This window comes from Vulpes vulpes, chromosome 1 (genome assembly GCF_048418805.1).
Source record: "Vulpes vulpes isolate BD-2025 chromosome 1, VulVul3, whole genome shotgun sequence".
NCBI classification, from domain to species: domain Eukaryota; kingdom Metazoa; phylum Chordata; class Mammalia; order Carnivora; family Canidae; genus Vulpes; species Vulpes vulpes.
This window is the reverse complement of record NC_132780.1, coordinates 114,468,745-114,612,923: the sequence shown is the minus strand read 5'-3', so window position 1 is coordinate 114,612,923 and position 144,179 is coordinate 114,468,745. Positions and strand designations below refer to the sequence as shown.

The following is a 144,179-nucleotide window of genomic DNA, read 5'->3' as shown; positions in this document are numbered from 1 at the left end:
ACAAAGGCCCAAACTCAATGCACCCTTCAGGAATCTGACTGAGATTTTCTCAGACTGATAATCAGATATCTCCCGGTGGCTAGTGGGCATCAGTTTATATGGTTCTGTTAGGGAGGAGATAAAAAAAAAAAAAAAGCCTGGATAGCTCTCCCCTCTCCTCGAGCTTTGTATGGCTGTCCCACTTTGGCTTACAAAACAGGTTGCAACATGAAGGCAGCATTGGCAGAGGGGCCATTTATAACTCAGGATCTCAGGTCTCCAAGGGTGGGAAGAACAGAAGGAGGATGATCTCAGCCCCCCCAACGATCTGGATTGCCCTGTCACCCCCTCTCTGTGAGGGTACGTGGGAGAGTAAGGGGGTGGAGAGGGAGGAAGAGAAAGCAGATGGGGCCTCTCTCCAGCAGTGTGTGCAGAGTGAGGTGTGGGAGCAGAATAAACTCTGTGAAAGGAAGTGAAATCCCCAATGAGACAGTCATGCTACGCCTCTTCTTTGCTGTGTCGCCCCCTCACTCCAGTGATGACTAAGCTGATTCATTCAGGGCACATCCATTTTCAAATGAAGAGGAACAGTTAGGGCCTGGGAGAGGAGGAGAGAGACACAGGCTCAATGTCCTCTCCTGTAAGAGCAGAGATGTGTGTGCAGGACAGAGGATCTGTGGATGTGCTCAGCAATCACAGTGTCACAGAAGAGATTCGAATAAAAAATCACACAGGCCTGACCTAGTTGTCAATGTGTGAAGAGGGAGCTGGGGATTATTTTCCATAAAAAAATCAGAACTCTTGAATATCAGCTCATCTGGCAACCTCACTGGATCACTTTAACAGTTTCCTAGCAGGTCTCCCTGTTTACAGTCTGTTTTAAACCCAGCAGCCAGAGGGATCCTTTTACAGCATAAATCACATCATGTCACTCCATTGATCCAATCTGCCCTTGATGTCCCGTCTGGCTCAGAGCAAAAACCCAAGCCCCAGAAATGCTCTGCAGGGCCCTGCACTGGGGGATGGGAGAGGGGGGTGGAGGACACCTGATTCCCTTAGCTCCCTCCTCTTCCTCTTTTCTCCTTCTCCTCCTGTCCCCACAGATTACACAGATTCAAGTCCTGACATTATTCTCTGCGTGTCTTTGGGTAAATAACTGGTATGTGTCTCGCTTCCTCCTCTGTAAAATGAAGCTAGTAATCGTATCTTGCTCACTGAGTTGTTATGAGAACAAAGAAACTAATATTTTAAAAGCCCTCAAAACAGTCTGATACATGGTAAGAACAATCCTGTTGCCTCTCTGCTCCAGCCATGCTGGCTTCCTTGATTTTTTTTTTTTTTTTTTAAATAAGCTTTGTTTGCCTTTGCAAATGCTGCTTTCTCTGCATGGCCCTGGCTTCCAGAGATACCCATGAGCTTTGCCCCCTCTGCCCCACCATCCCCACATTCAAGCTTGCTTACTAGTATTTGGGATGAATCAAAATTTTAACAATTCAAAGCAAAGATGGACCAAAAGAAGAAGAAGAACAACAACAACAAAAAGCCAGTTCAGAAGAATTGAAATGGGTATTGATTGAATTTAGGAAAGAAATGGGAGGAAAAAGACAATTATCTCAAAATGAAAATTCAGTTACAATGTGGCTAAAGGAGAAGAGATTCGAATAAAAAATTAACAAAGAGCATTGAGAAAAGCCTGAAAAATAACAAAGATAATTAAGATATATGATACATTTTTCTAGAAAATCATGAGAGCACCTAAAGTTTTAAGCTAGATATGGATCAGTGCATTGTTCTAGATGTTCTGGAACATCCAAGACCATCTTGCCACCATCCTGGCTACTGAAAACTTTTTGCCATGACCTCTTGGCATGAACTGTCCAGGCTGAACTGTCTTGTCTGGCCCTGGGGCCTCCGGGAGGCAGAGGGCCCATGCTCCTTGTGCCTGTGTCTAGCCCTGCCTGGGTAAGATGCACCATCACGAGGCTCCCTGGAGGTTCCAAGTGGCAAATTATGCCACGTGCCCAGCTCCTCCACCCCCTATCCATCCTCCCCCTTCTCCTCCAACCTCTAGCGTCAGGGTCAGGGTCAAGGGTAAGGTCAGACCCTGTTGATCCCTCACTTCTCTGGAGAATCACAGTTTCCATTTCTATTTGGCATGCCAGCAATGATTACTTTCCTTCATTCATCAACAATATTTATTTTAAGCAATAGGTATCTAGTATTGCCCTTATTTCCAGAAATATCGAAACAATTGTATGTTTTTTCTTATTTCCAAAGAACTCTAAACAAGTATAAATGGAGGCTTCAGTGTGAGTGCCTTAAATCAGCATCACCGATTCAGAGGCAACAGAGGATGGAAGAGGGGCAGTCTCCACGTTCCTGCGTTGGTCCTAGGCCGGGGAGGGGAGGCTACAGGAAATGGTCTTGGAAGATTGCCTGTAGCTCCTGACTCATCCTGCCCTTGGTCAAGGTCTTCTGGGCTCCTTGGCAGCATGGGGGCGATGTAGAGAAGCCTGGGCCAAACTATAAGAGAAAGAGAGACGTTTTCTCCTTTTGGCATGAGCCCCTCTGCACATTATCTGGAAGAAGCGAGGCTGAAGTCTGAGAGTCAGGCACACCAAAGTGCATTCAGACCTATGGAAGCTGGCAGATGGGTGCCAGTGAATGTCACATGATTGAACATTTTTCAAAATACTAAACAGCTCAGGGTGGGGAAGGGAAACAAAAATAGAGGGGAAAGAAATCTCAGAACATGTAAAGATTTTGCTTGATGCCTTTTGAATGAGAGCTAGAGTTAGAGTGGAGACAGTAGTCACTGGCCTTCCCTGCCCCCCCCCTCCTGGAAACTTCTCTTAGGGGTGGGAGGGAGACTTAGGGATTGCAGATGTTGAGTAATTTTTTTTTTTTTTCTTCTCAGGAAGCTTGTCTGCTAGAGTCCTCATCTAACTCTTCTCTGCCCCTTCAAGTGAGAGCATTGCTTTGCTAACAAGCTTTGGGGAGGAAAAAACTCTCGTGGATTTGTTGCAGAATATTGTCACTTTAACGGAGGTTCACTCAGATTCGTGTTTTCCCTCAACCTGAAACAAAACCAACTTCCCATTCCCTCTTTTCTCCTCTCCTTTTTACTAGAAACAAGTTCTGTGACCACAATGGGGAGGAAGTGAGCTGCTCCAGCGTTCCCACCTCAGCAGAACCTAATGAGCATGAAATGACTCTGTTTAGGACGCTAAACACCCGCTGTTCCTGACCTGGGGCAGAGGGAAGAAGGGGCAAGAAACATGGTGCCAGGGAGAGGGATAAACTAAGAGGCCAAACAACGTAAAGAACGCTCATCAATGGTTTGTAACTAAAATCTGGGTTTATGCAAATTTTAGGAAAATTCTAGATTTGTACATTTTTCCAACTGAAGACCACGTTAATATTCATTTCTGTAATCACATAATATGCTACTTCGCCTAGTTTTCCATTCAACCCCAATACTACTGCAGGCTGAGATTATTTGAGATTTTAACCATTTCAGTTTTGACTTTTGAAATTAGATATGTCTGCAAATATAAAATAAACTGCCTTTTAAAATCCAGAAGTGAGGGATGCCTGGGTGACTCAGTCAGTTGAGTGGCTGACTCTTGATTTCAGCTCACGTCATGATCTCAGGGTTATGAGGTACAGCCCCCCCAGGCTCTGCCCTCAGTGGAGAGTCTGCTTGGGATTCTCTCTCCCCCTCCCCCTTCCCCTCCCTCTCCCTCTTTCCCTCCTTCTCCTTCCCCCTCTCCTTCTCCTTCTCCCTCTCTTTCCTTCTCCCTCTTCCTTTCCCTCTCCTCTTCCTCTTCCTCTCCCTCTCCCTTTCCTTCCCCCTCTCCCTTTCCCTCCCCTCTTCCTCTTCCTCTCCCTCTCCTTCTCCTTCCCCCTCTCCTTCTCCCTCTCCCTCTCCCTTTCCCTCTTCCTCTACCCCTCTCCTCTCTCCCTCTCTGAAAAATAAATCAAATCAAATCAAATACAGAAGTGAATGGCTTTAGGTCTGATCCCACATTGAGCATGCCAGGGTTTCTGGGGCACTTCTGTATATGCCCTCGCTCTCATGAGATTTCAGTGCCTGACACATGGATATACTTGCCCACCTCTGTTCTCACTTGCTACCCCGAGATGAAGCCTGACTGCTGTTTACACATGCTAGGGTGCGTAAGTGGTTACGACCGCATTCTGAGGCCTGACTGCCTGAGATCAGGCAGTTGTGGTTTTGCCACTTCTTGGATGTGTGGCTTTAGGCAAGTCACCTATTTTCTCTGTGCATATTGCTTCATCTTTAACATAGGGGATAGTTAGTCCGTATGTCATAAGAATACTGTAAGGAATAAAATCAGTTACATGTATAAAGTGCCTAGAACAACGCCTGGCAATGTTATGTGAATATTAGCTATGGTTATTCTTCAGTCCTAGAGTCCACGTGATCATATCCTCTCTGTGATAATCCTAACCCTTCCTGTTCCTTTTAATCTCAGATAAACTTCCTCTTTCCTAGGAAACCATCATATGTATCATGTACTTAATCCATAGCATGTCTTATTTTATTGTATAATTAATTTTTCTTTGTGTACCTTTTATCTGCCTCAATTATACCAAAGTCTTTAAGGACAGTAATGCTGTTATATGACTTTTTGTATCCCCTATGTCCTGTACAGTATTTTGCTCACATAGGTCCTCAAATAATTTTTGTTACCGGGACTGTGGAAATAGTAACAAAGATGAATTTGGAAAAAATGTGGCAAAAAAATAGAGAAACTCTGTTTTGGGTGTGTTGGTTCCCATTCTGATACTGATAAAGGCAGAATTTTCATCCTTTGTGAGTTGGAGATCTGAGATGATGACAGTTCTCTTTGTTGATACCATGTGGGTTTTTTTTTTTTTTTTGAAATGTCACCTCTTCAAACCACATAGGAATTTTTATCTTCAAATTTGTCCAATAAGGAAAAGATGCCGATGTGCATTAGCCAATGCAATTGCCATTTGGTTTTTCTCTCACAATAGTGTACGGGTCCCTCTGCAGAAAGTTCTGCAGGACTTTGGCATGAGTGTTGCCCAGCACCTTGTCACCACATATGGTTATCTAAAAGGAAGACACTCTACCTGGGCCAGTGTTCCTGTGTCTGGTATTCCTGCTGAGATTCTGGTAGAGAGATGGATGCACCAAGGTAAGTGCAGAGGGAAGGTGGTGAGAGAGATGCATGAAGGCAGTCTCATATTCTCTCAGGCTCAGGTGAAAGAGCCTGTCTAGTCTGATTTAGCTTAAAGGATGTGGTTTTGTCCTGGGGTGAACTTGATGGGAAAAGTTTGCTCTAGTTCTGAACTCAGTTCTTGGAAACTCCTGCCAAATTAATGTCTGCTGAATGAAGAAATGAGTCAGTGAGTGAGAGAGTGGCCTTAAGAAAATGACGTTTGGTATAAGCTCTCAAATTGAAAATGGGAAAAAGACTACACTGGTCTGTGTGGCTATCCTAGAGGCTCAGGCCATACCTTCGACGTTTCCTGAGTTTTAGAATAAAATGGCATCAAAAATTATACAATCTTTCCACCTGGGGCTCTAAGCCTCATACCAACCTCTAATCGATTTCTACAGTTATCTAAGATGCAAACATGATCACTGTGATATTCACTCCTTCAATGGCTTTTTGTCACACGCAGAAAACGTCCAAAGCCCTTGGCATATCATGCAAAGTGCTCCATGTTTTTCCCTCTGTCTTTTTCTGTCATCTTGTCTATTGCTCCTCAATTCAGTATTTAAAGTTCCATTTCTTGTCCTTTGATGATGGAAAGCTGTTTGCTGTCCTCCAATATGCAAGATGCTCTCAAGCCTTCTCACCTTTGTATAAATGGTTTCTCTGCTAGGCATGCCCACCAGCCTTTTCTCTCTGCTACCATCTACTACTCATTTCCCAAGGATTAACTTCTGGGAACTTAACTCAAGAATTAACTCCCAAGAGTTTCCTCCTGAATGAATCTTTCTCTGATCCCTTCTAAGTAGTTTAGGGCTCTCTTCTCTATGTTCTTCCAGCAACTTTTGCCAATTTCTATTGTAACACACTTTCTGTCTCTCCAAACACACTGTGACCTACTCAAGGAAAAATATTTCATCGTACACATGAGCATAATTCTGGTAGACAGCTATAGTTGTCCTTGAGTATAATTATGGAATTGTAATACAGTATAATGTTGATATTATGGATATAGAAGTTAGTATTGCCTGAGTTTCCATTATAGATTCCCCATTTTCTGAATTGTGCTGGTTTTGTAACCTCTTTAAGCCTCAATTTCTCCATCTATGAAACAGAGATAATCATCAGCCTCGTGTGAGTATTAAAAGGAAATGTTGACTGTCAATGTCTTAGCACACAGTTCCTTGAACATAGTATGTATTCCATATTGTAGTGCAGACACAGATGAAGATGAAATTTGTTTTGTTTTCTCTGCTTCAGCAAAGAAGGAGTTAGAAAAGCACTATTACCTCTCCAAGGCCAACCTTATTTAGAATGAAGTTGGGATGAAGGATGTATTTTAGAATCACTGTGGATGGCTACCACTAGAAGGGGTAAAAAGATGGAATAAAGGGATGTAATAAGACTCTGTTGAAGCTCAGACCCTGGGGTTCTGGATACTGCAGACTGCTCAGCCAAACCTAACTCTGTGCTTCAGGTCTGACATGAGTGGGGTTGTCTGTACAAAGGAGAAAAACTGATGTAAAAATCCTGGAATTGAGAATTAGCCCTACAACAGAGTGCTGGGCTTAGGTCTCACAGCCAGCTTTTCCTTAGCTCTCCATGCCTCACCACACAGAGGTAGTACAGCAAAGTGGGATGGTGTTAGTCTGGAATATACCTCCCAGTCCAAGATGCTCTCTTATTTTTTTGGAAGAGAAAGAACACCAGCCAGGGGGAGGGGCATAGGGAGAGGGAGAGAGAGAATCATCTTAAGTAGGCTCATGCCCAATATAGAGCCCAACATGGACTTGATCTCAAGACCCTGAGATCATGACCTGAGCCAAAATCAAGAGTCGGACACTTAACTACAGACTCACCTAGGTGCCCCCCAGCCCAACGGACTCTTTGTACTGGAACAAAATAGAGTCCAGAGACTTGGATTGGCAACCATAACTGGTAAGTAGAAGGATGGGCTTCTTCATCAGATCGGATTGAAACTGGATCATATGTGTTGTATAAGGACACTTAGGAAAGGGTTGGGGCACCCATATTATGATGTTGCCATTAGTTGTTAAATGGATGGAATCTATAAGGTGGGGTTGATTTTGAGTTCCCTAATAGTATCCAAAATGGATGGATATGCCACAGGCTGTGCAAGACAGTCCACTGAAGTGTGGAAAGAAAATATTAGAACTATTTGTAGGGGATCCCTTGGTGGGCAGCGGTTTGGCGCCTGCCTTTGGCCCAGGGTGCGATCCTGGAGACCGGGGATTGAGACCCACGTCGGGCGCATGGAACCTGCTTCTCCCTATGTCTCTGCCTCTCTCTCTCTCTCTCTCTCTCTCTCTCTCTCTCTCTCTGTGTGTGACTATCATAAATAAATAAAAAAATTTAAAAAAATATTTAATCAGAACTTCTGTTTGTAATTCTTAATATATGTATAAAAATACATAGTTTTTGGTTTTACCTAGACAAGCCTCACAAAACGGATAAAGTGGCATAAAAAGGATTTCTGCAAAAAACCAAAACCCCCAAATTTCCACAATATTCCACATTTCATGATAATACTAAGAGTACAAAAACAAGAAAATAATAAAACGTGTCAAAACTGACACTTTTCTTATTTTTAGTTGTTAAAAGATAAACTGGGGATATTTAAATTTTAAATTGTTTTACTTTATTTTGAGCAAAACTTGATTTATCGAGCAGCATCCAATCTACAGATAAAAGAAGCTCTGAGGAGAAGCACCAAATGAAAGACTTTTATAGGGAGAAGAGAATGGGAACTAGGAAGTTGTACTGGGCAAAAAGCTGGCTGGTGATTGCAGTTACTTTCCCTTAGGGGATGGCAGGGGCCTATCGGCCAGATGACCCAACTACTGCTAATCAAGTGATTGCTGATCCAATGGTTTAGATTTTATTCTGGGAGAGCTGAAACTGCAGTTAAGTCCAGTGTGGTGCTGTGAAGATAAGCATAAGCAATTCCTTTTGGAAACTGTTGTCTTGTTTTTAACTCAGTAGAAACTTGTCAACCATGTAATTATATTAAAATGATGATTTAAGCAGTTCTTTTTTTTAATTTTTTTAATAATAAATTTATTTAATTTAAGCAGTTCTGACAGTATGTTATATTATAGATATTTTGTAAAAGTAAACTCAACATCTACTTCCAAGGTAAAGAAAGTATTTTAACAATGAGCGGGATAAGAATTGCTTGTCAAAAGAAACTCGAACTCTGAAAAATGCTTTATGAAAATGATGCTTCCATTGATAAGCAATTTTGTTGCTGAAAATGATTCCATGTTATCAGGTATTCTTTCTCTGTACACCTACAAAATTAGAAAATACTGCTTTCTGGACTATTTTTAAAGCCTTCCAAAAAGATTAGTTTTGTTTCAACTCATGTGCTTAAAATATATAAAAGTGCAACACCCTGCAGTTCACTTCCAAGAATAACTGATATCAGGACAAATGTTAATTTGCCAGTTAATTTCATTAAAATTTTTGACCTGATTTTTAGTGATTTGACTATTTACTCAAATTCTAGAAGCAAAGAAGAGTGAACAGAAGTGTTCTTTCACCCTACTATCCTTCCATTATTAAATACCTTTCAATGAAGCAAAACGAACTCCATCTCTCAATTGGAATATAATTTTGTGTCTACATGAAATAATTTTTCCCCAACAAATATTAAGCCACATGAGAATTATGATCATATTGGTCATACTGTTTCTTTCCAAAACAGGAAGTTTGAGCCACAGCCTTGTGAGTACTTTTCTTTCTGAGACTCTAAGTTTCTGGGGGAATTTGCCTTTAGAAATAAAGAACTCGCCAGCATTCAGTGAAAACTGAACACAGACCCAAGGACCTAGATTTTGGGATTTCCTGTGGGTAAATCACTTAAATGAAAAATATTAAAACTGACAGTTTATTTAATCTTCATGAAAATAGAATAGAATAGAAAATAGAATTGTAACATACTAAAAATTACACACACACACACTTGGAATTAAGAAAAGAAAGGAAAAATTATACTGATACATTTGACTATATCTTTTAATAGGTAAGAGGAGCTAACCCAGCAGGTAATCCAGGAACTGCTTCAGTTTCTAGGTAAGCTGCTTCTTGTCCCCTTCTCTATGGAAAATTATGCCTACAGATTGTGACTCAAATGAATGCCAAACCTTCTGACTATGGGCTGTCCTGATGACTGCCCCACTCTGCCCCGCTTACCTCCAGCTGTCCCCCAAATCCAGCACACATTCCAGCAGAGTACTAGGAATGGGAGAATAAAACATATCAGTTAGGATTAGGTTCATCTGAGAATAAAATGGACCACTTTTCTCCCTTCCTCCCCCCCCCCCCCAAAATGCCTTTAGAAAGATAGAAGTGTCATTTTCTCAAGTGAAATAATTTCAGAGATTGTAAGTCCAGGAATGATAACAACCTCATGGTCATCAGGAACCAGTCTTTCCCCAAGGTTCTGCTTCAACATGCTTAAGACGTGGTCTTAGTTCTTATGGTTCAACTGCCTGCTGGAGCTCCAACCATCAAGTCAGGAGGTTGGAAGAAAGGCAAAGGAGGGCTTTTTAATTAAGGAGAACTCCTGAAGTGTCACACAATGCTTCCTCTTATGTCATATGGCCCCAAATTAATCATGTGGTAAGTCCTAGCTTAAAGGGAGATCGAGCATGCATATTTTTACTATATTCTAAACTAAAATATATGTTTCTTATTACTAAAAAAAGGAGGGGGGATGAATATCAAAAGACAAGTATCAGTGTTTGCCAAAGGAATAGATTCTTTATTTCACGTTTTATAAAAATGACAAATTCCATCTCAACTATGTAAATGGAACCCTTTTATACTATAGTGTATATAATTTCTTTTATTCCACTTCCCAAAGAATTTTAAGTTATTGGCCCAGATGCCAAACTCCAGAAGTCTAGGTTTCCATATGGCAGTGGTCTCTCTCTCTTTTTAAGATTTTATTTATTTATTTATTTATTTATTTATTTATTTATTTATTTATTATTTAAGACACAGAGACAGAGAGAGAGGCAGAGACACAGGCTGAGGGAGAAGCATGCTCCATGCAGGGAGCCTGACGCGGGACTCAATCCCTGGACTCCAGGATCATGTCCCTGGCCAAGGGCAGGCACTAAACCACTGAGCACCCAGGGATCCTGGCAGTGGTCTCTCAATGTGACTCCCATCTTTTTTCTCCAATCTGAAGGTCAATGATTCTCCCAACCATTTTGTTTATTGATCCCACTGTCCACCTTTTTATTAATAGCTACAAAAACTGGATCATCTCAAATATATTCATATTCACAACATGTACTCAGAATTCTGGGAATTCTAAGTGGTGCTATTCAAAGTGGTATTATTTTTTTTTAAAAAAAGGAATGGAATTTTAGGGCCTACATGACAAGTGTAACTCAATATTTCCAAATATCTAGATAGTAAGGTATTCCAAGATCCCAGCTATTTGATAATCAACCAGTATCTTTTTATATGGATGTTTTGGTCTCATTTAAAAATATTTTTTTTGTCCAATTCCAAATTTTTGAAAAATCATCTTCTTGGTATTTCAAGTTTTTCTGTAAGGATTTTGTGAAGTATTTAGGATATCTGCCATTTTTCATTTGATACTTATTAAATCCACTTCTTTATAATTGCTAACTTCCTAACTTATCTTCTTAGTATTTTTAGTTTTTTCTTACAATCCTGGACCTAATCCAAAACTTCTAGAAGAATTCCTAATAATGGAGGCCACATATGCATGAATGTTTCAAGTCCCACAAAAAGATTTTTTTGTGTGCCAGTGATAGATGGAAAGAGCACAGAGATTCAGGAAATTCCAGACCTAGACTGTACTCAAGTGTTTCCCTTACTTGTTTGTACACAATTTTGATGTAGCCGAATGATCAAAGAAACATACAGTGATCTGTGCATGGTCTTTGCAAGATGTTTTCTAAAACCCACATTTTAGCTATTGAAATAATTAGCAGAGTTAAATTAATTTACATGTTTATGGGGGATCCCTGGGTGGCTCAGCAGTTTGGCGCCTGCCTCTGGCCCAGGGCGTGATCCTAGAGTCCCGGGATCGAGTCCCACGTCAGGCTCCCAGCATGGAGCCTGCTTCTCTCTCCTCCTGTGCCTGTGCCTCTCTCTTTCTCTCTCTACATCTATCATGAATAAATAAATAAATCTTTAAAAAAATTGAAAATATATTTAAAAAATTTACATGTTTATGTAAAATTTGTTTATACCTCTCAACTGGTCCTTGTAGATTTCTGGCCTATTTATTCTCAGTTGAAGGTATCGGTATGTGCCTGTGGTATTGTTCTTGTGGTTTAGTTTTATCTATTCTCTTTAACTTATTCTGAGTCATATTCCCATGTCAGAAGAATAAGAGCACAGCAAAGGAGAGAGCTGGAGGCGCATAGAGAATGAGAGAAAATGGTGGAGGTCATATGGAGTATAAGCCACCATATCACATTGGTTAGGCAACTAATTCCTTCAAAACTATCATCTCTATTTATTATACATTACATATGTGTTACACACTGGGTATGTCTTGCCGAGAGCTGAAGGGTAAACTTCCCTTGTGTCAACCAGCAGGGTTATACCTGCTTGGAGCAGGAGGAGGCATTAAATAGCTCTTATGGTGGGAAATTCTAGTGAGAGAAAGGGACTAGAAGAATTTACAGATGGGCAGTAAGGACTGAAAGTAGGCTGGTGCTCTACCAATGCCAGAACCAGACAACTGAAATGAACTGATGTTAAACCTGATGACAAAGAAACGACAGTTAATACCAAGTGTGTGGTAGTTGTAAATCCCGAGGGGTCAGGATTAAGGACTCTGGTAAAGAAAGGGAACTGTGCTCATTACAGGTCGGAGGGGAAATGGAAAGAGATTTCAAGGCATTTGCAAGAATCCCTTCTCTTACCTTGTTGGTCTTGATGACTTCTCATCTCTTTGGATCTGGGAACTCTACAGAACTGACCTGAAGCCCTAGAGTATATATGTGGATACAGGGGCCTATCAAAGAAAAAAAACTACTTACTTTGCTATCTTCAGAAGAGGAACTTCCATTTTTATTTAAATTTCATATATATATATATATACATATACATATACATATACATATAATGGAATATTATTCAGCTATCAAAAATGAAGTCTTGCCATTTGTAAAAACGTGGATAGGGCTAGAGAGTATTATGCTAAATGAAGTACGTCATTCAGAGAAAGACAGATGCTATGAGTGCATAGCCCTCAAGACCCATGATGAGATCATGACCTGAGCCAAAACCAAAACTCAGAGGTTTAATCAACTCTGCCAGCCAGGCGCCCCTATCACCAGAGACTCTTAATGACAGAAAACAGAGGGTTGATGGGGGGAGGTGGGTGGGGAATGAGCTAGGTGGGTGGTGGGTATTAAAGAGGGCACTTGCTGTGATGAACACTGGGTATTGTATACAAGTGACGAATCACTGAATTCTATTCCAGAAACCAATATTACACTGTATGTTAACTAAGTGAAATTTAAATTAATTAATTAATTAATGCAATTATTTAGAAAATTCTATTTAGAAGGAGTGCCTTTATTTTTTATTTTTTAAGTAGTTTTCATTTCAATGTTCCTAACTCCCTTAGCAGATGTCTCTTTCAAGGGGCCCCTGGCTATAAAAGTACCTGGCAACAAATTTGAAGTGAGTCCATGAAGATTGTAGTGAGAAGACATAAGATATCTTTCTAACAGTTGTTTTCTTTTGAAAAGCTTGGGTTCACATAAATATTTTGCACCACAAGAGTAGCCATGAGGACAGAAATTTTTACAAACGATTCTGTGTGATGTCAGTTTTGGATCACTTTGAGAGTAATAGGATTTTTAGATGTTGCTAATCTGCTATGTTTTTAAAAGGTTTCTGTAAATTCATATCACAATGATAGGAACATGCTGTGGGTAACAAGCAGGGCTCATGGGAATGGTATTAGAGCACAAAACTTTGGCCTTAAGGTCTTTTGTTTTGATTCAATACACTTTGTGAATGACTAACTGCATACCAGTAGTTTGGTAATTGAAGTCTGCACAGAAACAAAGAAAAACACATTGTCACTAAAGGCACAGTAAATGTTAAAGATGCAAATTGGATGATGAGTAGTAAAGAAAGATTATAAAATATAAAGATTATAAAAACAGAGATTTATAAAATATTAACAAACTGGACTCTGTCTTAGAAATCATGTTGAAAAAAAAAGAAATCATGTTGAAACATGCTACCTTTCATTTTTTTTATTTTTTTATTTTTCTAATGCTACCTTTCAAATGAAGTAGTTTCAGACTTGGCTTCCCAAATGTATGTTGAGAAATAGAAGTCAAAGAAATATATTGATCTTGTTATAAAAAGAAAAACATTTAAAATAATATTATTATTAATAATTGAGTACAATGCAACTCTCATTTTTGCAAACATTATTTAACTCTCATTTAACCAAACATAGCATTTCAAGCCCAATTACTTGACCACCAAACGTGTGAAAACACTAGGAAAGAGGACTCAGAAAATTACAAAGTAATTTTTTACAAAGTCATACCTTTTGACTTAAGGTATGAAGAATGTTGTTAAATGGGGAGAAAACCTTTCCCCAAATTTCACATAAATAAAAAGGAGAAGATTTGGACAATTTAGTCATATATTTTTCTTTTGAAATTCAATAGATAAAAAATAAACCATTCTTAAAAATAAAAGCAATTAACTTCCTTTGTAAAATAGTGGTAATAATAATGTCCACCTCATCAGGTTATTCACCTCAATAAGTCCCAGCTAAGGAGATCACTCAATATATGTGTTAGTATTCTTTCTTCAAAGAACAATCAAAATGCAACTATGAATATTCATCTGGGTCATTTAGGACAAAGTAAATGGTGATTGGAACTTATTTTTTCTCTTAAATCAAAACAATTCTTTCATTTCAAAGAAAGCAGAGAACTACAATAGAGGTAGAAAAATCTTTAGAAAATCATTTCCTCCCTTCTAATAGTCTACCCATCTATCCCATCTACCCTCACACAATGATACTATCAGACTCCGTAACTGTGACTAATAGCTTATCTACTATTTTGTGACTATGATGTCTATTATTAAGAGAAATAAATATTTAAGACTTAAGGTAACTCTTGAAGATGTCTTTCTTCTTATAGAATTACAATGCAATTAAAAGTAAAAAAAAAAACAAAAACAAAAGAAAGACAACTTAAAGGCACTTCATAGAAAGCTGATGATATGAAGGAAAAGACATGCTATGTATAATCCCAAGAACTGGGTTTCCATTTCAGCTATGCACACAAGCACTTTGTGCCCCAGAGACTATATTTCCTTGCCTGTGAAATGGAGATGATACCTGCTGTGAGAATCCAATAGTGTATGTAGAACATTCAGCCCACTGCTTATCTCATGGTGTTCACTCCTTCTTTCATTCGGCAATGTTTAGTGGATGTTTACACTATGTCTGGCCATGTGCAAGGCACTGGAAATTTACCAGTGAATAAACAGACATGGTTCCTGCTCTCATGGAGCTTACAATATGGTGGAAGAGGCAGACATTAAGAATGATGCAAATCATAGTTTGATAAATAAGTAAAAGTTAATTCTGACTAAAAATTAGTTCCATCTCCCTTCTCATTTGTAATAAAGAGAACACCGATTCTTTGTAGATTCACTTATGAGAATTAACTGAATTGATGCATGTGAATCCACTTTGGAAATTCTAAAGCTCTCTATAGATGTCCATTGCTATATTTGTAACAAAAAATGGATCACACACCCACTGTCTGCAAGGCCCTAGGGCAAGTAAAAGAGGAGCTGGACACGGTTCTGCTTGCCCCTGCTGGGGGAAGGTAGGACAACTGGGCACTGCCAGCTACAATTCCTGGCAGAAAGTACTAAAAAGTGTTTTGAGAGAGGAAGGGGGGAAATAGATATTTGGAGGCAGCAGAGACAGGCTTGATTGAGAAGCTCAAGAAGACTTTATGGAGCAGGTGTATTGAACTGGCCTTGACAGGGAGCATTTGGACTTGAAATCAGAAAATCGAATAAGCAAAAGCACAGGAGTGAGAGACAAGGGGAAACAAACAGTTGTGGTGCATTTTGGCAGTGATTGAAGGAAGTGTTAATGGTAGTAGTTGGCAACTAAGAGTTTTGACAAGTAGTTTGAGATCAGGTCATAAAGGACCCTGAATGCCAAGCTATGGAGTATGACCTGTGTTTTTGACAGCTACAAGCCATGGAAGGAATTTGAGTAAGACAGTAAGATGACTGGAGCTGTGAGTCAAGAAGAGTAATCATCCTGTAACAGTGTGTCAAAAGGAGTGTTATGACTTTCAATATAATTTTGCTGAAGCCCCTGGAGAGGGACATTTTGAAGTCTTATATTTTGTCTTCTTGAAATCCAGGGTCTTGAAGACATCAGAATCAGAGTGGTCTAGGGAACTTGAAGTATTCTTGTACCTGTCTCTACTGAGACGCATAGAAAATAAACTACTTTCTCCAAATAATATGGAACTCATAATGTAGGTGTGAGCTCCATATTATTTGCGGTTGCAAATAATTTGTGGTTGCAAAAAAATTTGTACTTTGCAACCACATCTCTCATTTGCCTTAGCATGGGTCATGTTACCTCATCTCATAGAAATAGACAAGAGAGACACCAGGAGGTAAAAACAATCGCTCTAAAAACTAAGCTGCTATGACTCACCATTCTAAAAGGTACACACCAGACCCTGTTTCACACACACTCAGGGCTGTGACTTTAGCACTCAGTAATGGCTGATCAGAGCAGCTTAATGAAATATCCTTGCTTCTGGAATTCCCATGGGCTGCAGCACAGAACAAGCTGACCCTGACCCCCTCCCTCCACACCCAAGAGCCTCTCAGAGCCAAAACAGCTGTGGGAGATGAGTGGCAGCTAGTCAGCCAATCAAGAAACAGCTGATGGATGACATGTTCCATATGTGACTCTACAGAGGAGGGAGCCAAGTTGCCCTACCCAGCTGGGTTCAGAACCTCTCGACTGAAAGAGAATAACAGATGTTCATTTAAAAAGTCCAACTACAAACCCTAAACATGATTTTACTGCACAAATACATGCCAGTGAATATTTGGAGAATAAGAACATTTTTTTTTTTTTTGCCAGCCCTCACAGGGCGTTTGGAAGACAGACACGGAGAAAGGTCTACATATTTCTAATCTTTATCACATTTCCATGATGAACTCCAGAGAGTGTGAGACACTGTCTTGGTATGTCCTACAGAGCTCTCAAGGCTTGCACTGGGTTTGTTTAGAGCTGGGGCAAACATGGGACTGGCCTTCTTATTCCCAAGGCAAGGAGAATAATTAAGTAGGAGCAAGATAGGTAGCTGAAGGCTTTGTATCATTACTTCATATATAAGTTTTCACATTAAATTAGCACATTTGGCATGAGTTTACCAACATAGAGGAAAACGACACTAAGCCATTGACATAAGCTTTTAAAGAATTCAAAGTCTAAGATTTAAAATTCCCTTAATCCAAATAAGCAACTGGCAACTAGGGTCGGGCTTCGTGATGTACAGATTATGTAATGAAGAGAGGCAGCCAGAGGTTAAGCCCTTTTTCCCAATGATGAGCAAGGAAGTGGAAATTTCCTACCATTGAGAAGATCACCTGAAGGCCTGTTCTTCAAAAGCTTCACCTTGCTGCCTTGGCCCGAAGACCAAAGTGTTTATGGCCAGTGTGTGAAGTTGAGCTCTGTAAAGGACAAAGAAGATGCCAGAAATGTCTTGAAAGGTTGTTTGGGCTGGTCTTTGGACTCTAGTCTATTTGTGGCTCTGTCTTGTCGAAACTGCCTCCGTCTTTCTAGCTCAATTACAAGAAGGTCTGAGCTTCCACCTCCATATCAGGATTTCCTGACCTCTCAGATCTTTCTTTGATCTCAGATCTTTCTTTCATTACTCTATAAGGAGGAAAGGAGAAAATTGGTTTAAATGAACTAGAGGTCTGGGTATCCAGGCCAACCTTTCCTGTTACTTCACTTGGGGATAGAGTTAAATTTACTTTAAGAAACCAGGTGATACCTGTGAGGATTGTGAGAGTAGAAATGGACTCCAATAGGCACTCAGATTGTTGTGCTGGATCCCAAAACACTAGAGGTAGGTCAAGAGACCAAGGTAGGATTCATGGAGCAGAGGTCACAGGCAGAGCTGGGATAGACCTAGCATGGGAGTAAACCCCTAGTCTCAGAATGCTGAATCACCTAAAAATATACCCATAGTCACCTACAATTGCACTCAGTGACTGAGATCCCAGGGCATGCTTCCTGTCTTGTGTAAACTGTTTTTGGTACAATTGATTAGTGGAATTATTTTAGATTTCTAAAGGAGCTTCTGACACAATGGGCATAGACTTTTTCCTTTTAAGTTGACAACATATGTCTGCTATTTCTACTGTGGACTTGTATAGGGTGGGAAAGTTCAAATAATTTCTTAAAAATTATTAATACAATGCCTCTCATTATATAGGTGTATTTCCAAATTGCTTTAAGGAGCTTCCTCGGAAAATACAAGAAGTCCTTACTGTTTAACAAAAATGTAACCCTGAGGGAAGACCACTGAAATCAATCCATCTCAACAAGTACTAAATGAAATAGCCAATAGTTCAAAGCTTGTTTGCAACTTTATCTTGAAGTTTGAGAGAAAAATATACAGTTTATTTTAGGTGTAGCATATTGAGTTGTAATTGCAAATGTGTGCCCTATTCTTAGGATGATGAAGGAATGACTCAGCCCTTGCTTTGGGGCAGAGTAAAATTTTCCCAACCAAACTGCATAACGTGACTTGGTATCCATCACTTCACAGTGGACTTTTATAGCATAGTCCCAATGAGGATCACATTTTAAGCTTATTCAATGGCTTTTCAATGGCTCTTCACTGGTCTTTCTGAAAGACCCATTTCCAAATAATTTTCATGTGAAGTACCAATCATTTTTTTATCCTTGTTGATTTTGTTTTCTGCCAGTTTTCTGAGTGTAACTTTAGCAGTTCTTCACTATTTCTTGTTAGATAAAGATGCCAATTGATGGGGACCGTTGTGACATGGAGAACAACACTTGGGAACTAACTTTGTAAGTAGATAGTCCACTACTTTTGTATTATTATGACACTAGCTTCTTCTCTACCTTGTGTCTTTAGATAACAATTATGATAACAGGTATTTCATTAATTTTTTTTTTCCTCTGGGACGCTTTGGTGGCTCAGTGGTTGAGCGTCTGCCTTCGGCCCAGGGTGTGATCCTGGAGTCCCGGGATTGAGTCCCATATCGGGCTCCCTGCATGGAGCCTGCTTCTCCCTCAGCCTGTGTCTCTGCCTCCTTCTCTCTCTGTGTCTCTCATGAATAAATAAATAAAAATCTTTAAAAAAATAGTTTTTTTTTCTCAAAAGCAAGCCAAGGAAATGACTTCAATTCATACACAGTAATCATAGTAACCATAGACTCCCAGAATCTTCAAGGCAAAATATTCACCTGGGGTAGCCACTCTCCAAATGTATAAATTCTCTGCAAAGGAACCCCTATTTTAACACTTTGTTCAACAAGGAGCTTACTACCTCCCCAGGCATCTCTTTCCATGTTTGAACAGCTCTGGTATTGATACCATTTTCCTTATAGTAAGCTGAAATCTTATCTAGTATTTGGGCGTATGTAAGTACAGCTGTCAGGATGCTGGAAAAACACAGTGGGGAAAAGTGAGGGAAAAAATTAACTGAGTTATTTTTGCCATGGAGACAAATTAAGTTTGAATAGTTGGGTGAACATTTAACTGGCTCTCCTGCAGTTGAAAACACAGAAAAGCAATTGTTCTTTTAAGCATCTGTCAGACTGTCATGCTCTGAATATCCACAGAATAAATAGTTTGGAATTTCTAAGTACTTCAATAAACTGGGTGTATATTAAACATTTAAACAATAAAATATTTATTTAAAAAAAACTCTTAAAAATAACCTTTGGATTTAAAATTTTTTTTTTTTTTTTTTTTGCTATATGTCCATCTATATTCACTTACTGAATCAGAAATCTTGATAATTTAGACATACTAGCTCACCATGAACAGGTGTACATGTGTCATGTCTAATGCCCATCTATTTTGAGACACTTACATTTAAAATAATTTAAAGTTATAATATTTTTAAAATCAAATAAATTATTTTATTTCCAAAAATAAAATTAAAGGCATAATTTTCCTTTTTTTAAAAAAAATATTTTATTTCTTTATTCATGAGAGACACACAGAGAGAGGCAGAGACATGGGCAGAAGGAGGAGCAGGCTCTCTGTGAGGATTCTGATGCAGGAATCAATCCCAGGACCCCAGGACCATGACTCGAGCCAAAGGCAGATGCTCAACCAGGTGCCCTAAAGGCATTATTTTCTTTCCTGCCTTTTTTCTTTTCTTAAATTATAGACAGGTTAATTTAGGTGCAACATGGTAAAAAAAAAAATTATTTCCATCTTATTCCAAGTTTACAGTCAGGAAATTTTTTTAAAAGATTTTATTTATTTATTCATAAGAGACACACAGAGAGAGAAAGGCAGAGACATAGGCAGAGAGAGAAGCAGGCTCCACGCAGGGAGCCCAATGTGGGACTCGATCCTGGAACCCCAGGATCACACCCTGAGCCGAAAGCAGATGCTTAACCGGTGAGTCACCCAGGTGTCCCGGGAAAACTTTTTTATGATTAAGTTATTAAAACCCCTAGTTAATGGAATCACTGCTCGATTTCCAATGCAATTGCACTGCTTTTTAATTGAAGACAGAGTCTCTAGGGCTCTGCTTTCCCTTCATACATGAGGATGTTTACAATTCAGTGTATCTTTTAAGATATGACTGGGGAGTTTCACAGGTCCCTGAATTTTGTGCAGCTCACATTCAAACCATCCAGTGATATTCTTCTGAAGACCGTGGCCCTGAAGGTCATGCATTCCTCTTGCTTCTCTAGGGCACCTTCACACTCATCTGTTGGTTAAAGTTCAAAATCTTTGCAGGAGGAAATCCCAGGGTCCCAAGCTCCACTCAGGCATTATACTGCCAGTCTGTAATCACGACTGCTTTCAGCTTGATCTGACTTTACACCATCAGGTTTCCGTGGTTACTGCTAGATTCAGTGCCTATTTTTCAGCTCTCTTCTAGACCGGAGGATCCTCGAGTTTTCTCTCTAAAGTTCTCTCTTACTGTTGAGGAATTTGCAGCAGGAATGAAACATTGATATTTGAGGAAAATTACAGTAACAACCATTGAGGGGATAGATTGGAAGGACGAGTCTGGTGGCCAGAAGACCAATTGGAAGACTTTTGCAGCTGTAGAGAGGTGAAAGCCAACAGGTGACACAGGGTGTCAGCACTACACTGTCTTTTGATTTTATGACAGATTGGCACAAAATACTTAATAGGTGATTCCTCTTCTAGTGGTTAATCATTTCTCTTTGTGTTTGGTGGTTAGCACTCTGATCCTTTAGCTCCTTCCCACATTGCTCCAGTAGCCTTTTGTCTTAGGCTGGACGCTTGAGTTTATGGGCTGTTCTTGTGCAGGCACTGTTCCCCTCTCCCCCAAGTAGCTGAGTGTTAGTGTTGTGGTAGGTACATTGCATACATTAAAAATAGCCATTCATAGTCCAATCCACAAAGACGGAAGGTAAAATAGTGGCTTCCGGGGGCAAAGGAAAGGCAGGCAACAGATAGCAATCTTTAATAGGTAGAACTGTTTATTCCCCAAATGAATGAGACCATATAATGTTTGTCCTTCTCCAATTGACTTATTTCACTCAGCATAATACCCTCCAGTTCCATCCACATCGAAGCAAATGGTGGGTATTTGTTGTTTCTAATGGCTGAGGAATATTCCATTGTATACATAGACCACAGTTTGGGAAGATGAAAATGTTCTGGAGATGGACAGTGGCGATGGTTGCACAACCATGTGAATGCATTTAATGGTGCTCAACTGAACACTTAAAAATCATTAAATTGAAAAAAATCATTAAAATGGTAAATGATATGTTATCTATATTTTACCACAATGATCAAACAAAAAGATTGAGAACTTCTGGGGCAAATCAACCCAGAAATTTGCCTTTCTTCAAGATACTTCATTTGTGTGAACCAACAAATTTCCTGTTGTTTACAGCAGTTAGCTATGGATTTCTGGTTATTTGAACCATGAAGCACTCTGATAAATCATTGTTAGAGAAAGATTAACCCTATTATTTATATTAAAAATAACCATTCACATTTTAATAGATGAACTGAGAGGTTCAGGGAGGTTGACAGCTTGCCCAAGTCACACAATTAGTGAGCAGGGAACCTTGGATTCCAATCTAAGGCATGTTTGGCTGTAAATTTTGTATGGCCTTCTCTTAGGCAAAACAAATCTATGAATATATGAAATCCCCAACCGTGGGAACTGGGAACTATTCCCCAACCAGGAACAGGAATTTCTTTTTTTTTCAATCTAAGTTGTTTCTCTTGTTTTTGATGCAGTTACTTACCAACATTTATTTGCACTGACTGAATTTCCTGATAGTTAATGCCAACACTTCTGTCAAAATCCACCACTGAAAATTATTTGTAAAGGGGCCACATATTTTTTTCCCATATTTAACTTTTAAATAAAAGTAACATTTAAAGCTTTAGAATGTTACCTGTTAACATATTCAGAATGAATTTTGCTTTGAACTTTTTAAACTCACTTTGAAGACCGCATTGTATTTGATCTTTATTCTGGAATTTTTACAACAGACTTTGGTTAAAAATATTTGTTATAACAATATAGTTTTTTAAAGATTTTATTTATTTATTCATGAGAGACACGAGAGAGAGAGAGAGAGAGAGAGAGAGAGAGAGAGAGAGAGGAGAGAGGCAGAGACACAGGCAGAGGGAGAAGCAGGCTCCATGCAGGGAGCCTGATGTGGGTCTCCATCCCGGGTCTCCAGGATCAGGCTCTGGGCTGAAGGCAGTGCTAAACTGCTGAGCCACCTGGCCTGCCCTAACAATATAGGTTTTAAACAGAAATTCCTGAGATGTGATTAGTTACAAACTAATATGACTTTTTAGAAAACAGTGGAATCCAAATTCATATCACTGACTTCAGAGCAAACATCTTGGGAAACTGTACATGGTAATATTTCAATTGTTCATTCACAGAAACACATAAGAAGTACTTAAGCTATGTCAGACACTCAGAGAGTTTTTGAAATTCCTTTTTTTGTATTTCTTCTAAAGCCAGTTAATGACCCATGCAAATTCCTTTTTTTGTATTTCTTCTAAAGCCAGTTAATGACCAAGCCAGCTTGTTTATTTATTTATTTATTTATTTATTTATTTGATGTTATTTATTTACATGAGAGAGTGAATGCACAGAAGGAGATGGAGAGGGAAAAGCAGATTCCCTGCTGAGGAGAGAATCTGACATGCGGCTTGATTCCAGGACCACGAGATCATGACCTGAGCTGAAGGCAGATGCTTAACTGACTGAGCCACCCAGGTGCCCAGAATACTTACTGCTTCATAATCATCTATCATGTTGACCCCAACCAGAAATATACAATGTGATCATCTATTTTGTCCAATAGACATGGCTTCTAGAGACTTCAGAGTATGACTAAAACTCAACGCCAACTTCAGAGGTTGAAGAATTAACAAAGTGGAAAATATGATAAAGATTCCTTTACATGTAGTGGACAACTGCTCTGGTAAGGCTTGCACTTGGTAATATCTAATCACCCAATCTTAAACAGTACTTTTCTTCCTTCATTTGCTATTACTTTTCCCTACAGTGTTTTTCTCTTCAGTGCTTATCTCTCCCTAATAGAATGTGAGTTGCCTGAGAGTAGAGACTTGTCTGTTGCTGTATTCCTAATCCTGGAATAATGCCCAACACATAAAAGGTGCCGCATCAATAGTTTTTGAATGAATGAATGAATGAATGAATGAATGAATGAAAAAAAATGAAGATGTATATTACTTCACATAAATGTTTTGCTTTAATTTCACAATTCCATAATCCAATGCAAGAATAAGGTCTCATTTTGATGATGTACAGTGCCACGTGTTGTGTCACTACTATTATTATTCAATAAATAGGGACAGAGGGATTCTTTGGTTCATTAGCAGTGTAGATTCTCTTCTTCTGTTCTTTCTTACTTTAAGGTGATAAGTCATAGTTGGGTTGCCTTCTGGAATAGTGCTGTCTCTCTTTTTAACTGTATTAGAGAGGACAGACTTCCCATTTTTGTACCATAACTATATGCAGGGTGCTAAGAAGAGTGCAAAATAAGTGTAGGGTTACTCTATGTTTTCAGAAGCTTAAAGCTGTGCTTCGAAGAACAAGAGCCCATATTTGAAGCACAAAACAATTAGAAGAGTGATGTTGTCCTACAGGATACCTTCGCAGAGAAAGGAGAATGATTTGTGTTAGGGCTTCTCAGAAAATTGTGTGGAGAAGAGAATACTGGGCCTGGACATTGAGAAATGAGCTGAATGTGGACACGTGCGTTTAGGACCTGTTGAGAAAGGTCAGAAGCAACACGTGATTCAAGCTGTGGGGCACCGGAAAACAGCACGTGCTCTCACCCTCCTCTCACCGCATCAGCTGGTTCTCTTCCATGTCCTCAGCTCCTCATCTTTTAAATATTGTGCTTCAGGCCACAGGACTCTTCCTCTCCACGTGTACTCACTCCTTGAATGACTTCTTCCAGCCTCATGCTTTAAGCAGGCTCCCAAATTTACAATTCCAGCCCCAGTCCTCCTTGACGTCCAGACTCACATACCAATTGCCAGCTGGACCTCTGTACCAGAGTGTCTAATAGGATTTTCAAACGTAACATTTGATTGTTTCTTCCCCAAACTACTCCCATAAGTCTGTCTTAAAAATACATACGGAAGAGGATGACTTTTCTGTACCCATACTCCTGCAGCAGCCTAATTTAAGTGACCACACTTGCTCTAGTGTGCTTAAGCGTCACTTGCTCTAGTACAATGTCTCCCTAACTGGTCTCCCTACTGCCATTCTCTATTCACCGTGTAGCACCCATAGTAATCGCTTCAAATTATGTATCAGTTCTGGCCACATCCTTGCTTAAAATCCTTGAAACACTGCTCTTCTGCAACACACTTGGGTAACAGAGTTTGCCTCAGTGACTGTGTACCTGCTATTCCCTCTGCTTAGAATGTTCTTCTGCTCCCCCAATACTTGGATGTCTAGCTCCAGTAGCTTCACTTACAACCATTATCCTTGACCCCTATATAAAATGGCCTACCCTCCCTTCAGCAGTTTTTAATCCCTTCTCTTTAAAAAAACCCTTCCAACCACTTATCTGAGTATAGCTATATGTATATATTTTTATATTCTTATTTCCTATTTCCTACCACTGGAATAGAGTTTCCATGAGGTCAGGGAGTGTTTGTTCATTGCTATATCCCTTGTGACCAGAGCAATGCCTGGCACTGAATAAATATCTGTTGAATGAATAAATTGCCGTCCTGTTGGTTATCCCCTCCTTATGTAAGGTGGTATCCTGAGTGGTGTGATCAAAATCCAGAGTGAAGGCTCAATACAGAGAAACAGCAAGTGAAAGATGGGGCAACCCTAGAAGAGCAAGTGCAACAGACAGAACCAAGACGGGGACCAGGAAAATGAAGATGGAAGGACTGTCAGGTAATCCAGTGCCACCCAGTTTATCTCTGGACTCTTGCAGACTCTAGTGGACTCTAGAGTCTATGAAACATACCAAGCAAGATTTTTCAGCGCCACATAGTAACCCCTCTTTCTGGGGAAAGCCTGCTCCAGGAATCTAAGGAGCAAACTCTCCAACAGGAATGGACTCTATGCATATTGGCTGCAGCCATAGTCAGCACTGAACTTTTTTTACAAGAAAGTTGTCAGTACTGCTGTGGAAATATAATTGATAATTGTTTATCTTCTCCAATGGGCTGTGAACTTCTAAGGGGAAGAGACTTCCTAGTTCTGTACCGTTCCTGATACAAAGTTTGCACTATTGGCAAACATTCCAGAGAATGGCTGAAAGAAGGGGGAACAAATGGTTCAGTGATCTCTTCTTGGCTATACCCACAGGTGTGAAGAACAGCATACTTAGAGTTTACCTCTTTAAACTAGACTGATAGAAATCTTTTTTTTTAAGATTTTATTTATTTATTCATGAGAGAGAGAGGCAGAGTGAGAAGCAGGCTCCAGGCAGGGAGCCCGATGTGGGACTCGATCCTGGGACTCCAGGATCACGCCCTGGGCCAAAGGCAGGCACTAAACCACTGAGCCACCCAGGGATCCCTGATAGAAATCTTTTGCATGCATTGAATAGCCAATAGTTAAGACTTTGAACATGGTACTATCTATCCCTTCCCAACACAGAACTAATGCTCCGAGCAGCAAACTGATATGCCCACAAATTTACATCTATTGCACAGACAGAATGGCAACCAATGTAGATCTAAACTTCAAATTATTGACCTTAAAGATTTACAATAAGCTATTAGGTTATTCACATAATTTCTTAATCTCTGCTAGGGCAAGATCTTTCAATTTGTTCTAAGTTAGGAGTTCAAAATTCTCTTCATTAAATAACTTTCCTCTTGGAATAAAAGGGGGCCCTTTATGGCTCCCTCAACAAGCTCTAAAGTAAAATAAATGAATAAAAAAGAATATTAATGGCTATTTCCCAATAGCTTTGGCCATTATCCTGTCAAGTATTCCTTACTTTTATTTATTTTTTAAAATAGACCTATTTATCAACTGTGGATTGAACACATGACCCTGTTGACTTTCCAGAAACAACCTCAGATTGTTTTTTCTTGGGGATTAGCCTTTCTCAGAGCCTCTCTGGGTTGGCAGTTCCCTGAATTAACACATTGCTGGCTTTCTCCTGGACCCTGTTGTTTATTTCTTTCATTATCTTACCCTGTGAATACTGAGAAAGAGGAGAATTCTTTTTCATTCTGAGGGACATACATGTGGTCTTCATTCTTAAGAAGGAACGTTTGATTAAGGTCTGCAAATGAAAAGGAAAAGCACAAAGCAGTATCTTCAATGTGCAATTCGATGTCTCTGCCACAAAGGTGTGATGAAATGGCTCTGTTATTTTCCAGAGTCTTCATCCCAGGGTGCTGAGCCTTAGGCCAGTGTGTGACTGACCAGTTAGCACACCTCCTTCTGGATGCGTCTTTACATTTATTCCAACCATCAAATAATTACTCCTACCTTCATGTCGCTAAAGCCATTCTGTTTCACACACTCATTTCCTTTCCTTCCTCCAAATTACTGTGTAACCGGTGTCAGGCAGTTTCAACACAGTGAAATTCCCAAACTAGCATTTCTCAAATCTACTTTCAAATTTGATTCCTTTTACCTTTGTCTGACTCAACAGCCATCTCTTTGAAATCTCTTTTCTCAGCTAATGGGTTAATATTTCTTTTTTAGGTTGAAGAAAAAAATGGAAAGATCTAAGTGGGAGGTTTTTGTTTTTTTTTTTAATACAGAGTTCTTAAAAGTCTTGGACTAGAGCTTGAGAATCTTTAGAAACCACATATCATGATAGGATTCTCCAGAAAGGAGTGGATGCTAACCTGCTTCCTAATTACTTTTATTAAGTATGTGCTCCCTGGACTTCTGAGGTCTCAGGGAAGACTTTAGGTATTGAGGTGGAAAAATCCTGAACAGGCAGAGAAACCCCACATTGCCAGTCTGCCTGTGAGGGGAATGGGGACCTCTGGGGAGACATGGAAGTGGTCTAGTCAGTCCCCTCCCACCTGTGTGTTTAGCGCGCCATCTAGTGAAGCTCGCAGAAGGGGAGAAAGCCTGAGGGCCGCAGGAAGACACACTCAGCTCAAGGTTGGGCTGTCTTCCCCTCTGGGTCAAATCCTTTGGCAGAACTGGCTGTGTTTCAACTCTGCCGGTGCACAGGTGATGAATGTTGTACGCATCGTTAGAAAGTTGGTGAAAGTCATGGGATACTTAAGAAGAAGGATAAAAGATATTAAGGACTTATTAAGAAAGGCAAAAAGTACTGCTATACAGTCATCCCAGAAAGTAGCACTCGAAAATTATAAGTACTCTGGCTAAGCAAACAAATAATACTTCTGTATGAATATGAGAAACACAAAAAAGGAATTGAAGGAAGAGAAAAAAAGAGAAGGCATGGGGAGAAAATGAGAGAGGCATAATGCTTTCTAGGGTTCAAATTTCAGAGCTACCATTTGCCATTTGTGTGATGGTAGGCAATTTACTTAAACTTACTAAGCTTCACTACATTCATCTGTAAGGTGGGCATCATCCCACCTATCTTGTAGGGATGCTGTGAGGGATAGATAAAGGAAGGTATGAAAGCACCAAGCCCAGAGACGCAGGTGAAAATGCTCCACAAATGGTAGTGCTACTAATGGGGAAAAGACAGAAGGAAAAGAGAAGAAAAGAGGTCTCAGCAAAGGATAGTGTGGAACACAGTATGATCTGAGAAAGGAAATAACATCTGGGACTGTCCAACTTTGCAGAAGGCATTGATTTGGTCAGCTTAACAGGTGAGTCCCATGAAAGGGGATGTCTTCTCTGACTCCAGGGGACAGAAGGCCTCCGTCTGAGGTCCACATTTGTTACTGCTCACAAGGGTCAGAAAGGGCTCCACAGGAGAGCCCTTCTTGTCACATCTCGTCTCGGTCTTCCAGCTGTGAGCCGAGAAGACTACGCTCAACCCCCCACAGGTCTTTAGCTCAGTGCTGGGAGCTTATGTGAAGGAAAGGTGAATGTGACCAGTCAGAGATGGGGCCGATCAAGGGGTAGCAATTAGGAATCAGTATTTAGCCGGTAAGGGTAGCCACTTACATGGCCTAGCTTGAAGGAGCCTTCTGAGAATCCTGGGTCGCCACTGTCTGTGGCAGTTAATACCAACTGAATGATGCTCTTTCAGAGACTGGAAGAGGTATCTGTGTGCCCTGAGAATACTGAGATCATCACCAGATGAGAGATCAGATCTCTCATCACCAAAAGCTGAATGCCCTTGGCAGAGCCAGGAGGTGGATACACAGAGCTGCCTCAGTCTCTCCTTTGGAACCTGATATGGTGACTTCAAAGGATGGCTTAAAATCCTCCAGACTCCTGAAACCTCTGGAGAGCACAATCAATCCTGTGCTACAGTCCCACAGCAGCCCCCCTCCCCAGTCCCGTCCTCCGAGGAAGCTCCTAGCCTAGCATCTCTAGCCAGAGCCCAGAACTGGAGATCATAATGCCCTTCCCTTGATGTAATGCCAACCACAAGCTCAGGGGAACAGCAGCCATTGCCTGCCATTTCTAACCTTTTCCCAGCTTCCTTCCATGCCAAGGAGAAAACGAGGAACAAGAACTCAGTAATATGATCCCCAATTAACATAAAATAAAAACAACCCAGTCATGTTTTCCATGGGCTTTTCCAACCTCAAACTAAACACATAAAAGGAGGAGAAAGAGATAAAAATATACACATGGAACTATAAATATATACGCTGTCCGCGGATGTACAGCCAAGCACCCTGACCCAAATGAGTATCTGTCTCTAGGAAAACCGAGCAGCCGGATGCAGAAATCTGAGAATTTTCCCTTTCCAAAGTGCAGTGTGATTCCAGACAGGAAGGGAAAGTATCCCGATTCCTTGGCACGGAAGGGGTTAAGTCCTCAGCCATCCTATCCTAAAGTGATTTATGATGATGTGTAGCGTTTCAAAACTTTCCCCCACCCCAAAGCACAGCCCTCTCCTTCCCCACCGAGTCCACTCTCAACGTGCTGAAGTGGGAAGGAGGTGGTGTTTTGCTGATCTGTTAAATTCTTAGCGAAGTTTCCTTGATTTCCAGCGGCTGCTGTTGTTGGGAGTTTGGTTTGGATCAAAACTGAGGTTGTCCTGGCATTTCTGGGACCGAGTCCAGGCAAGAGGAAGAAGAAAAAGAAGGAGAAGGAAAAGAAGAGGAAAGAAAGAAAGAAAGAAAAAAAAAAGGTGGAGAGACGTAAAGGAGGGGACAAGCGCAGGAAAAGAAAAAAAAGTCCTTTTTCAACATCACATTCCTGTGTTTTCCCTCAGCCTGGAAAACATATTAATCCCAGTGCTTTCACGCTCGGAAACAAAGGGACTCAGCCAGACTGTGGGGGAAAGGGTGATAAGAAGGATCCTGGAACTCTAAAGAGAGAAAGAGCAAGATTGAGGAGTAGCTGGGACTCCACTCTCAGGGGCGCCCTGTGTCGCCGGCACAGGGGACTGGCACACACAGCCACTCGGGACGAGCAGAAACTACAGACAAATGGAGATGCAAAGCCTCACAAGGACAGCTCCTTTCCCCTCATCCTACTTGTCCAGAAGGTGAAAAGGCAGCCAGGGGAGAGAGGAAAGCAGCTCGGCCGGGGTCAGGACAGGCTGTGGGCCGGTGGCGCCTTTGGGAGCCGGAGCTGCCCGCACCCCCCTTTGTGCTGCTGAGCCGGCTGCGGAGAAGGAGGCTGGGGAGGAAGAGGACCTCATGTAGGAGACTGTCCTGGGACCACGCCTGGGATTGCCTTTTAAACCCTCCGCATTCCATCTCCATGAGCCACAACGTAAGTGTGTAATCCTTTCTGTCCTTGGTGTGCTTGCTTGTTTCTCTGTCGCTCATCTGAAGGCGCGAACTAGGAGTGTTGTCATAGTTCGTGTGCCCAGTGTGCCTCTGCCCTGGAGCATCCGAGCGCCGCGGAGCAGGGCAGCGCTGCCCCGACCCCGGCCCTGCCCGCGGGCCTTCCTGCTTCCTGCAGCTGTCCCTGCTGAGCGCTGACAGATTACCTGGGTTTGAAAGCAACAGGATGTCACCCTTCTTGCCAGCGCCTGACCTCCCTGCCTCTCCTCTCACCGCCCCTTCCCCCCACCCCCCACCCCTTGGCCAAGACAGAGAAAGAGAAAATGCCCAGTTCTGTTTGCAATTAAATGATTTTTTCTTTTTCTTCTCTCTCTCTCTCTCTCTCTTCTCTCCATTCTCCCTCTTCCTCTCCGCCCTCCGACCCTGCTGCCTTTCAAAGCGGACTGCACAATGACATGGACAACGGCACTCAGCTTTGCCATGCTGGTGGCGGTGTGGCTGGTGTGCGGCTCCGAACCCCACCTCCCTGCCGCGAAGAGGGGGAGCCACGGGGGGCGGAGAGCACCCCTGGTGTCCCCAGCCCCCAGAAGGCCGGCGCGGCTTCTGAGGCACGCGGGGAGGTCCCGGGGCATCGGGAGAGGCGCCCTGGAGGAGCCGAGCCTCCCGCCTCCCCTAAGGAGGAGGGGTGTGCCGGTGCCCAGGGCGGCGCCCCCCGCGCCCCCCGCGAGGCCTAAGCAGACACCAGGGGCCCCCAGGTCCCCCCGGGACATGATCCGAGACGAGGGGACCTCGGCTCGCTCGAGGCCCTCGCGATGGCCCGCGGGGTCCGGCTCGCCCAACGTCCTGGCCAGCTTCGCGGGCAAGAGCCGGGTGTGGGTCATCTCGGCCCCTCACGCCTCCGAGGGCTACTACCGGCTCATGATGAGCCTGCTGAAGGACGACGTGTACTGCGAGCTGGCGGAGAGGCACATCCAGCAGATCGTGCTGTTCCACGGCGCGGGCGACGAGGGGGGCAAGGTGCGCAGGATCGGCAGCGACGGCCGCGTGCGGGAGCAGCGCCTGGAGCCGGGCCTCGTGCCCAAGCTGATGAGCTTCCTGCAGCTGGAGCACGGCAAGTTCGGCATGGTGCTGCTGCGCAAGACGCTGCAGGTGGAGGAGCGCTACCCGTACCCCGTCCGGCTGGAGGCCCTGTACGAGCTCATCGACCAGGGCCCCGTCCGCAGGCTGGAGAAGATCCGGCAGAAGGGCTTCGTGCAGAAATGCAAGGCCTCCGGGGTCGAGGGCCAGGTGCTGCAGGAGGACGGGAGCCACGGCGGCGGCGGCGGCGGCGGCGAGCAGGGCCGCGCCCCGGGGCCGCCCTCCAGGGCCGGCAGGCCCAGCGCGCCCAGAAGGGCGGCCACCGCGCCCCCCGCCCCCGCCCCGACCCCGACCCCGACCCCGACCCCCGCCCCCGCCCCCAGGGCCGCCACCCCCGCCCCCCGCCGCAGCCCCCGGCCGCCCGGCGAGCCCCACGGCCCCGCCCGCCACGCAGAGGCCCGCGACCCCCAGGGCGCCCCCCGCCTCCGCCGCCCCCCACGGCCTCTCCCCGCAGCCGCGGAGGGAGAGGCCGCAGGGCGCCCGCAGGCCCGGCAAGGCGGGCGGCTTGGAGAGCCCGGCCGCGCCCCCCCCCACGGCGCCCGGGCAGGGGCAGGGGCAGGGCCAGGGGCAGGGGCAGGCCGCGCGCGCCCGGGACAACCGCACCGACCGGCGGGAGCACGGCCCCCGGGGCCCCGAGGGCGGGCCCGCGCACCCCAAGCCCGCCAAGGGCAAGGCCGCCCCGAAGAAAGGCCAGGACAGAACCGGGAGCAACGAGTTCGAGAGTAAGTATGACCCCGGCAGGCCCGGCGCCTCTCCGCGGGACCCCGAGCTGCGGGGGGGCGACGGCCCCGCTCCCAAGGCCAAGGCGAGGGAGGCCAAAAAGCACGAGAAGCTCGAGAAGCTCGAGAAGCCCGAGAAGGAGAAGAGGAAGAAGCTGAAAAGCGAGAAGGCAGACAAGCTGCTCAAGGCCAAGAAGGATAAGGCCGAGAAAAAGAGCCGGCAGGAGAAGGAGAAGAGCAAGAAGAAAAAGGCAGGTAAAACGGAGCAGGAGGGCTACCTGACGCCCACGGCGCAGCACGTGGCTCAGAGTCCCGGGAAGTCGGTGACCCGCCTGCTGGGGTCCTTTGAAGGCAAACGGAGGCTGCTCGTAAGTAATCTTCTCCCCAGCTTTGTTCTGTGGGCTGACGCAGGGCAGGGTCGTAGGGGTGCTTTATTTATTTATTTATTTATTTATTTATTTATTTATTTAAAAATTTTTTTTCTGAAGTCATGTTGCTGGATGGCAGACTGTGGCTGAACCTGTGCCATGTCAGGGACATCAGGAGGCTTGTCTTGAAAGGGCTGCCAGGCCAGAAGCTCCTCTTGGTTTGGTGCTCTGTGGCCCCAAGGTTGCAGACTCAGTGGCCACGGGCCCTTAGACCTAAGCGTAAGGAAGCACCTCTGCTGGGGTTCTTCCAAACCCGTCCTTACCCGTCTCCCATCCTGAGCTCTCTCTTCTGACGGAGAGTTCTTTTTTTCCTTTATTTTATTATATTTATTTATTTATGCATGAGAGATAGAGAGAGAGAGGGAGAGAGGCAGAGACACAGGCAGAGGGAGAAGCAGGCTCCGTGCAGGGAGCCCCACGTGGGACTCGATCCCGGGTCTCCAGGATCAGGCCCTGGGCTGAAGGCGGTGCTAAACCGCTGAGCCACCCGGGCTGCCCCCAAACGGGGAGTTCTGAGTATAGCTCCCTTTTACCAAATTCAAAGAATAAAAGAAGAACAAGGGAGTTCCTAAAAGGGCAAGCGTTGACTATGGTCACAACTTGGGAAAAGGATTTATCTCTTCATGAGCTTAGGAACTAGAAGCATGCGCATGGGGAACTGGTCAAGTTTTTTTCCTTTTTCTCCTGGTTAGGTCTATATGAGAGTGGAAGCCTCAAAGAGGAAAGTAGGGCAGCTTGGGTGGAGAGTGGGCATGTATGACTGGGAGCCGGGAAGGGCCCTTGTCGGTGTGACCCTCCCAGATACTTTAAAACCAGCCGGTTGAAGTCTTCTCCCCTCCAAGACTGCCTCTCCCATCACTGTCCAAGTAAGAGGCCAAAAAGACAGAATGGGGAACTGGGTTAATTGTCCCAATCTCCAGTACGCTAGAGACAGAGGTCAGTTTGTCCTGTGTCTCTGTCCAATGAGTGTGTGCGTGTGTGTGTGCGTGCGTGTGCACGTGCGTGCTTGCATGCAGGTGAAAGGAGATAAGCAAGTCTTGCTTTCACTTTGCCTTTCAGTGTTCCTGAAGCCACTGATACTGAGCAAGCCATAGGTCCATCTCAAGAGCTCTCTCTCTTTGGGTCATTACTTGCCTCCATCCAAAGAATGATAAAAGAATCTAGTCAAGCCCTGGGAAGCCTTTGGAAAGAAATCAATCCCATCCTAAATGTAAGGGCAGTTCTCATCAGCCACGTGAGAGTGGCTCCTTCTCCTCTCCATGTCTCCTTGTCCCCTCTTTTAGTGCCCTTCCGAGATCTTTACCCCTTCTTAATGCTGTCATTTTACTTACTCCACGCTGTCAAGGGGGAGAAGGTGCAGTACAATCATTGCAGAGAAAAGGATCAGTAAATTAATGTCACGTAGTGTGGGTCAGGAACAATTTTTTTCCGATCCGTGGGTGGGAAGGAGACATCTCATGCCACTGAGGGACAGCATTTGTCCTACTAAAGGCACAAGGTGACCGCAGCCTGCATTATCCCCATCCAAAGAAATAGGCACTCTTCTCTCAAGGCATCTCTCAAAGGGGCTTTTACTTTTTCCAGTCTGGTCTAAATTTGGATTAATGATCTGAGCAGAAAGGCGCTGGTGTCCATTGATCGTTAGTGGTCTCAAAAAATTTAAATTTGCATTTGAAATGTTACTCAGAGCAGAATCCCTGGTGGTGTTTATCATGGGTGGGGTACGTCCCAAAATTCTCTTAACAGGTCCACGATGATGTACCTATGTATTAGAACAAAACTCAAGTTTTCATTGATTCCACAGGTTTGTGTGTGTGTCTGCTGTTACGTATTTTTTTTTGTATATTTTACCCATTTTTAAACAGAGCTTTAAAGCATATAACGTAACTAGCAGAGGATAGGCTGTATGCTAGAGCAGTTTAACAGCTACTTGGTTATTTTCAGAGTACATAAATTTAAATGAGAATATTTTAGTCAGAGCCAAAGGAATCATTCATTTCAGAGGAACATTCTATCCGGTACTTAAATGTTTGTTACAGAACCCCAGGGAGCCAACTGCTCTCTTTGTGGTATGGGCAGACCTTACCGAGCGTGCTCCTCCTGAGGACCTAGGACTTTGTCCAGGAGGCTAAAGCACATCACCCAAGCCTGGCCATTCAGGCAACGGGGCAGGTGAAGTGTTCCTCTGGGCAGCTTTTAAGCAGGGGGAAAATAATCATGGGTAAAATATCAGGATTGTAATTGTGCACCCATCTGGCAAATACTTCCATTGCCCCGGGTTTGTGAGTCAAAAGAAAGAGGTTTTCATACTCTATCCCCGATATTAGTCATGCCTTTCTTTTCTCCCCTTTTGCTCTACTCCCTTAGTCAGGGATTTGAAAGCCCAGCTGGGTATTTTCTGCTTTAAGCAGTAACCCTGATCATAAATTTCTAGCAAATGAAATTCAAGCGACAGCCTCTGCTGATGTCATGTGAGGCAAAACAGAACCCAGCTGGGATTGCTCATTGCCATGAGCAAAGAGTGTTGCTCTTTGGGGCTGGCAAGAGAACCGGGTTTGTTATTAGGAAGAAAGTACCAATAGGAGGCAGTTCAGTCTTACCATCCCACATGTGCCCAGCTGATGATCATATCAGAAATGTGTTTTCTGGAAAGCTTATATCTAAAATGCGAATGGATTAGAAAAGACAAGATGAAATTAAAAAAAAAATGACACGATCTCAAAAGATGGAGAGAAAAGAAATCTATTTCACCAGGCAGAGAAGAGACTTGGGTTTCTGGGTGAAAATGCTGGTTGGTGCCATGTATCTGTTTTCCACTCATTTTCCCCGTGAAACATGCTGATGTTATTCAGGAAGTTTGGTGATTCAATTAATATTCACTAAGGCTTAGCACTCTCCGAGCCGTAAAAATACCCTGACAACATGTACCTACAACTGGCCTCGGCCTACTCCGTGTGCTCAAACCGAAATGAGGTTAGATGCCAAGAAATCATGCAGGACTTTTAGCTCATATTCCCAGTTTTTCAGTAACCTGATGCCCAAACTACAATATATCATACACCCCTAGGGCTTTACATTTATTTATATCATTCTTTGGATGTGAAAATATCGTGTAGCTGCTCCTTACCCCCTTTTTAGAGAAACAATGGCCACAGTGGTGAACAGCATCTGAGGGGCCTTTCAAGGAGCTGCAGGTGGAACCAGGTGTTCTATTCTGAGGCCAGAGGTCAGTCCTTCAAATCCTCTGCCTCTCAGTCTATAAATCAGAAAAGGGCACATCCCGCGAGGTGCTTTGCTGAAGCTGTGAGGTTTAACTGTCACAACAACCCTATGAGGAAGGACTTATGAACTCCACTGTACAATCAAGAAAAAAAGCTTAGAGAGTTTGAGAAGTTTCCCAAGGTGTGTAGCTAATACCTGGCAAAGTCAGAATTAGAACTCAGGGCTGTTTAATTTTAGTTCATACTCCAGCCACTCTCCTCATTCTGCCTTCCTATGGGTGTGAGCCTCCATGGTCATATGCCATAAAGTGGAGGGGAAACTGAGATACTATCCTGTTAGTTAATCAATGCAAATGTTTTAGAATTCACTTTTAACCTTACATTACTCAGATAAATGGTAAGGTCTATCAATTGTCAACATTTTGTGCTAAGCAACAGTGTAGAGACTCTGTCCTTAATACCCAGCTGGTTCTCTTCACCTGAGCTCTCTGGCTTGCCTGGGGGTCAGTCGAGAACGACAGAATGAATCCCAGTTAACCTGACCCCTCAGACTGGTTGGTGCCAGTTAGGGGTTGACAACGGTACGGATATAGAAGAGGCATTTATCACTAAAACATTGGACTATGTGGAGTAGAGCTGAAAAGCCATCAGCTTGTGCCCTGAGATGTACCTACTTGTCATGAGCAAGAGGCCTCATAATGCGGAATTACATAGACTCAATTTCAACTTTAAGCACACTGGAGACTGAATCTCCTGTAATTCAGTTGGGTTCATACATTTAAACTTACCTCAGAAATTTGGGTACTGGGAGAATAATCGACTTATTTGGTTTAATTTTAGAAAGGGTATTAAGCTCTGCTTTACTAAGGCGTATACTAGCTTGAATGATACTTTCAGAGTCCTGTAAAGATCTGGTGCTTTGAGCCTAACACAGTGCTTAGAATAAGCTGAGACCTAAAATACCTTCCCTCTCGCATCTTGCCATTCTGGTTTGCTCCTTTCACTTATGCAGACTGGCTTCATTATATTCTGAGGCTCCTTGTGCCAACGCACCAGTTGGAACAGAAACATAAAAAAGAACCACAACACAGTTCTGAATTCATGATACATGCCCTGATTTATCACCACCAAACTGGAAAGAGGCCAAGTGTCAGACAATAATGTTTAGTGAGAAGTGAGAGGATGCTCTTTTTACGAAGAGGGGACTGGACACGGTTACCATGTCAAACACCATTTGAAAGACTGCCAGACTCAACAATGAATGGGACGGAGGTGTCAGTACACAAGGAAAGAGTGGCTGAAATATGTTCCCTTGGTCAGCCTCTTCTGCTGTCCCTGAGGCAAGCTAGAGAGTAGACTAAATGCAAAAGAGGGGTGGGTCCTTTAGCAGCTGGTTTGCAGGCGGCATCTAGCATCTAGACATTTCTAAGCAGGGGACCACCCCTCCTCTCCTCTGTCTGGAGTGATCTATGGAACCTGAGGAACAGAGGCCAGCATTTGAACAGCAATTGAAAGGAGCAAGTGGCCATTGTGGGCTAGGAAAGATGTGAAGGAGGATGCTGCATTTGAAGACTGCCTGTGTGCCATTAAGGTGGAGGGGAGGGGAGAGCATCCTGGGTGGAAGAGGTAGGCGCCAAGGCAGAGGAAGGAATGAGAGTCAGCTCCTCAGAGGCAACACACACCTAGGGTGCTTGTGTGCACACAGCCTATGTATATTTCTCTTTCTTTCTTTCTTTCTTTCTTCTTTCTTTCTTTCTTTCTTTCTTTCTTTCTTTCTTTCTTTCTTTCTTTCTTTCTTTCTTCTTTCTTTCTTCTCTTTCTTCTCTTCTCTTTCTTCTCTTTCTTCTTGATTCTCACTACTATTATCAGGGAAGTTGTTTCACCCTAAAGATGCAAAGGCCAAGCTTCATAAGGCTAAGTGGCCTGGTGGAGGCTAAAGGTAGCCAGCGTTGAACAAGGAACAAGTGCAGACGCTCCCACCCTACAGTCACCCTTTCTTTGTGCCACTCTGCCCAGATTCCTTTCATTTCATAACTGAGACCAATCTGGCCATGGAGTGAAGAGGTCACGTAAGGGAGGAAACAGGAGGAAAGGTTAGCAAGAGGGAGCCTGGGGCCAGGTTGTGGAGGGAGGAAATGAATCATGCAAAATAAATGTCACCTCATGGGTAGGTTAAAGCATCCCTCAGCACAGGTCCTGAGGTGAAAATAAACATCAGGGCTAGTTATTTATTTATTTATTTATTTATTTATTTATTTATTTATTTATTCCCACTGGGTACCCAGTGGCCTCAGGCTACTGTGTTCAGAGGTTCTAAGAGAAGCTGCCAGGCCGGGTCAGGGGAAGGTCCTGTATTATTCTATGCTGTCTGAAATTCCCAGATGTGCACAAGAGGGAGAAGCAGACCAGAGGGAGCTTTGAGGACTCTTGTAATCCCGTCCTATCATGATCTGGCCACGGGCTGTAAAGGTCCATGGCAAAGTATGACAAGAATGAAATGGAATCTATGTATGGCTTTGAAGTTACAAAGGCAGGTGATTATCAGTCATCTAGCACGTGGGCAGCTGTGCCCTACAGACTCCTCTAAATATATTCTAAATACAGGTATATCCTTCGCTTAGAGAATCGAGTCCAAAATCATTACTAGTAAATCTTACCTTTGTTTCTATTTTGTGTTTTCACTTAAACATTCATTTATTTCAAAATAGCGTGTTTGTGAGCAAAGAAAGGCCAGAAGGAAAAACCTAAAACCAACGGAAAAGAAAGTTCTAAGATATGGGCCACCATCAAAACCTGGAAAAATATGTTCAAATGTCATAAAACCAATTAAACTGACAAAGAAAGCAAAAATACCATCACCGTATCTTTTTATAGCCACTTCAAATCTCTCTTAAGGCTAAGTATGAATCAATGAATAAATTTAGTGAAATATTATTTTTCCTCTTGGGAAATTACATTTCTAAAATAAGCATGTTCTACCCACCTTCGTCCTCTGAACTGGCATGTAAACACAAACTCAAAAATAAATAAAATCATGGCTACTTAAATAAATAACAACCTGAGGGGAAAAAATAACTTCATCCCAGAAGAATCTTTGTTAACGTTCCATTCAAAAGTTTATTGAACACATGATTTCCACGAGAGGTAGTATTTTGTCAAGCACACGGAATTTTTAAAAGAGAAAGCCTGCAGGCAACAATAAACACATCTCTGACAGAGAAGGATAAATAGCAGTATCAAGCTGGGGGCAGATTTACTAACCATTTTGATAAAGTCTTTGGAAGAGGTTAACAACATGGCACCTCCCCCCTCCCCCCCGAAAAATGCCAAGCTAATAGCCACAAACTTCAGAAATATTTTGTAAGGTTTGATGGGTAAGTAGAAAAGTGGCTGATAAATTTGAATGTGGTCAGGTTTGAGAAAGTGTATAGAGGCTGGTCTCGAAGCCCAGTGATGAGTTAGCAGACAGTGAATCGACAGTGTTCATGCAGACAACAGCCTAGTGAACTCTTTGGAGTCAGAGAGCTCAACAAAGACCTGGTCATCATCAGAATGAAATTTCACGTCCTTCCATCTCCAGGGTGAAGAGCACCATGCCCGCTCACTCGTGGCGTGTGGTACATAGTTATGGTTTCTGCCCATGAAAAATCTGGTAAAATTGGAGAAGGCTCATTAAAAGTCTACAAAAATAATCAAGGAAGTAGAAAAGCTTTTATATCCACTTAGATGGAAACATTGAGACATTCTTAGGGCATTCAACAGGAGCCCTAAAAATGGAGGGTATCCTCCTTTTATCCAAAATTACAAAATATGCTTTCCCAGATGGCTCTGGTGACTGCAGCATCTCTTTCTTTTGCTCTGTCTTTCCTCTTTCTTCCCCCAGAAGTCAGGGGTTCAAAGTGAGCATGAAAGACACACAGGGGCTAGTTGATAAATGCCAGGTCTGAATTATATATAGAAGGCTGAACTGAAAGAGTAAAATCCATCCTGTTGGGGGTCTCCAGCATCACAGAGGTCTGCCACAAGCTCTGTACAGGCCCAGTGTGACAAAACATAGGCCATAAAGCCATCCCAAAAGTTTTCTGCAAGGTTGCCTAGAAAACACTCATAAGTCGTTGAATGTTCCATAGTGCCCTAGGCCTGGCTAGGAAGCTCTGTCAACCCTGTGGGACATGAAACAAAAGAGTAGTAACCATTGAATTCACAAATGTCTGAGCATCCAGTTAGGGTAATAAAGACCAAAGGAAGGTAGGGGGTTAGCACTTATGGAACAATGATTACATGTCAAGTACTCTGTAATGTTCACAACAGCTTTGCAAAATAAGTATTCCTGTGCCAAGTTCACAAATGAAAAACTAGGATGGCTGAAGACTAGCAATAAAGATAACTAGTGGGAATAGAGAACTCTAAGGTATCTGGAGCCATTTAAAAAAAAAAAGAAGAAGGGGACCTTTCCACATGGCCTGTCTTGGCCCTCATTATGCTAACTGCCCAGTAGAGCACCTTGGTTTAGTTGACTTTAGTGTCAGTCACTACCCAGCCCTCTATTCCAAATCATCCCTTTGGATTTTGCCTCTGCGGGCAACTATCATTGTGAACTAATGTTTGCTTGCCTCCACCCACCTCTAGCTGATCACGGCCCCGAAGGCAGAGAACAACATGTATGTGCAGCAGAGAGATGAGTATCTGGAAAGTTTCTGCAAGATGGCCACCAGGAAAATCTCCGTGATCACCATCTTCGGCCCTTTCAACAACAGCACCATGAAAATCGACCACTTCCAGCTAGGTTCTCTTAAATATTTTAATTGCATTATTGTTTTTCTCCTATTTAAGGTAGGGCAAGCTTTATGGGAGAGGTCAGCGGGGAATTAAGAGGAAAATTCAGATATTCAGAGGGTTCTTTCCTTGTGGTAACAAAGGTCAGTTTACCTCCTATTTATGTAACTATTCTGGATGGTTTTGGTGTAAGATTTGTGGCACTTTAAAATGAAAAAACACGCAAGCCTTCTATGATCTGAAAGTCAATAAGGTGGAGAAAAACCAGAGAAGCAATACAGTTGGTGGGAGAGCCGGTAGGGTATGTAGACAGTTTCTTCTGGATGTGGAATCTTCTGGCCTGTGAATAATACCATCTGATCTTCCTGCTGCCTTCATGCTGCAGGTGACTCACTCACAGATGGGGACCTGCCAGACCCTTGGAAGCACTTGACTCTGGCAAGCCTGGGGAGGGCTGAGAAAGGCTATTTAGCTAAATGAAAAGTCACTGAAAATATGGACTATCCTGCACCCAAGTCTTTTGGAGAGCCAAAGAATTTGGCTCAATGTAGAGTTTTCACAATTTTTCATATTAATGGTGCGTGTGAGGCTCATGAGGCGTACAGCTCAGCACTGGGCAGCTAACTCCTTGCAGTTCTCATGGGAATGTTGCAAGACTTACTGTGAGTAGTTTGATCGCAGAGTCAGAAGCCCCAGATCTGACCCACCCAATTTCTTTTACAATCATTACATCTCTGGGGCTTTATGTTTAAAAACAAACAAACAAACAAAAAAAAACCCCAAAAAACACAACTTTTTCCCTTCATGCATTCTCTACTTTTTAAACTTTTTATTTTAACTACAACGAAAGTCCTTCATACTTTACCAGTTGCATATCCTGCATATTTTTCATAAAGTACATCTCCTCTGAAAGAATATAAAACATATTTTCCCTATTAGTTAACATTTAACTTCAATATATATGACACATTATCTCACAGATTTTTCTGTCATGTGATCTTGATGTAATAGAATGCGTAGCAGTCATAATTATGCCATGACAATGCCAGTTTGATTTGAATATTGTCTGGCTTCTAAATCATATTTAAAAATTTTTTTTTAATATATTTTAAAAATTGTACCTAAGGGGCGTCTGGGTGGCTCAGATGGCTAAGCATCTGACTCTTGGTCTCAGCTCTGGTCTTATTCTCAGGGACATGAGTTCAGGCCTCATGTTGGGCTCCACACTGGGCATGGAGCCTACTTAAAAAAACTGTGGGGGCAGCCCCGGTGGCGCAGCGGTTTAGTGCCGCCTGCAGCCCAGGGCATGATCCTGGAGTCCCGGGATCGAGTCCCACATCAGGCTCCCGGCATGGGCCTGCTTCTCCCTCCTCCTGTGCCTCTGCCTCTCTCTCTCTCTCTCTCTCTCTCTCTTTCTCTGCATCTCTATGAATAAATAAATAAATAAAATCTTAAAAAAAATAAAAAAAATTGTGGTTAAAACACATGATCCAACCTTTTCTTTCTTCCTTCCTTCCTTCCTTCCTTTCTTTCTTCTTTCTTTCTTTCTTTCTTTCTTTTTCTTTCTTTTCTTCTTTCTTTCTTTTTTTTTTTTAAGAGGGAGAGAGACAGGGAGAGATAGGGAGGGGCAGAGGGAGAGGGAGAGAGAGAGAGAGAGAGAGAGAGAGAGAGAGAGAAGCCTAAGTATGCTCCATGCCCAGTACAGAGCCTGACACGGGGCTGGATCTCACAGCCTGGAGATCATGACCTGAGCTGAAATCAAGAGCTGGATGCCCAACCAACTGAGCCACCGAGGTGCCCTGAGCCTGACCTTCTTAACTGATTTTTAAGTGTACGATACAGTATTGGTAATGATAGGCACAATATTGAACAGCAGGTCTCTAGGTACATTACTACTCCGGGTCAGATTCAGATATGAAGTTTCAGTTATGCATTCTCTATTTTTATTAGCTCCCTTTCCCCTGAGTTAGCTCCAAAGGAAAATAAATACCATTCTTTCCAATGCCCCATCATAAAACACTGCAAATCAGTGATTGGTTTGTGGACATTAATCCCTGTGCTGCATGTATGTTTGGGAGGCAAAGCAACAACAACAATGAAGCCCTTAACCATGACAACAATAATCATGCAAACAGAAGACACAAAAGAAGTTCTAAAGTCAAACAGACTTTAGAAACAAACAGTTCAAATCCACAGTCTCCACTTACTTGTTGTGTGACTTTGGGCAAGTTGCTTCCTAAGCCTCAGCCTAGAAGATAATTACATATATTTCATGGGCTACGGTAAGGATTTCATAAGATAACACCTATGAATATCTGTTATATAAAAAATACTATTGTGTGGTCATCATCATCATCACCATTTTTTCTGGCAGGCTTCCGGGGATCAATGAGCTATCACAGGGACTAGAACACCTATAGTTAAAAAGTACTTGCAGTTGCTTTCTGCTAATTACAGAATGTTAACGGGGAACCCCCACAACTGCCCTTCCAGGTGACAAGGTACATTACTACTCCGGGTCATAAAACCAAAGCCCAAAAAAGACTAATACTACAAAGACACATATTTAGTGTTTAACTGAGACTCAACCATTTGCTTCTGGATTTTCAAATAACAGCAAGAGCCAGTGAGCTTAATTGCAATCCAGAGGACTAGAGAGGAAGTAGGTTTCCAATCCAGTGCAGAAACTGGTGCTGGCTGGCGATGAAAGGCCTCCTCCGCCAGGCGTTCCCGGTGTCAAATGTGTTGCCCACCAACCCTTACGCAAAGAATCCTCATTCCTTATTTCAGAGAAGTTTGGAAAAATCATTATATGTTCTACTTCAGCCTCTATGTGGTCCCAACTGTTATAAGCATCTGGTGCTGCCTTGGCAAATTTTTAGCATTAAACCTGCTGTTTTTTAGACATCTGGATTGAATATGAGCTGTAGAGGCACTGAGGGGATTTTTCCTGCCCTATTGGAAGTCAGGTATTGTGCGTTGGGTGTTTGCCTCTCCCTGGATGGCAGCTCGGACATGATCTGAGGGGACTTCTATTTTGTTCCTCATTTAATTCCTGGAAGGCCTTTCTTTCCTTGTGTTATGTCCCAGCTTACCCTCCTTATGGGAAAGGCCGTAGTACTTTCAGCCAAGACTGGGAGCCAGCCATGGGAAAACAGGAATTGGCGTGCAGTGCGGACTCAGTGAACCAAACTCTAGCCTTGACCGATTTTCAGCTGGAAATCTATCAGATGGCCTTACTTTCCTTAAAAATAAATCAAGCACTCTCTACTCTTCCAGACTTTTACTGGGCCTTAAAAACAGAAACCCACATCCAACTACACTGTGGGCTGTACTCACCAGCTGGTCCGTCCTGCTCAATGTATTTGAACTATAGTTGATGGGCTTACGAATACCAGGAAATTTACCTTAAGATTTCGGTCATTAGCTTAATGAAAGTCACTCATGCCTGAGCAAATTGCAACCCAGAATAAGCCCATCTGGTTTTGCCATCCAAGATACGATTATATGTGCGAATTTAGAAAGACACAGCACATAACAGCATTCCCGATTGTTAGTGGTATTTAAAATATCAATTGGATAGAAAAAAAATGGTGTGTAGGTAAAGAAAATGGATTATAGACAAAGTGTGCCAGGTAGGACAAAGTAGTTGGCTAAGGGCACTTTACTGCAAAATCAAAAGAGAAATGAGGGGAAAGCATTGTGAGCATGTTTCTCTCTTAGCAAAACAGAGGGATAAAAAATATTGGACACAGATAGTCAATCATCAGCTTTTAAGGGCTAGAATATACAGGACACTTTTATGGGGCAAACGGAAGTCCTTTGATAGCTTCCTTTAAAGGAAGAAGAGTTTGAGAGTAATTGATGAAAAAAGGAGGTGGAAAGTTGATGGGGATGTGGCTAGACTGTAACAACAGGAGAGAAAGTGATTCCATAGTCATATGAATAAGGAATTCATGAGTAAATTTCTAAAATACCTTTTATAGGTGAGAACGATAGACTCCATTTCACCCTAATATTCTCTTTCTGTCTTTGATCTTTTTTTTTTTTTAATTTTTATTTATTTATGATAGTCACAGAGAGAGAGAGAGAGGCAGAGACACAGGCAGAGGGAGAAGCAGGCTCCATGCACCAGGAGCCTGATGTGGGATTCAATCCCGGGTCTCCAGGATCGCGCCCTGGGCCAAAGGCAGGCGCCAAACCACTGCGCCACCCAGGGATCCCTCTGTCTTTGATCTTGTTGAAGAGAATTGTTCTTTATGGACAAGCCTCACTGGCTCCATAACAATGCAGAAATGTCACTTTCCCTCAGGAGCACTGGAAAATTTGACCCTTTGCCCCAGCTCCTCCTTTTATCAGTGGTGACAATGTCTGGCAGCTGCCTTCTCTGGACTCTGCGCCCTTGTGCTGGGAGGGGAGGCTGGGTGAGTGATCAGATTTCCAGACACTTGCTGGGTGTCCCTCTGTTTATTCAGTCTCTGATTATCAATCACTGTGGCCCTGGAGGCTGGGGAGCCTGCCCCCAACTTGTTCAGTCATCCCATTTCACTGCCCTCCTGCCTATCAAGAGTATCAGTGTCAAGATCAACCTCTGATGATCGAGGAATGTGGAAAGCACCTAATAAGTCAACCATACAAAACAAGTGCTTGAAGAATGTGGTGGAGGGAGATAGGCTCTTCCAGTTGAGTGCAGTCATTAGAGAAGATATAAGTGTCAGAAAATTTTGAAAAGTGGGTTGATTTATTGGAGGGGCCTTGAAAATGGAGAATTTTTTTGATAGTGATGACTCTATCAAAGTACTTTTTGTTTTTATTTTATTTCTTAAAGAGATGATGCATTTTTTTGTATCCCAAAGTCAAAACTGCATAGAGAGGTACAAATAGACAAGCATTACGCCCATTCCTGACCCCTATGCCCTATTAATCTCTGCCCCATAGGTAGTTTATGATTCCTTATTGATAAACTTAGTGCTTCTTTATGCAAATATAAATACATATAAGCAGCTATATCCCCCCTTTTAGTACAAAATATAGTATTTATAATACTATGAACTTTGCTTTTTTTTTTTTACCTAAAAAACATTTCCTGAAGACCTTTCCTTATGAACGTATAGGAATTGTCAGATTCTACAACAGTTTATTTAAGCAGTCCTCTTGTTAATGGACACTCAGATTGTTTTCTATATTTTATAATAAGCAATTTCACAGTTATTTACTGGGCCAAATGAAAAATGTATTTAGTTTTGTTAGATATCACCAGATTTCTCTCCACACAAGTTGTATCATACTGCCATCCCACCAGCAGTGTCTAAGAGTGTTTCCCCAAACCTCTCCAGCAGAGTGTATAACCAAACTTGTGAATGTTTTTAGCCAATGCGATATTTGAAAAATGATACCTTAGTGCAGTATGTTGTTGGGCTGTATTTTTCTTTTTATGAGTATGATTGAACATCTTTTTACATGTTTAGGAGAAATTTATATTTTATTTTTAGTGTCCTTTGCCTATTTTTCTACTGGCTTGCTCTTTAAAAAAAAAAAAAAAGATTATTTACTTGAAAGAGCATGAGTAGGAGGGGCGGAGGGAGAGAAAGAATCTCAAGCCGACTCCATGTCTAGTGAGGAACTCGATGCAGATCTCGATCTCACAACCTGAGATCATGACCTGAGCCAAATCAAGAGTTGGATGCTTAACCAACTGTGCCACCCAGGCACCCCAGGATTGTTCTTTTTAATCCCAATTTATAGGTACTCTTTATAAATTAGAATGAAAGTTCAGATTCTGGCCCTCTTCCCCATTCCAAGTTACTGAGCCACTTTGGGGATAAGGTCCAGGAATTTATATTTTTAAAACGTTGCTCAAGTGGTTCTGATTTGCAGCTAGGTTAAGTGTAGAACAGAGGGAAAAAGAGGTTGGCACCAGATTTTAGAGGATTTCAAATACCAGGCCAGAGAATTCAAACTTTATTTGGTAAATCATGTAAAGTCACTAAAGATTTCTAAATATATTTTTCAAATACATTTTTAAAAAATTTTAAGTTTTGGTAGAGTGAGTCTGTGGGACAGACAAGAACCTGGCAGGAGACTTTGTTCATAGATGAGTCAAGTTGCTCTTTCTAAGATCAAGTGAAAGCAGCTACTTTGTGATCAGGAATGGCCAGGCTAGTCCCATCTAGAGATTTAATCCAGACACTCATCTCACAAAGGGCTGGTAGGCAGGCAACCAACCCACTCAAATAGTAAAAGAGGAGCAGGGGAATCAACTACGAAGTCATTTAAATTGATCTGTTTCCAATCAAAAGAAAGTAAATCCCATCATTGGAGGTCAGGGTTATCCTAATTGAGATTAGTCTACTACAGACGCCTCAGCAATCCCAGAAATATTCTTCAGATCAAAGCAATTCAGCTTCTCCTGGAGTCTTTGCTTTCAGATTTATCCACAGCTTTGACCTGTGCTGAATTCTTGAATAGGATAGTTCTATTTTAAATACCATATAAACACATTTTATCTGTGTTGTATGTGACCCCCGGACAGGGTTTATTAAGTTATGGTGGTAAATGGGCATCACAGTGAATGACACCCAAAATACCATAATGCCACAGGAAAATAGAATATATTGCTCATGGGCCCCAGACAGGAAATGGCAGCATGCCTCCCGGGGCCACAAGAGGCCAAGGTTGGGTCAGAAAGCAGAAGGAAGAGCAGAGGGGAGAGCCTAGGTCGCTGCCTTTACTGGGGTTTCCAAGAAAAAGACAAGAGGGGACAGGATAAACAGTTTCTGATTGGCTAGTTTGAGTGATTTCAGCAGGCTTTGGGTTATAGGGGTGGACTCTAGTTGCTTGGTACCTGACCTGAGGATAATTAAAGCAGAGGAATACTGTTTCCTGGGGTGCATGCGCCAGATTGAGGAGGTAGGGTATTCAGTTGAATGGCTTACATCTCAGAGAACTACTATCGGCTGGACCTTTTGCTGTCTCTAAGAATTGAGTAGTCTTGGGAAGAGCAGTCTCTCTCCAGTCAGAAAGGGTTTTTAAGATCTCAAAAGATCATAATATATAGAAAATAAAAAAACATGATTGATACAATTATAAGACTTCATAAGTGAAAACCCAAATTGAGAAAATAAATCTATATGATGAGTTTTTTCAAATTACACTTAGACTGGCTGTGTTGTTGTAGGCTCATCAGATAAAGAAAGTGTAAGGGTTTGATGATGGTTCTTTATAGAAACCCAGAATTTCTCATCTTATTTACTCTATCCTTCACTACTATCTTTTTATTTTTATTTTTATTTATTTATTTTTTTTGTACATGACATCTTTCTTAGGGGAGAGATTTATGATTACCAAATCTGTACCTAGTGTTTATGTGTGCCAGGCTACGGGATTTAGAAGATGATCAGACACCTGTCCCTATTGATGAATTGCTCATATCTGGTGGGAAGATAGATGTGTAAACAACTGGTGGAAATGTAGGCGATAAGCATTATTGCAGAAGTGTGTGTGTAAAAGTGTTGTGAGTGCCCAGATGAGATAAAGACAGGTTGACAGGTAGTTAGTTCCCATATGGACAAGGGTAGGGGTAGCATTCCAGAAAGAGAAAGCATATTTCTAGAAACTGAAAATAGAGGCTGGAGCACAATATCTGGAAGAGTTAAGGGATCAGCTAACTAAGATGGACTGAGTCCAGGACAGAAATGGCCTTGGTTGCTCTGCCCAGGATTTGGATTTTATGCTGTCCTTGTTCTCTGTTCTTAGACAGCATAACAGTCACCTAGAAAACCTGCTAAAATGCAGATTCCTGGGATGCCTGGATGACACAGTTTGTTAAGCTTCCGACTCTCATTTTCAACTGGAGTTGTGTGCTCAGCGTCATGATCTCAGGTTTGTGAGACTGAGCCCTGAGTCAGGATCTTTGCTCAGTGTGGAATCTGCTTGACATTTTCCTTCTCCTGCTGCACCTCCTGCTCATTCTCTCTCTCTCTTTCCTTAAAATAAGTAAATAAATCTTTAAAAGAAATGTAGATTCCTGGGCCTCACCACTAGCAACTCTTACCTGGTCTGGATCCAAGGATTGTGATTTTAGCAAGTGTCCTAGGTGATTTTCATGAAGGTAGACAGTGGATTGTGCTTTGAAAAATCGCTAGAGGAGGTAAGAAACTCCTGAAGCAGTGGGAGACATGGTTCAGGGACACTGATGGAATGCCTAAAAGTCAGGTAGGACAGGGTGGGAGGGGTAAATATACCATGGATATCACAGAGAAGAAGCCATCACTGATGGAAGCTTCCAACATAATGCCTGGCACATAGTTGATGATTACTAAGTTGTGGCTGAAGCTGAATTTTTCTGCAGTGTCATTGCCGTCTGTAGTCAGACATGGAAGAACAGATACACGCACGAACCTACTATTACCTGAAATTGGCCACTGGCTTTTGGAATCGAGGTCCTTCAAGGTTGGAACCCCTGGCTAATGCCCCCACTTGCAGAACAGGTCCTTGCCAGTATGTAACAGAGTTCACACCCCCTTCTGTCCCTCCTCAGTCATTTTAGGTCAGGGACAAGCTGTGTGGAATAGCCAAATCCCACCAGATGGGTCTGGATCTGTGAATCTGTTTGCTGTATCAAGACCATGTGGACTGTTTATAGGATGTGTCCAAAAGAATGTTTGCTCCTAAGCCTTACGAATGAGGAGTAGAGCTTTGGCAAAACTTGGATAAATGTAACAAGAACCTGCCAGATTTATGCTGCATTTCCAGACTGAGGAGCACCTTGTGTTCACCCGGTCCTATCTCAGCCCTGACTGAGACAGAATGCAGAGCATAACAGAAACCTGGAACAGGGGTAGGCAGCCGGAGGTGGGAGTTGATCTAGCACATACCTCACTCGGAATTGGACCAGAGGGGAACTGCTGTCTTGCAGTAGAGTTGTGCCCATCCTAGAGCCACCGTTGATCAGTGCTTCCATTGTTTTTGTAGGGCAGATTCTCTTCCTCGACACAAACGTTCATTTGGGATGTAAATATCCTATAATCTGGGGGTGTAAAATGTTTTATTTTTAATGCCAGGGCAAAATGTTTCAGAAAATATTTCAGTTGAAAGGTGAAACCAGACCATGAAATTGGTTTCTTGACATACCCCGTTAGAACAAAGTTTGGCTTAAATCTTGGTCCTAAGTCCTCTCTGTCCTTGAATGGGTCATATTTTGGTAAACTAGAGAGAACACTGGAGAAGAGCGAGGTCATATTAAATCTGAGGCTTAACCCTCACTCTGTTACCAGCTAGTAATGTGAACTTGAGCAAGTTGCTTCCTTCGTGGGCTCTATGATAGGTTTATCCTTTGGGAAAAAGACTCTAGACCCTGAGATTTGCATGCGTGACGTTAATTGGGAAGTATTCTCAGGAACAATGCTTGTGAGAGGTGAGGATACCAGAGAACAGAGAGGGAATTTTAATTGTAATGCAAGCGACCCTTCAGCGTGGCTCACTAGGAGACAAGGGGCGGGGGCATCTTTTAGATCTACGGCCTCCCTACCTCATCAACCATTGAATGTGGGCTGTCCCCTAGTAAAAGTGTGACTTGGGGGAAAGGCAGCTCTTTTCTAGGGAGAGTGATTTTCAGAGAGGGAGTCAGCTGCTAACCCGCACAGTGACCTTGCTTCTGAAGGTAGAATCTGGACGGCGAGCCACAGTGTCTGCTTCAGTTCCTGTTTCATATGTTTCCTTTATTATTGTTTCTCAATAGCATGACTGGGTTGTGCCAGATAATGTCTGTATCACTTCTCTTGCCCTAATAAGGCTTTGTAATGAAGACTTGCACACTTCAGTGGCATATAATTATTAAACGGTCTGTCACGGGTCTGTAGGGTTCGGCTCATCTGGACTAGGCTTGGTGAGTCTTGGTAAGGCTGGTCCATGTATTTGCTGTCAGCTACTGGTTGGCTGGATGGTCCTGCTGATCTTAGTTGGGCTTGAACACTTTAGGGGTCAACTGGTGTTGGCTGATATGGGGTAGCCCTGTCCAGGCTGAGGCCAGGGTTACTTGGTGTAAGTTTTCCTTCAGAAGGCTGGTATGGATGTTTTTCTCATGGCCAAAATAGAGGCAAGAGCAATCCCAAATGCACAGGCCCAATTCTAGCCTCTGTCTGTGTCACTCATGCCAACATCAGCTAGCATTGGCCAAAGCAAGTTGTGGAGATGGGCTCAGAATCAAGAGGCAGGGCAGTTTACCTCATTCACCTTGACAAGGAGCTGCAGTTACTGAGCAAAGGGTATAGGTATAGAGAGGGGTGATGAATTGGGGCCATCTTTGAAATCTACTACAATCTCCAGCTTCCTTCCATCTCAGCCATTCAGTGGTTTTTGTAACTTTCTCTGTTAGGTAGATATAATGGTCTCATTTTGATTCTAATTAGAAACTTCAACTCTATCCAAGTTACTGATCTTTGAATCCAGGGCCCAGCATAGACTAAGCACTGGCAACAAAATATTTGTTGAATGAACAAAAGTAAAAATGACTGTATGTTAGGGGTTAAAAATAGTAATCCCTAGGGTCAAGATAAAATCTGGTTTGTAAAGTGTTAGGATATTTAGCTGCTATAAATATTTTAAATTAATTTTTAATGATTTACATTATTATTATTATTATTATTATTAATTGTAAAGTATGTTCCTTGTGAAATTTTAAATATGTGTGGAATAAACAGTGAAAATTTCCACCTCACTTTTTCCTTTCCCTAGAGGCAGCCGTTGTTACCAGTTCTATGTCCTTCTGGATATTTTCCAATGTCTATTCCTAGGCAGATGTGTTTTCTTTTGTTTGATATCGTTTTAACCAAGAATAACGCCTACTATCCATTTTCTTCAGCAACTTGCTCTTTTTGCTCAATGAGACATATTAAACAAAAACCAACATGAATCTGGAAATTCTTTTAAATTACTTTGTAATTAATTAATGGCAGCAAAAATATAAAAAATGGCAATAAAAATAGTTCATATTTTATATGAACTTCATATGGATGAAGCATATCATTTTTCATTTTGCAGACAGTGCTTGGTCCTCACATAACTATCTATCAGCTCCCATGCCTTTGAATCGCCTCCACAAAGAGCTGTCACAGTTTGGGGGAGGAATACAGATTCTTCCTCCTCGAGTTCTGATCTCCTTTGGGGGAAATCAAGTTCCTTGTTTGTATACTTTCAGTGATCCTAGTCAAATAAACCAACGGAATAGTTAAATTGTAATCATCCTCTTTTTATGAATAAAAGGAAAATGGTCTATGATGCTCAAGCTCTGTAACCTCCGTATCTACAAAACTGTGAAACTGTGGTTGTTTCTACTGTGGTATTACTCACTGAATAGCAATGTTGATAGTAAGTGATAGACTCTTTTCACTAATAAATCTACTATCAATTATTTGCTGATATTAATTTTTTCACATTTGTTATACAGGGGATTATTTCGCAGAGGAAAATTTTAGTAAGGTTGAGGGAAACACTGTGGCCTGTCAGGAAAGAAAGTAGCATTTTCATCTCAGAAATGTTAAAAGTATTTCCAGGGACATAGAGTTGCCATGTTCATACTTCCCATCAACCTGGGGACATCTTCAAGAACATTTCAAATTGTAATAATTTATTCTTAGGGCATGGTTTTAAAAAATACATAATAGTTAAAAACTTCTGTCCGTTTAGTAACATTTGGCTTGAAATTGTATTCACTTACAAAATTTGTATTATGAAGAGCCCTACATTTTTGGAGCTAAAGCGAACCTGTGGCCAGGTTTGAACATAGGTTTATTTTTCTCTATAGCAATGACATAGTTCACTCAGTCCCAAAGTGATTCTAAAATAAAAGTGAAGAAGAGATACAGATTTTAGACTCAACTAAATAAATAACTAGAACTAAGATAAATTTAAAAACTCCTTATTGAGGTGGGGTGATGACTCATCCCCAGGGTAAAATTGGCAGTCTTCTTCCAGGGATGACTCAGCTGCCTTCACTCTCACTTTGCTCCTTCTGATTCACTACCACCAGGGTAGGCAGAGATGGGGCTTGATCATCTGTAAAAGACGGACTTTCAAAATTAACTTATTCATTTATTTCTATATTTACTTATTCACTTGTAAAACTTTTGTTTAAACAGAATGTTGGTTAATGTGTGCAATTAATGAAAGCTCTTCTAATTCACTCAGGATGGAGACCCAGAGCCTTCACTCATTAAACATTCACTTCCCACTTATTTCTGTCTTGTCACACTCATATTTATTCACATTTCATTTGCCTTAAGATAATGAAAAACCCATGCGAGTGGTGGATGATGAGGATTTGGTAGACCAGCATCTCATTGGTGAGCTGAGGAAAGAGTATGGAATGACCTACAATGACTTCTTCATGGTGCTCACAGATGTGGACCTGAGAGTCAAGGTACAAGTTTTCTGTTTGAGATGATACATTTCTACTCCTTAGAATAGCAACTCTGGGGGTTTTTTGTCAATGAACTGATTAAATATATGAATAAACACAAATTACTTTATACGTGGGAAGGCTTTGGAATGGGTCCGATATTCCATGTTGCCCCACAGAATGTGTACCTAGAAATGAAGTCTATGGAAAGAGCTGGGTTGGATGATCTCCTGTGGCCCAACTGTTTGACTCAGACTAAATTCAGTGCCATGCAGTCATCAGACACCGGTTGAATAGCTATGATGTACCAGGCCCAAGGGATAAAAGGTGAAGAGTATTTGGCTTCTTCCTTCAGGAAAGCCAGATTTAACATAGACCTACTCTTTTGGAAGGCCCTGGAAGTTTTATCTCCTGATCCAACATGGACAAGACAGTAGGGTTTTCTACCTACTTTCCTCCCATGCTTAGGGAAAGAAGTTCTGAACCATAAAAAACTGTGCCGTGTAGTAACACTAATAATAATTATCATAATAATAACAAAATATCTAACTTTATTAAGTGCTTTCCTCATGCTAGGCACTCACCTCAACCCTTTACAATCCATGACTCAAACCTTTGAGATAAATAACAAGTATTATCTATATTTCACAGAAGAACAAAGAGAGTCCCAAGTTCACCCAGTTAGCATTGCACTTCATACCCATACAGGTGGGCTCCAGATTGGATGTCTTAACTCTTCTGGTACACCACTAGCATATCATGCTTACCCAGAAATCGTCAGGGAAAAGGTCACCCGGGCTAACAACAGCTGATCCAACCTGCAGTATTCTTCTGGATCTGAAGAGAGGTCCTTTTATTAACTCCTTCCTCACTTGTGTTGCCTCACCTCTAATGTGAGGGGCTGGATTAGATGGGCCTGAAGGTCTCTACCAGCTTTCACATTCTGGTTTACTGAACTCCCACTGGGTGCATAGCTCCAAGCCACGTCCAGACTTCTCTCTAGTTTACGCTGCCTGTGCTCAGCCGGCTGTCAAACCCATCTTAGGTTGCTGTTGTAAGTCCAGACGGCTATGACCCAGGAAACTGAATTGGATTATCTTTAAGTTAGATTCCAACTTTTTTCTGAGACTACATATAGAAACATGACCTAATTTTAAGTGACGCTTGCTCAATAAAACAGAATTACATGAGTTTACGTAGATTCCTGATGACCGCAGGACAGTTCCCCTTCTGGTGGAAAAAAAAAATTTTTTTAAGATTTTATTTATTCATGAGAGACACAAAGAGAGAGGCAGAGAGACATAGGCAAAGGGAGAAACAGGCTTCCTTTAGGGAGCGCAATGCGGGACTCGATCCCAGGACCCTGGGATCGTGACCTGAGCCAAACACAGATGCTTAACCACTGAGCCACCCAGGCACCCCTTCTGGTGGAAAATTACCCTTATTGTTGAGGTCAGATACTTTCACAGCTTATTCCATTTCTGTGTTGGTTATAGCATTTCTTACCTTCTCCCCAGTTGTGTAGTGAAAAGAAACAGTTTAGTCCCAGAGAGAGGGAAGCGAACCTAAGATAGTGTGATGAGGAAGGCACAGACCCTTTCCAATAAAAAAAAATATGCAGTTAAGAAATGCTCATAAAAGGTAAGGGACAGTTGTTTCATGGATTCTAAACCTCAAAACCTCAGCAGAGATACTTTTGCAGATGAGAATTTATAAATCAATGAACCCTCCAGGTTCTTATTTCCTCCCTGTTCTCCTGAATTCTCCTGGGTCCTCTTAGCCTCTGAACAGAGGGAAGAAATACCCTAATGCATTATATACATACTTTCTATTCTTTCTTAAACAGCAATACTATGAGGTACCTATCTCGATGAAGTCTGTGTTTGATTTGATCGATACATTCCAGTCCCGAATCAAAGACATGGAAAAGCAGAAGAAGGAAGGCATTGTTTGCAAGGAAGACAAGAAGCAGTCATTGGAGAACTTCTTATCCAGGTACCCCACCCTTGGAGTCCCCGAGGAGGCAGGTGGGAATGTGTTGTGGGTAAGCTAAAGAAGAGGCCAAGGAAACACAAAGTAGATCTGTGTGCAGACCTTCCCTGATGTAAGGTCTGTCTGCTTCATAGCCCTCTGGCCACTGGGCTTAGTCTTTTCCTGTTGAAAGGATTTGGTCACAAGTTTGGGGTCATCTCCAAGCTTGAATGTTGATTTGGTGGCTTTGGATAGATATTTACTCTCTTTTCTGCTCCTTTTGGGCCCAGAATAAAGAATTCTGACCTGTGAGGGTTCATTTATTCCGTCAGTGAATTTAGAGGTCTTTGTATACAGCATTTTTTAAAAAAATTTTTATTTATTTATGATAGTCACACAGGGAGAGAGAGAGAGGCAGAGACACAGGCAGAGGGAGAAGCAGGCTCCATGCACCGGAAGCCCGATGAGGGATTCGATCCCAGGTCTCCAGGATCGCGCCCTGGGCCAAAGGCAGGTGCCAAACCGCTGCGCTACCCAGGGATCCCTATATAAAACATTTTTATTTTACATATTTATTTATTAGGCCCCTCTGGTTCCAAGCAGGATTTGGAACACTCTGCGTGATTTTCTGCTTCCTTCTAATTCTGCAGAAGACAACAAAAAGCCCTCTGGGACTTCAAAAGGATAAATCCTCTTGACCCAGTTCCCTGATTCCCTGGGGAATAGGGTTTATCGAAAACTGTTGTAGGAAAACTTCAGTAAATACACAGAGAAGATTGTTTTTTAAAAAAATTGCTCCGTGTTCTCCCTTCTCTGTCCCTTCCCCGATGTTGGATGAAAATTGTACAGGGCCTTTGGGGCCCTGAGAGGTGCAAAGCTGCAGAAATTCCACCCACAACAAATAAATATGGAGAGATCTCAGCATAACATCTCCCCTTCTCACCCCTGACACTAGCAGTACTGTGTGGCCAAGAGGCTTCAGAAACAGAGCAAGCATTTACTTGGGGCTCATTAACTTGGAGGCTGTAAACTTCCTTACTTGTGTCTATAAAGCATCGTCTCCATATGTGAGCTGGAGAATCAAGAAATTCTATGCGTAGTAAGTAGATAGATCATTTGAATTCCTCTAGATTCAGGATGCTTGGGTCTCTTAAAAGAGAACCTCATGATGTGTATGTAACAGGTATAGGACTTGTTCATCCAAGTTTTGGGTCTGCAATTTACTAGCTATGTTGATTTCTCTGTTTCTCAATTAACCTGCCCTAAAAATCTCACCCATAAGTGAGAATATTAGCAAGTAGCGCTGACCCCATCCCAGGGTTGCTGAGATCACTTTTTTTTTTTTTTTGAGAGAGAGAGAGTGCACACGAGGGCAGGGCAGGGGGCTTGGAGGTAGGAGTGGGCAGAAGGAAAGGGAGAGAGAGAATCTTAAGCAGCTCCATGCCCAGCATGGAGCCAAATAGGGGGCTCCATCTCATGACCCTCAGATCACGATCTGAGCCAAAATCAAGAGTCAGACACCTAGCTGAGCCATCCTGGTACCCCAAGGGATCATTTTTTGCATGCTCACCTTTAAGCCAAGCACCTCATTTTCCTTCCAGAGTTTAATCTTTACAACAACCTAGGATCTGAAAACTGTAACTACTGTTGTGTTGTAAATGGGACAGGCGAGGCTAATGGAGATCAAGTAACTAACTTTCTGTTATCACTGAACTAGTGTCAACTGTAAGACTCAGTGGCCCCAGGAAAATCTGGGTCCCAAAGTCTACATTCTTATCTAATACTCCTTTTGAAAATATAATGTGAATTATTTTTAGTCTTGGACCCAGAAGGCCACAATTTGAAGCAAAGGGAGATATCCCTAAAACCACAGGATTTCAGAGCTGAAAGGAACCTGAGGTTCTTCCTTCATTCAGATTTTCAGTGCAGCAGAAGCATCTGGAATGGAGATGGAAGGGACATGCCTTTATAAAGACTTGAGTCTCATCTCAGCCTTCAGGCCACTCTCTTGGCTGAGAAAGGGCTCTAACACACCACTGGGCCAGTGGCTCTTTGTCTAATCTTGGGGGCACTGAAAAATCAACTTCTGATCTAAGCTCAATGACTTAGAAGATTGATGATAAAACTTGTTGCCCTTGAGGTGTTTTTCATCCTTTTCCTTTCTTCTCCGGCTCTCCCTCGCCCTCCTCCTTCCCTTTCTTCTCTCCCTTCCTCCCTCCCTTCCTTTCCTTCCTTGTTTCTTTTTTACTTACTTACCTTCCCCTCCTTCCTCCCTCTCTCCCTTCCTTTTGGCAGATAAGATTCTTTAGAAGTTCACTTTTTTAAAAAAAAAATATTTATTTGAGAGAAAGAGTGTGAAATAGAAAGAGAGAGCGAGCATCAAGTAGGGGGGAGGAGGGGATCCCTGGCTGGCTCACCAGTTTAGCACCTGCCTTCGGCCCAGGGTGTGATCCTGGAGTCCCTGGATCCAGTCCCACATCAGGCTCCCTGCATAGAGCCTGCTTCTCCTTCTGCCTGTATCTCTGCCTCTCTCTCTCTCTCTCTCTCATGAATAAATAAATAAAATCTTAAAAAAAAAAATAGGGGGGAGGAGAGCAGTGGGAGAGGGAGAAGCAGACTCCCTGCTGAGCAGGGAGCACCAGGTCGCGACCTGAGCCAAAGGTAGACACTTAAGGGACTGAGCCGCTCCTAGCAGTTCACTTTTGATTTTCACAATTAGTGTTAAATATATATCCAAGTTATAGATTTAAGACAATAGCTCTCTCTTAAATTTTTAAGGTTGGCTTTTAAATTTTATTATTCTATTTATAACCTAACACATTTAAGCTATCACTTTTAAGGGGCTTTGAATACGGTTTGATCTTGCTTACAAACTCAATAATTGAACAATCTTATTATTTCAAACATCTATTTTACGTTTAATATATATTTTTGAATTGTTCAAAAAAATGAACAAAACCTTGCTGAGTTATTAAATGATCCATTGATCTCATAAATACAGTGAATCTGAAGTTTTCTCAGATGTCGCAATAACTGCACTCGACTTAAAACCACACATGTAAGCCAATTACTCAATTATACATTCTAATTTAAAGTTCCAAAAAAAAACAAAAAACAAAAATAATAAAGTTCCAAGGTTGCCTTTTTATTAAGCTAAATTTTCTTAAGTTTCACAAGAACATAAATGATACATCTATCTATATCTATATCTATATCTATATCTATATCTATATCTATATCTATATCTATATCTATATCATGAAGACCAGGATCCTTCTTAGAAATACATATTATCATTATGATTCTTTGAAAACTTTTTCTTCTTAGTTCTAAATCTTCCAGGACTAAAGCATATCTGCAGAACCAATCTCGTAAACTCAGGCTGCCCATCCTTGACAGCAGACAGTTAACCACCCAGTTCATTGTTATTTATAGCCAAGGATTTCAGCCCTGAGACCTGCAGCTACAGACATTCTAAGAGATTTTTCTTACCATCCCCAGGCAGGCTTCTTACAATTACCATGTCATGGGTTTCAAAACTTGACAGAGAAGGCTTGACATTATCTCAATGTTAATCACACACAAAGCTCGCAGCGCTCATTCTGGTTGATTATTGATCCTAATGGCATATCTTTGATTTTTAAGACTTGTATGCACATTTTTCATTTAAAGTCTTTTGTACTGGATAGGGCACTATGATACGTAAGTGTGTTTTCCTTCTGACATCAGAGCCTTATGGGCTTTAATATTCAGTACTATTTCAGGAACAGGTATTTGTTGTGGATGCTCAGAATGGACATGATTATAATTTGGATGTCTTATAGCTCTGTATGATTTATCGTCACAACTCTTGGAATTACTTTGCTAGTAATTATCATTGACCTTAAAAGTTAAAGTGGAATCCCGTATTACCTAAAGGCATGAGTAAGACAACCCTGAGTTTGATTCCTGATTTCTCCACTTATTAGCTGTGTGACCTTGGGCTGATTATTTAACTTCTCCGGGTTTTAGTTTTCTCATTTGCAAAATGCAGATAATAAGTATATCTATTCCTAAGATTGGTGAAAGGTGAATTCAATACTAAAGGTAATGATGGTGCACAGCCTGGTACAAAGTAAGTAAGCAATGAATGCTGGCTATTAGTAGTACTGGGACCAGTCATTCAGCTCCTAGTTCGAGAACTTTGTCATGAAAGGAAAAGTAGGAGGAGATTTAGTAAACACATCAGGATTGAAACCCAGGCAAAGAGAACTGAAAAAAAATTTTTTTTTAAAATAGCAGTTCTGTAAATAAATAAGTATCCAAATGGAAATTTTCCTTCAAATTTGCTGAGTTGTTGGTGAGCCTATACAGCCTGGTTTCAGCTGACCAGACTCTGAAGCCAGTCTGGTCTGTAGTGACACTCATCTGGTTCAGGCTATAATTACGTTCCTCTGAGACAGAAGCCCCAAAGAGTGGGCAAATGCACACTAATCTGGGAATGCCAGTTGAGAGAAGCAAACACACACACAGCTCATAGAATTTTTATTTACTGATAAGTTAAAGTAACAGGAGAACACGGTCTGAAATAAGGATCTGGGCCGCATTGACATGTCTTGTTACATCCTATGGAAGTGATTTCCTTCAGTGTCATGAGCTGGAGCCTTATACTTTAATGTGAAGGTCCATGGGAGAAAGAATCATTACTTAGGGGAAACGACTTTCGCCGGGTTGTGTCTGCGACGGGGAGTCTCAGATCCTGTCCCTGTCCAATCAGGACAGCGTTCAGTGGTGCACACAGGTAAACAAGTCAAAATATACCTCACCCGAAATAGCTCCTTCGAGGATACCCTACGGCTCTGTGTGAGGCCAGGAAGGCTGGCCTGGTTTGGATGCTGGCTGGGGGGCCAGTGCTGGGCTGGCATGCCTCCTAAGGAAGCAGGGAGGGCACAGGAGACCGTGTTTGTGATCCAACAGCAGTCACTGTTCCCTTTCCCAGGAGATCTCAGACGGTCTCAGACACTGCTCTCCCCTCCTCCATGCCAAATACATTCATCTCCCTATCCTCAGTGGAGATTTTAGTTTTTCTTTCCCTTTGAAGAGAGACAAGCAGAGGAAGCAAATGTAATGTCACAGCAAGCAGTGCTTGGTGAGCCTTGCTACAGGCATCCATTCAGGGGTTATATTTCATCAGACTATCATTTACTCTCATTCACCCAAACCACTATTCCCTCAAGAGGCCATTTTCTTTGGGCTTGAAAACTCTCGTGTTCACTGTGAGGCTAGAATGGGCACAGGGAGAGAAGTCACGAATAAAATCAACTGGCTTCCAGCTTAGTGAGTGTAGTAACACTCCACAGTTGTCTGCAGAACGCAGAAAGCAAAACCCCACCTCTATCGAACGTGGAATTGGAGAAAACTCTATACCGTTAGCCCTTGGATGCATACCCTCTCTCCTTCATATGTCCCGAGGGACCCTGACTGTGTCAGCCACGCCACAGGATCTCTGAGGGTGATAGACCAGGGAAACCATTGACCTGGGAGTCAGGGAAACCTGTTGTTTTGGTACCACCTCTTAGATTTACTAGTTAGGCCAATTACCTCTCTTCTCTAAGCACCCCTTTGCCATCTGTAAAATGAAGACAAAAGGCTGCACCTTCATTGACCTCTAATGTTGTCAGTGTAGACAAACTCAGCTATGAAATGATACATAAATGTAAGGATTGAGTCACTTACCATATGGCATTATGATAGACAAATGTCCAAGGTCTATTAATAGACAAAGTTCTAGATCTAGAAGCCCACCGAACAAGCCACCATCTATATCCATGCTATCCCATGGACGACTTACACTGATGGGTGTATTTTAATTCTTAGTGTTATTATCTCTTTAAAGTAGATGCTCTTTTTGGTTCTAGAGATAAGGAAAAATTGCGAGTTGGATGAATTTAGTGACATGCTCAAGGAGCCCAAGAAGTTAGCAGTGACAAAACACGAACTCAGGTTACAAGACAAAAGCTCTTTCTACTCCCCTACAGTGCTGTAGCAGAAACAATTTTACCATATATGCTAAATTCCTGGGCTAGTCCCATCCCACTTCACAAGAAGACTCTATAATGTTGGTTTTTCCTAATGACAGTAGGCTACATTTTAGAACTTCCATTTGCCTCTGGAAGAACCACTGGCTCTGGAGAAAAATACCCAGGGCTTTGTTTTTCCAAGAATCCTCCTTGACCCTTTGAACCACTTCCCCATTTTCCTTCTTCATATCACTGTCACTCTGTCACTGTCACCCACTTAAAATTTCACCTGTTTTCTTTTTCTACTCTGTTTCCTGTCCATACATTCAATTCTCAATCCTCTCCATGCCCTAGCAAAGTCTACTAGCACTTGAGTTTTCTTCAGTTACCTTCCTCTTTCCTATTTCTATGGCTACAATAGACCTTGCCATTTTGGCCAGTCTTCGTTGCATCTGAGAGCTTCGTGTCTCCCCAAGTGACTTCATCAGGCGTGGTGGCCAGACTCATGCCTGATGTTTCATGCAAATGCCACAGTAGGCAGACCGTGAAGTTATAACAGAAAAGCTCAAGAAATGTGGAAATGCAATTTAATGGTTTTGAGGAGTTATGAGGTATTTCTAAGGGCCAGTGTTTTTTAGTCTGGGCACAGGAACACCCGACAGCCAAAGTTACTGTGCCTTCTTACACTAAGCCTCTATTGTTTGAAGCAGTAATCACGGCCTCCTGCTTGTTCCAGGTTCCGATGGAGGAGGCGGTTGCTGGTGATCTCTGCCCCTAATGATGAAGACTGGGCCTATTCACAGCAGCTCTCAGCCCTCAGTGGCCAGGCCTGCAATTTTGGTGAGTGGGAAGCCTCGTCATCACTGTTTTCCCATACCGCTCTCTTCCTGGTCAACTCTAAAATGGAACATAGAAGCTTAGATCATCCAAATATTCCTCAGTCCAGACTGGAGATTCCCAGACACTTACTCAGTTGTATTGAGTATAAAGTTGCTTTTAGACTGGAGCCTTAGTGAACTGGAGGGTTTTTTTGTTTTTCTTTTTTTTGTGTTTTTTTCTCAATATTCCCCCCTCTTGGGTTCTTCACCGAAATGTTTGAAAATATCTACTGCTTTACTTTCAGTGATCTGTATTATATGCCTTATTGTTTGTTTGCTTTTTTAAAAATTTGTCTCAACACCATAAAACTCGGGTATCATCATTTACTTAGGTAATACTTAGGTCCAAACACTAGGTATTTCTCAGTAGATTAAATGTCATTGGTAAAACAGGAATGGCTTTGAGAATTAATATATTAATGGAAGCACGCTATACTATATTGCCACTCCCTTAAAAAGGATTTTGATCATTGGGCTCCAAATACAGCAAGACCTGTTAAACAGAATCTTATTTTTAGGACAAATAGGTCAAAGAGAAACATAGTTTATTATTTATTTTCTTGTAGTGAACGGCTCAGTGTTTTGAAGACTAATATTTTCTTTACCTAAATTATTAGTGGCCTTAAGTATCACTTTGAAGATTATTTATTTATTTGGGAGAGAGAGCATATGAGAGAGAAAGAGAGAGAGAGAGAGCACGAGTGCATGAGCAGAGTGAGAAGCAGACTCACCCCTGAGCAGGAAGCTGATCCCGGATTATGACCCCAGCTGAAGACAGACACTCAACCAACTGAGCTACCCAGGTTCTCAAATAAGTATGGACACGCAAAAAGGAAAACGCATAGTACATAGGACTTACTACTAAATTCAATGGTGAACCAAGGAGGTAAGGGCAATTTCAAAAGTGGAATTCCATTCCCAACTGGAATACAGAGGAGTCAGCATTATTTTGATACTTCTGTTAGGAAGAAGAATCATTTATGAGATAAAACTGTGCTTGATTGATAAAAAGACGAGGTTATAAGTTTTTTAAAGTATTAACAGAGCCTGGGTCCTTACTATGACCCAATATCTGTAAATTTTAAATACATTTCAGTTTGAAGATGTGAAATAGAAACTCCAAAGCAGGCAGAAAACAAGCTCATAAAAGTAAGAACAACTAGAAAATTCATGAATTTTTTATTAAAGTTAATAAAAGTTAATCATTTAAGACTGTATATCAACATATAAGATTTTTTGTATCTTTAAGTATATTTTAAATTATTTATAGCCATCAGTGTTGCTAGGAAAGGCAGAAATTCTTAGAGCAGTTAATGGGCCTTCACAATAAGAATGTAAATAAAATCATGGCTTGTTAATTTTCCACAGACACCTTTGGAACAGTTATTAAGTGGTGTTTCATTTCATCTCTGCACACAGAGCACAAATCACATTAGTGCAAGCAAATCCTTTTGTAATATACAGGAAATGTAAACAAGTCATATTTTCCAGGAATGATTAAATTCATGATCTTTCCTCTTGAAAACATGACTCAACAACATGTAGAACAGAATGCTTCACTTCTCTGGGAAAAAAGCAAAGACCACAAACTTTTTCTTTTCTTTTCTTTTTTTTTTTTTTGAATAGCCTTTTGCTTGGATTTTAGCTCCTCCTTAAGACAGCCCCTGCCATGGCAACTTTCAGTTCTCCTCCGAACAATAAGCACCATCAATATTCGTATTATTGGTCCCAAGTTATGACCCTGACTAGGTTGGCATTTTGTCTAATGCCATGAGGTCTTGATATGATGAACTGACAGCTCCTTCATCCTCCCAATTTTTTTCTCCGGAATCCCTTCATGTGCAATTCATCCTCAAAAGAATTCCAACAAGCTACCAAGGCATGACCTTCTCTCCTTTCCTGAAACTTTAGCTGAGGGTGGGAAGCACACAGTGCTTGCTTAAGTGCTTCTCCTTTGAATCCTCTGAATAAGTGGTAAGAACCTGCTCTTTAAGCTGACAAACTTTTGTGCAAGAAAGCCAGAACTATAGCCATCACAGTAGATGGGTTCTGCTGTCTTTTCTCTGAGAGACAGTTGAATTATCTGTGTAAGCTGTTATAACCTCAGGCATGACTCTTTTTCAGCACACTAATCAGCTCAGATCATTCCAGATATTTTAATGTTCCTATGGCTTCAATTTTGTTTTGTTTTCTTTAATAGAACCACAGTTTAAGAGCAAATTCTTCTATTTCCATCTTCAAACAAAAGAAAATTCACATCTGACCCTGTTGTTAATTCTAAATCTGCAAATGGTCTTTTTCAAGGTTTTAAAAGTATTTAATTACTCTTTTTTATGGAAAGAAATGGATTATTTTACCTAACCAGGTTATGTTCTATAATCTTTTTAATGTAGTGATTTCTAACTGTCAGATGTCGGCCTCTGGAGGTAAAAGAGGACTTACTGATTCTATGGCTTCCTTTTTTCTTTCAGGTCTGCGCCACATAACCATTCTGAAGCTTTTAGGGGTTGGAGAGGAAGTTGGGGGAGTGTTAGAACTGTTCCCAATTAATGGTAAAGTGCTATTATTTTAAAATAGTATGAACTACTGGTTAAGTTCAATTAAATTATATTAAACTGCATGCAAGCAGTGGGTGTTACCTGTAAGATGAACACAGTTCACTCAGTCCACCCCCCCTTGTGTGTGTGCGTGTGTGTGTGTAAACAAGCAGGAAATAAAGTACAATCACTAATATTGTTTTTAATATAAAATCATTCATAAGTGACAGTAAAAATACCTATTTCCTTAAGTAGAATAATGCTTTTTGTCTGCATAGGACTTTATAATTTACATAGATAATTTTTATCTATACCATTTCATTTAATTCCCAGAATAATTTTATGAAGCACATGGGTCATATCTTACTGATTCCCTTTCAATACATGAGGATAAATGCTGAAAGGCTCAGAGAAGCTGAAAGAAAATGAGTAGTGACTCAAGTTTTCAGAAAGCAAACAGTCCTTCCTTCCAAGATCGAGATGTTCACAAGAGATAATGTGCATAAACTCGCTGGCACAGAAAGTGTCAGCACCTTCCCCCTTCCTCTTCTTCTTTTTGCTGACCACAGTAGTTTAAATACATTTATCCCCATCTTCATGATTGGTATTTCACCCCTTGACAGTGAAATAAGCTTTTTGTTATAATAAAAAGTATCAAAAGGAAAGCCGTATTTGCAAAGAAGTAGCTAAGCTAATTGGAACTAAACTTAGAAATATAAACAATATAATCTTTGTTTGTGACAAACTTGAAACAAGTTGATCTTGCCAGAACTGAATTAAAGGACTGGTTTTATATTTCATAACATTCCCTATAGAAGAGACATCCTGTCACCTAACGTTTGACGCTAATAATGTTGCAGAACATGTGGGACATTTAATTTGTAGTGGAAAAACTCAGCAACCTTCTTTAATTGGATTTTGAACCAAAGGGAACAGACTCATGGGTCCTCCTCTCTCTATTCTCAGAGTGACTTGTTCTCATTTTGATGTTTGCTTGAGGGCTGACTCTTCAATCCACTAACAACAACTTTACTAACCCTTTCTAGGGAGTTCTGTTGTGGAGCGAGAAGACATACCAGCCCATTTGGTGAAAGACATCCGGAACTATTTTCAAGTGAGCCCAGAGTACTTCTCCATGCTTCTAGTTGGAAAAGATGGAAATGTCAAATCCTGGTATCCTTCCCCAATGTGGTCCATGGTGATTGTGTATGACTTAATTGATTCGATGCAACTCCGGAGACAGGAAATGGCCATTCAGCAATCACTGGGGATGCGCTGCCCAGAAGACGAGTACGCAGGCTACGGTTACCATAGCTACCACCAAGGATACCAGGATGGTTACCAGGATGACTACCGTCATCATGAGAGTTACCACCATGGATACCCTTACTGAACAGAAATACGTAACCTTAGCCCCAGCCAATTTCTCCTGCAGCTGTTAAAGCCACAAGTGGCCGGCTACGTAAAGAAGTTTTTCCACACTGTCTACATTCCTTGCCTTTTTCTTTCCGTGTTCTTCCAAAATTAAATAAATAGCAAACTTTTGCCTACTCGTGAGTTGTTATTGAAGCCTAAGTCATAAAGGTATTTAAAAGAATTGTTCATTTCTCTTATTGGAGGGGATCTGGTGCAGAATGGATATTTTCTTCTTACATGATAGACATTATTTGGAATACAAAATCCTATGTAAAAATATTAATACCTCTCATTTAGTTTTTAAAAGTATTCATTGGTAAGTAAAACCATGATTGTTAAAGAAAATTAAAGATCACAGCACAGATGTTTTCAGGAAATGTCTGAACACATGTAACAGAGGAAACAGCTTCTTAACACTTTTGGAAATGTCAATCTAAAAATGAGTGAGATGCCTCTGCTTTATATTGTGAGTTTCTTTCATAAAGCTTGATACCATGGGAGTCTAATGATATTGGCCACCAAAGCCAGGAAAAGCACCAAACCCAGCTTTGCTATCATAGCCATTTCCTGCCCTGTTTCTCTTATCTTATTGTCTTTTCAGAGATAGATCAGGAGGCCAGGAAGAGGAAGACCTAAGTCTGGCACTGCAGCCAGAGGTGATACTTCCAAGAGTTTTAGCAGGTGCCATGGAATTCCTGCCATGGAAAACCTTAACCCCCTCACACTTGACCCCTCTATACTTACTTGTTCATGGACCTATTACCATACTGGCATCTTATATAAGAAAATTACAAAGAAGGAGATTACATCCAAGGGTTCTTTTTGTTTTCCGAGGTAAGTGTTACTAAGTTATAAGGGATAGAAGTGTAGCTAGAGGGCAAAATACAATCTTTATCTTTGTAAAAGAGCATTTATTTTTTAGATATGGCAATTCAAACTAAATATGCTCCCTCCTTCCCTTTCTCTTTCCCTTCCTTCTTTCCTACTTTTCTTTTTTTCAACAAATAAATACCAAGTAATGTTACCAACTAATATCTGTGAACTTGTCCTGAGGTAGTTAGTCTGATTCCCAGGCATGTAGCATCCTAACGGTGCCAGCCTCTATCTATAATGAGGATGTTTATTTTTTTGTCCTTCTTATTGATAACTAATTCTCCAAATCATCTTGGTATTGGTTATTAACTCTAAGGAGCACAGATATTAATAACTGCGTTTAAGCCACCTTTGAATATTAGCTATTAATTTATCTGTGCCTATTTGCACAATCCATCTTATATTATCTGGACTTTGTTATACATAATTATATGGTAAAAGTGGAATTTGTAGCTCAATAAACTTGAGAAATCACTTGTTTTTCCCTTTATTCTCCATGAAGACCATTCATTCTTCCTGATTAGGGAGCTGAAGTCCATATAGTTCAAGTGACTTTATTTTTTTTTTAAAGATTTATTTATTTATTTATTTATTTATTTATTTATTTATTTATTTATTTATTTATGATAGAAATAGAGAGAGGCAGAGACACAGGCAGAGGAACAAGCAGGCTCCATGCCGGAAGCCTGACACGGGACTTGATCCTGGGACTCCAGGATCGCACCCTAGGCCAAAGGCAGGCGCTAAACCGCTGAGCCACCCAGGGATCCCCAGTTTAAGTGACTTTAAAACTTAGTTCTCCTATGTAAATTATGCTTCCACGCCCTTCCCCTCCCATGGTGAATGAAGAGCTTTCTTCCTCTTTCTTTTTAGAACAGTCTACACCAGCTGCTCAAACTGTGCAGGTAGGAGGACCAGGATGATGTACTTGCTCTTAAATATTTGCCAAGGTGATGCATAGCTTAAAATTGCCAATAAAAAATGGATTTATTTACCATTGCTTCTGAAATTATATAGGGGCAATTTTTAAGTACGAGGTCTAAATAGTCTCAATTTCAGGAAATACAATAATGAAGGAGTTTCATCTCCCAAGGAAACCAATTGGATAATCATAGACAATTTACTTACAGAATAATATTAGCAAAGTTCTAGTTTCGGCAACCAAAGACAGACAATACTTTTTCATAATCTGAGATTACTTTTCACTGGCACTGAAATAGCAATGTGTCTGAACTCTCTTTCCTTTCATGGCCAAGAAGCCATGAATCATCATTTGGGTGCTGTAGAATAAGCCACAGCTCAGCAAAGGGACTGAGACACATGCAGAGGAAAACACTGTTGGGAAATGTCCTCGATTTCTATAATCTGGAAAAGCACAAAGTACATTTCAGTAAATGGGAGGATAAGAGAGTTAGATCACCTGAATCTCTGTCTTCTGGGAGTACAGATCAGATCATTTGAAATCTGTTTTTTTTTTTTTTTTTTTTTTTTTTAATGAAAGTGTTTCCTTCCAAACAGCAGCAACAAAGAAGATAAAGTTTTTGAGAATTATTATGGAATTAAAATATTTAGATTAAAAAGTACCCAGTAGAGTGAGAGAAATCTGGAAGACTCTCCAGGAGGAGGACAAAGTTGCTGATTGTCACAATTCACTTTCGTGAATTTCCAGGAATTGTTTTTCGCTGGAGAAATCGCAGGGCTCTGAGGTGAATATTCGGCAGAGAGATCCTTCCCCAGATACAGAGGCAGGCAGTCCACACAAGTGGAATCGGTAGAATCCAGCTGGTCTCATTTTCTGGAGTATAGTTAACATTGAAGTTCACATACCTTCTCAACTTGTAGAACCTTGGTGATAAAAAAACAACTCAAGACCAGGGTGAATGATGGCTTTATGGCCCCTAATTGATGATCTCAGTATTCAATAACATAAGGAAATTCCAGAAAAAGAAAAACCTCTTGAAAAGAATCTCTGTTTTTCTGCCACTACTAACTGCCCATTCCCTGTAGGATTGTTTTCCTTTCCTCCATTCTCCTTGGCTGCTCTGTACTCAATGGTTTGGGGTGTGCAGATAGTGGGGTGTGGTTGATGAGTACTCTTAACTTCATGACAAAATGAAGCACAGTTAAATGCTAACTATTTCTTTTCAGTTCTCTCATAGTTGGTGCAAATCTCCCAATGCCAAACTTTTCTTAGTTTTGGACATGTTATTAAGAAACAAGTTTAGGGCAGTGAGAGGCAAAGGGCCAGCTGTCACAGAAGTCAAGAATGTCATAAAATGGCCACCAGACTTGGGAAAATGGTTGGTCCTCACTCTGCCACAGACTGATCTGTGTGACCTGAAGCAAGTCACTTTACTTTTGGGACTCAGTTCCTGATCTACAAAATGAGAGAGTAGTAATAGATATCTAAGTTATCATCTAACTCCATGGTATTTATGAATCTTTCTTGGCCTTTAGGAGCAGGATCCTAAACTCAGAGGTTTCCTATGGCAGAGCTAATGTTAAATTCTTAGAGAACCCAAACTTCATAGTTCAGATTCCACTTTTAGATGTTTATGGGAATAGGGCAATATATTGAGTAACCTCTTTCCAGCATGGTGCACTGGGGCAGCTGGACCCAACAGGTTCATCACCTCTAAACACAGGAAACCTCATCATCTCCATACAGCCAGAATGGAACTTCCAAGGACATTCAAGCTGTCAAGGACTGAGCATCCTGAACATTGATGGAGTCCCTCCAACAAGGCATATGCTTGTTCTCTGACACAATTTCCTAATGTGGCGACCACATGCATTACCTCTCTGATATCTCGAAGTTGAACAAACTGGGCTATCCTTGAACAGACTGCAGAGACCTTAAATATTAGCACTTTCCTTCTAGAAAGCAAAAGAGTGACCTTCACTCCTCCAGTCTATCGGTTGATACATGTGGCAAAGATGTTGGGTGAAGGAATGGGATGATTTTAAGTAGCTAAAACTGACCCTGGGCAAAATTTTCTTTGGCTTTCTACCTCCTCCATAAGAATCTTTTTCCTCTCACTTGGCCCTTTTCCAGGCCACTTTCCCATGATCCATTCCAGCTCAGGCTACAACCGGTAGGCTATAGGTACCACCCTTTCTAAGAAATCTAAAAGTGCAAAAGGAAATCCTTGAAGCAGAGAGGTAGGGAACAAACCACTTCTGGAAGACTGCCAATCTTTGGAAGCAAGGCTTGCTTCCCTTCCCAAAATGTTAGAGAAAGAATTAATTCCTCCTGTAGACTTCACCATCATTCGTTTCCTTCAGTCCTCTTTTCTATCTTTAGCTTATTTCCTTGTGATAAACACTCCTTAGAGAGTCAAAGTAGGGCAGGGTAGGCAGAGGCCCCCAAATTTGGCAAGTCCTGATCCACAATAGCTGTATGCAAAGAACCATCTGGTCATTCTGGTTCTTAATCCAAGACACTAGCTTGTAGATTAGACTCAAGTTATATGATCATTCAAACATTAATTGTATTTATACTATTTCCTGGGTAGTCTGCTAGAAAATACGAGTATAAAACAGAAAAAAAAAAAAAATCCCTGCACAGAAGCTCGCAGACCAGTAGAGAACAGTCATACACTCAGTTATTTATAAAATGCTGTGTATGGATAATCAATATTGGGTCCTCATGGGGGGTGGGAAGGTTAAGGGCACAGAGGGGAACAAGGAAAGATGAGTGGTGATAATCCTTCAGTCTTTTGGAATCTAGAATTATAAACTGTTCTTCCTGTCAAGCTCCACATGATGTGAGCAAGTGCCTCATATTGTCTCCATTGTCACCATGATCATGTCTTTGGATACTCACAATGCAAGCACCATTTCTTCTGGGAACTTCCCTCTCCCAGATTTAAGAAGTTGTCTACGTATCCACGGGAATATGGTGGCATTAATTCATTTGTAAACACCCTTTCCCTGAAATAAACCAAAATGGACAAAAATTAGTGAGCATATAGAAGAAAACTTCATCAAGATTGAAACTAGGGGTGATCCCTGGGTGGCTCAGCGGTTTGGCACCTGCCTTCGGCCCAGGGTGTGATCCTGGAGTCCCGGGATTGAGTCCCACATCAGGTTTCCTGAATGGAGCCTGCTTCTTGCTCTGCCTATGTCTCTGCCTCTCTCTCTGTTTCTCATGAATAAATAAAAGTCTTAAAAAAAAATTGAAACTAGGGAATGGCTTTAATCCTACAGCATAAACTTTGAGTAAACTATCTCCAACTTGGGGACACTTGGCAGGAGGAAAGATAAGTAATACATTTGTAGTCCATTGCCCATATAAGGGTCAGCTTAGAGGTCAAAGATAGTGACATGGCTGTGTCCTTATGTTCCCCCTTCTGACTCACCTAGCTTTCTAATTGGAGGAAGGAGGTTTGGAGGTGGGGGTGTCTATATGGAGGATAGAGTTGGTTTACAGCTAGGCTTGGAAATGCTTTATCTTTATCTCTGGGGAGATAAAGATGTCTTATTTTTGACTCTTGGCCAAGATTACAGCAGTGGGATTTATGAAGTGCTGTTTAAAGTCTGGAATTACTCTGGTGATCCCTAGGGTCAGTTTCTTCAATGATGGTTTCCAAATGGCCTAAAGATTAAATAAACCCAGCTGATTACATGGCCAGCAAGGCATAAAAATCCTGGAAAATTCTGCTTTGAGCTCCCCCAGAGTCAAGATTCCCCACACAGATCTTTCAGGCAAGAGACAATGGAGATGGTGTGGTCTGTATGAACAGAGGAGAACCCTGTAGAGCTTAGTCATGAGCTCTCTCTCTCTCGGACCTCCAATGTCTATGTTCCCCTTTTCTTACTGCACTGTATCCATTGCCTCTAAATAAAAGTGAGTATACTCTGTGGAGTCTGATGAGTTCTTTCAAATATAAGAACTTGGGATATCTTTGCAGGGTGGTGTGTGTATGTATATATATATGTATGTGTGTGTTCACATATGTATTTATGTATTTGTATACATATGTGTATATATATAATTTGCAAAGTATAAAATACATTTTATATAGCATATTAGATGTATATAATGTATTAAATATAATATATAAAATATTATGATATAGAAATATTCAATATAAAAAATCTAGCAGTAAATTTTACATCAGTAGAGAAAGTTCACGTGCTACTTTCAAAGCACTTCCTTTAACCTGACTTCTTACCAAAGCAGGGCGCTCCATCTAAAACAGAGGAATAAACTAAAACTCAAGTGACACCCCCTCCTCACAGATGGGAGACAGTTTTCCCCCATCTTTATGGGGCTGGCCCTCAAAGCAGAAGTTTCAATCAATATAGAAAAAAGCATCATTTGCAAAGTTTCCTCATTGCAACTTCTATGGTCCCTGCTTCCCAGTATCCAGGTAAAGAGCCACTAGGTTAAGGAGATTCTACTTATACCATTTTGTGGCACATATTTGGCCCCCTTGGAGTATTAAACTTTGTTTAAAGATGAGTACACAGAAACCTTAAAGAAATGACCCATATAATAGCCATTCAATCACTGTTCTAGGCTTAAAAGACAGCTCCCCCCCCACACACAAAACAGCTCATATATAAAAGGAAAAAAGATACACATACACACATCAATACACAACAAAATAGCAGGGAAACATTTAACGTCTTGTAAAACTAAATGGTAAAAAAAGAGATTTCTGATAGTAAAAAAGGGTGACCAAGAAATATTTTCCAGACAAGCCGTTATTTATGTTCAGTGACTACAGACAGTAATAAAAAGAAATGTAAAATCTGCTTGAGCAATGCGACTAGAAAAAGTGCTGTTAGTAAATAATTGCTAGATGCTTAAAAAAAAAAAAGAAAAAACAAACCCAAATCTCAGGGAGTGTATCAGCCAAAAGCCCTTTCAGAAGAGAAAATATCTATTTCACGGCAGCTTCCAGTTGAGAGACAAATTAGCATTAAGAAGTTATGAATGAGGAAATTATGTTATGAACAAATTAAGTTTAATTAGCTGTGATAATTAGAATTAGTATTAATTCTTGAAAGAAAAGGTATATAACAAGGAACAAAAACTGAATGAACTTCCAAATTTCACCATGTCTATGGCAGCATTAATTCCAAAAGGTATCAATCACTATTTTATGTCCTCACTGAGAGGACACTCTCAATTAAACACATTATTTTTTGTGACTTAAAATTTTTACTTTATATTTCTTTAAAGAACTCTTAAAGACATACCTACCATTTCTGGTTACACAAAAAGGGAAACTGGAAGTTAAATAAATTAATTAAGCTATTTCTAAAACACCTTTCCATTTTGAGCCAAAAATCTTTTGAATAACATTCTGGCGTAGAGCTGCAGATGTCTGAGGTTTCCAGAATTCTCTGTGCCCTTGAGAGAACTGATCATGATGTAGCATTTCTTAAGTTTCTCTGTCTCCAGGGTTTTTAAAAACTTTCAAGCTATTGACACCCAATTTGTAAAATGTAATGCTGGCATGTTCCTGATCTTACTGGGAGGTCTCATTGCAAGATTTTCAGGCAACAACAGGACTCTTATGCTCTCCTCAAATGGTTTGGGTTTTTTGAGGGGGGCAGGGAGGAGGGTGCAGAGGAAGAGAGAGAATCTTAAATGGGCTCCGCACCCAGCACAGACCCTACATGGGGCTCGCTCTCACAACCCTGAGAGTATGACCTGAGCTGAAATCAAGAGTTGAGGCTTAACCAACTGAGCCACCCAGGCACCCCTCTCCTCAAATGGTTTTTAAGTGGTTCGTTGACTGAAACGTTGTCTAGTCACACCAAATGCCTATATGTGCAAGCAAAGACAACTTCATTATTATACCACAAAGCAGCAGTCATTTTAACCTGCCATTGCTTAAGGTATTCCAGTTTCAGAAATGGTAATGTGAAAACATAGGAGTCTTAGAGAAGACAAGATGCAGTATAGCAAACCTGGATAAAATCCTCAAGCTTATTAGAAGAAAACTGAGAGTTGGGAGGAAATAGCCTAAGTTCCTCATCTCAGTGAAAGGAGTTGAGGACTATATTTTAATTTTTCAAATTGCTAAGTTTATAAATAAGGTTCTAAATTTGCTTTTTTAAATGTAAAAGTAATTACTAGTGATGAAATGGATTAGAAAGAGAAGTAGAATAAATGTCAAATACTACAAGAAACTCTCAGACTGGCTCAAAATAACAAACCAATACCAACTTTCTCAAAAAAAGTTATTGTGTACTAAAGGACCAGCCAAACTACACTTAGTAATTCAATAAAAATATGCAAACAACCACAGAAAGAATACAGATCTCATTTCTAACTAAATGTACGAAACCAGAAATTAATGAAAGTATGAATAGAAACCTCAACCCCACAATTCTTGACTCAAAACAGACTAGTTTGAAAATAATAATACCATATTTTAAGGTCTGTGGGGGTTGGCCTAATATGTATTTATGACAGGAAATGTTTCTACTAGTTATAAAAATGCTCATTAACAAACAAGAAAGGAAATAAATGCATTTCAAGTACATAAGATGGAAAAAGAACATAAAACAAATCTTAGAAAAATGGAACACAAACTTCAATAAAATAAAAATTAGAAACTGCTTGTTAACTTATTTTAAGAAAATACAGAAGCCATTCACACACAAAATTAAGAATATAGAACTATAGTTACAGAAAATTAAAAGAATTACAAGACTGATTCAAAAATTCCTATGCAAATAAATTTGAAAATCTGGATGATCTTTTAGCAAAATATAAGTGACAAAGTAGACCCAGAAGAGGACAAAGAATAAATAGAAAATGTTGGGGGGGGGGGGTGAGTACTCAAAAAATGCCAAGCTGAGGCAATTCTATTGGTGACTTCTTTTCAAAACTTTAGGGAACACATAAAGCTGACGTTTTAAAAATCTTTCCAGGGCACCGAGGCCAATGGGAGTTGGCAGCTTGACCCACACCACATCCGTATGGGATTGTCAGGGACATGGGTTGATAAATCCCGGCAGGATTAAATGCATTACTGGCAATGTCAGCAGGTTTTTATCTTGGCAGAGACAGGATGGTGCTTGAAGCAAGTAAAATAGCAAAAGAGGGCAAATGTTCTGCAGGTTAAAGGGATTTATTGTGATTTTATTCGAGCAAAACAACCCCTTCTCACTAAACTCATATTTGAATTGGAAGTTGACTATATTTTAGCTTTTATAGCTACGTTCCTATTTCAATTTGCAAATTTGTTTTGGTTTTCATATGAGCAAAAAAGTTTATACTTCATATTATGTTTGTATGAATTTATATAACAGCAAAGAAGAAAAAGGTCAAAGTTGAGATCTGTGAGAAAAAAAAAATTCTCTTAAAAGAGGAATATATATTACTCAATTTCAGAAAGTCAGCTCTAAGTGTCAGAGAAGGAGAACCACTGTCTTTCTTTTGAGTTTGGCTTTCTCTGCCTCTTCACACTGGAGTGGCAAGAGTTGGTGAGGAAAATCAAGATTTACATATAAGAGAGAAGAGCCAAGGAGGAACCTGGGCTGTCTTGGGTCAAGCCTGTTAGGTCTGTTCAGAAAATTGAAGGGATTCCCTGCAGCTCCAGTCTAGTCCAACTCATATGCAATGGGATTTCCACGTGGGGATTGAGGCAAGCCTTAAGAGTTGTAAACAAAATAATCTGGCCCCGAGTCTCCTCTGCATGTGGACTCTATGCAGCAGGACACAGCTGGCCAAGGATCTGGGATCCTGTGTCTAGGCCATCTTTCCCTCTACAAGCAGCATCCACATCCTGCTTCCGCTCAGGATTAGGCACATTGCTGGACCTAAGTTTGGTCCTGGGGCCAGTGAAAGAGCTGGAAGCAGGTCACTGCAGGCCATACCTGTGGCCCAATCAAAGGCTATTTGGAAGCTGTGAAGCAAACAGATTTAGCACATCAGTTATAGAAGTTTTAGATGCTTAACAGAGCATCTAAAAATAAGAAGGGCCTTCAGAAATCACTTAGGCCAACTTCTATACCAATGAAGGAATCTCTTCTAAACCATTCTGATGGTACAGTCTCTCCCTGAAAACTTTAGTAATTGAGAATTCATTACTACTCTCTACCACTCTGCAGGAGGACCTTTTCTACTGTTGAAAAGAATCATTTGTCAGGAGGGTCTCACTTACAAGGAAAGAGTAACCATCACCCTAAAATTTTCACTACACTTTGGTTCTTTGGATAGAAAAAACTACTTTTTCCACATGACAATTGTTCTTCTCCCCAGGTTATACACTGTCTCCAAGAGCACCTGAGGTGATAAGCTATGGTTTCAGGACCTCTGACCTTCCAGTTAGCTATTCTCCTTTTAAAGCACTAGTGCCCGCAAAGTACTGCAGCACACCCACATCAGAACTTTACACTTTACTTCTTTTTCTTTATCCTATTAAGTGGTCAATTAACACAAGTAAACCTATAATTACAGATTAAGTCATTGTAAATAAGAAAATCAAGCTCCACGAAGTAGTAAAATCCACTTTATGTAATGTATTTAATGTAGGCAATACCTTTGCCAATAATATTGTAATTTTTTCTGTTCCATAAGATAGATTATTTTACATTTTTCCTAAAAGTGAGGTCTTTCTATACCTGATTTCCTTACCTTTAACGTGAATTGCCATATTAATGTAATCTCCCTCTTTCATAACATGGAGGGCTATACCTATGATAAGGTGAACAGTTTCTCTACTCTCAGAAGTCAAGATCTACTGAAAAATACAATTTCAAAAGTTGCTTGGATTTCTTGCTTCGCTCCATTTTTTTAAATGAAAATGAAAAAGAACTCTGTATCCCACCTCACATGACAGTGATAACTCAAGATAAAGGTTTAATAATTATTTTATTTATAAATTTCCACCAACTTTTGCCTGTCATATTATTCCAGGTATCACAGATGGATTATTTACAGTATTATCACATGTTCATCTGCATGAAAATCAGGGAAAAGAAGAGATATACAGAGTACATGAAGATGACATCTTATAGTTCACATTTACAGTGTAGTGCTTTGTAAACATACAGGCTTATAAACTAGGCCTGTCCTATCATAATCCAGCTGCATGACCTTGGGTAAGTCACTTCTGTTTTCTCACTTTTAAATTATCTATCACCTGACTTCTCTACTTCATACTTAATTGGCAGCATGCAAAAATACCTCAAAAAATATCATGCATTGAAGCGTCAATATAATTACTGTACTTTATGTTTCCTCATTTTAGAGTAAGAGTACCCATATTTCTATGAAAGGCATTTGTTTGCAAAGTGATCCTTTTAAGAGAACTCTTAGGCATTAATTTTACTGACAGTCTTAAGCCAATGCCTCAATTCTTAGTAACAGGGTATGATAGTGAGATACACAACAATCTTAAGTTCTAGTTAGTAACTAATACAATGAAATGACTCAATAGATCCCTAAAATACTCCAAAAGTAATGAGGTAAAACCCAGGAGAAAAAAAGTCCATCGTGGCTTACTTAAATGATTTAAAATCCAAGTGAGAATCGTGGTAATTGGGAACCAACTTTTACCTAAATTGAAGCTTATTTGTGCAGAGAAACATCAAAAGATAATCAGTGAAAATCATATTCTCTATGAATTTCTGAAAATTAAAATTCTAACACTTTTGTTTCTGAAAAATTGCTTCTTTGTCAAAACATCTGGCACAGACTACACTGCCCTCAAATCAATGTTGTAGCCAGATGGTAAAGTCCTTCTGTCAAATTTTTTAGAAAGAGTCACATTGCTTTTTAACTGTCAAGTGAGTATCTCTAGGGTTTCAAAATTCAAGGTACAACCTGGAGGATATTTATGATACGTAAGGGAAGACTTTAGCATGCAGAATGGAACTACATAATTATGAATATCTGGCAAACCGATCGCTATTTGTGTATTTATAGGGTAGAGTCAACATGATTATTATGAGTTTTTGGAACCCTGGAGGAGAAGGGAAATAATGTGGGAAGTGTCTTGTCGACTTACCAAGTACCATTAATGCAGTCTCCAGACTATTACTCCCATCAGTTCCTTAGAACATTTTAGCCTTTGGGGACTCTAAGCCTTGGATGGAACTATTCAGGGAGTGGTTAGATATATGCAAACAGTTATTATGCTTGAGAAATGTTCTTGTTTATCAAAGTGAAAAGATAAACATCACACATGCTGAAAATGTGAAAATAAGGGTTTCTGAGAGTTGTCAATCATTTCGGTACCAATTAAAAAGTATCTTCATCTGATTCAACGTCACTTTTCGGTTTGGTAAGTCTCTCCAATTCTTCTCCATCCTAAAAGAAAGATGAAATCAGTAATTACAACAAACCTAGAAATGTATAATTTTTAATGATTACTAAGGAGAAACACTGACAAATTTATTTCACTAAACTACAACTATAATCTAGTCAAATGAAATTAAATAACTACTGATGTTCTTAGAAAGTGAATTTTAGACACATAATGAGATCACAAAAAAATCGATATACATCTCAGTACTTGAATTCCAAAGTTAACAGGAATGCAGTAAGGAGCACCCTCTGCTGGTCTTGAAGGGAAATAACTAGTGGTTTGAGAAAGTATAAACTAGGTCATTACCTAAATCTGTATATATATTTTTTTACCTGAAAAGTAGGGCAAGCAGTGTTATCAGACCACTGGAAAAGAATACAGGACTTTTGAAACTATACTCTGGCCAAGATCAGGGTATTTGGGACTCACCCTTTTAATAATTTTTTCATCTTAAGAATCTGCTGTATCACCACTTCAGAGATATCACTGATGGAAAGCTCTACTACGAATAGGCAAGAGATTTTCCCAAAGAGAAATGTTCATTTTGCTAAGTACTTAATATTCTGTGTGTTCATGAAAATTGTAAATTTAAAGCTAGTTAGAGGGACACCTGGGTGGCTCAGCAGTTGAGTGCCTGCCTTCGGCCCAGGTCGTGATCCTGGAGTCCCAGGATCTAGTCCTGTAATCGGGCTCCCTGCATGGAGCCTGCTTCTCCCTCTGCCTGTGTCTCTGCCTTTCTCTGTGTCTCTCATGAATAAATAAATAAAATCTTTAAGAAAAAGAAAAGAATTATAAGGAACTTGCAAAATAATACTTATCCAGGGTCACTGCATAAGTATTTTTCTAGGAAGTATTTTTCTCTTACTCATGAAGACCCTTTTCAAAAATCACCTTCTTAATGAGGTAAGACCTAGCCTTCTGGCACACTGGGGTTTCAACTCAGGGAAAATCAAGGAGCCAGGCCTTCCATTTATATTTAACAAGACTTACTAATATCAAAGATCAACTTTTCTTATGAATGAGGTATATTTCCCTGACGATGGTGGAGTGGAAAGAGCAAGGCACTAGGGATCAGACCTCATAGATTTAGTATCTTTTACATCCTTTCTATAACCCATGTAGTCTGAGTCTGTTTATTTATTTACCAAACCAGAAAGACTGGCCAGGGTAACCTGTGGGATATCTCCCAGCTCTGTAGCTCTATAATATTCTAAGATACAACTAACACAGAAGGTCCTTGAAACTGTGATTTATATTTTTTCTCCACCCCTAACAGCATTATCACAAGCCCTTGAACATGTAAAGCCCAGTGAATGTTAGTTGAATAATTTTTAAAAGTCACAGAAATCCAATGCATCCTTTGATAAAATAAGCACTGACCGATTTCTCTTCTTGTGTAACCATGTGTCAAATTTAGGAAGAATAGGCAAAAGGCAGCAGCCTCCCAAACTTACCCCAGAGGAGCGCTCCCAAAGACTGCCGCCTAGATCTCGGACTCTTTCTTGCCTAGGTGCATATTCCAGACCTTGAGGCTTGCTGGCTTTGTAAATAAATATGGAGAGAAGAACTGAGGGAGCTTCTAAGAAAAATTCTAGGGAGGGCCTGAAGTCAAAGACCAGCACAGACACTGTTGTGATGATGACAGTGGTGACCTGGGCCATCAAGACATGGAACATGTTATCCAGGAACTTCAGGATAAAAGCCACGGAGAGGCCCTGGAATGCAGTCACAAAAATAAGAGCAACTGAAAACACATTGTGGCCATAGAAAACCCCGCAGTTCTTAATCTGATTACGGTTACTGCCCTGAAGGCCCAGCGTCAGTCCATTAAAAAGGATGCCAAAGAAATAGAGTTTGCTGTTCTGTATGAAGATGCTTTCGGTGAGCTGGTTCCCTTCCTTCAGTATCTTTTCATTATAGATGTTGGCCATTGAAGAAATAAAACACTGGACGATGATCAGCACATGGCCCAAGCCGAGACGGATGTGGCTAAAAACCATGGCTGTGGCGTTCCACTTAGCTTCAGGAAAAGTCCATGCCTTTTCCGTGCAGTTGTCTTTTCTGGGACACTCACTTCTGAAAAGAAGGCAGGAATTGGATGGGCTGAAGAAGGCATCGTGATGAAATCCATGCCCTGCCAGGTTATGCTGGGACGTTTCGGTCCCAGCAGTGAGAGCCACAATGGACAGGAACAGAATCAGGAGGGAAGCCCATTGTATCCAACTTAGATGCCTCCTGTTCAAAGAGGAAGAACAAGATTTTACTACTGTTTCCCTCCCTCCCTTCGCCCTGTCGACTGTTTCTACTGAAAACTCAGACACTTGAAGTACTTGGTTGAATAAACTAGACTGTTTTTGCTCCCCTTCCTGATCCAAGTTCAAAGGAAACCTGTTGGTGTCTCTGCTTCTTAAGCTTGGTATTTTTTATTTACCCCTGTAATAATTGCCCTTTAATGCCATTCAGTCATTTCACCTCATTGTAAGTTTCCTTTTAACTTTAGATTTAACTAAGTCTCCTTTTTGCCTCCAGAGCTGATCTTAGATCTTCGTTACAATAACTTTTTGTCTTGCTATGAGGTAAGTTATGGTAGAGATTCTCAATCCGATTTCCACGAACATGAATTCGGAGCTTTAGAAATCCGTGAATCCTTGCAGTGAGTGCCAATTCTTCTATACAGGTGATTTCCCAGCCCCACCCCCATCAATCCCATAGACTCTTCAAAGCTCTGTCAAATTTCAAAGGTGTTTGTGACCCAAAAACTATTTAAGGAGGGAGCCTGCTCTTAGATCCATGGCCTAATCATAAAGCATTTTATAGCAAACTACTGGTTGGGACAGCATGGAAAAAAATATTTTTAGTGTTTCAGTTTACAAAGTCTTAACAATGCTTTATCTCTTTACTTATTTTGCCTCAACACAAACCACAAACTTGTGTGATATAGAAGACAAACATATTATCAATCTGTTCTGTGGATTCATTCAGTTCAAAAGACATTTAAATAAGCAACTACTATGTGCCAGGTTACTATGTGCCTGGGGAGATAAGACTTGATCTCCATCCTCAAGGAATTTACACTTTAATAGGGGAAAAGCCATGAAACTAAATAATGCAAACATAATATGTGACAAGTGATACACAGAACCATTGGGTCACAATAAGGAAGGAACCCTTGAGTCCATAAATGGAGTCGGGCATTGTTTCAAAGAAAAAAAAATGACCCTTGAAGTGAAACATAAAAAATAAACTGGAATCTGCCATGTGAAAAGGTAGTTGGTGATATATCCAGCCAGAGGGAAGTCTATACAAAGACAACAAATGTACAATGTTGACTAAGGATAGCGGAGTAGCTGACACAGGTTGGGGTAGATAGGAGGAACAAAATCTTCAAGTGTAAAGATGAATTAGTCAGATGAAGAGGGAACACACACACAGAAAACATAAGTAAAGGAAGAAGTGTAAAGCATCAGGTAAGAAATGGAAGTTTTAAGACTTTTGGAGCATTTACTGGATACCTTCTATGGGTCGGGCAATTTCTGTTCTAAGGAAGAAAACAGAGCTCTGAGAGGTTAACAGACTTCCCTTTCTTAAGGTCATGTATTTATGAAAAAGCAAGGAGGGGATCTGAACCATGGTGTGCATGTCTTCTTTTTGGACCAATGCACCTCTAAAGCATAATGTTTAAGGAGAATGAGTCCCCAAGGAGCATATATACAGGAAGAGGTATCTGATATCACTAATGCTTTCACAGAGCGTCATGGATTGAAATTGATAAATGCACACAAACCTAGACAGCAGCACGCACATGCACCCTATCATGCCTTCTCACGTATGCACTTTCTAACAACCAGACCTAGCATTTAGTTATGAGGCTACTATGCCAGGAGGTCAGAAACTATGTACTAATTACATAAATTTCTACAGGTGTAGCTGGTATGCAGTAAGTGGTAGAAAACAAATTGACTGGAAATAGAAAAGAGACATGAAAAGTATATGCTGGGCAGCCCGGGTGGCTCAGCGGTTTAGCGCCACCTTCAGGCCAGGACCAGATCCTGGAGTCCCGGGATCGAGTCTCGTGTTGGGCTCCCTGCATGGAGCCTGCCTCTCCCTCTGCCTGTGTCTCTGCCACTCTCTCTCTCTCTGTCTCATAAATAAACAAACAAACAAATAATTTTTAAAAAAGAAAAGTATATGCCCAATTTACAAAAACCATTATATAACCAATTATTGGATATTAAGACAAATAAAGTAATAATATAACTATAATTCCTTTAGAAGTTTTCCATTCTGAGAGCTATAGATTTTCCACTAATGCTGACATTGAGAAAAAAGAATCGAATTAAAGTCTTAAACAAGTTAATCAGTACTACTGTAAACATTGTTCATTTAAGATAATGATCCAGAAGAAGGTAAAAATTATTAAGAGTTAGGCTGAAAATGGTAGATTTTCAGCAAAGAAAATAAAGCTTAATAAATTATCCCATAAAGTCAGCTGATAGGTGCTTTTATAAATGACAATTCATGAAAGAATTTGCTTCTCACAGTTTAGTGGATACAACTGGTAGAAACTCACCTGATTTCTCCACTGCCCCAGTAAATAATCTGTAAACCATTTGGATTTTTTTTAGTATAAATGTTCAATTTAATTTCAGTATAATAAAGACAAAAAAAAAAAAAAAAAAAGCAACTAACTTGTCACCCTGCAAAGTAACTTTAACATAAAAGGTTTAAACTTATTTTGTCAACATTTTCTTCACTGTATATAGCTTTAAAAAAATATCAGAAATTTGTGAGATATAGATTTACAAACAAGGCAAGAACATATACTCTCACATTCCTGGTGAGTTAATTCTGCCTTAAAGGGGCTCAAGTTATTAGTAATAAGATAGAAATTACAAGAAATCCTTTGACAGAGGTAAGAAACGATTTTAGCTGGAAATCATGATGGTCTCATTTCTTCTCCTAGATAGGCAAATCATATGTCTAAATACTTACTAGAGCCAAATCTATCTCAAAAGTTTGGGATATTAATTTTTCTTTGTTAATATTAAATGAGAAATTAACACTTAGAATAAAACTTTTTCGGGACACCTGAGTGGCTCAGTGGTTGAACGTCTGCCTCTGGCTCAGGACGTGATCCCAGGATGTGGGATCCAGTCCCACATCGGGCTCCTTGCAGGGAACCTGCTTCTCCCTCTGCCTGTGTCTCTGCCTCTTTGTGTGTCTCTCATGAATAAATACATAAAATCTTAAAAAAAAAAAAAAAACTTTTTCGATGAATAAAGGATAGTAATATCCACCTTCGAAACTGAGTGCTTACAGCTAGAAGGCTATTCTATCTGAGGGCTTCTGCTCCCAAATGAACTGCTTGCTCACAAAGAGTCTCTGTTCCTAACTGTGTTTTTGCCAGGTGACCTCATTATTGTAATTAGATATTTTAATGATTACATAAATGATAAATTATGAGCAAAAGAAAAGGACTGCTGTTTTTATGAAAAGTTGCTTTGGGAAGACTATTTAAAGGCAAATTACTCCCAAGATAACCTGCCATCAAACTGGGTACAGATGAGCTAATTTTAAGATGAGAAAATAAATAATAAAAATCTACAATAATCTACTTTAAAAATATTTTTTTAAGAACTTGTTCTACTTTAAAGAAACTAAAACCAGAAAGCATGGATGATGTATAATGAATGCAGCTTCAAGAAAGATGCCAAAAAACTCCAATTAGCAAATCTCACACATTCTCAAAGGCCTGAGCCCTTCAAAAGAATGAACGGACATTTACATTTTAAGCTGTTTAAAGTATGTTGTTGTTGTTTTAGTGATTGATCACTTTGAGTTTTCCTAGTAACTGACAATTAATTTCAAATTCTGTCAGATAAGAGCATCTCTACCATATTTGGTGATAGTAAAACAGGACAGAACATGAAAATAATGAAGTGGAAAGACTCACAGGACTTTAAAAAAAAAAAAACAAAACTGTACATATTTCTTAAGTGCACAGAGTGACCAGAATTATCAAGTGAATGATTTTGGAGCAATGCTCGTCCCAGTGAGTGGCACTTTTATTTTTCTGCTGATTTGGAGAGTTACTAAACGTTATCATAACTTCTAAGACACCCATCATGTATCAAAATGTTTTTCATTTTTTCCCAAACAGCTTCCTTTTGAAGATACCAGAGAAATTTATACATATTTTTTTAGATGAAGGTGTTTGTTGTCTTTTGCCCCCAGATCTCAATGTTCAGGTTGATACTACTATTTCCTAAAGTCTAATTAAACAAGATAATACAACTTTGCCATGCCTTAAGAGCAAACCAGTAAGACTCCGAGGCAAAATGCCTGTCACTGTGGACCAGTGGCTACACTTAAAAAACAAAATCTACACATTCATATGGGGTTTCTCTAGAACATCCATTAAGACATTTGATTGATGTATTTCTTTGTACCACACTTCCAAATTTTTCCAAATTATTCTTGCATTAGTCACTGGACTTTTTTCCTAGACTGTGTATCTATAGGAGAAAGGTATTTGATGGCTCTGCTAAAGTCAAGTGTAAGACAAAAGCTTTAATATTCTAAATGTAGGTGGGAGGAGTGGGTAACAGGGTGATGGGCATTAAGGAGGGCACGTACTGTAATGAGTACTGGGTGTTATATACAATTAAGGAATCACTGAATCTACCTCTGAAACTAATAATATACCATATGTTAACTGAATTAAATTTAAAAAATGTAAAATGAGTTATTTATGGCAAAAAACATTAAGAATATGCGGTAAGACTCAAGCTGCTACTCCTGAGTCAAAATTTTATTGCTAAGGGTAAAAGTGGTTCACAAAGGGCAGACTGAATAAGGAAAGCCAAACAAACAACATTTAAAATGTCTTAATAGATAATACAGTACTTGGAAGACATTCTCATAAAAAGACAGTATTGGATTTATTATATTCTGTTAGCACTATTAAAAGTAGCTTCCGTGCTGATTTGTGAATCAGTCAAATTAAAATTCCCTGTAGGAGCTAAGTTAGTGCCTGTAAAAATAATAAAAATGGAGTGATTTTATTGTCTGTTTAATTAACTTCAAAGGATTCAAAACAGACATTTACAACAAAGCAAACACAGGTCTAGAATTTACTGCTCTGAATATTAAAAGTAAAAATATGTAAAAAAGCTTTTTGGAACTTTAGTTCCTAACAAGGTTATTATTAAAACCAGCAACAATACAATTAATTTTATTACAATTAATAGTATTAAAAGCAAACATTTACAGTTTACAGTAAAACCAGATTTGGATTTGGTTACACTACAAATTAACTTTCTTAATACAAACAGTTAAATGCTTAATGCATCCATCCATCTCTGCCATGTGCTAGTTCTCTGCCCTGAAAGGGGCAGTTGACTTTGAACTTGTCCCTCTGCCTCAAACCCTGCCACCCCACATGCTCCCTCCCCTGTCGTCAAAGCCACCTAAATGCTGCAAAATGCCTGGTGGCTCTGTGCACAGACTCAGATTGGGATGAATCTACTGATGAACAGGGACAAGAACTCCTGCCTCCTACGGTTATTGTGGGGTTAAGTCTAGATAGGAGAAAGGCCCTTGGTTCAGCCCTTGGCCCTGAGGAGTCCTTACTGTGTTATCTATCTTCTCACTGTTCAGCTAAAAGCCTGCCTCCCTGGTGCCTACAAACGAATGGGCCAGCCCTGGATAAAGCCTTTCTGGGAGGCCCCTTACCTGACCTCTGAGCCTCAGCTCATGCTCTGCAGTATATTAAAGAAATAAATAAAAATATTATATACAATTAAGGCCACAGCTAGAACTACAGGCCAATTCCAAACCTGGAAATACATACTTTGCATATTTTTGCTTTGGTAAATTCAATTTTAAATAGCTGTACCTTTGACATAATAATAATGTATTATATAAATATAATACCATGTGTACCCATAAACTGTCATTTCACGAAAAAAATTTTTACTTAGAAAAGCCCAACATGTGTTTGAGACCCCTTTATGAGACTCTCTTATTAAATAATGAACTTTTTATTATGTGGCAGAGCCAATTTTTTTCTCCATGGACATGTGTCTCTAATTTTATGAGAGGAATCAATATAAAAATATTACTGTTTAATTTCTCAGAAGTATTTTTTATCCTATAAGATGACTTTTATGTTGATTTTAAAGACTTCCAAAAATTTTTGAAATAGCATTTTGGAATAGTTGAATTATTGTCACAATTCATAAATAAAATGAAGAACCTGATGCAAAGCAAACTTCAGTGCACTCTAACATTTAACCTGGATGAAATATAACTTTCATTTTTTCCCCCATCTCTCATGTCAACAGTTAAATTGAAGACTTCCTCAGGGTAAAAAAGTCTTTCAAGAACTCCATATAATTAAGGTACTGAATTCATCATGGATTCAACAAATATTTACTGAGTATCTATGTACTAAGCCAGTCACCCTTTTGTACACATAAATTATGAAAGCACATATTATGACATGGCATATTGAGAAATAAGAAATTAAAAGGGAAAGTGAACACAAAATTAAAAAAAAACAATCACAACAAATACAACAAGAAGTTAATTTTATTTTTATCATCAGCATCAAGTAACAAAATAAACTGGAGTCAAGTACCCAGATCCCATTCTACCTTAGAACATTTTGGCCTTTGTGTGGCAGCAGAGTCTATTTACCTAAAAGTGTTTATTTTACTCAAAGGTCTTCTTGGAGAAAGGAAACACTGGTGACAATATTTTTAAAAGTTAAAAAAAAAATCTATCATTCTTATTAATTGTAATTTTGACTAGATTCCTCATGAAAATCCTCTGCCAATCAGAGCTCAAATTATGCACTTTGAACATAATTATTAATTATTTGAGATGAGTATAGTTAATAGCTAATAGTTAATAGAGAATAGTTAATAGAGAATATGCCACTCTTTATCATCTCCAAACTACAAATGACAAATGTATTAACAATATTTAGGACCTTCTTGGTTCCCTACCAAAGTATAGAGATTCTGGGAGGAAACAAAGCTCACGAATTCTTTGTGGAAAATTTGGCACTAAAAATTAAAATAAGCCAATTACCTTTTGTCTTGTTTTGTTTTCTTTTAAATGGTAAGAAAAAAACTTCATACATCTAGTTGCAAAGATTTAGATGGGCCAGCACTGGAGTTGCTTTCTAGACGGGTTAAACAATTTTGTCCAAAACACAAAGCCAGTTAGGAATAAAATCCAGGCCCTGGGACTTGGGAGGGTTCAGTGCTCTGGGTATATCATCTGAAATAAGCCTGCGCTGTTTTAAAGTATGATATATGCTTTCAGAGCAAGTTACTTACTTCAGCACTATCCTGAATAGAAGAGCTGTTGTTATAATGCTAAAATTTGAGAAGATAACAGCCATGGCCTAGAAAGAAGAAGAAGATAGAGTTACAATCCAAACAAAGTAGTGACCTCAGAAATCTCCCAGTTTGCTGGTTTACTTGACAAAAAAAGCTTTCTGGTCAAGAACCTGAGAAGTTACCAGGGCAGCTATTTCACTAGAAGATTAAATTCCATTTTTATTGGGTGTTAAATTTATGCAGATATGACCAAATTATTGTACAGGCTTTAAAAACATTTTTAAATTGTTTAATAATCTGTGCAGATCTGGAAATGCTTAGAAATTTGAAATGTCCAGGTCTAGAAATAATAGCTACCTTGTTTATGAAGCATCTTTTTCAAGCTCCTTAAGTGCTACTTTTCACACTGTTTCCAAAGGTACAGGGAAAGCAAGTACTATTAGACCTATTTATACATTAAGAAAATTGAGGTACAGATTTTTAAACATCTTTACTATTGCAGGAATTTAATCAGTTCTCCTGGGTGAACTGCAGTGACTTTGTACCAGTGATTCAATACCAGACTCCTATTGGATAGTCCTTTTATTCATATTGTTCTAAATACTTAGAAATGTGTTAGGCAGATTTTATAAAGGACTCTTTTTGTGCATTCAGTCATATTTCACATATGAGAATATTAGCCTGAACATGTATATATTTTGGCTGGTAAAGTATGAAATTTCATCATTGCTCCCCATGATTGGATCTGACAACCTTAACAATTTTTAAAAACAAATCCTACTTATTGACTTCACTTTGCTTTTTTCCTTGCTGTCAGTTTAAATTGACTAAACTCCAAAGAGTATTTTTCAATAGTATTATATAAGCAGCAAACATGGCTAATGTGCCGGTGAATTAAAGAAATAAGAATAAACCCAATAAAAGCCAGCAAAAATTCCAAGAACACAACATTGTTTTCCCACTGAATTTTTTATGGGAAGCACTATTTTAAAGATTTCTCAATGTCCTCCGGAGATGAACGTTTATAAACCCCTGGGTAAGGGGAAGATGAAGAGCTGATTGGGAAAGTAAGTGGCTGGAAGAGGGAGGAGGCAGTGGCTCTGATCAGTCACAATAATGGTGCACACATACCTAACACCAAGCAGCCTGGCTGACCCATGAATTCTAAAACTGCTTTCCAAGCAACAGCACAGAATAAACAAAGCACCAGAGCTCTTTGCCCCAAAACTTCCATGCGTTATCTATTTAATTCTTTCCAACTAGACTTGCGTTATCTATTTAATTCTTTCCAACTAGACTTGGGCGTGGCAATACACAGAATATACCATGTGATTGATTTTGTAATATCTGTGGTTGTGCATAATGGGGAAGGAAGAGCAAGGAAATAAGATGGAAGAAGAGGGAAGCTGCAATTTGCTTTCATATTGGTGATGTGGGAAAGGGATATAAATATAGAGGTAATCTAAATAAAATACAACAGACATGTACTCATTGATGTGAATAATCATGTTGTTGGGTACAGGAATTCTCAGATCTGAAAAATAAAGTGGAAGTAAGAACTTACGAGAGAACACATTCTTATGTTCAAAGCACTTACTAATAATAACATGGATCACAGAGCTGAAAGGAACTTCAGGTGATCACAGGGCCCAGGTTCCTGCCTTGTGTTGGTATGGTAACGTTATCCTATTTTACAGACAGACTATTGACACTTACAGTAGCTGGGGGTTGCCTGGTTACACACCTTCCTAATTGTGCAAAAGAATCAAATTCCTGTTTTCTACTTAGTGCTCTACTGGTTCCTCTTTCTTGTCCCACTCCCAAGCGGATCTGGCTATATCTAAGAGGCTTCACATAGAGAACTAGTGCCAATGAAAATCCTATTTATCATCAAAACGCCTAAATCTATTCTTTAAAGAAATTTAAAACACATTTTGGCAACAATGGCAACAGGAATTTTCATTTTATAAAACCTTAGGGGGAAAACACACGGTAGTACTGAAAAAAGGAAGACCAAATTTTAATTCTGATTACTAATGATTTCTCAATTGGCATGGAGGATGCCAAGAGAGATAAGAAACATCCCTAGTATTATCAGTTATAGACAGCATTTAAAGCTGGGAGAATGTATTTTCTACCCCTAAAGACCTTGCTGCTTAAATGACAGGACAAACAGGAAAAAAGTCATGCAAACAGAATGCATATATCGCATGAAAGTAGATATAGGAAATAGTAGTACACGGAGTATACGATTTTCTGAGTTCGTCGTGGACACCTGTTTGGAAGTCCTGAATGCTGAAGTTAACAGAGGTTGGTGACCACAGGACGGCTAGGAAACAGGCAGACTGACTAAGGTTAAACAACGAGAGATGACTTCACACTCATTGCCAGAGGGCAAGTCCTGCAAAACAGTCAGCACAGCTTTCTTCAGCAACATTAAACAGCGAGAAAATGCGACAAGCAGAGTGGTAATTCAGTATTCAAATGATTCCGATGATTCTAGTCAAACCTCAGGAAGACCACTGAGGGCAAAGAGAAACTAACACTGACAATGAAACTGATAAAAAAGATTAGTTCTGGGATTCATTTCTCTACGTTTTCCCAAAGCTGTTTTCTATCATAATTACTTACAGGCTGAAGGTAGGAAATTACATAGAAGACAATCAAATTATCCAGGAAATAAAGAAAGGCAGGAATGGACCACTTCATGAAATTACAGAATTCCTTCCAGGAAGCACATCTCAAGTTTCTACTTTGATGATCTTCTAAAGAAAGACAGACAACAATAAACAAAGGATCTTAATGAGAATGCCCATATTTTTAGACGAAGTAAGTTGTATTTGATTACTGATATAATTCTTTGAAAGAGGCTTAATGAATTTGCTTTTATCAGTGACTATTAGCCTCAAGAAATCAAAGGCAATATAAGATTTCATTATGGTCTCTCTTCAACCTACCACCATGCTCAACTGATAATCAGCAACACCCTCAGGAATACCTAATTCCTGTTAACTTGAAACATCACTTAAAACATCTCAGGATACTTACAGTTTCCCTTACTACTATGAGAACCTAAAGCCAAGGGAGAGAGAGCAAGAAGCTAGAATATAGAGAAAAAAAAATTCCCAGCATAAATCCAGAGGGGACCGGGAAAAGAAGCTACCAGGTAAAAATTTACATATATGGGAGTAAAGAAAATTAAATTTTACTAATCCCAGTATGAGTTATGATCCCATCTCTAGATTTCCAAAAACTTAGGAAAAGGTATTGAAACAAGAAAATGTAAAAGAACATGCAAAAATAGAAAACAATTTAAGTATAAGCTCTGCCAATAATGCATAAATTTCATGAGATTAAGAAATGTATTCCACCAAATAGAAACTTTTAAGAATAAAAAGAAATCTTCCTGGAAAATACCTTTAATACTCTAAATTCTACTTTACCATACATGTGAAGGCAGATCAAAGAATGGAGAGCTAAGGCTTAATGATTGGGGAATCAAGGTGGAGAATATATAGTACATGTGAGGAGCCACAAACGGCCAGATGCTTTAGATGTGAGGAAAGGATGGGTATCCTTGCTTGATAACTGATGAAACTGGAACTCAGAGAAGTCAATATAATCTCCCCCAGAATATTGTGTCTCTGCCTCTAACCCACTATACTACCTCCCCTGTAGGAAATGAGGACTGTTTTTACAATACGCTACGTATTAAATCAGACAGCAGTGATTTAGAAAATCCTAAATTTGAATAAAAACTAACTAGCTATGTGACCCAGCAAAGGAAGTAGAGCAATGGCCAAGACACTAGGAAAACAGGAGTTGGAGTCCTGGCCCTGCCCCCTCCTACCCACCACTGCATAACATTTTCTCTTTGATCCTGCTTCTCCACTTGCAAAACATGGGTAATCATACCTACGTTTGTATCTTAGCGTCCTCATATATAAAATTAGTGGGCTAGACTAACATCGAATGTTTCTTTTAGTTCTAAAATGTTTTGACTCTCTCATTTTTAACAAGTATAGAGTACCACTTCAAGACTCACCTTTCTTTACAACCCAGAATGACACAAGCACACAGAAAACTAGCTTCACCAATTCTGAGCACACATTCACGGTAGTTGGAAGATAATCATACTTGTTTTCTGAAAAATAACAGAAATTTTTTTAACTATACATTTTTATATATAAAACTATATATATAAATTAATTATAAATTCTATATAATGCTTATATGCAGTTGATATTTTATAGCTGTTTTAAAACTTTATCCAGTTGGCTTGTTTTCTCTTGGATTTTTTTAATCAATTCACCTAATGTATTCACTATCCCCACCGCATTCACTGTTTTATTATTCTTGAGTTTGATAAACAGGCTTCTGATGTTTTCATCCAAGTTGCTGATAAATATGGGGAAGAGGCCAAGGCCTCTTTGGGGTATGGCATTAGAGACGGACTTTTAAACTGACCATTAATTAGCACTCAGGGACTGACTCATCAAAAGCTATGAATTTATCTGGCTGAATTAGGACCCAGGCCTGGTTCCTCTTGTGTGATTTGTCTGTCTTGCTAGAATCAAGGTACACTGTCTGTTTCGCATCCTGGTACGTACAGAAAACAGCATTTGTTTGGCACTCTGGGATAAACAGCACATTGGCATAAAAGAAGGAATTTATTAGAGGCAAGAGGCAACTGCCCAGGGCTCTGGCTACCTCTAGGGCTGAGAGGAAATATTTGACATATCCAAACCCACTGACAAGTTGGGAAGATAGTTCTTAACTTACAAGTCAATTTAATTAGGAAATGAGGTGAGGTCAGTATGCCTTGGTCTTAGTTATCACCTCTGTCTATTCCAAATGCTGACAAACAACTTGCTGTAGGACTTTGCTACAGACAAACATAAATGTTATTAGGTCCTATTTTAAGGAATGCATTTCCCCCGCTTTTGAAACATTTGCTTGTTTCCCTTGGTCATGATATGAAAAACTAAAACTGGCCAAGTACAGGGGAAAAATGCCAGTTCAACATTCTTCCTATCCAGAAGACTTTTTTTCTTTTTTTCTGTGGTTTCCCTTGACCTTCTCAACCTAAGCATAGTCAATTCTTTGTTCATCTCGGATCTTGTTGCACTGCCTATAAACCTTCATAACAGTACTCATCATGCTGTATTATAGTTACTTCTTCTGTGTATATCATACCCTTAGAACGTAAGCTCCTTATGAGAACAGGCCCACGTTAGTCATCTTCATATAACTGGCAGGTAACAGTATTCTACGTTTAATAAATGTTCACTTGAATTTAATACTTGCCTGTTATATTTTCTCCATCATGTGAAGCCTAGATAAAGCATCTCCTGTTCCCTTCTCTGAGCTTAAAGCTAGGCTGAAATCATACTTTGCTATCTGCCAATAATACTTTGCATTGATCTCTATGAAATACACAAGAGCAAACATGCATACAAGAATGAGGGGGGCTTCAGGTTACAACTCTCAAACTCTTGCCACTGCTCGAGAACTCACTTTGGCTTTTATTCATTTATTTTTAAATTCTATTTATGTCATGGTAGATCCCAAACTATGACTCAGCATCACGTCAGACTTCCTTCCACATACCTTCTGCCCTCACTCGTATACCTTATTTACATCGCATCCATCCTTATCCATCTGTTTAGTCCAAAGAGGGGCCATGATCCCCCTATGACCCATTCTTCCCTTTAAAACTTTCCTTTCTCTTCAGGAACTTTGCTCCAATAAATACTTCCTCTGGATTCTATTAATTGGTTTCCTCCCCTTGGCCTGTAAGTATGCTCAAACTGTCCCATCCAAAAATAAAATTTAAGGGATCCCTGGGTGGCGCAGCGGTTTGGCGCCTGCCTTTGGCCCAGGGCGCGATCTTGGAGACCCGGGATCGAATCCCACATCAGGCTCCCGGTGCATGGAGCCTGCTTCTCCCTCCGCCTGTGTCTCTGCCTCTCTCTCTCTCTGTGACTATCATAAATAAATAAAAATTAAAAAAAATAAAATAAAAAATAAAATAAAATTTAAGACCCTACCCCTGCCCTAGCGACCATACTTTCTTTTTCTTCCTAAAATAGAATCAACATTCATTATCTCCATTTTACCCAGTTTCCATTCAGGGCTAATTCCCAAGCAATCTGGCTTCTGATCCCAACACTTTATACAAACTTCCTAGTCTCTGAGATTATCAAACATCTTCTAATTACTAATTCCAAAGGGCATGTTTTAATCCCTATCTTATTTGATGGTGCAATTTCCTTTGCCTCCAAACTCATTTCCTTCCCTTCATGAGCATTTAGTTTTCTTATTTCTCTAATGATTCTTTCTTAACATCTAAGTGTCGGTATGGCTCTTAAATGTTGGCATTCCTTGGAGTTCTATCCTTGGCTCTTATTTTCTTATTCTGTGTGTTCTGCTCCTATGGTTTTAAATGTCAATTTAATATTAATGTCTCCAAATCTGTATCCTGGAACATTTAATGCTCACTAAACATATCCACACAAATAACTACCTCCTATTTATAAATTTAATTGGTATTTCCTTCACATATGTGATTTGCTAGACAGCGTAGAATATTGCAATGAACAAGGACATAGCTCCCGGCCTCATGGAAGGTACCTAACTAAAATTCTGTAAACTTTCTGAATTCTGTCCAACCTGTTTTTTCCTCCTAGTAGCTTCCATCTTAGCTAAGAACACCATCAATCAATTTACTTAAGATCCTAAATCAGAAACTTTTGAACTATCCAATATATCACATCCTTTAATCTCCACATTCAATACATTCTCTGAGTCCTGTCTTTTCTATGTTTAGAGTATTTCTTGAATCTATCCTCTCTCATCTCTATCCCTACCTCCAAAGCCTTGGTTAGTCTTCATCTGTGGCTTGAATTTGCAATAATCCCGACTGGCTAATTTGCCTCCAGTCTCTTCTGAGTCCACACTCTAACCAGCTATCGTAACAGTCTCTCTCACTTTGTTTACAATCCTTCAAGCATGCCCTATCCCCTAGACTCTAAGGCCTAGAGAATAAAGTCAAAGTCCCAGCTCCTTAGCACATGAAGTCCTTAGGTATCTGATCATGACTTTCCCCTCTGGTCAAAGACTTCTTGCCCTTTTCCTCCAAGTCCTTAAACTTTCTGCTCAGTAATTCTAAAGTAGACGTTCCTACAATTCATCCTTTTTTCTTTACGTATCCATTCATTTCTATGGATTGTTGCTTCTGTTTTGAATACCCCTGCCTACCTGTCCTCTTGTGGATCAACATCGCCCTATCAGGGAAGTGTTCCCGGATCCCTTTGCACTCCACATCATCGTCTCCCAGACGGAATATATCACTTCCTCATCTAACCTATCTGCATCTTTGGTATAGAACTGCGTTTATTCTACTGTATTTTTAGGATGTTTCACACGTATGGCTTTCCTAATTAACTGAGTTCTTGAGAACAATGTCTAAGTCTTACACACTTTGAACACTGCTACTAATACTTGGCCTTGTGTCCAAGAGATAAATGTTAACTGAAGTAAAGACTTATATACACATCTGTCTCCCGAAGCAGACCATTAAGGGTCATGGTGTGATGACTTTATGTGTCCTCAATAACTAGTAAGAGGTTCTCAATACAGCTTTGTAGAATTAAACTTTATCTAAATACTAAATTCCTACGTAAAACAAACACACACACACAACACCAGAAGGGGTGCCCGGGTGGCTCAGCTGGTTAAATGTCTGACTCTTGATTTCAGTTCAGGTCATGATCTCAGGATCATGAGATCAAGCCCTGCATTAGGCTCTGCACCAAACATGGAGCCTGGTTAAGATTCTCTCGCTCCAAAAAAAAAAAAAAAAAAAAAGGCAGCCCGGGTGGCTCAGCGGTTTAGTGCCGCCTTCAGCCCAGGGCGTGATCCTAGAGACCCAGGGTCGAGTCCCATGTCAGGTTCCCTGCATGGAGACTGCTTCTCCCTCTGCCTGTGTTTCTGCCTCTCTCTCTGTCTCTCTCGTGAATAAATAAAATCTTTAAAAAAAAAAAAGTCTCTCTCCCTCTCCCCCTCCCCCACACTGTGCACAAGTAAGCTCTCTCTTAAAAAAAAATACCTTTTCGGCTAATAATTTCAAAGCCAATAATCTCTACTGCCACACTGATGTAGTAATTAAGACAACACCTCACAAATGCCAAGTGACGTATCTATTTCAAAGTAATTTATAATTACACATACTGCTACAGACCCAAAGATACCTATTGATTAATGCAATAGTCAGATGTTGAGACCTGTTCTCTAAAGGGTTTGATGCTGTACTTGACTAACCCAAATTTCACTCAGTTTCAAAAATTTTTCTTGCGGAGGAATGAAGTGTTACAGAATCAAATTTAAACATGCCTTATCGTTTACATGAAGCAGCGTACCTGAAAGGGTATTATCTCTATTTTACATGCAAGGAGACCAAAGACAGGAGGCAGAATGTGTGATTAGATGGAAGTGCTTCATATATTCCAAGTCTTAACTTACCTTCATTGGCCGAATATTTTACCAGTAGGATTCGACTTGAACTTAAGGCAATGAACACGGTGCCTAGCAGGAATGTATACATTGTTGACCAGGAGCAGAACACCGGGCGGCCACAGCACTTGCTTTCCATTGCAGTGTTTGTTAATTGCCTTAGAAAGAACATCTGGGTGAGCAATGCTCCAGGCAGATAAAGCATAGCACAAATATCACTGACAAGTGAAGAATGGAAAAGATATTTTGTAGATGTCTGGCTACAGTTCTATCAAAACCAAGAAAATTGGGCAGCCCGGGTGGCTCAGCAGTCCAGCACCGCCTTTGGCCCAGGGCCTGATCCTGGGGACCCGGGATCGAGTCCCATGTCTGGCTCCCTGCGTGGAGCCTACTTCTCCCTCTGCCTGTGTCTCTGCCTCTCCCTCTCTCTCATGATTAAATAAATAAAATATTAAAAAAAAAAAGAAAGAAAATTGAGAACAAGACAAACTATGGGGAAGGGGGGTGGGGAGGGAATGAAAAAGAGTCACAACTGGATAGGAGGGGCAACCTGAGAGACAGAAAGAAAAGGCAGTGCCAGATTTTAAAGTGCTGCCCAAAGTAGCAGGTGAGCAAGCGACACTCTGGGGCTGCGCAATTCTGCAGAGAGTGGCCTCAACTTCCACCCCTATTAGCAACTGTGCTGCGGAGGAAGAGATTTTCAGATTTCTGTCGCTCTCCTCGGCGGCAGCTCTTCCCTAGAAAGATGGGCGGGGGGTGGGGGGGAAGAGCTGGCTGGGAAAGATTTCGTTAACAATAATAACCAGCCAAATGGAAGTATTTGAAACAAGTCAGAGCTGAGAATCTGTACTCGTGCTGAAAGCAAAAAGAGAACTCAGGAATCAAGGGGCTAGAAGATCGTCTTTTGATAAGTTGAGGAAACTAAGCTGTGGGCTGGGTCACTTGCCCAGGGCCTCCCAGAGCAGGGATGATGCCCTGGGCCTGGGAGACCGGGGAGGGAGGGACAGCCCACCTGCGCTCCAGCGTGGAGCCCTAAGAGGCGCCTCCCTAACCTGGGAGGCAGGATTCCCTCCGGGGGGGGGGGGGGGGGGCTGGTCGCACATGCGCAGTGGCGATCTCGAGCGGCGCGCGCTCCCCTCCCACGCACGCGCACTTCTCTGCCAGCCGGGTGAGGTTACCTCCGTCCGTCCGTCGGGCTTCTGGTAGAGGAGCGCACGTCCTAGAGCCGAGGTAGTGGCCATGCAGCTCCGCAGAGGCGGCAGAGGCTGTTAAGGTCCATAGCTGCGGAAGCCATGGGGAGGAAGGAAAGGCGAAAAAGCCTCGGCCCGCGACCCTCCTATTCCGGAACGAAAAGCATAATAACGTCCGGACTGGGAGAGAGCGGCCCCGGCACACAGTGCGCACGCGCGCCCGGCGTTCCGCTTCCGGGAGGAGGGGCAGGAGCGTCCTGAGCCCGCCCCAGCGCGCCCTTTCTCGCGTCACGTGCCGGGGAGTCCTGGGTCACGTGAGGCCCAGGTGGCGGCGGAGCTACGGCGAGAGAGAGAGAGACGGGGAAGCCGGAAGGGGCGCGAGTGCCGCCGAGGGGAGCCGACAGCTCCTGAGAGGCGACGGGTGTGCGTGCGCCCGCCGCCCTCCCCCGCCGCCCGCCGCCCACCGCCCTCCCTCGCGGCCCGCGCCGCCGCGCCTGCCTGGGTGGCCGGCAGCGCGCGCCCTGCCCTCGCGGTCGGCGCCGGCCGCCCCTCCCCCTCGTCCCGTCCGCGCCGTCGCGTCCAGTCCCGTCCCCTCCCGTCCCCTCGGGCGCCGGGGGCCGATGCGCGGCGGCTGCGGCGGCTGCGGCGGCGGCGGGGAGTTCCCGTGAGTCCCGGCCCCAGGATGCAGAATGTGATTAACACGGTGAAGGGAAAGGCGCTGGAAGTGGCTGAGTACCTGACCCCGGTCCTCAAGGTAAGCCGCGCCGGGCTTGCCGGGGGCGGCCAGGTACCCGCTGCCGTCCGCGTGGACGGGGGACGCCGCGGTCCCGGCGGGGGAAACGTGCCGGCGGGCGGTAAGGGGGGGCGCGGCAGGGGGTGCAGCCCCACCGGGGGCCCCCAGCTGCTCTCCGGGGCTCTGGGCCCTGGGGGTCAGCGTGGGGCGCCGCGGGGTCTGCTGCCCCCCGCCCCGGACCCGGCGCGTCCGGTGCGTCCATCCCGAGGGGGCCGGCAGCGGGTACATCCCACCCGGGAAGCTCCGACCGTGACGTCCGAAGTCTGTCTTACTCTTTAACGAGGGCTCTGCTGATCTTTCAGAACACGGAATCCGTATTGGGTACCAAAATGACACATGTCACTGTTTTCTTTCATACTTGCTGGGAAAGCCCTCTTAGCATAAGGAGTTTGAAATACGAAGTGGTGACTGAGGTCCCGAGGTCCTCCCTCTGTTGTTAGGATTTCAGAGGAACGAGGTGAATTGCAGCATTATCGCTGTCGGTATCCTTGATCCCAAATAACAGGGGGGAAGCGGTTTTTAAAAATAGCCGAGAAACTGTAAAGCCTGGACTTCGTTGGTGATAAGGAGCAAGCAGCCCGGCCCTCTGAGATATATTTACTTTTTTTTTTTTTTTTTTTTTGGTCTTGTCAATAATACAGCGTCCTTAAAGTGGAAGTTGTTACAGATTAGCTGTGTGACAGCAGTGACTTTATGTTTGAGAGAGAAATTTCCAGAAGTGCATTCGAGTTTTTAGAAGTGTTTAAAGTTTGTGTCAGTGATTTTTTTTTTTTTTTTCCTTTCTGGTAAGTGTGCAATGAGAGGAAATGAGTAGGGAGTTCTTGCTCAAGCGCTTTTATTTTATTTTATTTTTTTTAAGCGTTCAGTCAAAATTTTGCAAATTTTCTTTTTAAAGGTTTTATTTAGTCGTCAGAGACACACGCAGAGAGAGCAGAGACACAGGCAGAGGGAGAAGCAGGCTCCATGCAGGGAGCCCGATGTGGGACTCGATTCTGGGTCTCCAGGATCAAGCCCTGGGCCGAAGGCAGGCGCTAAACCGCTGAGCCCCCCTGGGCGTCCCAAAATTTTACAAATTTTACTGTGAAGATGAAATATCCTTGGATATGGTTGGTTCCCTCCTCAAATCTTTGTTCCGGTATGCTAAGAACAGTGGAGAGTTGTACTTTGCTCTCTTTCCATGAAGAAGGGAAGTGTTGGTCCTGTATTTTATAGATATATATATATTTAAAGACTTATTTATCTAATTATTTATGATATATATATATATAGAGAGAGACCCAGGCAGAGGGAGAAGCAGGCTCCGTGCCGGGAGCCCGACGCGGGACTCGATCCCCGGTCTCCAGGATCACGCCCAGGGCCAAAGGCAGGCGCCAAACCGCTGAGCCACCCAGGGATCCCCTTTCTTATATTACTGAGACTGATTTTAAAGTGATAACTTTTGGGCCAAGTTAAAAAAGGAAAGAAAACTATGAGAATTCAAACTCTTGCTATGCTTATATATATATATTTTTTACTGTGAAATGTCTCGTAATTAAAATTAGCTTAGAAGATGAATTTGACGTTTGAATCAAATGATTCTTTTGCATATCATGGCATCTTTCAGAAACCTGTCTACCTATATCCGACATTTAAATAATGCACAATTACTGAACTTTTTAGAGAGGAAAATGAAAGAAAAAAATTCCCAAATTAAATATTAAACTGCTTGCCACATTGTTAGCCATTCGTGTTTTATTGAACTTAAAATAGAATTGTGTTTTGAGGAATCATTTTATTTATTCTCTAAACTGAAAAGTCAAGTGTTAGCTTGTCAGTATGTACTTGTCAGTCTGTATTTTTAGTAATAAGGAAAGCAAAATTATCGACCTTCCCCTTGCCTGTCCCTGTTTAAGAGAGAATCCTTAGAGAGGCAAGGAGGAAAGAAAAACTAAATCCCTTGGAAAGAAACAATGACTTAACCTAGCAGGTAGAAATTAAGAAAAGTCATGGTGCAGTAAAAGCCAGTCTACAGTGATCTTCAGGCCTCTGCTTCATTGGTAGAGAGGCGCTTATTTCCACTACTACTTTTTCCTTGCTCACTTTTGCTGCAGCCAGTCTGAGCTCTTTGTTACTACATTAATGCTCTCTTACCTTGTTTTTTTGTATTTGCTGCTTCATCTGCCTAAAATACTCTTTTACAGCATTCTGGGTTGTTCATTTTTTTAAGGTGTCTGCTCAGTAGTCACCTATCAGTGAAGCCTTTGTTTTCTTACCATTCTATTATGTTTATTTATTTAAAGTGTTTTGTTTTGTTTTTTAATTTTAGAGCAAGGGAAGGGGGGGGAGTAGAGGAAGAGGGAGAGAGAAACTCAAGCAAACTCCACACCCAGCATGGAGCCCAACACGGTGCCTGATTTCATGATCCTGAGATCAGACCTTAGCTGAAACCAAGAGTTGGATGGTGAACCAATTATTGCCATGTAGGCATCCCCCCCCTTTTTTTTTTTTAAAGATACTTATTTTAGAGAGAGAGTGTGTGTGTATGCAAGTGTGGGTAGGGTCAGAAGGAGAGGGAGAGAGAGAGAGACTCCTCACGCTGACTCCCCTCTGAGCTTGGAGCCTGCTGTGATGTGGGGACTCCATCCCAGGACCCTGAGATCATGACCTGAGCAGAAGCAAGAGCTGGCCACCTAACCAACTGAGCCACCTAGGCACCCTACCATCTTATTTTAAATCTCTCTCCCCACCCCTGACCAGTTTCCTAGCTGCCTCATTTTTCCTGGTGGTTTTCTTTCTTTCTTTCTTTCTTTCTTTCTTTTTTTTTTAAAGATTTATTTATCCATGATAAACATAGAGAGAGAGAGAGGCAGAGATACAGGCAGAGGGAGAAGCAGGCTCCATGCTGGGAGCCCGATGCGGGACTCGATCCCGGGACTCCAGGATCACGCCGTGGGCCAAAGGCAGGCGCCAAACCGCTGAGCCACCCAGGGATCCCCTTCTGGTGGTTTTCATTACCATTTGGCTTTTCTCCCTCCGCTAGACTTTAAACGTCCTTGTCCTTGTGAAGACAAGGATGAGTTTGGTCTATTTTATGTACTTCTATATCCCCATTACTTGAAATAGTGCCTGGCACATAGGGGTTATTCAGTAGATACTCATTGAATGAATAATGTTCATAAATGAATCCTTTCATTTTTGTAATCTGTACTACAGAATCTTACATTTAACTTAAAATTTAGCAACATTTGGAAAATAGCATCTTTGCTTTAGAGAGGAGAATATTATATCAATATCTTGAAGATAATGGAAAAGATTAAATGATTTATGACTTCTAGGCTTGGTTTCTAATATTCAATTGAAATGAGATGTTGGAGATGTTGGCTTAATAGTAAGCTAGCTAAACATTTTTAAGACATTTTTACTGTTCCGTAAAATAAAGATATTTGGTCATTTCACAAAATCATTGTAAGGCTTAATGTTGTATAAACCTTTAGATGTTTTTCCAAAGAGCTTTGCTCTGTTATAGCACTGAGCTAATTGTATTGTAATTATTTTCATGTCAGTTTCCTTCATTAGACTTTTGTATATTCCTTGGGGTCAGGTATCAGTGATGGGTTCTTTTTTGTATGTGCTCTGTTGCTTGGAAGGGTGCTAGGTGAATACTTGCCCACAAACATTTTTAGTTTGAAAGTGAAAGAGTATATAATATGTTATTCTTTTTGCTCTTTTTAGGAATCAAAATTTAAGGAAACAGGTGTTATCACCCCAGAAGAGGTGAGTGTTAAAAATATTCTGAAACTATTATATTTTATAATTATATTTAACTGGGTGGGGGTTTTTTGCTTTAAGAAATGTTTAAGAGATGTTTAAGAAAACAAATTTCAATCTTGATTTGAATAAAATTAAATTCTTTTGACTTTATTAGCACTTTTATAGGGATTTCTACTTCCTCTTAAGACCTGTAACTTCCCTCTCAGTTTGCCACTTCTCATATTTCTCTGTAGTTCCTCTTTATTTAGAAATGGAGGTGGGAGAGGGAATGGAAAAGATTCCTATGGTCATTTATCCTTCACTCATATTTGTATTATATTGAAGTTATATGATGGGCTTTGTGGTGTTGGCTGTTGTCTTGCCTCTGTCTACATCAAACATGAGTTTTCATGGCTTTTCATTTGGAAACTGGCTCACTGCTTGGATATTAAGTTTCTTTCAGTATTTAGCTTAAATATTTTATTGCTAGATACTGTATGCTGATTTTTTTTTTCACAATTCTTTCACTTTTTCTACTAACCAAGTAATGTTGAATCTACTTACTGCTGAAACTGAGGTCTATTTTATAGGTTAGTTGTGTTTTATTGAACTTTTAACCTAGAATTATGTTTTGAGGAATCATTTTACTTGTTCACCGAATGTATAGAATAAAAGCATTCTCTTAGGTAGTTTGTTTTGTTATCCTTACAGAAATGCTGTTGTAGAAATTCTTTCACATTCTAGTTGTATGAATAGTTATGGTTGCATCAGACTTATTTTTTAGTCTTAATAAATAGCAAAGAATTATTTAAGCTCACCTTTAACTTTCATTAAAAATACCACTTATTAGGGCAGCCCCAGTGGCCAAGCGATCTAGTGCCGCCTTCAGCCCATGGTGTGATCCTGGAGATCCAGGATCGAGTCCCATGTCAGGCTCCCTGCATGGAGCCTGCTCCTCTCTCTGCCTCTCTCTCTCTGTCATGAATAAATAAATAAAATCTTTAAAAAAAAAACAATACCACTCATTGGTGATAGAACTTACTCTTTTGAAAGAAACATTTTGAGTTGGGCATATTTTATGATCTGGCTTTTGCTGTAAATTTTAAGACCTCAAGCCTAAGAATTAACTGATCTTTCAGTTTTCAATTGTAATGGAATATCTTAAGTCCCAAATCTTTGTGAGTTCTGAGAATGGTGCTGAATTGATCTTTTATCTAAAATTATCTCTATTTTTAGTGAAAACACATGGTAGTATAAAAAGAACCTAGGAGATCTCCCTTTTAGACCCATTTCTCTTAGTCTTCTGACTTGGGCAAATTGATTAAGCTATGACACAGGCCTCATGTTTCCTTGTCTGTAAAATGAGGGATTTTGGCTAGACATTATCTGAAAGACCTATTCTACCTTAGGCACCATGAGTTTAATACCTTGAATGCCACATAAAACTAAGTTTTGATATTGTTAACTTTCTTGCCAAAGGTATAATTTAGACTTGGCTCTTAAAACTCTGAAATTCAGGAGCAGGGATAAAAGTATGCTATTCTTCTTGCGCTCTTTGGTTTTATCTATAGGAGGATGACTAATTGGTAAATAGATAGTTGGAGTTAGAGATACAAGTCTGTGGTCATTGGATAGACTTAAGCTAATTTTTAAAACAGCTACTAACCATAGAATGAATAACACTTAGCTGTATCATTAAGCGGTTTATGAGTTTCTTCCTTTTTAAAAAAATGCAAGGCTACACTAACTCAGCCGGGTACCAACCACATAATGCTGGATTGAGGTAAAGTACAGTTGCAGGACTGAGTTAGATTAGAATGAATATAGAGGAGGAAAACAACATAATTGCTTTAGGATAAATGATATACTGAGTTTGTTTTCTCTCACTGTTTTTGGGCTTCTGGCTGTTACCCTCCAGCTCTCTCCTCGTTTTCATTGAGAGGTGTTGGAAGTACTGTGTTTAAAAAGAGGAGTAGGCATTATCTAAGAGAGTATTGCCTAACTAAAAATTTATATATATATATATATATATATATATGACTTGATTAAGTGTAGAGTATTAGTAGTAAAATAGCTTGAAGGATAAAGTTGCTGACCAAAATCTTAATAACTGCTTCCATCTTGGAGTTATTCTGCATTGTCATCAGGAGAAAGCTACTGCAAGCAATACTGAGAATTGAGAAAATTGAGTCTGCCTTAAATTTTGTTTCATTTGAGCATATGAAGCCTGCAATAATGGTCATTACTAGTGAGGGCAAATGTACACGTGTGCTAATTATCTGTGCAATTCTATGTTCTTTTGTAGGTTTTTTTACCTTCTAGTGTTTTGTTATTTTTAAAATTTTTTTTATTTATTTGAGTAATGTCTACACCTAATGTAGGGCTGAAACTCAAAACCCCAAGAAAAGAGTTAGATATCCTACTGACTAAGCTACCTAGGTGCTCTTGTTATTTTTTTTTAATAAATGCTACTGGAGGCGCCAGGGAATAAAATGTTAGTCTTGTGACAAAGCAATATCATTAAAGAATTTTTAAATTTTTAACTCTTTGTTTTGCTTGCATTTTGTTGAATTAATACCTTTTTGGTGATGATAAATTAATTCTGGTAGCCACAGAGTTAAAGGTAGCATTTGGTAGCAGTGACCTAAAGTGATTAAAATGTGGGGAGACAGTATTGTTTTCATTTGTTTTTGTTTTTTCCTAACTAGTTTAAATAATAAAATTCTTTGAAATAAAAGAACAGAAACATTTGAAAAGTTGCTGTTGGGAATATGCTAAATTTTATCTTGTTAATGTACATTCTTGAAAGAACCTGCTCTTAGAAAACTTATTTTATAAAATTTTGCTATCTTAAATGAAAGAAGAGTATTATATGTAGACATTCTTCACTCAAACATTGGAGTTTTTTTTGTTTTTGTTTTTGTTTTTTTTTGCTGTGTAGTAAACCATGAATGATACGTGAATTTAAGTTAGAGCTATTGTGAAATAGAATTGGGAAAGTATGTGTGTATATTGCCTGAATTGGGACACTGCAGTTATGCTTAATGAGACCTTAAAGAAAGGTCTCATTTTCTTTAATTTTCTACTCTCAAGAATAAACAAGGATTTTTGTTATACTTACAGTAAGATCAGTTCACGCTCATATATAATAGACATTCTCAAAAGTTTGAACTTTCTTCCTGAGTCTGTTTTTGATTTCTGAAGAAAAACAAAAACTTGTGAAATGTTCAACTCGCCCAGAAAGTCTAAGGTGTTAAAGGATTCGATTTCTTAACTGTGTTGGTACTTTCTGAGTCAATCCAAAAGTTTCTAAATATTTCCCCACTGTTTCGCATTGCCTTTCTCACTCTTGTTAATGTGAAAAAGCTTTCAAAATGGGCCTTTACCTAAATTTAAAAAGAAACGTACCCTGTGATGTCAAACTATTGTTACATCATAGGCTTGTATCTATTTAGTAATTTTTCTCAAAGAACTTCATTGAGTTTTCAACCAGTAGCAGGAATATCTCTTCATCTTAATTATCCACAAAATGGATTCAGCATTTTAAATCCTTCGGCATTTTAAATCCTGCAGCGTTACCTTTATTCATTTAATGATACTGTATCCTTTTGGCATTATTTAATCCAATGAAAAAAATTTAATTTAAAATACATAGCATTCAGTGTTTTTTTCTTCAGAATTTAAGTTTTATGGATATAAAAATTTTTGCAGTTTTAATAATAATCAAAAATCATCGGAGTGGTAGAGATTTGATGCTGTTTGCATTTATATGATTATTGGCTGTCAAGATTACACAGGATGATCACTTTGGCATTTTACCATCTTATATTCAGTGATGTTCAATTTTTCTTTTTCCTTTTTCTTTATATTCCTTTTAAATCCTAAATAGTTTGTGGCAGCTGGAGATCACTTAGTCCACCACTGTCCAACATGGCAATGGTAAGTAAGAAATAGAAATTAGTACAAGAAATAGAAATTAGTACAAGGTATAACTTTATAATCCTGGCAGTTTGCAAAATGGATTAGGGTATGAATTTTAGAATGACCAGCTTAACTCTCTTCTAGTAGCTTTTTCTGTTCAGCAGTGTGCCGATGATATTTAAAGTAAAATAAAGGCTGACAAATTGGTGTTATACCTATTTTATTTTGCTTTGTTAGAAAAAAGATAGACTTTTTTGAGATCTATGCCTTTACTTCCTTTATAGTGTCTAGACAGATCTGATCTTGTGGTGGATCTTTAAAAAACAGTGTTCAAGAGTTTAATAAATTTGACTAGCTCATTTTTTTTCAAATTAAAATGTTTACTGAATATTTTTATAACAATGCAGACATTTTGCAGAGTCTTAGGTTTTTTAATCGTAATACCTTTAAAAAAAAAAAAAGATTTTATTTATTTATTAGAGCACAAGCAGCGGGGAGGAGGGGCAAAGAGAGAGAGAGAAGTGGACTTTTTGCTGTGCGGGGAGCCCAGTGCAGTACAGGACCCAATCCCAGGATGTTGGGATCATGACCTGAGTTGGAGGCAGATACTTAACCGACTGAGGCCCCCAGGTGCCCCTAATCATAAGACCTTCTATTAAGGTTAAAAGTATGCTCCCATTTTAGGAATTAGCTGAAAAGTTAAGAGGAACATTCATGATATTCATTAAGGTCTTAACTGGAAATCTGCTAGTAATAGACTTTTTACATTTTTTTTCATTAACCTTTTTTCATTATAAAAGTAATTTAAGCAACTTAGCAGATCTCATAACCTATTTTAAATATTCTGAATAATAACAAAATGTTTTAAAACATAGGCTGTTTCATTACATTCAAGTACTTATATAGGGCAAAACCCCTTGACTATAGCTGAAAAAGTGTAGCTCTCCCAGTACTGGCAGAGCTATTTTAATTAGGCTAGAATTGTTTGGGAATTATCTTGTTTGGATATAGGTGGTACAACTTGTTACATTCTTTTTTTCTTTTTTCTTTAAATTCTCTTAATGACACTTTTTCAGTTGTGGTTGACAGGTACAGTTTTGATTTGGGAGCAGGGGCTCTAAAATTAATAGAACTGATAATGTCTTCCTTTGTTTCTAAAGAGCTTAGATACTTAAAACTATTTTAAGCCAAAATTGGCACTCTCTTTTATCTGTGGCCTGTTCTCTTCTTTTTATATTTGACTCATACCCAGAATAGTTTTACTGCTTTTTATCAATTGCTTTTTATCTTTCAGAACACTGTTCCTTAATGTACCAAAAAAGGCCAAAATGTCAGGTTTATTTAATTTCATCCTTTGTCTTCCTTATGTGTATTTCTGTTTCATATTTAAAATTGAGTTAATAGCAGCTCTCTGATTTAGTAAGAATGATTGATTTTTTTGGATTATAAATTGTTAAAATTCTACTTAGCTTGGTTCTAGTCTATAATCTTTGTGTATTTCAAGTCAGATAGGTATATACAATTTAAAATAATATCCATTTTATAAAAGGAACCAATTTAGGATTTTCTTCAATATAATAGATGTACATTTTCTTTGGGTTTCTTTGTCATAGTCCTTAGTTGTCTAATTCAGACATACGGTTTATAGTATGGTTATAGGGATATGCGTATATGGACAGGATCTTTTTTTTAGCAGGTAGTTTATAGTTTCACTTTATGAATTGTGACAGTTGAAATAATTTTATTGTAACAGAGCTCAGCTATACCCTACTCCAGTGTCCACACTTCTGGCTGAACACTGGGGCCAAAGGAACAATTCATTTTAAACCAGTGCTAGAAACAGATTATTTCCCCATTATAGTTTCATGTCTACAAGTGCCATCGTGACCTTATTGTATATTCATCATTCAGAACTTCAGGCATTGCCATGTCATTGTTGAATTTGACAATTGAGAATGGTCTAAAGAAGCTGAGAAGGCTATTAAAAGATAGGTCATTTCCTGGTTTTATTTTATGCTCGTATCTAAGCTTTGATAAAGCAGTAGACTCAAAACTTTTGTTCAAATGTTTGTGACTGACAACACATGCCATTCTAGCTCTGCCAATTCCATTAGGTGACCCACAAAAGAATCTGTGAGCAAATTCTTAGTAAGGTAGTCCATACTAGCAATGAAAAATCAGAAATGGTATAGCTGGCTCTGATCCACAGAGGAAGCAATGTTTAAGCAGGAGCCCTGGATTCCTTTGCTCTTCTGTGTTCTGGTTTTCTGACCAGAATATGAGCAATCTGACTTCTTTAAGCTAAAACGGGGAGATTAATATTACTTACCTCTTAGGGTTCTGGGGAGTAAATAAAAATAATGCATGTTAGAGTTCTAAGTCTATTTTCAGTCATTATTTTTAATATTATTATCTTTTGTGATTCAGAGCATCTTTTTTCTCTTAGTTCCAATTTTACTCAAGTGGCAAGAACAGGGATCTTGCCAACCACCTACTTTGTTATATAATGTCCTACAGTTATTTTTCTGCCTCTTCTTCTTAAGATGAGCAGTACTTTAGAATTAAAAGTCTGAGATTATACTCCCTAAGGAACAACATTTTCTTTTTGTTTAGAGGCAAGCATAATAGTTGCTTAATAGTTCTATATTATTCTTTTTTGGTCTGCTATTTAATCTAAATTCTCTTAGGTCTGTCTGTGTCTCTTAGTACATTTCACTTATAATGCTATGCTCTTCCATGCCCTAGCATGCATCACTTAATGGTATCCTTCCGAAACTAGTCCTAAAACAGTTTCTTAGTGTGGATTGTGTAGTTTTGATATTTGCATGTGATATTTTCTGTTCTGTCTTTGCCTTTTAAAATATTTGTTGTATTTTGGTGCTTTTTGTTCTTTTTAAAGGGCTACAGGGGAAGAATTGAAAGTGAAGGCATATCTACCAACAGGCAAACAATTTTTGGTCACCAAAAATGGTAAGAATTATGTTGCATATGTTAATAAATTTTACACAAAGAGTTATGTTAAAAAACAAACAAAAATCCTTAGCATTTACTGATCTTAATTTATGTTTGAAGCCATACGTAAACAGCTTCTCTCAGAAATTTGGAAATTTGATGGAACTCTGGGTTTCCCATTGCTAGAGCATTTTTTTCCTTATTTCATTTTTACCTCCTTCCTTTTTGTTGCTTCTTTTTGCCAAAAAGATCTAGTTTTAAGATGTAGAGGGAAAGGGCCCAAGCAAATTTGGAATTTTAAATGCCTTTTTTTAAAGCTGACTTCATAATCAAAAACGTTTTAGCTATTTGATTTTGATCTTCTTTAGACTTAAACATTTGTCATGAAAAATGAAATTGAACTACCTTTGACATCTAAAAGCTCCAAGCTGAAGATTTATTATCCATTGTGTCTTGAAAGATTGCCTTTAGAAACAAAAAATGTTTTTGAAACTGGTGGTGTCTCATTTATGAAGTTAATTTGAAAACAGCATCAGAAGGTTGTTATATTCCCCATCTAATCACATAATAGTACAGTGGTTTTTATTTTGATTTATCTATAACAGGGAAAATATGTATAACATACCAGTTTTTTTTCTTTCCTACAGCATATGCTTTATTATAATTGATCAGTTATAGCCTCATTTTTTAAAAAAATCAAGAGGTAACAGCTATTTCTTGACTCTACATCATCATATTTTTACCTTATAATTGTTCAGTTTTAGGCTTATGTGAATAATACCTGTTAATTGACACATACACTATGAAAAGCTTAATTCCAATATTGTATAAGATAATGAAATGTAATAGTTTAGTGAATTTTACACTGGCTTATCCATTATGAATATCTGGAACTTAAGAATTATGAAGTACATATTAAAGGTTAATAAAGCAAACTGAAGGTCACCTCTACCACCCCTGAGAATGACAGATGGTGCCTTCCTGTTTTGAGAGTAAGGCTATTAATATAAAGGATTATTATTCATTAGCCTGAAGTTGAGCAATTTCATCTCTGGCTCTAGCCTGCTGTTCTTCACAGACCATCAGGGTAAAAAGTACATAGAAAATTTCCAGTAGAGCCTTTCTACTTGTATTTTGACAAGGCTATTTAGGGAGAGATAAATGTGGTCATGAATGTGTCTGTAGGCTGAAGGTAACTCTTTAATCATTTTTATTAGATTACAATATTTCCTTAAAATGGAATAAACTCTTTTTCCTGATCTATAGGAAGCAGATTATGTACTAGTAACTGTATTTGCCATTTTTTTTAATAGTGCCATGCTACAAGCGGTGCAAACAGATGGAATATTCAGATGAATTAGAAGCTATCATTGAAGAAGATGATGGTGATGGGGGATGGGTAGATACTTACCATAATGCAGGTAAGAGAAGAATGGAATACCATGTATTAGTTTAAATTGTTTTAAATTCTTACAGTCTTTTTTTACAGTGTTGATTTAAAAACACCAACAAGAGCAAATATAAGGCACAGTTGTCCCAATAGACTTTTACCTGAAAAGAAGCAGTGAGACAAAATTGGAAAAAAAGAAAAAATGCCCTTAAGAGTATACCAGATTTCTATAGTACTGCTACTTCAGCAGCCATTTGAAAATATCCATATCATATTATTTTAAAGAAACAAAGATGATTAGAATTACTGAGTGTGCATACTGCTTTGCTTTAGAATTCCTTATTTATCTGTCATTCCATTACTGAATGATGAGCTTTGGGACAGGAACTATAGTTACATTTATTTTACTCAGAGACCTGGCATTTGAAAGTACTTAATAATTATTTGTTGAATGATTAAGAGTATTATAAGGACCACACTACATGAAAGTAGAGATTCATTGTTGAATCCTCAATATCTATGATAGTATCTGATACAGCAATTGTTCAGTAAATCTAAAGGAATTCTAAAGGAATTGACTAAATTCAAGCCTTTCATAAGTGTATGTTTGCAGAAGTTGTTTCTAAGTCTGAATATGATTTTTTATTTCTAGTTGTAAAAACGTTTTGCCACTACATTTATATGTAATGCAGATTAGTATATACTGCTATAGCTATACTAACTTAACAAGAGCAGCCTACTCTAATCTACATTGACATGATTATATAAATATAGTTATATGATAAACAGTTCTATAAATTATTAGTTAACAGTTAACTATTAGTTCATTAATAGTTAATTTACATAGTTATATAAATACTATTTATGGCTTAGCTTTAATGAAGAAAATGTGTTCTGAGTTTAACTCTAGGATACTAAAAAATAAATTTTCTCCCTCTAATCCTAGAAAGTAGCAGGTGTATCAAAAGTAGTATTAGAGCAAGGTTTCTCAGCCTTAGCACTACTGACATTTTGGGCTGCATGATTCCTTGCTATAGCATTTCCTGTACGTTGCAGAATGTTTACAGCATCTCTGCCCACTAGATGCCAGTAGTATGAACTTAATTGTGATAACTCAAAATGCCTCCAGGCAGTGCCAAATATTCCATGAAAAGCAAAATTGCTGCCACCATTTGAGACCCACTGTAGTAGTTGGAGGGCTAAGTAATCTGCACAGGAAAAAGTATCTTGTTAGGTCAGTTTCCCCCTCGAGTTTTAGAAAGGGACACTGCTATGCGTTTATGATGATAAAGGCATAGATTCAGGACTTGGGTTTCTTGATTGGAAACTTGTTTGTTTCTTGATGAGGTTGAGTGTTAACATTAAGGCCTTGAGAAAATAGTGGATTGAACAACTTTTTAAAATAATTTAAAAAATCATGCTATTTCCCCACTGAGAGTGCTGGATTTCTTTATTTTTGATCTTTCCAAAATTGTTCAGGTACTCTGCTTTAGTTTTCCTGTGGTGGAAGATGTGGGCAGCACATCTATAAGAAAGTGTTGACTAACTAGAGCCATTAGTTATAACACTGTATTTTTGATGTCAAGTAAATGACTTATTCTGTTTTCTGGTTGTATTCTCTTTCATAATCACTAGGTCAAAATCTAGGTGCATATTTACAGAGGCTTTCATTGCAGAAATAATAATAAGTAGGTGTCAGTATGATTAATAAAAATCTATTACAAAAATTCAACAACTGAAAAAATGTTTGCCCTGCTAGAGAGAATTTTAGTTTAAACTGTATCGTGATTTGCTTAAAACACAGCATCCAACTGATGCAGAAGGTCACGTGCCTGGTTCCTTACTCACCTCAGTTCTCTTTGCTTCATCTTTGCTCCTCATAGGTTTCCTTTATTTCTCTTAGCCCTTGTATTACTCATGGTTCTCCAGAGAAACAGAAACAATAGAATCTAGTATATAGATATAGATATAAGTATAGATAGATTTATTTTGAGGAATTGGCTTACATGATTGTGGGAGCTAGAATGACTGCATTTTATAGCACAAACTGGCCGGCAGGCTAAAGACCTAGGTAAAGGTTGATTGTGTCAGCTCGAGTCTGAAGACAGTTTGAAAGCAGAATTCTTTCTCTTTCCTGAGCACCTCAGTTTTTTCTCATAAGGCCTTCAACTGATTGGATGAGGTCCACCCACATTATAGAGAGTAATCTACTCAGCCTGTGGATTTAAATGTTAAAATCTAAAAAAACCCCACAACAACAACAACTAAGAAATACACTCATAGCTACATCTAGACTGATATTTGACCAAGAACCTGGATATGATAACCTAGCCAAACTGACATAAAAATAACCATTGCAGGTCTTGAGAATGTTACCCTTATTAGAGTCATTTGAGTTTTTTGGGTTTTTGTTTTTGTTTTTTGGCCTGTATGTCCTATTTTTAGAAAAGTGTAGTTTAGTGGGATACTATTATTATATTTGGACAGATTGAAGGTGTTTATTTTATTTGTATCTATGTATTTGATTCAGTGAATCGTTTTGTAATACCAATTCAATGTGTTAAGATTTTTTTATTATGGTATAATTTTATAATATGAAATTTTGTGAAATAATATCTGTTATGTAGTAATTGGAAAACCTATGAAGTAAAAGCTTTATGCTAGAGCTGTGGATTGTGACATTTTCTATTAGTAAAAGTGAGTTATTCTTTGGTGTGAAGATGTCGAACAGATCAAGGATTTAGAAGATTACCAGAGGGGCAAAGCTTATTTTGTATATATAGGGTTTTTTTTTTCTTTAGTGTATTTCTTCTTTGTTGAACTATGGAATTAAAAACAGTGACATGTATTTTGAATTAGAAATACTGTTTAACTGACTTGTGCTGCCATCTGCTTACTGCCATCTTCATTGAGACAAGTGATTCAAGGTAGTTGCTTAATGGGTGCAGTGGACAAAACATTGAACTAAAAGCACATGTGGATTTGAATCCCAATTTCTTCACTCTGAGACTCAAGCAAGTTATTTCATCTCTGGAGACTTCATTTCTTTTTCTGGACAAATGATTACCTAACTCAAAAGATAGCATTTGTAAGGTTGAAATAAGCTATGGAAACAGTAAGATAGAAAACCCCATATAAATGTGGTATGGTATTTACTACTTCTGCATGTCTTAGATTTCTGAAACAAATAACATTAATGGCCTTCTTGAGAAAATTCTAGTGCAGTTTTGAATAAAATCAGTATGTGTCCTATAGTCTCTTAATGTGTTTATTCTGAGAATAAATATGTATTGGATAAAAATCCACACCAGGGAAGGTAAATGAAGAATAGTAGATGAATGATAGAGTAGAATAATTCATGGTAAAATATCACATTGGTATTTTTTTAATTTTTTTTTTAATTTGAGAAGTGCTTTTAGTGTAAATTTTCCTATTAGAGTTCATTTGTAAAAATGCTGCTAACATTGCCTCCTCATTTCAAAGAAGTGAGAATTTAGGTAATTTGCAGTGTTTATATATTTGTTTGAATCTGTAAATAGAAGATGTTTACAATTTAATTTTAGTTATTTTTTTGAATTTTAAACAGGTATTACAGGAATAACTGAAGCAGTTAAGGAGATTACATTGGAAAGCAAGGTACTAGTTAATTAGGTCATTTGTAAATTCAATGACATAGTTATTTGTATATATATATATTCTTACTTAAACTGATTAGTTTTCAAGCTTTTTGAAATTCCAGTTATTTTTTTCTCCTCTCAGTTTTCCATGTCAACATATCAAAACTACTACTTCCCAATGCTTATTTTCCTTAGTCTGTTGTATGGTTACAAAAATTTTGAGATTAAAGCTGGAAAAAAACTAATTTTCACCAATTGGGAAGGCTATAGGCTACTTTAAAATAAATAACTTTTTATCTTTTGGTGTAAGTACCAAATATTCTGTAAATGGAGGTTTGGGGGGAGGTTTATGTACTTGCTGGTTAGTAGATACTAATGATACATTATTTAAATTTTATAGTTCCTTAGTTTACAGCTATTTTGAGTAGAAATTTTGGTTTTTGAAAATTTAAAGGTAAACTTCAGTTTAACATCATCCAAAATGTGATATATTTTGACTGAGTGGAAGCTGAATCAGTTAGGTTTTATTGTATGGTTTATTGTGGGGAGTTGGGTAAAAATCTATAACTGGAATTTTTCTGCTTGAAAATTTCAATTCAAACTATCATATCAGCTTTTCATTTCTAAAAAAAGATAATTGCAGTTATTTTCATATTATTATGTTTGCTTGAAATGATATGAAAAAATACAAAATACCTTTTCCCATATCTTTTCTTAATTATTTTGTTAACAGATCTCTTAGAGGATAGACTCTTTGGACAGAATAATTGAGTTTCTTTTGTCCTTATGAAATATTTTCTACAAGAGTTACTAGTTTAAGATACACTTTTTTGTATCATTTTGTCATTTGGATCTTTTGGGATTTGTAACTGGCTTTTAACAGGAAGTGTTAGAAACTGAAGCAAGTTTTTGCGTCGTTTTTTTTTTTTTTTTTTTTTTTTTTGTCCCCCAATGTATAATTTTTTGCTTGCTAGGAATTAAGGTTCAGTTGCTTGGCCCGAAAATTCATCCATTTGAAATTATACTTTTTGGAGAGTTTGAACAACTGAAGAAAAATTACCAAAATGGCTTTGCTACTTTAGGAAATCTTACTTATTACTCTGGCCATAATTGTATATGCTTCAGACTTTGAAAATGAAAAGTGGCAGAGTACTGTGGATACATTTTTGATAGGTTTATAGTAATTCTTTCAATAATTTTTTTTTAAATGCAGTACTGGTTAATATGGTTCTTGGTATCCCACTTAACATCCTTATACTAAGGGATGAATACTCAGAATAATGTACAACTTGAATGTCTTTCTTGTTATTTCCTATTAATATAGAATTGACACTATTTTTTATAATTTAATGCTTCCAGTACTTGTCCAGACCCAAGTATTAATCTTTCTTGTTGATTTCTACTGTATTCTGTTTCAAGTATGATCACCATAACAACAAAATGATTAAAATTTCCCTTAATGATCAGTTTGTTACATATTGGCTCATCTAATAATTATCGACATACTATCTTTTTCTATGGTTTCACATTTTGGGTGTGGTAATGATACATAGAATTTTTAAGTTTCTAGTGGTAAATAAAATCTTTTGTAAGTAAAATTATAAATTAGGTGAAACTAGATGTCCAGTTTTTTTTTTTTTTTACTTTTCATTGACTTCAGATTTTTAGAATATTGATTTTGTGAAATGATAATTATATATTAGACTTGTCTTTGGTTAGTATTATTATTTCATTTCAGTGCAAATATAGTTTAAAAACTGTACTAAAATCTTACATTTTATAATAACTGTAAAGTCCGATAATTTTGCTTAATTCAGTCTAAGGTATTATTAACAAATCAGAATATAATAGTGTTTGGTTTGTAATAATAAGCTTAACTTACAAATGTACTATGATTTATAAATACATATCTTTTTTCTCCTTTAAGTTATGTGTGCAAATTATAGCTCTAAATCAATTTCTTAATATTAACGATTAGTTAAATAAAAATACTATTTTTTTGGAAGTGCAAAAAACATTAATTGTAAGCTTTGATGGTACTTGGTTCTTCTCAGATACTTTTTATATTTTTCAGTCATAGCACTTGCACATCACTTTTTACCATTTGGTTATGGGTTTGTTATCTCCATTGGAGTAGGAAGGAGTTTCTTGAGGATAAGAACTATCTTTAGCACTCTTATTTTCACAGTGGTTTGCACTGTGCTGACACATGAGTACTCAGTGTTTGAACTAATTGACATATTTAAGTGACTTTAAATATAATTTCAAAGGACAGTATAAAACTTCAAGATTGCTCAGCAGTATGTGAGGAGGAAGAAGAAGAAGATGAAGGAGAAGCTGCAGATATGGAAGGTATTTGTGTTCTAGATTTTCTTTAATCATACTAGAATGTTGATTTTGGAATATTCGTATTTGAAGTAGATAAGAATTGTACTCCATTGAGTTCTAGATTTTAACATTTAACAGCCTAAAGAGGATTTTGTTTAGTTTAAATTTAGTTAGTGCAGAGCTTACCTTGGTATTGAACTATTGTTGTATTTTACCTAGAGCATAGCCTTGATTTCTAGTGGGATACATTTTAGTCATAAATCTTTAATGGTAGGTACAGTTCTAAGACACAGATTCTTAAGCTAATTCTTTTTTTTTTTAAGATTTTATTTATTTATTCATGAGAGACACACACACACACACACGGAGATAGGCAGAGACACAGGCAGAGGGAGAAGCAGACTCCATGCAGGGAGCCTGACGTGGGACTCAATCCCTGGTCTCCAGGATCAGGCCCTGAGCTGAAGGCAGCACTAAACCTTAGCTGAGCCACCTGGGCTGTCCTCATAAGCTAATTCTTTAAAACTATTTCAGAGCAGAACAGAGCTTGCCCATGTACTGTATATTTTCTTTTTTTTTCTGACGAAATATATAGAATTTATGGTGAGACTGAAATGCTCTATAGCATGCAGAAGTGGAAGATGGTGCCAAGTGGAGTTGAAGCATTATAAGAGCAAGTGGTTTGCTAATGAGGAGGTGACAGCCAAATTGCCAGAGTAGCCTTGACTCAAAGTACCTTTTTTTTTTTCTTTTTTCTTTTTGAGAGAGAGAGAGTACAAGTGAGGAAGAGGAGCAGAGGGAAAGGGAGAAGCAAGACTCTCTGCTGAGCAGAGAGCCCACCCAGCTTGGGGCTCAATCCCAGGACCCTGGCTGGGTTCATCACCAGAGTCGAAGGCAGATGCTTAACCAACTGAGTCACCTAGGGCTCCCCTCAAAGTACTTTTCAGTTTTGTTTCCTAAATTACTTTTGAGTCCTCCTGAAACCTAGCTGTATATCTGTTCCTGAATCCTAGTAAGAGTTTATTTTTATAGTAAACTCCCATCCTTTGAAGAAACCAGAATGAGTTACTGGTAACCAAAATTGCTCACAGCAACCTTATATACCGTCGCTGTAATTGATTTCATATTTAAATCTCCAGTCCAGATCTCCTGAACTTCACATGTACTTGTTTAGTTTCATTTGCACCTGAATGTGTCATAATTGTCAGCACCACCTCCTTGCACAAATACTTTCTACATTCCATCTGTCTGAATGGTGTACAGTTACCCGAGCTGGGGCGGAGGGTAGGAAGAGTACTGTGAGTAAGGCACTGCTTTTAGAGTACAAGCTGTGGGACTGCCTTAAATATCTGACAGCTTTTTAGTGTGTTTGTTACATTTCCCTTGGCTAGAGCTAAAGAAAAAAAATGCTTTATTTGGAATTTTGCTTAAAAAACTGTTGATGATATAGCAGGTAATATAACAGCAATTAATATTACAGGCAATTTTCACTCCTTATTCAACAAGTATTGGGCAGTATAGTATCTGTTTGTCACGTACTCTCCTTGGTGCTAGAGATGAAGCAGTAGACATATTCTAGTTATAGGAGAGGAAAAAAGAACAATAGGTAAGCAATATATATGCTGTTTTAGATGGAGATAAGTATCAAGGAGAAAAATCAAGGGATGGGGATGGGACAGGGAGTCTTGGGGAGCAATGAGTATTATTATTATTATTATTATTATTTTTTTTTTTTTTATTTATGGTAGTCACACAGAGAGAGAGAGAGAGAGGCAGAGACACAGGCAGAGGGAGAAGCAGGCTCCATGCACCGGGAGCCCGACGTGGGACTCGATCCCAGGTCTCCAGGATCGCGCCCTGGGGGCCAATGGCAGGCGCTAAACCGCTGCGCCACCCAGGGATCCCAATGAGTATTATTTTAAGTACGTTTGTCGAGAAAAACCCAATTGAGAACATGAGTTTTCAGTAAAGCCTGGCAGGAAGTGTGTGAGCAAGCTATTTGGATATCTAAGGAAGAGTGCAAAGGCCCCTGAGGTAGGAGCTTGTGTAGCTTGTATAAAATACTGAGCAGGGGTGCCTGCCTGGCTCAGTCGGTAGAGCATGTGACTCTTGATTTCAGGGTCATGAGTTCAGGCCCCACATTGGGTGTAGATCTTACTTAAAAAAAAAAAAAAATACCTGTGTTCAGAGAGGAGTAAGGGCAGAGTCAGAGAAGTAAGGCTTGGAGTCAGTGAGATAACCTTGGGACCAGATCATGTAAGGACCTGGCTTGCCTCAGTGAAATGAGAAGCCATTGGAGGGTCTTTCTAAGTAGAAAAGCAACCTAGAATAAGATTTAACATTTTAACAGAATCACTGTGTGATTGCTCTATTTAGAACAGAATGAAGAGGTTTAGGGACAACAGTTTGGAGGCTCTTTTGATGATCTGATTTAGGCAAGATAGCAGCTTGGTCTCAATAAGCAACATTAAAAAGTGATGAGAAACAGAATTGTGGACATATTTTGAGGGTAGGGTCAAAACAATTTGCTGCTGAGGTGGAGTGGCATGGGAGAGACAGAGTAGTCAGGTGTGATTCCAAAGATTTTTGACCTAAGTATCTGGAAAGGTGTCTTCAACTGAGATGAGGAAAATGATAGGACCAAATAGCTTTGGAGGAGGAGTTTGGGAGGTCAGTTTTGGATGTGTGCTGTTGTTGATGTACATTAGCTATTCCGTTGGACCCATAAATAGACAAATACCCAGGTTTGTAGCCAGGGATAAATTTGGGAATCATTAGCATTTAAAGCCATTGAGACTAGATGAAATCATCAAAGGAGTAGTGTGGATAGAAAAAAGACAAAAAGGGATCCCTGGGTGGCGCAGTGGTTTGGCGCCTGCTTTTGGCCCAGGGTGCGATCCTGGAGACCTGGGATCGAATCCCATATCGGGCTCCCGGTGCGTGGAGCCTGCTTCTCCCTCTGTCTGTGTCTCTGCCTCTCTCTCTCTCTCTGTCTGACTATCATGAATAAATAAACAAAATTAAAAAAAAAAAAAAAAACAAAAGGTCCAAAAACTGAGCCCTTGGTTACTGTTGAGTTTTAAAAATGAAAGATGAAGAACCAAGCATAGAAAATAGTAAAGGAGAAGCCAGTGAGGTGAGAGACAAAGCCAGGAAAATAATAGTATTTTAACAGTCAAGAAAAGTGTTCCAAGAAGGTGGGACTAAATTATCCAGATGGCTCTGTGAGAGATCAGTGAAGATGAAAACTGGGAATTTACCCTTGGATTCAGCAAAGTGGAAGCCACTGATGATTTCAATGAGCACATTTTATGCATTTCTATAAACAGCCTTGTGTATGTGATGGAGTCACTGAGGTTCTACAGTATCATTATGCTGTTTGGAATTGCTAAAAGCCTGTAGCTTGGACCAGGCCCTGGCATCCTAACTTTCTCTGGCTCTGTCAGGTAGAAAATCTGCTGTTCCTTTGGAAGTATAAAATTAGCTCCTTCGGGATCCCTGGTTGGCACAGTGGTTTAGCGCCTGCCTTTGGCCCAGGGCGCGATCCTGGAGACCTGAGATCGAATCCCACATCGGGCTCCCGGTGCATGGAGCCTGCTTCTCCCTCTGCCTATGTCTCTGCCTCTCTCTCTCTCTCTCTCTCTCTGTGTGTGACTATCATAAATAAATTTAAAAAAATTTAAAAAAGAATTAAAAAAAATTAGCTCCTTCATACCTATTCAGTATCTTCAGTTAAAAAACAAAAGCAAAAACCCAGGTTTTAAATGATACTCTGAAGTAATATATAGTTTGGTTTAGGAAATTTTCTTGAACTTGATTAATCTTTTGTTGCTTTTTATAACAGAATATGAAGAAAGTGGATTGTTGGAAACAGATGAGGTTTGTAAATTGAGTTTTTAGTTAACTTTTACTGAATAAACTTGGAGATTAATATTTCTAATAGTATTTGATCTTTCCATAAACTTTTTAGTTATATGTTTGCATTGGTTATATAGCATATAATGTTTTAGCTTAAGTTCTGTTTGTTTTCCAAAAAAAAAAAATACAGGATGGGAAAAATACTTTCTAAGTTGTCACATTCATTCTGATTTTAATGAGGGTAAATTTCTCTCCATATTCCAGGCTACCTTAGACACACGGAAAATAGTAGAAGCTTGTAAAGCTAAAACTGATGCTGGAGGTGAAGATGCTATTTTGCAAACGAGAACTTATGACCTTTATATCACTTATGATAAATATTACCAGACACCACGACTATGGTTGTTTGGCTATGATGAGGTAAAAACAAAATATATTTTAATGTAAATATCTTGAGTTGTTGGATTTAATTCCTTTGTGGGTATATATTATGGGCATATATTATGGCCTTTTATTTAAATTTTGGAAATCATTTGTTTTACAATTTCATGATTAATATTGAACTACTTATTTTGAAGAAATTATTAATTATTCAGTGTGACAATAACACTACTAAGAATCAAATAACCTGTTACATATTTATTACTTGGTCCCTGAGGTTATTCCTTCAAAATATAAGGGAAATTGAACTCTGTTATATTAAATTTATTGGGCATTAACATTTGTTGAATGTATAACAGAATGATCATGTTGGCATGTGTGTTTTTTTAAGACAATACCTTTTTTTTTTTTTTACTCATTTACTTAGTAGAATTAAAGGATAACTGAAATAAAACTGTTTTAACCTGTCAATCTTATGACTAAAAGTGGGAAGTAAAAAGGTATAAAATAAAATAGACCCAAAAGATGAGTTATAAAGTTATAAAATGTTTTGATAGCCATGAACTTGCTTTTTTGTGGGATCTTTACTACATTAGGTGGTGGCTGAAGTCACATAGCCTTGGTGTTCAGATTCTTCCCTCCCTCCTCCTTTTCTTAGTTATAAGTGTATTGTAAACTCTCCCCCAAATAGTCTAGTAATTCTAAATAGTTTGGAATTCTGTATTGCAAGTGACACGGAAAATGGGGATAAATATATTTTAAACAGAAGTTTAGGCCTAAAAGGTTTTAGACAGTGATTTTAAAACATTTTTTGTTGTTGTTTCAGCAAAGGCAGCCTTTAACAGTTGAACACATGTATGAAGACATCAGTCAAGATCATGTGAAGAAAACAGTAACCATTGAAAATCACCCTCATCTCCCACCGCCTCCTATGTGTTCAGTTCACCCATGCAGGTGCGTGCGTGCGTGTGTGTGTGTGTGTGTGTGTGTGTGTGTGTGTTGTGTGCTTCATGGATTTATTACTTGGGAATCTGTAAACAAAGTGCAGATTTGTGACAGAAACATTATAATAAGCAAGTAGGTACTGTTCTCTTTTGTCTTCCTTAGAAATGTTCTTGTGCTTAAATATAAAAGAAACAGGAAAAAGTCCATTTATTTTAAGTTTAATTCATTAAGAATATATTTTGCTCTTTGTGTGTTCGGTTATAGCATAGATCTTTGTGATTTTACTATTTTTAGCTCCAAGAATCGTTTAGAAAATGCTTCTTAAATAAAAAAAAGTACCCCTCATTTAGACATGGTTTGCCCTACTGTGATGTATCTATGAATGTGGGGTATAAAGTGATCCTTGTGTTTTTCTAGGTGACTTATTCATCTCCTTTTATTGGTTAGTGAAGGGAGACGTATGCAGAGTTCTCTTTTCCTTTACTCTTAAGAGATGTTCAGCCCAACTAAATCAAGTGCATTTTATGATTTGGGGTTTTCTTCATACCATTGTGTTTTTCAAGGCCAAATGAGTGAAGCTGAGTCCATATGCATGATTTGTCAGTTATTTCTAATGAGTAGCCTTCACAAACCATTGAGAAATTCTGGTAACAATATTTTTGAGATGAAAACTTTGGTATTCCGCTAATTAGATGCAACATTCTAGCTTTAAAAAGTTGTTTAATATTTTCTCATTTTTGCAGGATCTTGATTCTCAGATTTTATTACATAGAAAGCCTAGTTCATTTTTCCAGTTTATTTATCAAGAGTTGCTAATGTTGCTAAGTGAAAAGTAATTCAAGAGTCATTAGTTTGAGTTTTAAATTATCTAAAAGGTTTTCATTTTATTCTGTTGGCCTCTGTGATGGTTTGAGGTTTTAGGACAGTGCTTGTCAAACTGGGGCATGTCTCAATTCTAAATAGAATAAATAAACTCTAAATAGAATCAGATGAATTTTATAGTATGCATTAGGACAAAGAAAAAATATATAAACTTCTTGACTCTAACCAGATTAGTTTTTTTAAAATTCAGTTTTAGCTTATTCTCTGCCAAGTATTTGAACAGTCAGAATCAGCATTAGAAATATCTACTTTTTGGATTAGCTGTTACCATGTAGCTTTTTTGAATTTGCTTGGTCTGGTTCTTGTTTGTTTGTTAGAGCCTACAACCCTTGCTCTGCAGTTATGCTTTGGCATGATTTCCCTTTCTCTGGCTTTCTACTGTACTACTCCACCCCCAAGTCCTTCTACCCCTGTTATAGGAACACTAACAAGTGGTATTGTGTTTGTGACTACCGTAGCTTTTAAAATTTAACCTGTGCTCCAGTAAAACAGTGTATATGATTCTCAACAATCTGACTTGGTGGGGAGTAGAGAGGAGAATATTTTATAATATAACTATTATGTTAAAATTAATTCATTGACCCTAATAAGATTTCTTCAGAAGCAAAAACTTGGCTTTTCCTATTTTGATCTAATTATCTATGTTAATAAGATTTATTTGTTCTTTTGCTTTTAGGCATGCTGAGGTGATGAAGAAAATCATTGAGACTGTTGCAGAAGGAGGGGGAGAACTTGGTGTTCATATGTATCCTTACCTGTATATGTCGTTAGGGGCATATTTGCTCTTAGGATTTTTTTTTTCCTCTTTGGGAAATGTTGGTACAATGTTAATGCCCCAGTACCTGTAACTTGTTTTAGCCCCTCCCTTATGTGGAAGTCTTAGTAGGAGTCTTTATTTGGAAAATGTTATATTGTGATAGTTCTGCTTTGTTCAGTTGGATAGCACATGTCCTTGTGTGCACCAGTCAGCTCTGCCTTGTTACAGAGACTCAGATAAATATGTCTTTTCTGGCAACAGCTTGCCAGTTGATTTCGTTTGTCTAAAAGGCAATGGCTAAGAGTATGTGAATATAAAACCATTGCTCTTGATGGAAAAGAAACTCAATGGGCTTAATTGATTGATGAAAGAAGGGTAACCTACTAATTTAGAAGATATCACATGAGTATCTTTTCCCTAAGTATATTTCCAGTTTAACTGTTATAAAAACTGTGCGTCCTATCAAGTAAAAGTAAAATTACCTCCTATCATTCTTTTTTTTTTTATAATTTTTTTTTAAATTTTAATTTACTTATGATAGGCACACAGAGAGAGAGAGAGAGAGAGGCAGAGACACAGGCAGAGGGAGAAGCAGGCTCCATGCACTGGGAGCCCGACGTGGGACTCGATCCCAGGTCTCCAGGATCGCGCCCTGGGCCAAAGGCAGGCGCTAAACCGCTATGCCACCCAGGGATCCCACCTCATATCATTCTAAAGTCTCTGAAGCAAAGAATTCAGACTAACAAATCGGTTAATTAAAAAGTAAAGCGCACAACGCATTTTTTATTTTCTTAAAATGTATTTTTATATTTCTCCAGATGAAAGCAGGAGATTTTATATCTTCCTGTGGTTTTCTTACTTAGTTCTCTGTGATTGACAAGAGAAGTTAAGTAAACTGCTAGATCCTGAAATACATGTACTCATAGCATGGATTCATCCGAAGCAACCAAAGTCAATGATTTAGATGCAAATAGTTTGAATTTATTTGGTGATAGATTGATGTTACACTTGGTGCTTCATGCCAATCGGCGTTCATTGTAGACTGTGAAGGGTCACCCCTTCTTGCAGTTACAAATAACCTAAGAATTGCTAATAAAGTGTATCCCTCAGAGGAACACTGGTCTTATTTGACATTGAAAGAAACCAATAACTTTTGGTCCAAACTAGATTTACTCCTGAAACCTTATTACACATAATTTGAGCATTCATTGCTGTTGTAGGCTAGGTAGTAACTTAGAAGATTCTGTGTTTAATAATTGATTCATCAATTCCTTCAATTAAAATTGAGTTTTTAATATTTCCAAGTACAGTGGAACATAGAAAAAAAATCATGATCTTATTAGACAGTCCAATATAGTAGATTCTATGGCAAGTACAGATACTAACTTAGAATCAGTCTTCGTGGAAGGTTTCCACTTTATTTTTTTCTCTTTTCTCGAGTGCGTTTATATTCTTTATCCTTATTTTCTAACATACCCTAGCAAACTAATAGACAATAAAGGAACCATTTCCTACTCATTTAAACATGAACAACCTTGTCCTTATTTTTATATCAAAATAATTGGGCTCCTGTGAACTCTTACTTCCAGGAAGTTTCCATCCAAATATTAAATGGGACTAGATCGAGCAGTCCTGAGCCTCATATTGAGGAGACACAAATTTGCATGGGTGAAATTTTTAATATAATTGATTTAAGATTTTGTCTTACGTGTTTTTTTCTGAGAAATCATTGCTTAATAAGGATAATTACAATGTTAGCTGAAATCATAGTACCATTTACCAATCTGTTTTCCTTAGCTAAAGACCTTTAGGTATCTTCTAATTTTCTTGAAGTTTGTACAAGCTGTCATTCCAACAATAGAATATGACTACACAAGACACTTCACAATGTAACGAAGAGAGCATAGAATCTATCCTAATTATTGTTTCTGATTTTTAAAGAATTAACCCATAGATGTGACCATTGACCATATTCACCGATATGTACAATTTCTCTAATAAAGGGACTTATATGTTTATGCATCAAATAAAAAAAGTTCCACTACCAGCCTTATTTGTTTAATAAAAATGAGTGTAAAGAGACTGCTTTTCTTGCTTCTTATCAAAAGATGATAGTATTTTCTTTGAGGATTCTGGAAATGAGGAATTATCTCCTACAATATGGTAAGAGTATTTTTGGTTCATCCTAATGAGGAAGGCATTAAATGTGTTGTAATAGTGTGAACTAGGACTAAAAAATACTGCAGGCTAGACATACCTTCCCTTTCTCTTCCTCTGTTCTTTTTGTTTTCCTTCTCCTCCCCTCTTCCCAAGTTTCTTATCTACTAATGGCTAATATTTATGAAGCACTTGCTGTGTGGCAGGAAACATGCTAATGCTTTGTTTCCTGATTGTTTTAATAAACTGATACCAAAATTATTTCATACTAAGGATTCAGGAATAGATTGCATGGTACAATATTAGCCTTTAAAGGGATCTCTTTGTTGTATGACATCAGTGTGTAGATCTGGGTGTAGGAGCTCAGAAAGATCAAATTTATTCTACTGTGGGACAGCCAAGGGGTAGGACCAGAATGCCCATTAGGACATTCTCTTTGTATTTTGCATCTTGTCCCTGTTATTTCCATTCTGCACATAATGCAGTGGCTAACCCTGCCTCTAAGGAGTCTGAGTTGTTTTTCCTCTCCTCATCATTCAAGAATACTCTACTTACTTTGTTTTGTTTTAAGATTTTCTTTATTGGGATCCCTGGGTGGCTCAGCGGTTTGGTGCCTGTCTTCAGCCCAGGCGTGATCCTGGAGACCTGGGATCGAGTCCCATGTTGGGCTCCCTGCATGGAGCCTGCTTCTCCCTCTTAAGATTTTATTTATTGATTCATGAGAGACACAGAGAGAGAGAAAGGCAGAGACACGGGCAGAGGGAGAAGCAGGCTCCATGCAGGAGCCCAACGTGGGACTCCAGGATCACGCCCTGAGCCGAAGGCAGACGCTCAACTGCTGAGCCACCCAGGCGTCCCACTCTCCTTCCTTTGAGTGCCTGTTTACTTTTTTCCTTTGTCCAACTGTGGTTCAATTTTTGTATTGCAAGGAAATCTCCATAATAAAGATAGTGACTTGGTAAAGGTAAGGTGCTATCCCTGATATGGTGTAATATGGAGATAAAACATTTGCATCATCCTCTAAAATACTTCAGGTATCCTGCTTGCTCATAAAGCCAGCAAGCTCTTTTCCTTTCTTAATTTAATCTTCCAAACTGGTTTTACTGAAATACTCTGTTCTTGAATACTTTTAGTCTAACTGATATCCATTATTAGATATTATCACATTATTCACATTTTTGCCCAATTAAGTCTTATCAAAAGTACAGATAACCTCAAATCTTTTTAAGTCAGTAGTCCTGTTTATCTCGGTCATCATTGGGTGGCATAAATAATTTCGTTGGTCAAACCTTTTTAGTTTCAGACCTTTTTTTCAATTGAGATCTTTATAAGGATCCTTAATAAAACAAAAATGGATCTGTTAATGATATATGTTTCTGTAAGTTCATAGGAGTTTTATGACTGGGTTGTTTTGATGTATTGAAAATCATTATGAAAGACAAGCGTTTGCAGTGTACTTTTTATATTATGCTTCATGTTATTTTTAAATAACTGATTTGCATAAATAGCCTATGGAAATAGTTTTTTTTAATTTTTTATTTTGAAATAATTTTGTATTTATGGAAGTATCACAAATCCTGTATACCCTTCACCTGGCTTCCTCCAATGTTAATATCTTACATAACTATGATACGTTTATCAAAACTAAGAAACTAATATACACTGTTAACTAAACTGCAGATTTTATTCAGATTTGCCAGATTTTCCACTTAGTGTCTTTTTTCTGTTCTGGAATCTAATCCAGGATTTGAAATTAGTTGTCATGTCTTGGTCTCTTCCAATCTGTAACAGTTTCTGTCTTTGTCTTTCATGACCTTGATACTTTTGAAGAGTAAGGGTCAGAAATTTTATACAGTGTCCTTCAATTTGGATTTATCTGATGTTTTCTCATGCTTAGACTGAGGTTAAAAATTTGGGGAAAGAATACCACAGAGCTGGTGTTCCCTTCTCCTTGCATTATGTTAGGAAGCAGTTGGTTAAGGTGATGTCTGCTAGGTTTCTTAGTTTCAAATTCCAATTGTTTACTATTGATATTAGGACTACAACTGGCTTTCTTATAATGATGTTTTCAGCATCTTTACCAAATTCAGCTTTAATTCCTGTTGTTTATTGCCAAGTCCTAGATTTTCTACATAGATAATTATATCATCTTTAAGCATAGTTTTACTTCTTTCAATCTATGTATCTTTCATTTTTCTTATCATTGAACTGGAGAGGACTTCCAATATAATATTGATTACCTGTTCCTGATCTTTGGGAGAAAGCACTCAGTTTCTCACCATTAAGTAAGATATTAGCTGTAGCTTTTGTATATGCCCTTTATTAAGTTAAAGAATCTCCCTTCTACCTCTGGTTTGCTGAGTTTTTATTATAAATGTTCGATTTAGTCAAATTTATCTTCTGTATCTATGAAACAATTTTTTGTATTATGTCTCTAATACAGATTACATTGATTATTAAGACAACCTTGAATTCCTCAGATGAACTACATATTATTTTTATAGACTACTTGATTCAATTTGCTGAAATTTTATTGAATTTTACATCTGTGTTCATGAGGGGTATTGCCAGTGGCTTTTTTCTCATGTCTTTGATTTTGGTTTTACAGTAATGTTAGCCTCATACTATGAGTTGAGAAGTGTTCCTTGTCTGTTTTCTTGAAGATACTGTATAGAATTAGAATTTTCCTGTGGAGCCAACTGGGCCTTGAGAGTTTTTGGAAAGTTTCAAATGCAAATTCAATTTCTTTGTGATATATTTATTCTTGAGTTTGGTAATTCGCATCCTTTTTTTTTTTTTTTTAAAGATTTATTCAGAGAGAACGAGAGAGAGAGGCAGAGACATAGGCAGAGGGAGAAGCAGGCTCCGTGCAGGAGGCCTGACATGGGACTCGATCCCGGGTCCTCAGGATCACACCGTGGGCCGCAGACGGCGCTAAACCTCTGCGCCCCCGGGGCTGCCCGGTAATTCGCATCCTTAAAGGAATTTTGTATAGTAGAGACAGAGGGAAAAGATCTTTGTGAAGTTTCTGCCCCTCATGCATAGCCGCTGTTCCCCTACCCTACGTCTGTACCACAGTGGATACTTCTTAGGGCTCTTTCTGATCTTTTCTGTGAGTGCCAGGTAGAGTTCACGGACTCCCCAATGTGGATTTCCCCAGTATCTCTGACCCCAAGGATTCATAGTACTCTGCCATTCTGGAGCCTGCCTTCACCTGTTTGCAGCTCTACCAACTGTACCTATCTCAGGTGGGCTTGTGTTACCTCTCCTTTATCCTGTAGGAAAGATTATGGATCAGTTGTTTCTTTGCAACCTTGGGTCTCCTTTGGATTCACATAAAGTCTTAAATTTGAAGCTAGTTTTGTTCTTTTTTTGCTCCAAGGTTGGAAGAAATACATTTTCCAGGTCTCTATATCTTGAGGCAAAAGTGGTTTTGGGGGGGGGGTTTTCCAACTGTTTTTTAAAACACCAGTTTCAGGATATACTTCGTTAAACCAAATGGTGGAAGAATGTTTATTCTGACTCCTGCACGTGAATGCTTTAACCTGGAAATACAGGATAGTGTGATGATGACTTGAGAGCTCCTGAAGCACTTGGCAAAACTCAGTTGTCTAAAGAATGCATAATTTATTTTGTAGGATTTGGACTTCTATTTGAAGTAAGGAGAGACAACCAAGCTACTTAAGCCTGGATTTTCCCAAAATATTAGGTAAATAAGAATTAGAGGCTTGTTAGAAGGAATTCTTTAAAAGCACATGAGCTCTAGTAAGTTGATTCATAGGTAAAGCATATTACTTGTTAAGCTACAGGATGGAAAATACTTTGTCTTTATAATTTCAACTCTTTGTACTTCCAAACAAAAATGTGAAGGAACATATTCTTGCATTGAAAAATTATATATGCCTGAATTGTGGTAAACCTGCTCTGATGAAAATACAGAAGTAGGCCAAAAACACCTGTAAAGGATAAAATTAAAAACTTTCTAGAAGAAAATGTAGGAAATATCTTGCAGCCTAGGATGTAGAAGTTTTAAATACCAGTCCTTCCCCCTACCCAGCATGAACCATAATGCAGAATTTAGATTAATTCTGCTATGTCAGAATTAACGGATTTATTTTCAAAAGACAATATAGACAAATTTAATAGACAAATGGTAGTTTGGAAGAGGATATTTATAAAATCTAAAACTGATAGGGGACTCATCTTTTTAGACTATGCAGGGAAATCCTGCAAATCAACAACAGAACAATCATGGTGTCAGTTAATCTTTTGTGTAACAAATTACCCCAAAATATAGTGGCTTAAGACAATAATATGCACTTACTGTCTCGCACAGTCTATAGGTTAGGAATTTGGGAGTGACTTGTTTCTGGGTCAGCATCTCATGATGTTGCAGCCAGCATGTTGGCAATGGTTGCAGATCCTTGAATGCTTGACTGGTTCTGGGAGATGCATTTGTAAGACGACACTCTCTTGCCAGTTGACCAGCAAGTTGGTGCTGGCTAGTGGCTATTTCTCATCTTGTGGACCTTTCCATGAGGTTCCTTGAGTGTCGTCAGGATATGACAGCTGGTTTCTCCTAGAGCATGTCATCTAAGAAAATAAAGCAGAAACCACAGTATCTTTTATGACCTAGTCTGAGAATTTACACACTATAATTACCTGAGTGTCCAATTGATTAAACAGGTCAGTTCTATCCAGTATGGAAGGAAACTACACAAAGATGTGAATGCTATGAGGCAAGGATCATTGTGGGCTATCTTATGACTCAGTCTACAGCCAGGAATTAAATTTTTTTTTCTCCTATAAAAAGAAAACCACAAAGGAGAAAAACCACAAAGCTAAGAAGTGTGTTAAGATACGCAAACTTAACCAGAAAGACGTTAAGATGCTTTATACCTATTCAGTTGGTAAACATTTGGTTGGATAATGGCAGGCATTCAAAGACGTGCAAAGGTAGTGGAACCAGCCCTGTGCCCTGCTGGAGTGTAGATTGGTATAGCCATTTTAGGGAAGAATCTGGTAGTACATAATCAAGTTAAGAATGTCTCGCTTCGGAGTGTATAGTCAAAGGAATGGATGCAGAAGACGCTATAAGGATGTATTAGACAAACTCAGTTTTCCACCTGTGTTTCTCATGTAGAACACTTCTAGTCACCAAATGTGTAGCTTTTCTCCCACACCAAGCAATTTTCTATAACACCAGTTGGATGTCCTGCAATTTAACTCCATTCTTAGTGCCTGGAGATAGACCAGACTCAAGGGCTCAGTCTCACAAAACTGCCCACCCAATAGCACATCCCAATAGCAAGCAATAGGTCCCATAATAGGTTACAAATTATGTCTGACTTAGTTTACAAATTAAGGGTTCCCACAATGTCTCCTCAGATTTGATCAATCTGCTAGAGTGGCTCATAGAACTCAGAGAAATATTTTTTGTCAACTGGTTTATTAAAGGATATGATAAAAGATACAAGTGAACAGCCAGATGAAGAGATTCATAGGACAAGATCCGAGAGGGTCCTGAGTATAGGAGCTTTTGTCCTTGTGGAGTTGGGGTGCCTCACTCTCCCAGTGTGAAGATGTTTGGCCAACTGGAACGTGTCTGAATCCTATACTACTGAGATTTTATGAAGACCTGCTCGCATAGGCATGATCAATCATTAACTCTATTTCTAGTCCCTCTCCCCTCTCTGGAATATGAGGAGTGAGAATGAAAATTTCATACTTTGAATCATGCTTGGTCTTTCTGGTGATCAGCAGCCAACCAAGAACCCATCCAGAGTCACCTCAATAGAACAAAAGATACTCTTAGTGTTCTTATCACTTCAGAATTTCTAAGAGTTTTAGGAGCCCTGTGTCAAAAACTGAGAGCAAGGACCAATCTATATAATGTATTTTTTTACAGGGGACAGTTAGGAGGTTGCCATTGCTATATTGAGGAGTTGGAAGCAGTCTGGCCATCTTCATTGGTAGGGTCACAAGGTCCTATGCAGCACTTAGAAACGCTGGATAAACATGACAACATGGTTAGATTTTAAATGCAGTTCTGAATAAAAAAGGTCTCAATTATTTCTTTTGTAATCTCTGCTGTTGTCCATTTTTATTTGGCTATCTGTTAGACCTTACAAACTTAATATGTTAAAACCTGAACTCCCAGTTTTATAAAATCCGCTGCCAAACACCCAACTACCACAACTGAGCTGCTGACAATAAAAATCTATTATCTTCTTCCAATGTTCCAGCTCAGTTAATGTCATTACTACCAATCTGGTTGCTGAGATGAAAAATCCTAGGAATATCTTTGCTTCCTCTTTATGTCCACCCCTACGCTACTAACGCATACCATGCATGTCTCAGTAACAAGTCTTGTCCTGATTCCACAGTACATCCTGGTGTTTGGGATTCTGTCCATGATTCTAATGCAGGAGATTCATGGATCACACTTTGAGAAGCCCTCAGAAATACTGTCTTGCTCTTGAGTAAACTTTTTCCTTTTGGACTAATTCTGAGGCATAAGGGAAAAATTAGAAGATATTTGGGCTTTTTAGAATAAAAGTCATTTTCTTGATTTTATTGTTAATCAGTGGATCACCAGGTCTCAAATGATAATACCTTTCCAGGTTTATCTCCAATACACCTCATAGCATGAAAATTTATATTTAGTGAACAGGAGATTGCTAAGAACTGGGCTCTAGAGTTAGTATTTAATTCCCAATTCCCTTACTTTAGTTGTATAAACTTAGTCGGTTTGCTTGCCTTTGAACCTCCAGGCTCCTTACCTACAAAATGAGAATAGCATTTTCTAGCCATAGAGTTATTCAGAAGATTGAACCCGATAAAGCACTTAACACAGAGCTTGACCTAGAGTGCTGCTCGCTCTGATGAGTATGATGGTAATGATCACTGTTTCTACCACTAGAAGTTTTGAGGTTACAGGTATTACATACATCCAGCAGAGGGCAGTAGAATAGCACAAGATTTAGGTAATTAAGCCTACTGGCAATGTCAGTTATTAAAACTCCCTTCTCCCTTTTTCTCCTGATATTTTTTTATTGTAATGGAGGAAAGAAATGAATGATTTTGGTGAACCTCCTCTATTTTCTCATCCCTCTATTTATTAAAGAACAGCAAGACATCCAGTTTATTTTGGTGATAACCGCTTATCAGCCATGTGGTTTGCAAATATTTTTGGTTTTGGTTTTGTAGTTTTTTTGCCGTTTCAATCTCCTAACACTTTTCCTGTCCTTCATATATACTTTCTAAAATGAGGGAAATGGACTAAATTTTTTTTGTAATATCAAGGTATATAATTGATCAAATAATGATGTATTTAAAGTGAACAGGGGCAGCCCGGGTGGCTCAGCGGTTTAGCGCCGCCTTTGGCCAAGGGCCTGATCCTGGAGACCCGGATCGAGTCCCACGTCGGGCTCCCTACATGGAGCCTGATTCTCCCTCTGCCTGTGCCTCTGCCTCTGTGTGTGTGTGTGTGTCTCATAAATAGATAAAAAAAATTTTTTTAAGTGAACAAAGTGGGGGGGCCTTTGTTTTTAAGTGAACAAAGTGTCTTAGTTGAGCATCTATCTGACTCTTGATTTTAGCTCAGATCATGATAACTGGAGGTGGTGGGGTTAGGTTGCATTGTGCTCTGCACTTGCATGAATCTCTTGGGATTCTCTTTCCTCTCCCCCTGCTCATGTGCTGGCTCATGTATGCTCTCTCTCAAAAAAGAAATAGGGGGACCTAGTTGGCTTAGTTGGTTAGGCGTCTCCCTTGGGCTCAGGTCGTGATCTCAGGGTCCCAGGATGGAGCCCCACATCAGACTCCGTACTCAGCGGGGAACCTGCTTCTCCCTCTCCCTGCCACTCCCTCTGCTTGTCCTGTATGTCGAAAACTTTTTTTGAGAGTGCACAAAGTGATGATTTGATACGTGAATAAACTGTAAAAGGATTCTCACAATTAACACATCTATCACCTCACGTATTTCCCTTTGTGGGAGGTGGTGAAAATACTTAAAATCTACTCTCTTACTTAAATTTCAATTATACAATAAAGTATCAGCTACTATAGTCACCATACAATACATTAGATTTTGATACCTTATTCATCTTATAATTGAAAGTTAATACATCTTTTCACTAACCTCTTCCTATTTCTCCTGGCCACTGGCAACCACCATTCTACTCTCTGGTTCTATGGGTTTATTTCTTTCTTTTTTTAAATATTCCACATATAAGTGATAATGTATGGTATTTGTCTTCTATCTGGCTTATTTTGCTTGGTAAAATGCCCTCCAGAGTTATCAATGTTGTTTCAAATGACAAGATTTCCTTCTTTTTAAAGGCTGAATAATATTCTTGTGTGTGTGTGTGTGTGTGTGTGTGTGTGTGTGTGTAAAACACATATTTTTCTTTATGCATTCATCCTTCAAAGGACAAGTTGTTTCAGTATCTTGGCTATCATAAATAATGCTGCAGTGACCATGAGAGTAGTTATCTCCTCAAGATAAGGATTTCATTTCCTTTAGAATGTGGGTACAGATCTTTTACCCCCTTAGTTAAATTTATTCCTAAATATGTTACTGCACTAGATGCTATTATAAGTGGGATTGTTTTATTAATTTCTTTTTTAGATAGTACACTATTAGTGTATAGAAGCACAACTAGTTTTTGTGTATTGATTTTGTATCTAGAAACTTTACTAAATTTTTTTATTCGTCTAGTAGTTTTTTGGCAGTCTTGGGTTTTCTATATATAATATCCTGTCATCTGCAGACAGAAGTAATTTACTTCTTCCTTTGCTATTTCCATGCTTTTTTTCTTTTTCTTGCCCAATTACTTAGTAGGCCAGGACTTCCACTAGTATGTTGAATAGAAGTGGCAAGAGTGGGGATTCTTGACTTGTTCCTGCTCTTAGAGGAAACACTTTCAGCTGTTTACCATAAAGTGTGCTTTTAGCTGTGAGTTTGTCATAGATGACCTTTATTATGTTGAGATGCAGTCCATTTACACCCAATTTGTTGAGAATTTTTATCACGAAAGAATGTTGAATCTTCTCCAATACTTCACGCTTTGGGATGTTCATATTATTTGTATCCTTAATTTTGTTAATGGTTTGTAACATGTGTTAATTTGCATATGTTAAAGCTTTCAGGAATAAATCTCACTTGATCATGGTGTATGATTCCTTTAATATACTATTAAATTTGTTTTGTTAACATTTTATTGAGGTTTTTGCATTTATGTTAATCAGAGATGTTGGTCTGTAATTTTCTTCTAGTGTCTTTGTCTGGCTTTGATACCAGGATATTGTTGGTCTTAGAAAATGAATTTGGAAGTGTTCTCTCTTTATTTTTTGGAAGAATGTGAGAAAGATTGGTATTGTTTTTTCTTTGAATGTTTGGTAGAATTTATCAGTGAACCCAGATACTCCTGGGCTTTTTTTTGTTGGGTGATGTTTGGTTAGTTTATCTAATTTGTTGACACATGATTGTTCATAGTAGCCTCTAGTATTTCTGTGTTATCAGTTGTATTATCTCCTTTCATTTGTTGTTTTGAGTCATCCTTGTTTTTTCTTAGTGTAGCTAAAGATTTTTCTTTATTGTTTACCGTCTTAGTTTCATTGATCTTTATAAAAATTGTATTTCTAGTCTCTGTTTCATTTTTTTTCTGCTCTGACCATTGTTTTGCCTTCCTTCTGCCAACACTGAACCAATTTGTTCTTTTTCTAGTTGTTCGAGGTGTAAAGTTATTGTCTCTTTATTATCTTCCTTCATTTTTAATGCAGCCATTTATCACTATCAATGTCCTTCTTATTACTGCTCTTCTTCCATTTTGCTATGTCTTGTTTTCATTTTTTGTCTTGAGATGTTTTTAAATTTTCTTCTAATTTCCTTTTTGACTTAATAGTTGTTCAAGAGTTGTTTAATTTTCATATGTTTGTGAATATTCCAGTTTTCTTGCTGTTATTGACCTAGTCTCATTCCATCATCTGATGCATACATGAGAGAGATCAGGGAAAGGCATTAAATTAGTCTGTTTGGACTGCCATAACAAAACACCACAGACGGTGTGGCTTAAGCAACAAAATTAAGTTTCTCACAGTTCATGATCAAGATATTGGAAAATTCAGTTTCTGATGAGGAGTCTTTTCTTGGTTTGCAGATAGCTGTCTTCTCTCTGTGTCTTCATATAGCCTTTCCTTTGTGGTGTGCAGAGAAAGTGAGAGAGATTGAGAAATGCCTTCCTCTTCTTTAAAGATATCAGCCCTATCAGATTAAGGCCTCATTGTTGCTATTCTTAACCTTCATTACCTCCATATAGGTCCTTTCTCCAAATACAGTCTATTGGGAGTTAAGACTTTAACTTAAGAATTTGGGGAGGGGGACACAGTTCAGTCCAAAGAGGCATTTTTTTTAGAGATGTGAATCACAATTCCTTTAGGAAATGACAGGAAACAGGTAATTTCTTCACGGAATAAGTGCTAGGGGGACACTGAAAAAGAAGTGTCAACCTGGGGTGTGGAAGGCATTTGAAGGATATAAGATATTCACATTCATTCATTTATGTATTTGGGAAAGAGTTTTGGGGCATCTACTGTATGCCCAGCACTATGTTTGGCATTACCACAAAAGAACAGGATATGATAAATGCCACCGACCATTGCAAGTTGACTGGGGCATGTGGAAATGCGCACATTGTAGCCTAGAATCCTGAACTGGTTAATCATGGATCCTGTTTTGTAACATGGGGCCTGTGGTTCAGTGAAGGTTTTTGTTTTAGATTTCCTGTGGTTTTGATGTGCTGTGATTAGAAACAAATAGAGATTAGCTCAGAGTAGTTTTGCAGAAAATCTGGCTCCCTGGAGTCCTTCTTCCTGACCAGTCTTCCAGCCTCAAAACACAGCAATATACTTCAAAACATAAGGAGGAGGAAAGGCTCCCAGGAGAAGAAAATAGCTCTTTCCCACTTAGGCGTGGAAGTGAATATGGGCAGAATGATAATGTAGGCCATCTCAGTGTCACCTAACACTCAAAACACCCTACAATCTAGACTTTGTAGGGATAACTTAGTCATTTTACTTTACAAACAAGGGAATGTAAGACCAGAGGTTAAGAGGCTTGCCTATAGTCATAGTGCTAACAACAGAACTGGAAATAGCATCCTGTCTTGGTGTCAGTTCCTCTTAGCACTACTCGGAGATGTCAGTATTTATATTTACCATGATGTAAGGACAGAAATTGAAAGTAAGCTTTCAGAAAATTTCAAAGATTGACCTTGCCAAAACATCTAAGCTCTCGATCTTGTTTTTTTTTAGTGAATAATTCATATTGATTTTACAGAATTACTGATTCTGAAACATTGGAAAGAAAAACTGGTCTTTCAACATGGGTTGTGAAGTACTGCTGTGCAGTGTGCCATCCCTCAAGTAGTGGCTGGTAGGAAGGGCAGATTGATACTGTCTACACTGTGGGGCAGCCTGAGTCCTGGGAGACTGGCATACGCCAGAGAATTTGTACCAGGTCTCTGCCCTACTCTCCATTGATTCCTCCTGCCCTCACCAAATGTCAGTGTCTCCCAAGGGCCTGTCACTGATTCCATTTTTTTCTTCCTCCGCGCTCCCCTTGAGTTCTCATTTACTCCCCCTAAGTTGCATTATGGGCCTGTCTCACAAAACTGCTTCTTGCCCAACCCCTCAATTCCAGTTTCTCATTTCAAATGTCCTGCTCCTCCTAGTCAACATACTTTAAGTTTAGGAAGCACAAAAGTCTCTCCTCTCCAATCATAGCTCTCTCCAATCATGTAGATTCAGTTATCCTTACCTGCTTTGGGTTTCTCAGTTCTTTATCTAATCATTCATCAAAAATCTACTTTGAGTTTTCATTCAAAATATTTCCGGCACCTACTTCTTCCTTTCCATCCCCACTGTCACCATGGCAGCTCAGTTCTTTAATGACTGCAATGGTCTCTTCACTGGTCTCTCTGCTTCTGCATGCCTTTTCTTTGAACATATCCTTCATGTACCGTAAAATGCTTTTTCGTTGGTAGGACTTTATCCCATTTAAAAACTTTCAGTGACTCTCTTTTATAAGATAAATTCCAAACCTTCACACTGATGACAAAGGCCCATCCAGTTGCCTGGTCCCAATCCATCTGCAGCCTGTCTCTCACTCCTCCAGCACATACCTTCCTCTCCAGACAACTGAAATTTCCTATTGTGTTATAAGACAGTGCCCCTACTTTCCTATGCTGTGTTTCCACTGCAGCTGTTTCCCCAGGCTAGCACAATCTTCCTCTCATCTCTGCCCACCAGTGCAACTCATCCTCTAAAGACCAGCTCAGAACCTACTCTTCTCTCTCATCATTGTCAGAAGTGATATTTCTGCATACTAACAAAATTTTGATTGTGTCTCCATCGTAGCACTTATTTCCTGCTATTTTGCATCATACTTATTTGTATACATGTAAAATCTTTCCCAGATTATCTGCTTCAGGGGGGCAGAGTTCTCCTATTTTATGCATGTAACTGGTATGTTGAATAAACAGTCACATAAATTATAACCAACACATCACTTTATTTTTATCCTTCACCATTCCTTTAAACTTTATTTAGTGGCAATCAGCCTGCCCTGGCTCTGGATAAAGGTTTTGGCAGGCGCATGGCTGTTCTGATCTTTCTTGAAAAATAGACTATCCTAGAATCATGTTTGTAAACACAGTCATCATCAGTATCACTGTGCTCAATCCGCTGTAGAAGACAAAACCCTCAAACTAGCATGAAGTTTTCTCTCCTGGTCTTACTAGAATGGGCACCCCACTTTCTATTCTCTCCTTGCTCCCTTTTTTCTTCACACTTGAGATATTTTAATAAATTGCAGTTATCTATTTAAATGCTCAGTTGTTGGGGCACCTGGGCTCAGTCTCTTAACTATCTGCCTTTGGCTCAGGCATGATGTCCAGGCCCTGGGATTGAGCCCTGCATCCAGCTCTCTGCTCAGCAGGGAGTCTGCTTCTCTCTCTCTCTCTCTCTCTCTCTCTCTCCATCTCCCCCTCCCTCCCTCTGCCTCTCTCCACCATTCATTCTTTCTCTCAAATAAAATCTTAAAAAAAAAAAATTGCTCAATTGTCCCACCTTTGTCCATTAAGAACCTCTTCAAGTTTGCTCCAAATCCTTCTGATATAACCTAGTAATCTTTCATAGCTTTTTTGCTCTCTTTCTGAAAATATGTTCTACGTTTTTGTGTTTATTAACACGTTTATTAACACGTTTACGTTTCCTGTCCCAGGCCCTGAATTGACTGTTTCTCCTACAGGCCCTAGTTTTTGATTGTTGTTTTTGTTTGCTTTGTTTTAAGTGGGAAATGGTATGTCAAGACCACAATTCTGGTATTAGAAATGCTCATTGCTACAGGATTTGTCACAGTTTTTAGACCCCTTGGGTGGATAAAACTTGGAAAGATCTCCTTCTTTCGTTCTCTCCCTTCTGTTATTTCTTCTTCTCCTCATCCCTTCCCTCTTTTCTTTCCTTTTTTTTTTTTTTTTGTATCCAACTATCTCCTAGCTCTATGCTTATATATTTACATATTTTAGGATAAAATTATTTAATACGTCCATCCAAAATTTAGGAATACTAAAGAGTCTTTGACCTCCACATTACATTTGTATCTCCCTTCTTTCACAGAGACTCATGGTTCTCAGAGACATAGGAATTGGTAGAATTAGGTTATCCTATAAATACATACTTACTTTATCCCACATTATACAAATCATAGTCTTTGATGACAATGTTTTGTTTATTTCAGGAAAACTTTATATTTTTAAGTATTTTTCTCTTGTTTTGTTTTTTTCTTCACCAAGGATTTATATTAATCCTATATTAGATCTTTTTCTGTTTGGGTTTTTTTTAATTTTAATTTTAATTTTTAATTTTATTTTAATTCCGGTGTAGTTAACATACAATGTTGTATTAGTTTCAGATGTACAATACAGTGATTCAACAATTCTATACATTATTCAGTGCTCACCATGATAAATGTACTCTAAATGTCCTTTACCTATTGCACCCATCCCCCATCCACCCCTCTGGTAACCATCAGTTTGTTCTTCTCTATAATTAAGAGTCTGTTTTTTGTTTGTCTCTTTTTTTCCTTTGGTTTCTTTTGTTTCTTAAATTCTACATATGAAGGAAACCATATGGTATTTGTCTTTCTCTGGCTGAGTTATTTTGCTTTGCATTATACTCTCTAGATCCATCCAGGTTGTTGCAATGGCAAGATTTCATTCATGGCTGAATAACACTTTGTGATATATATATATATATATATATATATATATATATATATATATATATCACAGCCTCCTTATCCATTCATCTACCGATAGACACAGGCTGCTTCCATAATTTGGCTATTGTAAATAATGTTACAATAAACATAGAGGTGCATGTATCATTTTGATTAGTGTTCCCATCTTCTTCGGGTAAATACCCAGTTAGTGTGATTACTAGATCATATGGTAGTTCTATTTTTAAATTTTTGAGGAACCTCCATACTGTCTTCCTCAGTTGCCACACCGGTTTGTGTTTCTACCAGCAGTGCACAAGGGTTCCTTTATCTCCACATCCTTGCCAACACTTATGATTTCTTGTGGTTTTGACTTTAGCCATTCTGACAGATGTGAGATGGTATCCCATCATGGTTTTGATGTATATTTCCTTAATGATTAGTGATGTTGAGCATCTTTTCATGTGTCTGTTGGCCATCTGTATGTCCTCTTCAGAGAAATGTTTATTCATGTCTTCTGCCCATTTTTACACTTGATCTTAGCCAAAAGGCCAAGAAGTGATTGCCCATTTTTAATTGGTTATTTATTTATTTATTTATTTATTTTGGTGTTAGGTTGTATCAGTTCTTTATATGTTTTGGATACTAATCCTTTATCAGATATGCCATTTACAAATATCTTCTCCCATTCAGTAGGTTGTCTCTAGTTTTGCTGATTGGTTTCTTGGCTGTGCAGAAGCTTTTAATTTTGATGTAGTCCCAACGTTTATTTTTGCCTTTGTTTCCATTGCCTCTGGAGACATATCTACAAAAAAATTGATGGCAGATGTCAGAGAAATTACTGCCTGTGCTCTTGTCTGGGATTTTTTTTTTAAACTTATGTATCCTGAATGGATAGTTGTTTTTTTTTTTTTTAAATCTTTATTTATTTATGATAGTCACAGAGAAAGAGAGAGAGAGAAAGAGAGAGGCAGAGACACAGGCAGAGGGAGAAGCAGGCTCCATGCACCGGGAGCCCGATGTGGGATTCGATCCCGGGTCTCCAGGGTGGCGCCCTGGGCCAAAGGCAGGCGCTAAACCGCTGCGCCACCCAGGGATCCCTTCTTTAGGATTTTTATTGTTTCAGGTCTCATCTTTAAGTATGTTATCCATTTTGAGTTTATTTTTGTGTATGATCCAGTTTTGTGTAAAGTCCAGTTTCATTCTTTTGCATATTGTTGGCCAGTTTTCCCAACACCATTTGCTGAGGAGAGTCTTTTTTCCATTGCATAGTCTTGCCTCCTTAGTCAAAGATTAATTTTCCATATAATTGCGGGTTTGTCTCTGGATTTTCTATTCTGTTCTTTTGATTTATATGTCTATTTTTCTGCTAGTACCACACTGCTTTGATTACCACAGCTTTAAAAATGTGAAATCTGGAATCATAATACCACAGCTTTTTGTTTTTCAACATTGCTTTGGCTATTCAGGGTCTTTTATGGTTCCATATAAATTTTAGGATTGTTTGTTCTAGTTCTGTGAAAAATGCTGTTGGTATTTTAATAGGGATTATATTAAATCTGTAGATTATTTTGGGGAGTATGGACACTTTTAACAATATGTGTTCTTCCAAGCCATGAACATGGAACATCTTAATTTATCTCATCAATGTTTTTATAGTTTTCAGAGTACAGATATTTCACCTCCTTGCTGAAGTTTATTCCTAGGTATTTCATTATTTTTGGTGCAATTGGAAATGGAATTGCTTTCTTAATTTCTTTCTGCTGCTTCATTATTAGTGTATAGAAATGTAATGTATTTCTGTACATTGATTTTGTATCCTGAAAAATTACTGAATTCATTTATCAGTTCTAGTAGTCTTTTTGGTGGAGTCTTTAGGGTTTTCTATATATACTATCATGTCAAAGAGTGAAAGTTTTGCTTCTTCCTTACCAATTTGGATGAGTTTTATTTCTTTTTTTCTTGTCTGATTGGTGTGTGTAAGACTTGCAGTACTATGTTGAATAAAAGTGGTGAAAGTGGACATCCTTGTCTGTTCCTGACCTTAGGGGAACAGATCTGTTTTTCAGTATTGAGTATGATGTTAACTGTGGGTCTTTCATATATGGCCTTTATTATATTGAGCTATGCTCCCTCTAAATCTACTTTGTTGAGAGTTTTTATCATGAATGGATGTTGTACTTTGTCAAATGCTTTTAAACTGCATCTATTGAAGTGATCATATGGTTCTAATCCTTTCTTTTATTGATGTGATGTGTCACAGTGATTGATTAGCAAATACTGAACCACCCTTGTATTCCGGGAATAAACCCAATCTATGATTTTTCTTAAAGGTATTGTTGGATTCAGTTTGCTAATATTTTATTGAGAATTTTTGCATGTTTGCTCATCAGACATATTGGCCTATAGTTCTCTTTTTTGTAGTGTCTTTATCTGGTTGTGGTATCAGGGTAATGCTGGCCTCATAAGATGAATTTAGGAGCTTTCCATCCTCTTCTAGTTTTTGGAATACTTTGAGAAGAATAGGTATTAACTTGTCTTTAAATATTTGATTGACTTCACCTGTGAAGCTGTCTAGTCATGGAGTTTTTTTTGTTGGGTGTTTTTATGATTGCTGGTTCAATTTCATTGCTGGTAATCAGTCTGTTCAAATTTTCCTTTTCTTTTCTCTTCTCTTCTCTTCTCTTCTCTTCTCTTCTCTTCTCTTCTCTTTTCTTTTCTTTTCTTTTCTTTTCTTTTCTTTTCTTTTCTTTTCTTTTCAGATTAGTTATTTGGGATGCCTGGGTGGCTCAGTGGTTGAGCATCAGCCTTTAGCTGAGGGCGTGATCCCGGAGTCCTGGGATCAAGTCCCAATTGGGCTCCCTACATGGAGCCTGCTTCTCTCTCCATCTATGTCTCTGCCTCTCTCTGTGTGTGTCTCCTGTGAATAAACAAATAAAATATTTTTAAAAAAAGATTATTTATTTGAGAGAGAGAAAGAGAGGGAGCACAAGCAGGAAAAGCAGAGGGAGAGAGAATCTCAAGCAGGCTCTGCAACAAGCATAGAGCCTGATGCAGGACTCAATCTCACAACCCTAAGATCACAATCTAAGCTGAAACCAAGTGAGACACTTAACCAACTGTGCCACCCAGGCAGCCCATGTTCTGTTTAAATTTTCTATTTCTTCATGATTCAGTTTTTGGAAGTTATATGTTTCTAAGAATTTATCCATCTCTGCTAGGTTGTCCACTTTGTTGACATGTAATTTTTCATAATATTTTCTTACAATCTTTTGTATTTCTGTGGTGTCAGTTGTTAGTTATCCTCTCTCATTTCTGATTTTATTTAAATCCCCTCCCCCCTCTTTATGAGTCTGGCTAATGTTTTATAAATTTTGTGGATCATTTCAAAGAACCAGCTCCTGGTTTCATTGATCTGTTGTTCTATTGTTCTTTTAGTTTCTCTTTTGTTTATTTCTGCTCTAATCCTTATTATTTTCTTCCTTCTACTGATTTGAAGTTTGGTTTATTCTTTTTCTAGCTCCTTTAGATGTAAGGTTAGGTTGTTTATTTGAGATTTTTCTTGCTTCTTGAAGTAGACCATATTGCTACAAACTTCCCTCTTAGAATCACTTGCTGCATCCCAGAGATGCATCATTATGTTTTCATTTTCATTTGTCTCCCTGTATTTTTATTTCCTTTTTTATTTCTTGGTTGATCCATTCATTGTTTGGTAGCTATTATTTAACCTCTGTGTATTTGTGTTCTTTATAGATTTTTTTCTTGTGGTTGATTTCTAGTTTCTTAGTATGTGGTCAGAAAAGATATGTGGTATGACTTCCATCTTATTGAATTTGTTAAGATTTCTTTTATGGCTTAATATGTGATCTATTCTGGAGGATGTTCCATGTGTACCTGGAAAGAATGTGCATTCTGCTATTTTAGGATGGAATGCTCTGAATATATCTATTAAATTCTTCTGACCAATGTGTCATTCAAAGCCATTGTTTCCTTTTTGATTTTCTAATTGGATCACCTGTCCATTGATATAAGTGGGGTGTTAAAGTCCCCTGTATTATTGTATTACTATCAATTACTTCTATTATATTTGTTATTAACGGTTTTGTGTATTTCGGTGCTCCCATATTGGTTACATAAATATTTATGATTATTATATCTTCTTAATGGATTGTCTCCCTTATGATTATATAGTGTCCTTCTTTGTCTCTTGCTATAGTCTTTGTTTAAAGTCTGTTTTGGGGCACCTGGGTGGCTCAGTTGGCTAAGTATCCAACTCTTGATCTCAGCTCAGGTCTTGAATTCAGGGTTGTGAATTCCAGCCAAGCATTAGAATCTAACTTAAAATAAATGAATGAATACTGAATGAATGAATGAATGAATGAATGAATAAGATAAATAAAATTTATTTTGTGTGATATAAGTTTTGCTACCTTGGCTTTCTTTTCACATTTATTTCCATGAGAAATATTTCTTTATCCCTTCACTTTCCTTTTTATTTTTTAAAAAGATTTTATTTATTTATTAATGAGAGACACACACACACACAGAGAGAGAGAGAGAGAGAGAGAGACATAGGCAGAGAGGCTAGGCTCCTGCAGGGAGCCTGATGCAGGACTTGATTACAGGATCCTGAGATCATGACCTGAGCCAAAGGCAGACCCAGATGTCCCATCACTTCACTTTCAATCCACAAGTCTTTAGGCCTGAAATGAGTCTTTTACATGCAGCCTATGGATGGATCTTGTTTTTTTACCCATTCCATCATCTTTTATCTTTCGATTGGAACACTTGGTCCTTTCACATTCAAAGTAATTATTGGTAGATGTGTATTTATTGCCATTTTGTTACTTGTTTTATGGTTGTATTTGTAGTTTTTCTCTGTTGCATGTTGGATATTTTTTGCTTACTTGGCTATTTCCAATGTTGTTACTTTCTAACAAATCCTTTTTACCTATTGATTTCTTTTGAATTTAAAACTTGTCTCAGATTCCCCTTCTATGTCTTTAAAACATTCTGTTGTGCTAATTTATTCTTGTGTTCCTTCTTGTTCAGTCTTTGTTTTTGAAATAAGTTTTGTTATTTTATTTCTAATTCTATTTTGAATCATCACTTCATTTTGCGTTTTTCAGATCTAAATTATGTTGTTCTTTCATGTTTTGTGTTATTTAATTTTTTTAGCTCTTTTTGAATCTCTTCTGTAAACATGTTTTTTTTTTTTAAATTTTTTTTTTTAATTATTTATCTATGATAGTCACAGAGAGAGAGAGAGAGAGAGAGAGAGAGGCAGAGACACAGGCAGAGGGAGAGGGAGAAGCAGGCTCCATGCACCGGGAGCCCCACGTGGGACTCGATCCCGGGTCTCCAGGATCGCGCCCTGGGCCAAAGGCAGGCGCCGAACCGCTGCGCCACCCAGGGATCCCCCTGTAAACATGTTTTTGTTATGCAATGCTTTCATTGTTTGTGAGGAAGTTACTCCTTTTTATTCTCTTTTCTTATAATAACTTTGTATGGAATTTGACCTCAATACTTTCCTGTTTCTTAATTAGTTTTTCCAAATTTTTAAAAGGAAGAATGATTCATTATAGCTTTTCTAACTTCAGAATGCTCTGTTTTCTTTCTCTTTTTTTTTTACAGAGTTCAAAAATATTGTGGTTTGCTTTTG

At 39.2% G+C, this 144,179-nt stretch overlaps 3 protein-coding genes across 10 annotated transcripts; 2 read left to right on the top strand and 1 right to left on the bottom strand.

Moving 5' to 3' along the window:
• The first annotated feature begins 29,686 nt into the window (after positions 1 to 29,686).
• Positions 29,687 to 65,454, top strand: CCDC80 (coiled-coil domain containing 80). Its single transcript, XM_072723012.1, is given in 9 exon segments — positions 29,687 to 29,827; positions 30,281 to 31,334; positions 31,336 to 32,065; positions 39,976 to 40,132; positions 52,404 to 52,540; positions 54,366 to 54,514; positions 61,226 to 61,329; positions 63,839 to 63,919; positions 64,951 to 65,454. Coding segments are annotated over 8 exon segments (2,748 nt in total). The 5' UTR covers positions 29,687 to 29,827; positions 30,281 to 30,291; the 3' UTR covers positions 65,298 to 65,454.
• Positions 65,455 to 67,660: 2,206 nt separating this feature from the next.
• SLC35A5 (solute carrier family 35 member A5) lies at positions 67,661 to 96,863 on the bottom strand. Of its 8 annotated transcripts, none has more exons than XR_011994663.1 (9): positions 96,515 to 96,797; positions 95,346 to 95,494; positions 90,868 to 90,966; positions 89,454 to 89,587; positions 86,820 to 86,887; positions 78,927 to 79,707; positions 77,173 to 77,474; positions 70,020 to 70,126; positions 67,661 to 68,038 (listed from the first exon to the last, which is right to left on the bottom strand). XR_011994663.1 is itself a non-coding variant. In XM_025990042.2 (7 exons), exons 2-7 carry the CDS (start codon positions 95,473 to 95,475, stop codon positions 77,406 to 77,408), a joined length of 1,281 nt encoding a protein of 426 aa, XP_025845827.1. In that variant the 5' UTR covers positions 95,476 to 95,494; positions 96,515 to 96,863; the 3' UTR covers positions 76,018 to 77,405. The 8 variants fall into 8 exon arrangements, 3 of the variants coding, with proteins under 3 accessions (XP_025845827.1, XP_025845829.1, XP_072579139.1); XR_011994665.1 differs by having other exon boundaries at positions 89,454 to 89,584; positions 96,515 to 96,762; XR_011994667.1 differs by lacking the exon at positions 89,454 to 89,587 and having other exon boundaries at positions 96,515 to 96,762.
• ATG3 (autophagy related 3) lies at positions 96,846 to 124,161 on the top strand. Its single transcript, XM_025990041.2, has 12 exons — positions 96,846 to 97,280; positions 101,031 to 101,072; positions 104,938 to 104,987; positions 107,869 to 107,939; positions 109,235 to 109,342; positions 112,898 to 112,947; positions 115,199 to 115,280; positions 119,101 to 119,135; positions 119,379 to 119,534; positions 120,322 to 120,449; positions 121,999 to 122,067; positions 123,891 to 124,161. The coding sequence occupies exons 1-12, from the start codon at positions 97,209 to 97,211 to the stop codon at positions 123,970 to 123,972; spliced, it is 945 nt and encodes a 314-aa protein (XP_025845826.1). The 5' UTR covers positions 96,846 to 97,208; the 3' UTR covers positions 123,973 to 124,161.
• The last annotated feature ends 20,018 nt before the right edge of the window (positions 124,162 to 144,179 follow it).

What these genes read in the sequence shown, in the direction of transcription:
- SLC35A5 (XM_025990042.2), bottom strand. Translation starts at nt 95,475, where the DNA reads ATGGAAAGCAAGTGCTGTGGCCGCCCGGTGTTCTGCTCCTGGTCAACA. An exon ending in ATTCTGGGTTGTAAAGAAAG is followed by an intron (nt 89,588 to 90,867) that starts GTGAGTCTTGAA and finishes GTCTTTCTTTAG; the next exon opens with AAGATCATCAAAGTAGAAAC. An exon ending in CTATTCAGGATAGTGCTGAA is followed by an intron (nt 79,708 to 86,819) that starts GTAAGTAACTTG and finishes CTCTTTGAACAG; the next exon opens with GAGGCATCTAAGTTGGATAC.
- ATG3 (XM_025990041.2), top strand. Translation starts at nt 97,209, where the DNA reads ATGCAGAATGTGATTAACACGGTGAAGGGAAAGGCGCTGGAAGTGGCT. An exon ending in GTGTTATCACCCCAGAAGAG is followed by an intron (nt 101,073 to 104,937) that starts GTGAGTGTTAAA and finishes AATCCTAAATAG; the next exon opens with TTTGTGGCAGCTGGAGATCA. An exon ending in GGTTGTTTGGCTATGATGAG is followed by an intron (nt 119,535 to 120,321) that starts GTAAAAACAAAA and finishes TTGTTGTTTCAG; the next exon opens with CAAAGGCAGCCTTTAACAGT.